Source organism: Macaca mulatta, chromosome 3 (assembly GCF_049350105.2).
Source record: "Macaca mulatta isolate MMU2019108-1 chromosome 3, T2T-MMU8v2.0, whole genome shotgun sequence".
Taxonomy (NCBI): Eukaryota; Metazoa; Chordata; class Mammalia; order Primates; family Cercopithecidae; genus Macaca; species Macaca mulatta.
Window position 1 is genome coordinate 95,553,671 of NC_133408.1, and position 110,250 is coordinate 95,663,920.

At 36.4% G+C, this 110,250-nt stretch overlaps 1 protein-coding gene and 1 pseudogene across 1 annotated transcript; one reads left to right on the forward strand and one right to left on the reverse strand.

The window, feature by feature from the left end:
- Positions 1–12,292: 12,292 nt before the first annotated feature.
- On the forward strand, positions 12,293–109,930 carry LOC709323 (putative C-mannosyltransferase DPY19L2). The gene is made up of 19 exons (XM_015133749.3): positions 12,293–12,475; positions 28,913–29,033; positions 31,773–31,866; positions 39,365–39,422; positions 42,047–42,138; positions 44,820–44,919; positions 47,952–48,029; positions 48,800–48,886; positions 58,046–58,105; positions 65,997–66,077; positions 68,477–68,578; positions 70,342–70,413; positions 72,352–72,398; positions 82,380–82,404; positions 83,696–83,815; positions 85,472–85,646; positions 95,636–95,735; positions 97,622–97,747; positions 108,187–109,930. Exons 1-19 carry the CDS (start codon positions 12,401–12,403, stop codon positions 108,335–108,337), a joined length of 1,764 nt encoding a protein of 587 aa, XP_014989235.3. The 5' UTR covers positions 12,293–12,400; the 3' UTR covers positions 108,338–109,930.
- Positions 22,120–22,458, reverse strand: LOC114676942 (protein S100-A11 pseudogene; annotated as a pseudogene).
- Positions 109,931–110,250: the final 320 nt, after the last annotated feature.

Consider the following 110,250-nt stretch of genomic DNA (forward strand, 5'->3'; position numbering starts at 1 on the left):
CCCAAGCTGGAGTTCAATGGTGTGATCTCGGCTCACTGCAACCTTCTCCTCCCGGGTTTAAGTGATTCTCCTGCCTCAGCCTCCCAAGTAGCCCGCCACCATACCCGGCTAATTTTTGTATTTTTAGTAGAGACGGGGTTTCACCATGTTGGCCAGGCTGATCTCGAACTCCTGACCTCAGGCGATCCACCCTCCTCGGCCTCCCAAAGTGCTGGGATTACAGGCATGAGCCACCATGCCTGGCCGTGTAAAAATATTAATATTGAGTCACCTCCTTGGAACAGCTTTGGAGTCTCTGAGCAATCTGAAAACCATGAGAGCAGATGATATAAGACTCCATCCACTTTAACATTCTGTAAGCCTGGAATTGCACTTTTAAAATGTTAACTGGACCAGCCCTATTGTGGAAATGTATTCTTAAAATGCAATTGCAGAGAAATGAGGCATGAGTTTTTCATGTTTCCAAAAACACAGAGATTGGCACCTAAACAGTTACAACGGTTTCCCTTCAATTAAATGCAATTGGAAAGCTTCAGGGAACACGAGTCGATCTGCATATAAGATGAGGTATGTTCAAATGATGATGAAAAAATTGGAGTTAGCAACAGGTCTGTAGCTCACCTAAGACAATTCTAGAAGAGTAGAATCACTTTATTTCCTGTTAAATGTATTTTTGTTTTCCTTTTTTCTCTCAGACTCAGGCTTGTGGCCTTTTCTGATTGACACAGCAAGTTGGTGTCTTTTCACTGTCTCCTTGATGAAGTACCTGCATCCAATATGAATTTAAAGAGGCTCTGTAAAGTAATTCAACAGCAGCAAATATGCTACTTAGGAATGAGTCAATCCAAGATATGTAAATCCAAGAAAAGTTTTAGACTGAAGCAGTGGTTTTATAAAATACACACGTCCAAAGACACTTTTTTTAGTGGAGGCAACTTGCTGAAGAAGAATTTGAGAGGATCTTTTAACATTTATAAACAGACCAATTTGCAATTACTTAGAAAATAAGTAGGCTCCAAGAAGAACATACCTATGACTATCCCATTTTTTGAAGACAAAAATGGAATTACAAAATTAAACAAAGGATGTATTTCATGTTTGAATTTGTAGAAAAAGTCTTAGAGCTGGATAATGAAAATAAATAAAATTACAAATAAAATAACTATGAGATCCTAAGAATTTTGCCACCATCTTTGGGAATAACTAATGCTGATAAACTAGAGGCTAATACTTTGGTGCCAGTTCCAACTCCTTGCACTGTACAAAGGGGGAAAAGTATCTTAATGCACAAGAAATTATGAGACAGCAAAAGTAAAAACCAATGTTTTATGCGGAAAGTTTCAATTAAAGTGAAATTCATATTTTAAATTACCAAATTATAAGTGGAAACATTTGTAATGTTTTCAAAATGGTCTTCACTGAACTATCTCTATCTAGCCTGGAGGCTAGAGATGGAACTTAACTATCCACTTAAATTTATATCTATGTATTTGTGCAAAGCTAAAACTTTAATAAATTATTTGAATAATTTATTATCTGAATCAATTAAAACAAAGTCATTATTATTTGGAAAACTAAATCTTGACCATGATGAATATCTTAATTATTTTGATATATGAAATGTGCAATTTAATTTTTATGTGGGGTTACATTTGGAATTTTCCTACATTTCATATTTAGTAAGTGGATTTATTATAAGAACAGTGATTTTTTTAAAGAATGAATTTAATAAGTGAAAGTTTTGAAATTTTGATTTACAGATCATTATTGCCATCTGCTGTTTCCATAGTTTAACTGCATTTTTCCCCCCCAATTGCTTTACTAAAAGACAAAGGAAAAACTGAGGCAAGTTTTAGATATCCATAACTGGATTAGAGATCTCTACGTAAGACAAATAATTTGCAGCCAGGTGCAGTGGCTCATGCCTGTAATCCCAATACTTTGAGAGGCAGACGCGGCAGGAGTGCTTGAGGCTAGGAGTTTTAGACCAGCCTGGGCAACATACTGATACCCCATCTCTGCAAAAATAAACAAATTAGCTGTGTGTGGTGGCCTGCACCTGTAGTCCAAGCTATTCAGGAGGCTGAGGCAGGAGGATCTCTTGAGCCCAGGAGTTCAAGGTTGCAGTGAACACCATTACACTTTAGCCTGTGTGACAGAGTAAGACCCTATCTTGAGAACAACAACAAAAAGCTAAATCATGAGGCATCTCTGTTTCAAAGATGATAAGATAATGCAAGAACATATTGCATCATACCTAATTATAATGTGCTATTTTGTCAGTTCATCATAGATTAAAGTATCAGGGTAACTGCTTTAAATTATTGTCATTAGTTAGTATACAGCTAAAATGTGACTCAACCATTCAAAATAATGAGGTCAAAATAAGTGACCACTGTTAGAGAGGTTGTAAAAAGGTGAAAACATCCATGATTCTATTTAACCGCACATAAAACTAAGTGTCAGGATTTCCCTCTTATACACAAATCTACTCCTCTCCTTAGTAGGAGTAGGTACGTAATTATTTAGGCAACTATCTCTCAGTTAACTAATGAACCTAAAACATGTATTACTGTTCAATAATTACTAACATATCACTTGGTGACAAAGAAACCAAGTGAGCAAAATATTAATTGGAAGTATTGGCAAAAATAGCAATTACTTCTGCACCAACCTAAAAATACTCACTAGTGCACTATAGGATGGCCAGTCTAGAACATAATAAAGGAACATTTGTTTAAGCATGTGCTGTGTTTTTGATGCTTTACAAGCATTAATTCATTCGATCATACCTTCAGGAAGACAAATATAACCTTCTTCATTTTTCAGATGAGGAAATTAATCCTAGAGTGGCTAAATTACTAGCTCAAGGTCATAAATCGGTAATCTTCCTATATAAGTCCCCTGTGTAAAAGATTTAGAGCAGCATGTGGCACACAGTTAATTTTATGTGTTTGCTAAACATATGAATCATAAAATATATCCTGCTTCTTTTTTCCTTTAACACTATATCATGACTATTTTCCTATATCATTAAATATCTATGCAAAATGACTTTAGTGGCTGTAATGCTTCACTATATGAATGTTTCATAACTGAGTGTTTGACATTGAGGCCATTTCTATTTTTTCAACGATATAAATAATAGCACAATGAATACTCTTATAAAAAGATTAATTTTTTAAATGATAAAAATAACCAGATTTGTACTTTCAAGGGCTAGACCACGGGTAAGAGCATTTTGTATCCCACCAGGACACCAAGAGATGCAAAAGGCAATTGGAAACTCCAGAAAAAACAAACTGACCAGAAAGAAAAACAATCACTCCACTTTATTAGCTGTTAAAACTTGGGCAAATAACTACATCCCTGATGCTTGATTTTAAAATGTGCATATAGTTATTGCATGAATTAAGTGAGAAAACATTTTGAGCACCAAACACAATGCCAGGAATGTAGAAATGCTCCTTGAAAAAATCTCCCAAAACAAAATATGAACAGTAATAGCACTTACTGAATTTAAATGAGTGACAAGATAAATAGTACTGTCAGTTAAGTGTTCTAGACCTTCAGAAAAAGCATAATTAATATGGGCTGGAGAAATGGGCTGGGGCTTGGAAGGTGATAGCATTCAGATGGGCGGGGAGACGAGGATGTAAAAGCCAAGGGGTGACTTTTCCATGTGAGTAAAGGAATTCAGCAGTTATGGTGTCTCAAGCTGTGGACCTCACCTGAAATGACTGGGATGGAAGATTTGTGCCCGAGAAAGTGGGAAATTAAAGTTGAAAATGTATATTGGGCAATTATTGAAGGCATTGGTGAGCAAGCCTAGGACTTGATTTGTGGGCTATGGGGAGCCATGAACATTTTTGTGCTGTGTTGCATCAGGAAAAATTAACCTGACCACGATGAGCCATGATTTAGACGGGTCAGTTAGGATATGGGAGTTCAATTCGATCCATCATCAAACAGATGGGAAGTGAAGCGGTGTGGGCTCCAGCATGGGGCCGTGACAGAGGACACGGAAAATGTCAGCGGTCCCAGTGCGTCTGTGCCAGCCGCTTAGGCCTCCGGTAGGGCTGCGCGGTGACTGGGAGCTAAGCGCTCCCCTCTCAGTTGGTCCTGGCTGGTGCTGAAAGTGCTTGAGCACACCGCTCCTAGGGCTGACGACTTCTCGGAACCTTACTGGAAAAGCATTTTGCTTTAAGATTCAGTAAACGCTGTCCCGTGCCAAGGAATTGGCGTCAACCTGGGGCTCTGGGGTCAGACCCACCGGACTCAGGCCGGCTGTGCCACGTGTTGCCCGCAGTCTTGACCCGTTCCCTCAGCGTTGACAACAGGCACTGACTGTCCGATACCCCCGCGATCGTAGGAAAGCAGAGACGTTCCTAATGCCTGGTACACCACGGGCGGGTCCGTTAGCTTCCCTGACACACTTCCTACAGTCATTTCTTGCAGCTGAGATCTTCCCCTTTAATACTTCGTTAATTAACGTGTAACCTTTTGGTTAAAATGTCAAAGCAAAGACTAAACCCGAAGGAATGAAGCCACGGGAAGTTCTTCAGACTTAGTCGCCAGCAAGGTTATGGCCCGAAGCGGCACGCGGGGAAGCGACCGGCAGAGCTGTGCGCACACGGGGTGCTGCGGGCGCTGGGGAAAGTGTGGAGAGGCTGCGTGGAGCTGCACGCTTGGGGTGGGGGACGGGGGCTGCACTCCCAGCGAAGCGCGTGAAAGGAGAGCGGTGATGGGTTCTGCGCCGGGGGACTGGCAGCGTGTGGGGAGCTGTACATGGAGCTGCGCGCAAGGTGGCGACTGCACGTACGGGCTTGGGGACTGGGCGCACTGCGGGCTGCAGGCGCTGGGGAGGGTGTGGTGAGCTGTGCGTGGGGCTGCTCTCACCGGAAGCTGCACGTTCGGGGAAGCGCGGAGGCGGGGTTGCTGCGAGCGGTGGGGAGCACGTGGGCGGACACGCAGGGACTGCCCGCGCGAATGGCTTCGACCGCACGCGCCTCACCCCACATTTCACAGTCGCCATGACGACCGGGAGGTCCGCAACGGCTGCGGGGACAAGTCCGTTGAGGCTGCCAGGCGAGTCAGGCCTTTCTGAACCTCGCCCGACTCGCCTGGCCTGTGCCTGAAATTGACCCAGCTCCACCAGGGATTATGAGAAAACAAGGAGTAAGCTCAAAGCCGCTACAATCTTCCCGCCCCAGCCAGCCTAAGCGGCGGCGCGGGACCTCCCCCGCCCGGGAGCCGGAGGTGGAGGAGGAGGTGGGAAGGTCGGCGCTATGCGGCGGGAACCTGCCAAGGGGCACCAGGAGGTCCTCCCCGCGGAGGATCCGAAATCTGAAAGCGCGAAAAGGCTTGCAGTTGGAGGTGATGGCCAAGAGCCTTCTTCTCGGCCCCTTCCAGTTCCTCCATAATTTCCTGGCGCAGCTCCGGGAAAAGGTGCACAAACTGCAGGCTCCTTGGTTCTCCAGCAGGACCACTCTCGGCATCGGTGAGGAGAAGACTGGAGAGCCCTAGAGGGAGTCACATGGCGCTTTTCTTGAGTCTTGAAGGAGATCAGTTTAACAAGCAAGGGTTTGTGGGTGCCTAGTAGTAAATAATAGCAAGGTCCGAGTAGAAAGAAGTTGGTCAAAGATCTTGTCACTGAACCAGGGGAGAGAGATGGGGAGTATATTGGTTTGAAGGGCTGTCAGATCGCAGAGTGTTTTAAGGTCTAGGAGTTTTATTTATTTATTTATTTATTTATTTATTTATTTATTTTTGAGACGGAGTCTCACTCTGTCGCCCAGGCTGGAGTGCAGTGGCCGGATCTCAGCTCATTGCAAGCTCCGCCTCCCGGGTTTACGCCATTGTCCTGCCTCAGCCTCCCGAGTAGCTGGGACTACAGGCGCCCGCCACCTCGCTCGGCTAGTTTTTCGTATTTTTTAGTAGAGACGGGGTTTCACCGTGTTAGCCAGGATGGTCTGGATCTCCTGACCTCGTGATCCGCCCGTCTTGGCCTCCCAAAGTGCTGGGATTACAGGCTTGAGCCACCGCGTCCGGCCAGGTCTAGGAGTTTTAAAGACTGAGGGGGAAGGATTAAGGAAAGAGGATGAGATTAAGATTCCAAGAGAGGAAATAATTAGTGGAGCAAGGCTTGGAATATTTGGGAGGGTAGAATTAAAGGCACAAATCTGAGAAGCTAACTGTGGAAAAGAGAGAGAATTCCTTTTCTGAGATGGCAGGGAGTAGAAAAGCGCGGATTACTATACAGAGAAATGTTAAAGTGGAGATAAAAGAAGTTGGGAGTGCTGGCGTTTCAGTGAAGTATGAGGCTGAGTCACCTTCAGAGGTGAGATTGATAGGATGCCCGGGTCCAGGGGACATGCTTCTGTCACAGCTTGGAAAGGGCATGCGATAAGCCCTTCAAGCATTTAGAATGCTGGCATCACTACACCGTATCCTTTTTTTTTCAGATGTGGTTTGTGGGTAAAGGGAGGGAGAGACACAGAAAGATTTTGAGCATCTTTGGAAAGCTGGATGAATTTGGTAGTATATTTGACCTTTTCCTTATATATCATCTGAAGAGTTTTTGCCAGTGTATATAATTGTTAGGAGAATTAGAAATAGGATACAAATATAGTTGAATAGGATAGTCTCTGTGTATTTTAAAATCAATGAAGCCTAATAAACAGTTAATGAGCGTCTTTACAACCATTTAAAATTTTCAATCTTTTAAAAATTATAGCAACCCCACTTGCAGACAGTCCAAAAATACACCATAGGCCATACTTTGCCTATCCTGATATAAAACAAGTAAATCTGAGAAGTATTTCAGATAAGCCCAGGACAGTTAGTAATATAGGAAAAGATCTGGATAAACATGGTTGAGAATTTCAACATTGCAATTTTTTAATTTTTTAAAATTTAATTTCTTCAATAATTATTGAATTAATTTGCATTTATTTTGTTAGCCAAGTGGAGTAATTTTTGAATTTTTAAGAGGCTACTATTGGTGGTTTATAAGATGACTTGCCAAGTATATTTGGGATCACCATAAGAAATACCATTATAAAATCTCAGAGGGGAGGTAGGACTTCTGGAATAGCCAAGGAAATGCACTCCTCCATGACGACAATGAAAATACTTGGAAAGTTTTCAAAATCATTTTCTTCAAAACTTTGGAAATTAAGCAAAGGTTTACAACAATCCGAAGGGCATTAATTCAAGAAAAGCTGCTGAACCTCTATAAGAACAGCAAAGTTTGTGGTGTTTTAACTTGTTCTATTCCCCACTCTTCTCTCTCCAGTTCCATGGTACCTTTGAAAACAAGCAATTCCCCAACCAAACAGGGGCACAGGCTGCGTTTGCAGCTCCTGTAAAAGCTCCATACCCAGAGCAGTGTCTCCCAGCTCCCTGGTGAAGTCTTACGTATACATGGGGCGCTGGCACAGGTGACTCCAGATTAGTCTCCTAGGCCATCTAGTAGCTCCTAGGTCTGGGCGCTTGCAAAGAGCTTGCAGTTCATCAAGGGTTGAGTTGCACAATGAGGCTTTTAGATGTGCTGCTGAGGAAGTGATTGCCTATATTTAATCGTCTTTTGATGAATGCTAGGGAAACTGATCTAGAGTGGCTCCTCCTGGTTAGAACTAGTGAAGCATACTGTATATATTTACTTCTTTTAAAAATTTCATATAAAGGAATAGAAAATAAAACTGATAAAACAAAAAAGGTCACAATCTTCCATAATTCCATCACTCTTACCAATTACCTGAAGTAAAAAAACCCTCTCAAGTCTTTCCCTTTGCTTGTCAAGCCCTGCTGCAAACAGGTAAGCTCTGTTCAGGATTTACTTTGTGTCCTGGATTTTTTCCTATGCTCATAGAGACAGGATTAGCTGGCCATCTTGCTTTGTGTGCTGTCTTTCTAGACATGTAAAATAATACATTTGAAATACTTGTTTAAATGGTATTTTATAATAAAGCAGCTTTTAATAACTTTCCTTTTTTTCTTTTTTCCAGCCGTCTTTGTGGCAATTTTACATTGGTAAGATTTAGTTTCAGTTTGAAATTTTTAAAAACATTTGAATTAAAAATTGTCGTCACTGTTTGCATACATTAAACAATAACTTCTGGCTATATTTGTAGACCATCTTTATGTGCGCCAATTTATACATATATTTTGCTTTTTTACAAACCTAATATGTGAAACAGCATTTACAAAATAGATGCATTAGGGGAATAGTAACTTATGAATTAAAATATTTTTGCTTTACCAAATAATTCACCACGTTTCTTTAAATATCTAGCTTTTCTAGTGTATTTTGCATGTGTAGTTCATTTAAAACCCTCCTTTGTTTTATGGTAATTATATGTTGCTAGTGAAATCACTTTTTTTTTTTTTTTGAGACAGAGTCTTGCTCTGTCTCCCAGACTGGCGTGCAGTGGCGCGATCTTGACTCACTGCAACCTCTGCCTCCCAGGCTCAAGTGATTCTCGTGCCTCAGCCTTTCAAATAGCTGGGATTACGGGTGTGCACCACCACACCCAGCCAATTTGTTGTATTTTTAGTGGAGACGAGGTTTCACCATGTTGGCCAGGCTGGTGTCAAACTCCTGGCCTCAAATGATCCACCTGCCTCGGCCTCCCAAAGTATTGGGATTACAGGCATGAGCCAGCCCACCCAGCCAGTGAAATAACTTTGGTGATAAAGTTTAGAAAACACCTGCCAATTGGAAATCAGGTAAAAAAGAAGATAAAGGTTCGGCAGTGGTTATACAGAGTTAAATGGCTTTGAGTCTTTCAGTATGCAAGCCTGTGTACATTATTTTACAAAAGTGTTTATAAAAATTTGTAAAATAATACTTCCCTCTGGAATATTTTATTTTTACCTGGGCTTAGCGATTTCTACCCTTGGGAGGTATAAGATTTGCCCCTGTGTTCTGTTGACACAGTGCTGCTCTAGATATTTAGTCTGCAGGGAGATTTTGATGTTAGAACTGAGGCTGCAATGGTAGGGAATATTTCTGCAGTTTTTGGTACCCTGGCATATGTCCTACATGTAAAGAAGGGTTAGTGGAAAACAGGGTTAATATATGGCACTTTGCTTTATTTTCAACTTCACTGGAAACTCATGACTACATAAGTTAGCTGTAGCATGATTATTGACTGCAGCTAATTTTGTTTATCACATATGCTCCTTTCTTCACTGTCTACAGCTGTTGATTCACTGCCAAAATGTCTTCAAGCACACACCTGCATTCTTAGGCACTTGAAAGTTGATCCCTTATGTGATATTATACTTATTGTAAGTCTGCTTTGATTTAAAGTAATTTTATTCAAAATTATATTCTGAACCCTTTTCAACACTTATGGAGGTATTTCCCAAGGCTGGTATATTAGAATCACTTGAAACTTAAAAAACAAACAATAACCTGCCTCTGTTCTTATTTAGAGGCCTGGGATGGAAGGAAGGGTGAAAAACACCACAAGAATTTTAGTTATACAATTAAGTTTTTTGTTTTTTTTGTTTTTTTCCTTGAGACAGAGTCTCACTCTGTCGCCCAGGCTGGAGTGCAGTGGCATGATCTCTGCTCACTGCAACCTCTGCCCCCTGGGTTCAAGCAATTCTCCTGCCTCAGCCTCCCTAGCAGCCGGATTATAGACATACACTACCATGGCTGGCTAATTTTTGTATTTTTGGTAGAGACAGGGTTTCACCATGTTGGCCAGGCTGGTGTCGAACTCCTCACCTCAAGTGATCTGCCCGCCTCGGGCTCTGAAAGTGCTGGGATTACAGGCATGAGCCGACACACCTGGCCACAATTAAGTTTAAAAACCACTGAGTTAAGGAATTTCAGGTGTGTGCCATACTGGATTATAAATGCCTAAAAACATGCAAATTATAAAAATAATATTATAACAATTTATTGTTTTCTTTTGTGTGGCTTTCTTATCACTTATTTTAATGTTGGTTTTGAAACTTGTTCTATTGTAATATGATACTTCATTTTTTTCTAGGTTACATTTAGTAACACTTTTTGAAAATGATCGTCATTTCTCTCACCTCTCATCTTTGGAACGGGAGATGAGTTTTCGCACTGAAATGGTTAGGTTTCTTTTTCTAACGAATTAATTTGTGGTTTAAGAATAGCGAGACTATGAGGTAGAAATGTATTAGGCATTGAAACGAACTTTTGGTGAACTGCACTGTTTCATAAGCTATAACCCAGGTTTATTATTTAAATAGTAAAGTGTTTGAGATTATTTTTCTGTTACTTATTTCATTATCTCTCACTCTTTCCTACTGCAGACTTCTTTTTAAGATAATAAAGATGAATTATAATAGGTGAGGAAGGAGGACAAAGGAAGCACTGAGGAAGTGATAAAGGGGAATGAAATGAGATGCTATCAGAAATTGCTTTCTCTTTGGCTACAGTTGGGAGATCCCATGTTTCACCTGGGTCTTTTAATGGTGATGATTATTATTTGGCTGTCTTTTGGTTTCAAGATAATCTCTTTTAAGAGATAACTTTTGATATAATTTTTAAATAATTTTCTTTTTTTCGATACTTAATATTTAAAATGGAGTTTTCTGCCATACACATCTCACGTAATTATTGTGAGGAGTAAGTAGGATAGCGAATGCCAAAATTGCACAATTTTACATTTAGAAGACACCACAATCGTCCATCTTCCAGATCTGCTTGCAGCTGGTCGGGGGCCTAGTGAAGCATTGAAACTGGCTCTCCTCACTCTGGCCATTGCTTTTTGTTTAAATTATAGTAAAATTTAGATTTAAATTTGTAATAAAAAATTTCAATATTTATAATTTCAGCGTACATCTCAGTGACATTAAGTACATTCATGTTGTCTTGCAGCTATTACCACTGTCCACATCCAGAACTTTTTGCTATCCCAAACAGAAACTCTACCCACTAAACACTAATCACACCCAACTCTATTTTCTGTCTCTATGAATTTGCCTATGCTAGGCCCCTCAGTCACTGCTTTTTAATTTTCATCCCTATATTGCCCCTATAAAGTTTCAAAGCATTGGATACATTAACATATGTATGACATTTGAACATTTCTAAAGACAGAATATAAAATATTATTAAATAAAGAGTGTAACTGTGGCAGTCTGGACTTTGGTGACAGATCACTAGATTCTAATAGCAGTTCTGTGCTTTACTCTATGATGGCTAGTCAGGTAACCTCTCAGATTCTCAGTAATCTGATCTGCTCAATAGAAACAATGCCAACCTTAGAAGGGTTTAGGGAAAATGAAGGGGGATAATGAATGGCAACACATAGCAGAATACTTAAAACAATAGCTGTTATTAGTAACTTATTTATATATTTAATATTTCCGTAAATACAGACTTTTGCATATTAGATATCCTTTAATTATTGTATTGCTTTGTTATCCTCCTAAGCAAAAAGGAAAATTCTTTATGAACTCATATTTTGCCAATCAACTACGAGGTAATGGCCTTTCAGACATCAGCTAAAACAGACCTTTAATTTAGCAGTTACTCGTATTGGATGAGGCAGATTATAGCATATAGCATTTTTTAGGGAGAGTGCATTTTAAACAATGTGACCCTTTTTTGCTTTTAGATTTTAGGAGCGAAAGCAAGAAATTGAAGGGGAAATAAGACACAACATGCTATTGTTAATCCATGAATTTTAACTCAACAGCACTTTTACTATCCTAATGAAGCCTTTATTTTATATGCTGAAGTGTAAGACACTAAAATAATCTGCTTTTTAGTATATAGCATTTGTGAGCAACAATAGTCAATCGACATTGAGCTTTCACTTTGCACAGAGGATTTGATGGAGCTATGAAGTAAGCCAGAAGCATTGGATTCCTTGCTCATGATGCTTATGGTCATTATATTTCCTAAGAGCATGGGAAAAAAAGAAGTAATTTTCTATATGCAAGGTTGTACAGAGGCATGAAGGCATCCCTGTTTATGACAGAATTAATCAGATGTCAACCTTCAAGCATCTCAAATGTGGGGGATAAAACCAGATTTGGGAAAATTAAACATATACTGTCTACACCTTTTAAGACATTATTAGAGAAACTCTTTAAATCGTTTGACCATCCCTCCAACTCTTTAGTTTGAAAGCCTATAGAAAATTTGAAAGAATAGTACAGTGATCACCTGAAAATACGTGCTTTTTAAAGTCCAAGAATGCAAAACAGCGAGGAGTAATTAGGAAATCTTCTTATTGACCTTTTTTTCCCAGAAAAAAAATGTTCTAAAGAAGTGTTAAAAATAAATATTTTAAAGTTTTAATTACATTGACAATATGTGCCTTTTTTTTTTTTAATAAAGGGACTTTATTATTCCTACTTCAAGACCATTATTGAAGCACCTTCATTTTTGGAAGGACTGTGGATGATTATGAATGACAGGCTTACTGAATATCCTCTTGTAATTAATACAGTAAAACGCTTCCATCTTTATCCAGAGGTGAGTCATCATTTGAGAAAAATATTATTTGTAGAGTGATCCTCTTTATCAGATAAAAGTAGTCAGCACAATCTTGTTAAGAAAGGGAGGGGAGCTTTCAGGTGCATTAAATGTAACAGTTGAGCAGAATGCCGTAAGTTCCTTCGTAAAATTTAAAGACCCCAGAAACTGTTCTTGCATGAACTCAAAGAATGAACCTTAGTGTGTAAATAATGGCCAGGGTAATAGACAAACCAAATGGAAAAGACAGTCATGGGAGCCAAATTCTAAATAGGGATGGGCTTTTGGCTTTGGACACCTCATAGGTGGGCACGATGACCACATGAAGGGACAGTGAGAGTGATGAGCTTGAGTAGTGATCTTGGGGTTATGTTAGTAAAGTAAGATTTCTTTAGTCACACAGCCAGAAATCTATTACTATCTTCCAACACTTAGCCTAAAAGAGTATAGTTGTTATAGTAGTCTGTAAATGCTAGAAATTTGAAAAACGGAGACAAAATTAGTGAACTCAGTTTGTGAACTCAAGATAAATGCTAAATTTGACACCATGGTAAATACTACTGTTGAGTTTAAAGTTGTCTCAGAATCCAGCATATTAATTAAAAGTTACTGCTTTCTAATCCTTTATTCATATTTTTATAGCTTTTAAAAATTACTATTCTTTAGATTTTGAAATGCTTAAAACTACAGAGACATAATATTCAAATATGTGCGATCAACCATCTAAAATAAATAAATGCTGATCTTTGTCATTTTTGCATCAGCTATTTTAAAGTAATTAAAATATTATAAATACCTTTGTTCTGCTTCTAGTCCAACTTATACCTTTATTAAAATTTGGTGTGTGTAACCATCCAATCTCTGTTTTCAGAGATTGTTTTATTATGTGCTTTAAGTCCACATAAATGATCTCACACTGAATGTGTCACTGTAGGATTTTTTCTTCAAAATTATATTTTTGAACTTTCTGTATATATATATATTTCTTTAATTTTAACCATTTTATGAATTCTAAAGTTTATGTATTTCCCCATCTTAATATATTATTTCCAATTTTTCAATTACAAGCAATGTAATCTCAAATGTGCACTTCTGTGTGATTTTCTTCTGTATATGTGCAGTATTTTGTCTAGGATATACCTAGAAGTGGACTTGCTGTTATAGAGTGTGTGCTTTTTCAGCTTTACCAGATATTGCTAAATTGCTGTCTGAAGCAAATGTAGCAGTTCACACTGCTGTCTAGAATTTTCTCATATCATTATTAGATTTTGAATTGTCCGACCCTGTGATTTTTACTCTTATGATGGCTGTGATATGCTTTTTTGTTTTAATTTGTGCTTCCCTTACTATTTATGGGGATAAATATATTTCCATGTTTAGTAAGCATTTGGATTTGTTCTTCTATCAATGACATATATAAATCTTTGTCACCAAATCAGCTTTTTTGAGGTATGACTTACATGTAATAAAATGTGCAATTTTGAGTGTACCATTCTCTGAGTTTTGACAAATGTATGAAGCTATATATCCATCACCACAATTGAATTACAAAACATTTTTAGAATGCCAAAAAATGCTTCATTGTGGTAACTGTCTTTTCCCCTGTTGAATTAACTGTCTTGGTATGTTTGTTGAAAATTGATTGACCACATTATGTGTGAATCTGTTTCTGGACTCTATTATTCTCTTGATTTATAATTATGCCAATACCACACTGTCTTGATTACTGTCTTGATTGAAATAAATCTTGAAAGTAGATAGTTCTCTAACTTTGTTTTTCCTTTTTAAAATTGCATTTCTATCTAAATGTTAGGGTCAGCTTATTAATTTCTCAAAAAAAAAAAAACCTGCTGGGATTTTGGTTGGTATTATGTTGGATTTGTACATGTATTTGGGAAGAATTGACAACAATATTGAATTTTCTAATCCATGATCATAGTATAGATCTCCATTTTGTTGATTATTTTTAATTTGTCTCAGCAATGTTTTGTATTTTTTCAATGAACAGTCTTTCCCTGTACTCTTTTATTATAAATTGTATTATTTAAAAATTTTTATTATTCCAGTTTTTGTTGCTTTTGTATAGAAATATAGTTGATTTTGAATATTAACTTTGTACCTGCATCTTGATGAAGTCAGCGGTTCTAGTAGCTTTGTTATAGAATCCTTTGGATTTTTCTATGCACATGATGATATAGTCTGTAATTAAAAACAGTTTTATTTTCAGTAGGTATACCCTAAGTGTTTTTAAAACAGCTTTATTGAGGTATAATTGACATATGATAGCTGGTCATATAGATGAAGTGTAAAGTTTAATTAGTTTTGGCCCACCTGTAAAACCATCACCAGTCAAGGCAATGAGCATATCCCTCATCCCAAAGTTTCCCTGTGCTCCTTGGTAATCCCTCCTTCCTTCATCTCTCTTTGGCCACATCCCATCTCTAGGAAACCACTAATATTCTTTTTGTCATTATGGTTTAGTTTGCAGTTTCTAGAATTTTATAGAAATAGAAATAGAGTTGTTCTGTGCCCAGGTCTTAATTTATGCGATTGACTGAGTCGCAATGACATAGATAGATCAGTGCCACCAAAAGAAGAATTTATGATTAATACTTCCATGGAGAAGAGGACAAGTCACATCACACAGAGCCACAGGAGAGATACAGTTTGGTCAGGCAGAAGCAGTATTGAGGGTAAAGCCTAGGCGTCACTTTTATTGGGGTGTCTATGGGAAAGGCAAAACCGGGCAGAATTTAAAAAAGAAAATAAACAAATTGAAAGACAGTTGACAAACTGGGAGAAGATATTTGTTTGGATTCTTTTTGTTTGTTTTGAGACAGTCTCACTTCATCGCCCAGGTTGAAGTGCAGTGGCGTGATTTTGGCTCCCTGCAGCCTCCGCCTCCCAGGTTCAAGCGATTCTCCAGCCTCAGCCTCCGAATAGCTGGGATTACAGATGCGCACCACCATGCCTGGCTAATTTTTGTATTTTTAGTAGAAACGGGGTTTCACCATGTTGGCCAGGCTGGTCTCAAACTCCTGGCCTCAAAGCCAGGCTGGTGGTCCTCCCGCCTCGGCCTCCCAAAGTGTTAGGATTACAGTCGTGAGCCACCATGCCCGGCCAGGAGAAAATTTTTGTAATATACTTTGGAGATGAAGGGTTAATATACCTAATATATAAAGAACTCTTAATTCTTTATATATTTAGCTTCTGGAGGCTTCAGGTGTCAGTTTGGTGATGAAGAGAGTGGGAATGATGACACTCTCATTCCTACAACAAGGAAAATAGCTGGACAAACTGCAAGATAACACCTTTTCTTGAATCCTTCAGAAAACTGAGGTCAGAGGACAACCAAGGCAAAATTTCAAGAAGGACTGGTGCCTGCAGAAGGCAATAGGAACTGAGCATTCTGGAATAGGGACTGCTTGACTGAGATAGATGCTTTTGAATGCCATATAAGCTGGTACAAAGATTAAACCAGAAATTTTTAATGAACAGCATACAGGCTTATTGTGAGCTGGCATGAAATGTGAAGGTGAGCAGGCGCTCTCAGGGAAGATTGGGGAAGTATTTAGAGAAAGCTTTCCTATGATGCTGGTTAGGGGACAGGAAAAGCAATCATTGCTCAGACTCTGCTTACACCCATGCTGTGAAATCTTTCCTAAGGAAAAGAAAGCCATTATCTGCAGGGAGAACGGTATCAAACCCATTGTCTGAGGACACTGGTGGGTATTCAGTGAAGCTGGTGAAAGAGAACAGGCAGGAAACAAACAAAAAAACCCCTAAATGTTAAAAAACAGTCATATTCCTTGAAGAGGGAACACTTATGAAGGGTACAGCCCCAAGTCCCAAATTCACAGTACCTGCCTAAGACTGAGGCTTAATTGGAACATCAGAAAACCTGTCACTCTTCCCCCATTACATTAACAAGCCTTTGGTAAAAATCACAGTGGAATGTGACCAAGTGAGTTTTGCAAGGCATTTTCTTTCTAGGGAGCAGCACAAAGGAAAACCCAAAACCAAGTTCAAAACAAGGTACCATTAGAGGAATTTGAAATCGCTAGTGTCCATAGCAGCAACAAACTCCAGCTTTGGTAACTATAGCAATTACAAACTTCAAATCCAGCCCACCCTAACTAGATTAACACAAATCCCTACAATAAAGACGTAACAGTAAGAAAGATGTTCTTATTTTCAAGCATAAAAATACTGACCTCTGTGCCTACTGTCTTACACAATATGTCTAACTTTCAGCAAAAATTTTGAGGCATACCTAAAGGTAAGAAAAAGCACAGTCTGAAGAGATAGAGCAGCCAGACCCAAAGAAGATACAGATACTGGAACAACTGGACAGGAGATTTAAGTAACTATGATTAATATTTTAAATACCCAAATGGAAAAGACAGATGATATGCAAGATCAGATAGATAATTTTAGCAGAGAGTTGGACACTGTAAGAATCAAAGGGAAATGCTAGAAATAAAAAAAAGAAGTAAAAAACGCCTTAGATGGGCTCATCAGCAGACACAGCACAGCAGAAGAAATAGGTCAGTAGGAATGCAAAGAGAAAAAACGTAGAGGAAGGAAACGATAGAGCATCTAAGAGCTGTGACACCATATCAAATATTCTAATATATGCATAATTAGAATCCCAGTGGGAGAGGAAAGGATGAGGAAGAGTAAATATTTGAAAAAGAGAACTTTTCAAAATTAGTGACAGATACCAAACCACAGATCCAAGAAACTCAGAGAACATCAAAAAGGATAAATACCAAACAAATGCATGAATGAATAGATAAACAAACCAAACATGCGTATACAAACCTAGGGGTAAATGTAAACACATTAAAGAGTATGAGACAGAGAGTATCTCCCAAAGCCTAAAATACTTATCATTTGGCTCTTTATAGGAAAAGCTTGCTGACCTCTTATCTAAGAGAATGAATAGACTAGGGATATAATGTGAGTTTCTTGTGCAGCACCAAGGGCTTCATTTGAGGTTGATGGTCTTGAACTGAGAACAAAACCAGCCAACAGAATTGTGTTTCTCCAGCTATACTTAGATTCCCAAGTATGAACACAGAGAAAATGGAGAGTTGGATTTAATCATGTTGGGTCAGCTTTCCCTTGGATGTAGAAAGCCAAAAAGAACATTGCTCGTGGCCTTCCAGCAATGTCAGCAGCAGCAACAACAAAAGCGTCTTCAAATTTACAGAAGCAGTCCGTGAAGCAGTCAGGGAGCTGAGGAGACAGGGCAATCAAATAACCCAAAATAAATTAAAAAGAAAAAGCACGTGCAAGGAGAACAGAAACAAGCATTTAATTACACGGGTCATGCCACTAGACACAATGGTAAGAATTCAGCTCAAATTGTTCACCAGTCAGTCGGTAAATGCCTAGTATGGGTTAGCAAGGGAATTTGCAATTGCTTACAGACATTTTTACACAGATCTTATAAGGTGCTGACAAAAGATTAGCAAGAGTGCTCAGAAATCTTCCTTCATCGTGAAGCCTGGGAGAACAGGAGCCACTTAGAGAAAGGCATGAAACCCACCCACCTGCCTCTTCCCTCTCTCTGCTATGAGTCTTAAACTCTCTTATCTTAAACTGCTGGGGGAGCGGTAACAAACACTGTCCTTTTCACATTACTGGTACAAAAATAGGCCACAGATCCTGATATGGTCCCTGAGCCTTACTTTTACTCACCCCTTGATGCTTGTTTCATATCTTCTCTCTCCAGTTATCCCAAACCTCCTCTCCCCCTTTCATTCTCAGCTAATGACCTTGTTTTCTACTGTTTTCCCGTGCCCATTATGTATTTCCTAGCTGTATCCTAGGTGCCTACTTCCTGGAATATGGAGTTGATTCAGTATCATATTTGTTGAATGAATGAAACTATGCAAATTTCCTTGTGCTGCATACTCAGTAGTCAATGGATACAACCTAAGCACAACCAAAATTAGGTTTATCTGTATCCTCACCTGCATTTGGTATTGTCACTATTTTTTATTTTACTCCTTCTTACACATATGTAGTGATATATCATTATGGTTTTAATTTGCATTTCCCTATTGGCTAATGATGATGTACATCTTTTTGTGCTTATTTGCCATCTGTATGCGAAACGTGTCTTTATGTATTTTGCTCCATTTCTATTTGAATTGTTTGTTTTATGAATTTTGGGTCTTAGGACGTTCTTTGCATATTATAGATGCTAATTATTTTTCATATATATGGCTTGCAAATATATTTTCCCAGTCTGTAGCTTGTCTTTTCATTCTCTTAAACAGGGTCTTTTGTCAATTTTGGGGGAATTTCTGTCTAGTTCTTCTATCAACTAAGAGAACTAGGTGAAAATACTAATTCTAGTTTTTTGACAGAGGGATTCTGAAGTCTCCTAGTAAAATTATGTATTTGTACATTTCTCCTTTGACGTCTATCTCTTTTTCTTCACACATTTTGTAGCTCTATGTTTGGTGCATATGCATTTAGGATTGCAGGGTCTTCTTGCTGGATTTTTAAAAAAATAATTTAATGGTGACTTTTTCTTCCTTCTCTGATAATTTTGTTTGCTCTGAAGTGTGCTTTTTTCTGATAATGGCATTGTCACTTCTGCTTTCTTTTCATTACTGTGTGTATGATAAATTCATCATTTTCCATCCTTTCACTTTCAGCCTGACTTTATTATTACATTTGTAGTGAGTTTCTTGTAGACAGTTGGGTAATTTTTTTTTTTTTTTTAGACGGAGTCTCGCTCTGTCGCCCAGGCTGGAGTACAGTGGCCGGATCTCAGCTCACTGCAAGCTCCGCCTCCTGGGTTCACGCCATTCTCCTGCCTCAGCCTCCCGAGTAGCTGGGACTACAGGTGCCCGCCACCTTGCCCGGCTAGTTTTTTGTATTTTTTTTTTAGTAGAGACGGGGTTTCACCGTGTTAGCCAGGGTGGTCTCGATCTCCTGACCTTGTGATCCGCCCGTCTCGGCCTCCCAAAGTGCTGGGATTACAGGCTTGAGCCACCGTGCCCGGCCAGGTGGTATTTTTAAATCCAATCTGTCAATGTATGTCTTAATTGTATATTTACCAGTTGGCCACTTATATTTAATATGGTTATTAATATGCTAGTGTTTAAGTCTGCGATTTTATTTTGTGCTTTCTATTCTTTGTTTTCAATTTCTGGTTTTTTTTTTTCAACCTTCTTGTGGCAGAACATTTTATTTGAACATTATTTAGAGTTATATTTTGATTTATCTATTTTTTAAATATATCACTTTACAAAGCTTTTTTAGTGGTTCTAGCGATTATATTAACACAATTTATTACAGTCTGTTGCTGCTGTTACTTTACTGTATGTTTTAATCATCAAACTTATTTTAAACTCAAGTTTTACACATATTTTATAAACTCAGGAAGAAAGTGAAAGCCTGTTTTATTTTATCCATGTTTTTTTATTTCTTCCTCTTTGATGTTCCAAGATTCCTCCTTTTATCATTTCATTTCAGTTTAGGGAATTTTCTTTAGCTACACTTTTAGAATAGATGTCTGTTCTAAAAGTTCTGCTGGCTGCATTTTTTGTTTTTTTTTTGTTTTTTTTTTAGTTTTTCTTAACTCAGAGAATGCAGTTTCTTTTCATTACTGAAGGATATTTTTGCTGGACATAGGATTCTGAGTTGATAGTTCCTTTCTTTCAGCATTCGGCAAGTGTTGTGCCATTTTGTTCTGGCCCTCCATAGTTTCTGATGAGAAATCCATTGTTAGTTGAATTCTTTTTCTCCTTTAGGTAAGGTTTTGTTTCTCTCTTGTTGTTTTCATTTTTTAAAATTTAGTCTTCAAAAGTGTATCAAAGTAGGATGTTCAAAGTTCAAGTGTTTTCTAAAGTATGTTGTGTTTTAGTATGGATTTGTTTAGATTTTTTCTGTTTGAGATTTGCTCAGCTCCTTGAATATTTAGGTTTGTATCTTTTGCCATATATGTGAAGTCCAGTCATTATTTCTTTTTCTTTCTTTTTTATTTATTGATGTATTTATTTATTTTGAGACAGGATCTCACTCTGTCGCCCAGGCTGGAGTGCAATGGTGCAATCTCAGCTCACTGCAACCTCTGACTCCTGGAGTCAAGGGATCTGCCTACCTCAGCCTTCTGAGATGGGCAACCACCATACCTGGCTAATTTCTTTGAATTTTCTGTAGACATGGGGTTTCACTATGTTGCTCAGGATGGTCTGAAACTCCTGGGCTCAAGCAATCTGCCTGCCCTGGCCACCCAAACTGCTGGGATTACAGGCGTGAGCCACCGTGACCAGCCTCAGTAATTTCCTTGAATTCTTTTTCAGCCCTGCCTCTTTCCCGTCTCCTTCCAAGACTCCAATGATATGAATGCAGGATCCTTCGTTAAAGTTCCACAGGTCCCTAGGGCTGTTTTGTTTTTGTTTGTTTGTTTTTTTTATTCTGTTAGCATCTGTTTTTTCTCTTTTGCTGAGATTGAGTAATTTCTATTGTTCTTTCTTCTAGTTTACTGGTTATTTTCTTCTATCTCTGCCATTCTCCTCTTGTACCATCCATTAAGGTTTTTTATTTTGATTATTTTATTTCTGAGTTCTGAAACTTTTGACTTTTCTTTATGTCTTCTATTTTTCTGCTGACACTTTTTCTTCTTCCAACTTCTGTTTTAGGTTCATGGGGTACGTGTGTGTGTGTTTGCTACATAGGTGAATTGCATGCAGTGGGGGTTTGGTGTATGGAGTATTTTGTCACCCAGGTAACAAGCGTAGTACTCAATAGGCAGTTTTTCAGTCTTCACCCTCCTCCCACCCTTCACCCTCAAGTAGGCTCCAGTGTCTGTTGTTCCCTTCTTTGTGTCCGTGTGTACTCAGTGTTTAGCTCCACTTATAAGTGAGAACACGCAGTATTTAGTTTTCTGTTCCTGCATTAATTCAGTCAGCATACTGGCCTCTAGCTCCTTCCATGTTGCTGCAAAGGACATTATCTTGTTCTTTATAATGGCTGCGTAATATTCGTGGGATATACGTACCACATTTTCTTTATCCATTCCACTATTGATGGCATTTAGGTTGATTCCATGTCTTTGCTATTGTGACTAGTGCTGCAGTGAACATACATGTGCATGTGTCTTTATGGTAGGCTAATTTATATTCCTTTGGGTATATACCCAGGAATGGGATTGCTGGGTTGAATGGTAGTTCAGTTGTAAGTTCTTTGAGAAATTTCCAAACTGCTTTCCACAGTATTTGAGCTAGTTTACATTCTCACAAGCAGTGTATAAGCATCCTCTTTTCTCCACAACCTCACCAGCATCTGTTATTTTTTGACTTTTTAATAATAGCCATTCCAGCTGGGTTAGTGTGGTTTTGATTTGCATTTCTCTAATGATTAGTGATGTTGAACACTTTTTCATATGATTGATGGCCACATAAATATCTAATTTTGAGAAATTTGTGTTCATGTCCTTCACCCACTTTTTTTTTTCATGTTTTAAAACAGTGACATTGTTTTATTACTATCCACAGGTGGGGCCTGCATGATGTGGTGGGTGTGCTGGGCTCAGGGGACGTGTGGGCTGTGAGGAGGAGATGATGACAGAAAGGCTGGAAGGAAAGGGGGTGGGTTTGAAGGCCAGGCCCAAGGGGTCCTCAGGTCCACTTCTGGGAAGGGATAGCCTTAAGGAAGGAGTCATGGCAAGCCACAGCTAGGCCACCAATCAGATTAAGAAATTCTGGGACGTCTAACTGCCCATCACTGTTGACATCCAGTTTCTTCATGCGGTCAAGGACACTGGGGTCCTTGTGGTTCTTTGTGAAGGCAGCCAGCTCTGTATTCAGGAAGCTGAATAACTCTGTATTCATGAAGCTTAGGAACTCCGTCTTGGTGAGACTGCAGTTGTAACCATCCTTTCCAGCATACTTCTGGAAAACAGCAATCAGGGACTTGATGCACCACTCAGTCTCTGTAGGACTGGAGATTTTTGCCATGTTGGAGCTGAGCGAGGCACGGGAGGCTGTGACTGGGAGTGGCACGGAGTACTCATTTTTTAATAGGGTTGTTTTTTACTTTCGATTTGTTCCTTATGGATTCTGGATATTAGACCTTTGTCAGATGAATAGTTTGCAAATATTTTCTCCCTTTCTGTAGGTTGTCTGTTTACTCTCTCGGTAGTTTCTTTTGCCATACAGAAGCTCTTTAATTAGGTTGCATTTGTCAATCTTTGTTTTGTTGCAATCACTTTTGGCATCTTCGTCATGAAATTTTTGCCAGGGTTTATGTCCAGAAAGGTATTTTCTATGTTTTCTTCTAGGGTTTTCATTGTTTTAGGTTTTGCATTTCAGTCTTTAGTTCATCTTGAATTGGTTGTTGTGTATGGGGAAAAGAAAGGATGAAGTTTCAGTCTTCTGCATATGGCTAGCATCATTATCCCAGCATCATTTGTTGAATAAGAAGTCCTTTTTCCTATTGACTTGTTTTGTCAGGTTTGTTGAAAATCAGATGGTTCTAGGTGTGTGACTGTATTTCTGGGCTCTCTATTCTTTTCCGTTGGTCTATGTGTCTGTTTTTGTGCTAGCACCATGCTGTTTTGGTTATTCTAGCCTTGAAATGTAGTTTGAAGTTGGGTAGTATGATGCCTCTGACTTTGTCCTTTTTGCTTAGGATTGCTTTGGCTATTTGAACTATTTTTTGGTTTCATATGTGTTTTATTTTATTTATTTATGTAACCTTATTTACGCTGAAGGAGTATCCATATATGTTTTAGAATAGTTTTTCTAATTATGTGAAAAATGTCATTGGTAGTTTGATAGGAATAGCATTGAATCTGTAAATTGCTTTGGTAGTATGGTCATTTTAATGATATTGAGTCTTCCTATCCATGAGCATGGAATGTTTTTCCATTTGTTTTTATTGTCTCTGATTTCTTTCAGCAGTGTTTTGTAAGTCTCATTGCAGAGATTTTTCTCCTTTCTAGTTAGCTGTATTCCTAGGTATTCTTTTATAAGTTCTTTATTACTTTTTTGTGGCTATTGTGAATGAGATTGCATTATTGATTTGGCTCCCAGCTTGGACATTGTTGGTGCATAGAAATACTACTGACTTTGGTACCTTGATTTTACATCCGGAAAGTTTGCTGAAGTTTTAAAAAGACATATCTAGGAGCTTTTAGTCAGAGACTATGTGGCTTTCTAGGTATAAAATTATATTGTTTACAAAAAAGATAGTGTGAATTCCTGTCTTCCTATATGGATTTATTTTCTTTCTTTCTCTTGATTGATCTGGCTGGGACCTCCAGTACTATGTTGAATAGGAATGGGGAGAGTGAATATCCTTTTGTTGTTCCAGTTCTCAAGGCAAATGCTTCTAGCTTTTGCCTGTTCAGTATGGTGTTGGCTATGAGTTTGTCATAGATGGCTCTTCTAATTTTGAGGTATGTTCCTTCATTGCCTACTTTGTTGAAGGTTTTTAAAATGAAAAGATGTTGAATTTTATCAAAAGTCTTTTCTGCATCTGTTTAGATAATCATGTGGGGTTTTTTTTTTTTTTTTTTTTTTTTAGTTCTTTTATGTGATCAATCATATTTATTGGTTTGCCTATGTTGAACCAACCTTGCATCCTAGGAATAAAGCCTACTTGATCATGGTGGATTAGCTTTTTGATATGCTGATGGATTCAGTATGCTAGTGTTTTGTTGAGGATTTTGCATCTATGTTCATCAGAGATGTTGGCCTGAAGTTTTCTTTTTTACACTGTGACTCTGCCACATTTTGGCATCAGAATGATGCTGGCCTTATAGAATGAGTAAGGGAGGAATCCCTTCTCAATTTTTTGGAATAGTTTCGGTATGATTGGTATCTGCTCTCCTTATATGTCTGGTAGAATTTGGCTGTAAAGTCATCTGTTCCAGGACTTTTTCTGGCTGGTAGGCTTTTTATTGGTGATTCAGTCTTGGAGCTTGTTATTGGTCTATTCTGGGTTTTCATTTCTTTTTGGTTCAATCTTTGGAGATTATATATTTCTAGGAATTTAGCCATTTCTTCTAGGTTTTCCTGTTTGTGTCCATAGAGTTGTTCATAATAGTGTCTTGGAGTTTTTTGCTTTTCTACGGGGTCAGTGGTAATATCTCCTTTGTCATTTCTGATTGTGTTTATTTGGGTCTTCTCTCTCTTTCTCTTTATTAGTCTAGCTAGTGGTCTATTAAACTTACTTGTTCTTTCAAAGAATCAACTCATGGTTTTGTTGATCATTTGTATGGTGTTTTGTGTCTCAATTTCATTCAATTCATCTCTGATTTGGTTATTTCTTATCTTCTGCTAGATTTTGGGTTGGTTTGCTGTTATTTTTCTGGTTCCTCTAGGTGTGATGTTAGGTTGTTAATTTGAGATCTTTCTAACTTTTTGAAGTCGGCGTTTAGCTCTGTAAACTTTCCTCTTAACACTGCTTTAGCTGTGTTCCAGCGATCCTGGTATGTTGTATCTTTATTTTCATTAGTTTCAAAGAATTTCTTGATTTCCACCTTAATTACTTTGTTGACTCAAAAAGTCATTCAGGAACAGGTTGTTTAATTTCCATGTAATTGTGTGGTTTTGAGAGATGTTCTTAGTATTGATTTCTGGTTTTTTGTGAGATTTTCTATTTCTTTGGTAAGCTTTTCAATTTTTCCATTTGTTTTAAGCATGCTCATTAGAGTATATTTATTATTGTTGCTTTAAAATCCTTGATAATGCTAATATTTCTTTCATCTCAGTATTGGAATCTATTTATTTTCTCATTCAGTTTGAGACCTTTCTGGTTCTTGATGAGTGATTTTCACTTGAAACCTAGACATTTTGAGTATTATGAGACTGGGTTTTATTTAATCCTGCTATTTTAACTGGATACCTCTGGCATCACTCAAGCAAAGGAAGGGGAAAGGGGGGAAGGCACCATCTTGTTGCTTTCAGGATCACCTGAGGTCAGGAGTTTGAGACCAGCCTGGCCAACATGGTGAAACCCTGTCTCTACTAAAGATACAAACATTAGCCAGGCATGGTGGCGGGCACTTGTAATCCCAGCTACTTGGGAGGCTGAGGCAGGAGAATTGGCTTGAACCCAGGAGGAAGAGGTTGCAGTGAGCTGAGATCGCACCACTGCACTCCAGCCTGAGTGAAAAGAGCGAGACTCCATCTTAAAAAAAAAAAAAAATGCCCAGGGAAGGTAGAAGTCTAGCTTTCCCATTTGACCTTTGTTTATATGGTAGGGGTGGAACCACTTTTTTTTTTTTTCTCCCTGTGGCAATTAGTTGGAGCAGAGAGATTATCATCTAAAGGTTTTCTGTATTTCTAGGCTGCCCCTTTTCTGGTCTTTGGACTTTTTTGGTACTTTTTGTATATTTGTCTCAGTCTGTTTTGTGCTGTTTGAACAAAGTATCTGAGACTAGGTAATTTATGAAGAATAGAAATTTATATCTCACAATTCTGGAGTCTAAGAATTCTGGAGTCAAAGGAAGTCCAAGATCAAGGTGCCAGCAGTTTTGGTGTCTGGTGAAGGCTGCTCTCCGCTTCCAAGATGGTGCCTTGATGTTGCATCTTCTGAAGGAGAGGAACCCTGTGTCCTCACATGGCAGACCTGTAAGAGGTGTCCATTACCTCTTACAGGTCCCATCTCTTAATACTATCACATTGGCCATTAAGTTTCAACACCTGAATTTTGGATGGGACACATTCAAACCATAGCAGTGCCCATTGGCGTTTCTGGATTGCCAGCCTCTTTAACTCCAAATCTGAGAAAATGAGGCACAGAGAGAGCCCATGGAACTCATAACCATGTTGTTCTTTGGGTCTCAAGTCTGTCTTCTCTCTACTTTTCAGAGTCTTATTATGTTTGATTTGTATATAACTCAAAGGGTTTTCAGTTGTACTTCAAGGGAGTAATCAGGAAAAGTACATCCACTCCATCTTCCCAATAGCAAACATTTGTATTACTTAAATATTTATATATTGTATTTTCATTTTCATTCAGTTCAAATTATTTTCTAATTTCTCATGTGATTTCTTCTTTGATCCATCAGCAGTTTAAAATTGTGTTATTATGGACACAGGGAGGGGAACAACACTCACTGGGGCTTGCAGGGGAAGGGCAGGGCAGGGGAAAGCATCAGGGAAAAGAGCAAATGCATGCTGGGCTTAATACTTAGATGATGGGTCAACAGGCGCAGCAAACCACCATGGCACACATTTACCTATGTAACAAACCTGCACATCCTGCACATGTACCCTGGAACTTAAAAATAATAATAATTTTTAAAAACCTTCTAGAAACACATATACACAAATAACAAAATAAAATAAAATTGTGTTGCTTAATTTCCAGGTACTTGGAAAATTTCTCAGATTTTGATTTCTGTAATTTTTAATGTAATTTGCAATAGTAACAATTGGATAATATAGATCTGCCTAAGATTAAAGCCACAAATTTCTGCACCGACTTTCTCTGCATCCCTGCTTACTCTTTGGAGGCACTCTTCTGTTTTTATTTACTCTAGTGGCTATCTTCATAACTCTAATGTAAATGCAAAAACCCGAATGCAAAAACCTATTTCCTGTATCTTCAATTTCAGTTAATGTTGACTTTCTCTGTATATATAAAATGAGGGTTTAACTTATTACACTAGCCCCATTTCTCTCAGTGTTTGATAATTGGTATTTTTTATTTTTTGGTTATACCTGAATATTTTAATTACATGGTAAAGTTCTCTATTTCTTGTTTCATTAATTTATAACAGTATGGTCCCAGTGACAACATTTTTTAAAATTATTCGACATGTTTATTTAATAATTAGTAAGCACAGTTTTCAATTTCTTCTCAACATTATGAAAAATGTCAAAAGTAATTATAATGTAGTTCAGTTGTTTTTAAAACTTGAGAGCATTATGAAGAACAGGACTTGTTCCCAGTCTTTTCACATCACAGAGATAAAAAATTGAGAGGATCTAGATTTACTCCAACACTACGTAGTACTGCAATGTTGAATTTTATGTTTATACTTACTGTGTTCACAGGAGATAAATTTCTCGTTTACAAATAAAAATGTAAGTTTAGAACAGAATGTTTTAAAAAGGTAAAAGCATTCACTGCATACTATGTGCCAGCACTATACTTAGGACACATATGACTGTATATATGAGCTCTTATCTCACTTCTCTTGTAGAATAGTTATTATTAAACTCATTTGAGAGATGAAGTGGTTGACAGCTGTTGAAGGATTTCTTGAGACCATAGAAACTATAACTTGTGGAGTCAGAATTTCAGTTCAATTCTGACATCAAAGCTATGTTTTTCCTACTATATCAGGCTGCATAATAAACCTATACTTATGAGACGTGGAAAGATGTTTATGATGTTTAGTGATGTATATTACATTAACATTGATAATATGATCTCATTAGGTAGTATTGAGTAACTCTAATTTCATGTTTTAAATGCCTAGGGGGAGGACTGGAAAGATAATCACCAACATTTTTTTTTTTTTTGAGATGGGGTTTCGGTCTTGTCACCCAGGCTGGAGTGCAGTGGTATGATCTTGGCTCACTGCAGTCTCTGCCTTCCGATTTCAAGTGATTCTCCTGCCTCAGCCTCCTGAGTAGCTGGCAGCACAGGCGCCTGCCACCATGCCCAGCTAATTTTTGTATTTTTAGTAGAGATGGAGTTTCACTATGTTGGCCAGGCTGGTCTCGAACTCCTGACCTCGTGATCCACCCACCTTGGCCTCCCAAAGTGCTGGGATTACAGGTGTGAGCCACTGCGCCTGGCCAATCACCAAAATATTAAAAATGATTAGCTCTAAGAGGTGCTTGCTTTCTCTTTTCAAATCTTTATTTGTTGACTTTTACCCACAGTGATCTCACATTAGTTTTCTAGAATGTATAATGTTATTTTTTAAAAACCTCTGAGACATGAACATTCTGTTGGAAATTTTTTTCTTGTGTTTGTTTTCCTTTGTCTTTGAACTTTTAAAAATAGCTTGCAGATTGGAAACAACTGGTCAATTAAATCTTCTGCTTGGTTAAAATTGTAATGGGCATATTCTGTTCCAGTTTTTATAATATCTTTTATATATTTTCTGAAAAAATAAATTCAAGGATCTAAATGAAATGAATTATGAAACGTTTCTATAAATCTTTGTATTTTTCTATTAATCACCATGTTTTAATTATATATTTTTATATTGACTTACAGTTACTATTATTATATTACAGAATTGGTTACCACATATGTAATATTTTTCTATATAGAAGCATAATGTATAATTTTGAAGTGACTGATTCCCAAGTGAAATGATCTAAATAAACTTGTCAGAGTTTATAATGTTTAAGGCAACCATCACAAAATGGTATTTTGGAAAGATTATTATGAAGAGAATGTATTTTCCTTCATTATCTCTTTGTTTTTATCTTTTTTAAGGTAGTCATAGCCTCCTGGTATCGCACATTCATGGGAATAATGAATTTATTTGGACTAGAAACTAAGACCTGCTGGAATGTCACCAGAATAGAACCTCTTAATGAAGTTCAAAGCTGTGAAGGCATGTTTCTTCCAAAAATGCTGTCATTTGTAAACATTCATCAACATTTAATAATATTATGATTCACTTTTAAGAATTATTGTAAAATACTGTTGTTGATTTAAAAAAATTAGAACTGACTCACCTCAATGAGTATTTTACATTTTAAAGTAGTTTTCTGAGAAGGCTGTGTGCTTACAAATTTGAGTACAAATTTTGGAATTTGAGTATTAACATATCCCATTGTCAGGCAATCTTGACTGTAAGTTAGTCTTCTGTTTCAGAATGTGAAGATACAGAAAGATGTTTTTTGGGGTAGCTTCAATATATAAATTTTGAGGATAGACTAAATAGTCAAATATCTATTTGTAATAGCTAATGTATAAATTTATTCATACATATTTAAAAATCAGATATGCAATAATAGATTGATTTAGATTTTTTTTATATATGCTCATAGTCCATGAGTAGTATTAATAAAACTCTTCCTATTTATCTTCTACATTGGTTTCTTTGTCAAAGAACTGCTTTTGGAATCATCTAACAGCTTTCCAGGATACATAGTGGTCACTTCCATTTAAGATGTTTGCATTTCAGCACTTTTACAATTCAAGTACGGTGCTGTCCCTTGAGACTCTTGTTCAGAGCCACATATATCTCTTTTCATAACACTAACACTGTTGTTTTTTCTTTATTTCTTCAAATTCTTAAGAACATGACTTACTATATTTTATGAATAAATTTTTAGACTTGTAACTACATTCAACTCTTGGGTTATAAACTAAATCTATTTTCCTTACATTTTTTACTGATTCCCTCAGTAAAAATAGAATTGATGAGGATATTTGAGGGGCAGTTATACTTTTTTGTGTACGATGTAAAGGATTGGAGAAAATGTCTCATAAAATGAGAGACTTAGCAATGATTCAGTCAGCTAGAAGGTGTGACCCTGTCTGAGTGGTGAAAATGATCACCTAAGTATGGTGTTAGTTACATTCCCGATAAGTGATAGGTTCGTGTTTGGCACTTGGCACACCGAGATGAACCAGCTAGGCGTGGAGCCTTACCCTCATCGAGTTTATACTGTAAGGGGGCTGTTAGCAGTTACAACTGTGATGGATATTATAAATAAGAAAATAAGGTTCCCGACATTAGGAGTAAGAGAGGGTAAGTATTTTAAGAATAGGGAATAGCATATTCAAATATCCTGAAGCAAGAGAGAACTGAGAGAAGGCTAGAATTCCTGGAAACAATGGAGAAGAAAATGATGTGAAATGGTGCTGGGAATATAAGGAGGATCAGATCATGAAAGGCGTGCACTGGCGAAGGATTTTATACTTTATCCATTGAAGAATTTTAACAGATTTTCATTTTAAAACATTATTTAGTCAATGGTATGGAAAGAATATTAGAAAAGGGACAAAAGTAGGTTCAGGGAGACCAGGCAGGAGACTTCCTCTATTCTCAGCAAGTGACTGCAGGAAAGATAATGTGGAAATGCCTGGGTGTGAGAGAGATTTTGGAAGTAGAATGGAAGAGACTTGGTAATTGTTTGGTAAGGGAGGGGAAGGTGAGTGAAGAGTCATGTGAAACACAGTTGGGTTTCTAGCTTAAGTAACTGAGCTCCTTTGAATGGTAAGAAGCATTTGAACAGCAGCAGGTTTGTATTGTTATGTTTCATTGTGTATGCATTAATTTGAGGTACTTAAGACACCTCAGAGTGGGGACATGAAGTGGCTATCTGGGTATGAGAATAAGGAGAAAGTTCTGGATTAAATGTAGAGTTGGAGTCATCTGTATATAGATCATTGGAGCCATGGATGTGGAAGAATTTCTTTATGGAGAATGTGCAGATGGAGAAATAGAGGGGGCATATGACAGAGCCTAGGGTGGTCCAATATTAAAGAGTGGTACATAAAACAAGAGAAGTTACTAGAACTGACTGAAAGGAGTGATCAGAGAGGCAGGGGGAATCAGAAGGCCAGCCTTCAGACCTTGGCTGCAGCCAGTTAAAGTGAAATAACCTTTGACAAGTTGAATATCCTATGTTCTGTTTTCTCAATCATAAGAAAAGTATTTTTATACCAGCTAATATCATAAACTTGTTCTGAGAAAAATGTGGGATGATTGTAAAGTACATATTGCCACACACATGCACAATCTTCTATATGGAATATACTAAGATTCTAGCTATACATAATAATGGATCAAATGACTGGATCGTTTTGTATAGACTAAAGCTGTATCCTGAAGTCAAAACCATATCTTAACTCTTCCTACAGCCTAGCAAAAGATAAAGATAATGCAATGGTTTTTCTTTCGTATTCATTAAGTGGTTCTACAGACAGTTCCAGACACTGAACACTAGCAGCATCAGCTAAATAAATGTGAATCCCCAACAAATCATTACAGTATAATAGTAATTCATTAGAGGAAAGTACAAATGCAATTATAAAAAGTATAAAGTGTAAGTGTAACTATATAATACCTCATTAAGGGTGAGCATACATATGTGTATGTGTATATATATACACACACATATATATACACACACACACGCATATATATGTGTCTGCATACACACACACACACACACACAAACTCTTATAAGGGTAAAGAATTAAAACACAGCAGCAATCTGGAAAGCAAATGCTTTCAGCAAATTCATGAGCTCTTGATTGCAAAGCACTGAGATAATTATGCTCAGCTGCTTTAGAGTCATATATTCATTAAACACTGATTATCTGTATCTTTTCAAAGGATTGGGAGATCCTGCTTGCTTTTATGTTGGTGTAATCTTTATTTTAAATGGACTAATGATGGGATTGTTCTTCATGTATGGAGCATACCTGAGGTAAGACTACTACTGAATTAAGAGACCTTCCAGTGGGCTTATACAGACTGGCTGATATTTGTTGATTAAATGAAAAGGAAAATTAACGAGATTAGATTCATATCAGGAAAGTTTGTGGATTTGTTTGATTTTTTTCAGAAGCTTAACCAATATCATGTAACCAGAAACTGGAGATGTCACTAAAACTCTATCTCAAAGGCATCCCTTTTATCCTGTAAGGATTTATTTTTAACTAATTAAGATTTCCTAACAAAGGCTTTAATGGAATATCTCCTAGTTCATGTGTAAAATTAATAAATTATTGGAGGAGATCTTTGGTTAGCAGTAATAGCAGCTTATTTCTTTTTTTAATTTTATTCATTTATTTTTATTATACTTTAAGTTCTAGGGTACATGTGCACAACGTGCAGGTTTGTTACATATGTATACATGTGCCATGTTGGTGTGCTGCACCCATCAACTCATCAGCACCCATCAACTCGTCATTTACATCAGTTATAACTCCCAATGCCATCCCTCCCCCCTCCCCCCTCCCCATAATAGGCCCCGGTGTGTGATGTTCCCCTTCCCATGTCCAAGTGATCTCATTGTTCAATTCCCACCTATGAGTGAGAACATGCAGTGTTTGGTTTTCTGTTTGCTGAGAATGATGGTTTCCAGCTGCATCCATGTCCCTACAAAGGACACGAACTCATCCTTTTTTATGGCTGCCTAGTATTCCATGGTGTATATGTGCCACATTTTCTTAGTCCAGTCTGTCACTGATGGACATTTGTTTGATCCCAAGTCTTTGCTATTGTGAATAGTGCCGCAATAAACATACGTGTGCGTGTGTCTTTATAGCAGCATGATTTATAATCCTTTGGGTATATACCCAGTAATGCAATGGCTGGGTCATATGGTATTTCTAATTCTAGATCCTTGAGGAATTGCCATACTGTTTTCCATAATGGTTGAACTAGTTTACAATCCCACCAACAGTGTAAAAGTGTTCCTATTTCTCCACATCCTCTCCAGCACCTGTTGTTTCCTGACTTTTTAATGATTGCCATTCTAACTGGTGTGAGATGGTATCTCATTGTGGTTTTGATTTGCATTTCTCTGATGGCCAGTGATGATGAGCATTTTTTCATGTGTCTGTTGGCTGTATGAATGGCTTCTTTTGAGAAATGTCTGTTCATATCCTTTGCTCACTTTTTGATGGGGTTGTTTGTTTTTTTCTTGTAAATTTGTTTGAGTTCTTTGTAGGTTCTGGATATTAGCCCTTTGTCAGATGAGTAGATTGCAAAAATTTTCTCCCATTCTGTAGGTTGCCTGTTCACTCTGATGGTAGTTTCTTTTGCTGTGCAGAAGCTCTTTAGTTTAATTAGATCCCATTTGTCAATTTTGGCTTTTGTTGCCGTTGCTTTTGATGCTTTAGACATGAAGTCCTTACCCATGCCTATGTCCTGAATGGTATTACCTAGGTATTCTTCTAGGGTTTTTATGGTATTAGGTCTAACATTTAAGTTTCTAATCCATCTTGAATTAATTTTTGTATAAGGAGTAAGGAAAGGATCCAGTTTCAGCTTTCTGCTTATGGCTAGCCAATTTTCCCAGCACCATTTATTAAATAGGGAATCCTTTCCCCATTTCTTGTTTTTCTCAGGTTTGTCAAAGATCAGATGACTGTAGATGTGTGGTATTATTTCTGAGGGCTCTATTCTGTTCCATTGGTCTATATCTCTGTTTTGGTACCAGTACTATGCTGTTTTGGTTACTGTAGCCTTGTAGTATAGTTTGAAGTCAGGTAGCGTGATGCCTCCAGCTTTGTTCTTTTGACTTAGGATTGTGTTGGCAATGCGGGCTCTTTTTTGGTTCCATATGAACTTTAAAGCAGTTCTTTCCAATTCTGTGAAGAAAGTCATTGGTAGCTTGATGGGGATGGCATTGAATCTATAAATTACCTTGGGCAGTATGGCCATTTTCACGATATTGATTCTTCCTCTCCATAAGCATAGTATGTTCTTGCATTTGTTTGTGTCCTCTTTTATTTCACTGAGCAGTGGTTTGTAGTTCTCCTTGAAGAGGTCCTTTACATCCCTTGTAAGTTGGATTCCTAGTATTTTATTCTCTTTGAAGCAATTGTGAATGGAAGTTCATTCCTGATTTGGCTCTCTGTTTGTCTGTTACTGGTGTATAAGAATGCTTGTGATTTTTGCACATTAATTTTGTATCCTGAGACTTTACTGAAGTTGCTTATCAGCTTAAGGAGATTTTGGGCTGAGATGATGGGGTTTTCTAAATATACAATCATGTCATCTGCAAAGAGGGACAATTTGACTTCTTCTTTTCCTAACTGAAAACCCTTTATTTCTTTCCCTTGCCTGATTGCCCTAGCCAGAACTTCCAACACTATGTTGAATAGGAGTGGTGAGAGAGGGCATCCCTGTCTTGTGCCAGTTTTCAAAGGGAATGCTTCTAGTTTTTGCCCATTCAGTATGATATTGGCTGTGGGTTTGTCATAAATAGTTCTTAGATTTTGAGATACGTTCCATCAATACCGAATTTATCGAGATTTTAGCATGAAGGGCTGTTGAATTTTGTCAAAGGCCTTTTCTGCACTATTGAGATAATCATGTGGTTTTTGTCTTTGGTTCTGTTTATATGCTGGATTATGTTTATTGATTTGCGTATGTTGAACCCGCCTTGCATCCCAGGGATGAAGCCCACTTGATCATGGTGGATAAGCTTTTTGATGTGCTGCTGGATTCGGTTTGCCAGTATTTTATTGAGGATTTTTGCATTGATGTTCATCAGGGATATTGGTCTAAAATTCTCTTTTTTCATTGTGTCTCTGCCAGGTTTTGGTATCAGGATGATGTTGGCCTCGTAAAATGAGTTAGGGAGGATTCCCTCTTTTTCTATTGATTGGAATAGTTTCAGAAGGAATGGTACCAGCTCCTCTTTGTACCTCTGGTAGAATTCGGCTGTGAATCCATCTGGTCCTGGACTTTTTTTGGTTGGTAGGCTATTAATTATTGCCTCAATTTCCGAGCCTGCTATTGGTCTGTTCCAGGATTCAGCTTCTTCCTGGTTTAGTCTTGGGAGAGTGTAAGTGTCCAGGAAATTATCCATTTCTTCTAGGTTTTCTAGTTTATTTACATAGAGGTGTTTATAGTATTCTCTGATGGTAGTTTGTATTTCTGTGGGGTCGGTGGTGATATTCCCTTTATCATTTTTTATTGCGTCTATTGATTCTTCTCTCTTTTCTTCTTTATTAGTCTTGCTAGCAGTCTATCAATTTTGTTGATCTTTTCAAACAACCAGCTCCTGGATTCACTGATTTTTTGGAGGGTTTTTTGTGTCTGTCTCCTTCAGTTCTGCTCTGATCTTAGTTATTTCTTGCCTTCTGCTAGCTTTCGAATGTGTTTGCTCTTGCTTCTCTAATTCTTTTAATTGTGATGTTAGGGTGTCAATTTTAGATCTTTCCAGCTTTCTCTTGTGGGCATTTAGTGCTATAAATTTCCCTCTACACACAATAGCAGCTTATTTCTAATTGTATTCTCTAAGGATGAAATTAAGAAAGCAGTAGGAAAAACTGTGTATCACATGTGGCGGGCACTTACATCTGCTAGCCTGTCTATCTTGATAAGAGTACCACGATGAAGCAGCAGTGAGACCTGTCTCAGGTGATAAGTTGAAATTAATTTCAACGGTCATGTGTTTTGCTCCCACACTTAATTGCTCCCTGAGAGAGCTATATCAGCTAGTTTCTGTCAATGAAAACTAAGGTGAAGCAGTTTTGGTTACATCTAGAAAAGTATCTGCCTTTCTCACAAAAAGACAGACTTAGCTGCCCCTTCTCTGTTTCTTCCTGCTTTTATTACACTAGGATGTCATGCCCAGAGCTGCAGCACTCATCTTGTGACCATAATGGAAAGGCATAAAAATAGGAGATTTATCTGGCCTACCATCCTTCTGCTACTGAACCAATGCCAACAGATACTTATCTTTCATTTTCTTGTTGAATGATATAATAAACAACATCCATATTGTGTGAGCCACTTTTGTTAGGTTTTCTGTTTCTTTCAGTGGAACATATTCCTAGCTGAATCATCAGATTTCTTTACAGTGTTATTCTTGTTGTGCAAAACATTTAAAATTAAAATTAATTAATAGCTTTACTCTTTCAACAAATATTTGTTAAGTTTTAACAGGGCTTTTGTCGATATAGAGATTAGTAAATATACATACTCTTTGTTTTAGGAAGTTTTCAGCATAAAAAAGACTAGCATAGAATCAATGAAAACTAGTGACATAGTCAGTGTTGTACCAGGGATACTATCCAGCACAGTACATAAAAAGAAAAGTAGTAATAAGTATAAGCATTGGAAAACTTGAAAAAAAAAAAAGAAATAAGTGTTTTTAAAAGTCGATTACGTCGTATATCTAGAAAAATTTTTAAAGTTTATGGATAAGTATTTGCAATAATAAGAAAATTTACAATGTTACTAGATGTAAACATTAATATTAAAATTCAAAATGATAAATTTTATACTTTAGCATCAAATAGAAAATGAAATTTTAAAAGGATGCTATTTAGAATAGCATTAAAAGCATGACATTCCTCAGAATAAATCCAACAAAAGATATATATGACAGCTATGGGAAAATTATTAAAACATTCCTGAGATATGTCTAGGAAAATCTGAGTGGAGAGATATTCCACATTCATTGATTGAAGACTTGATGTTAAAAAGATTTATAGATTCAATGCTCTACCAGTCAGAATTCCAACATATTTTTTGTTGACTTTGATGAGCTGATTTAAAAGTTATTCAGAAATGCAAAGAGCCAAATACAGTCTAGGTATTCTTGAAAAAGAAGGATTTGCACTATCAATTGTTGCTATATTATAAAGCTAATGTAAAAAGACACTATGATATTGGCACAGGAATAGACAAATAGATAACTGAAATAGAGTACAGCCCAGAAGCAGAAATGTACATTTAAAGGCATTCGATATATGGAAGAGTGAGTATCGCAGATTGGTGGGTAAGGAGTACAGGCATTTTAATAAATAGTGCTGGAATAATTGGGAGATCATATGGAACAAGGAGAAATTGGAACTATATAAATAATAAATCCAAGCTGGATTAAACACTCAAATATGAAAGACAAATTTATGAAGTGTTCAGCATATAATATAGAAAAAGTCACTTGGAATAAGAAATGATTTCTTAAACAAGATACAAAAATCCAGCCATGAAGAAAAACTGATAAATTGGATGGAAAGAACTTCAGTTCCTCAAAAGAACAATAGGATGAAAAAAAAAAAACCTCCAAGTGAGTGAAGATATTTACAAAGTATATACCCCACCTACTATCCAGAAATTCCATTAATTAACTTGATAAATATTTATTGAAAGCCTGTTGTGACTTGGAGCACTGTTCTGGGTGCTTGGAATACAGAACAGAAATCTCTGTCCCTGTGAAGTTTATATTAGAGTGGGAAGATAAAGACAAAGAAGAAAGACAATCTGATAGAAAAATGGACAAAATGTTTATGAACTGATATTTCCCAGAAGAACACCAAATGGTCAATAAACATATGTAAAGTTGACCACCATCATTAGTCATGAAGAAAATACACATTCAAACCACAGTGAAATGCCAACTCACATCTAATAGATTGATAAAGGAGCTTTCATCCACCACAGGTGGACACATAAATTGGTACAACTATTTTGGTGAACAGTGTACATTATCTGGTAAAGTTGAAGGTATAGATACCTTGTAACTCAGCAATTCTAATTTAAAGTATATATTCCCAAAAAAGTCTTGCACATGTGGACTAGGAAGTACATACAATAATATAGTGGCATCATTTGCAAAAGCTTCAAACTGGAAACAACCCAAATATCCATTAACAGAGAAATGACTACATTTTGGTTTATTAATATGGTGGAACAGTATACAATAATGAGAATGAATGAACTATACGGCTACACACAACATGGTTGATTCTTACAGATATAATTTTGAATGAGTGAATCCAGGTACAAAATTTTTAAAAATACTGCATTCTTCCATTTGTATGTTGTTTAAAAACAGATTAAAGTAAATCATAATTTGATATGTATATAGAAAGAGTTATGTTGATAATCTCAAAAATCAGGTCAGTAGCTGATTCTTATCTTGGAGGCTGGCAAGTGGAGACTCAGTATATTCTCTATTTCAGTTAATTATATGGTGACTACATGGACGTTCCCTTTACAGTAATTCTATAAGCTAGAAATTTTACACACTTTTCTATATGCCATATAGAAAAATATAAGCTCATTAAAGTATTTTGAGGGAAAAGGATTGCTTTGAGATTGTTTGGGCAGGTTTAAAAATGTTCTATTTTTTAAAAAAAGTTCTATTTTTGGGCTGGGCACAGTGGCTCACGCCTGTAATCCCAGCACTTTGGGAGACCGAGGCGGGCGGATCATGAGGTCAGGAGATGGAGACCATCCTGGCTAACATGGTGAAACCCCCGTCTCTACTAAAAATACAAAACAATTAGCCAGGTGTGGTGGCAGATGCCTATAGTCCCAGCTACTCGGGAGGCTGAGGCAGAAGAATTGGCTTGAACCGGAGAGGCAGAGGTTGCAGTGAGCTGAGATCGCACCCCTGCACTCTAGCCTGGGTGACAGAGCTAGACTCCTTCTCAAACAAACAAACAAGCAAAAAACCAAAACAACAACAAGAAAAGAAATGGTTTTTATCTTTCATCTGATTTTTGTATTCTGCATTATTGCTTCTCTGGCACTCAAGTAAAGAATATTTGCAGTAGTTTAGACAGTTCTAAGTTAATGCTACATGAAACTGTCAGACTCTTGTCTTCATCTCTCAATCCCTTAAATCCAATTTCAAAAGATAAAAAGTTGCCTTTATTCAGAGTATTCAAAGGATGTGATCTAGACTCTAAAGTGCTAGCTTGTTTCTTAAAAAATATTTTATGTGGCTGGGTGCAGTGGTTCATGCCTGTAATCCCAGCACTTTGGGAGGCCGAGGTGGGTGGATCATGAGGTCAGGAGTTTGAGACCAGCTTGGCCCACGTAGTGACACCCCATCTCTGCTAAAAGTAAAAAAGTTAGCCGGGCATGGTGGCATATGCCTGTAATCCCAGCTACCTGGGAATCTGAGGCAGGAGAATCGTTGGAACCTGGAGGCGGAGGTTGCAGTAAGCCGAGATTTTGCCATTGCACTCTAGCCTGGGCAGCCGAGCAAGACCCCATCTAAAAAAAAAAATCATTTTATGTTCACACGTTATGTATTTTATTTAGAAAGTATTTTAGCTATGATAAATTATAAAATTGAGATTAATTTATATGTACACTTTTTAGAATTGTACATTCAGGATTTAAACATCAACCACATGGGTATGGTTTTGTACTATTATGTTTTAAATATGATTTAAACTATGGTTTTAATTTGATCGTATACTCTTTTTTTTTTTTTTTTTTTACAGTGGGACTCAACTAGGAGGTCTTATTACAGTACTGTGCTTCTTTTTCAACCATGGAGAGGTTTGTTTTCTAGAAAGCAATTTTTAAGAAATAGAAGGGGCTACAGAGGAACAAGGAAATATACTCATCAAAACAATATATAATTGTATATACTACTTATGATTTCACAATATTTTAAAGACCCTTGTGTTATAAGTTGATATTTTAATCATGTTGATTGAAATGTTTAAATAGCTAGAATTTCAAACATAAAATCTCTTGCCTTATTTTTAGTAAATATATACATGCACATATATTCTGTAGAGAAAAGGAAATAGTATACTTGTTGTGTTGAATCATGTCATGCACATTAGCTGATGTATTCCCACTAAACATTTTTTGTGGGTGGTGGCAGCCTCACCATACAAGTTATGAAATTTAAATTTAGAGAAAGTTAAGTTACTTATCCACATTCCATATTTACTACATGATGAAGCTGGATTTCCCATTCCATGTCTGTCTGCCTCTAAAATCTCACATATATATATTATTTTATATTTTATAAATTATAAAATTATATTTTATAAAAACATATATTATGTGTTATATATAACATATATATTCAACTTTTTTATTGTGGTAAGAATCAGTAACATGAGATCTACCCTCTTAACAGATTTTTAAGTGTACAATACAGTATTAACACAATATTGTATAGCAGATCTCTAGAACTTACTCATCTTGCCTAAGTGAAACTTTGTATGCATTGCACTCCCCTTAACAACAATGAAAGAGGCCTCAAGCCTGACAGCAGGGACACAGTTAAGACACTGCCTCCTGCTCCCTCACTTCTTTCTGTTACGTCATGCTGTCTGTTCAGTAATGCAAAATGCTGAAACTTACTAATTCAGCCCAATGAAACACAGTCCGCCTAAAAAAGAGCTCATAGAAGCTTATTTCAAATACGATGGATTCATTCAACAAAATATTGAGTACATACTATGTCCATGGTCTGTTAGATGCTGAGGATATGACAATGAAAAAGAGAGAGATTCTGACTACTAGCTCTTGGTAGCAAAATATTTAATAGGTATGACACAAGTTACATAGGGTAGAAGTACTTTTTTTTTTTTTTTTCCAAGATGGAGTCTTGCTCTGTCACCCAGGCTGGAGTGCAGTGGTGTGATCTTGGCTCACTGCAACCTCTGCCTCCCAGATTCAAGCAATTCTCTTGCCTCAGCCTCCTGAGTAGCTGGGATTACAGGCATGTGCCACCACACTCAGCTACATTTTTGTATTTTTACTAGAGATGGGGTTTCACCATGTTGGCCAGGCTGGTCTCAAACTCCTGACCTCATGATCCACGCCCCCTTGGCCTCCCCAAGTATTGGGGATTACAGGCGTGAGCCACCACGCCCAGCCAGGTAGAAGTATCCATTGCTGTTGGGTTAATTTTTAAAAATCAGTTAGATAAAGGAATCATAAAAATTATACATAAAAGTCATGTATATTATTTTAAAGCAAACAAATGCATTGTCATTCAACAATGTGCTGATATAAAGACAAAGCTTTTTCTTTGAGTGTGAGAGACAACGGTTGGTATAAGTTGACTTTCTTATATGTATCATAATTCCTCTTTCAACATTTACAATTTTGATATTTTGGAAGAAGAGCAGTAATTAAGACTCTTGCAAAGTAATAAGAGTTCACATTCTTTCTAGAATTTCAGAGTTTTTGATGGAAATTTTTTCTAATACTCTGACCCATATGTCTTAGAAGTAATTTTAAAGTTTGTATGAAAATTTAATACTTTCATTACGTGCATCACATTTGTAGTTCCCAAATACTTCTAGTTGTTTTTAAAATACATACTTAACCCTTTTTTTTTTTTTTTTTTTGAGACGGAGTCTCGCTCTGCCGCCCAGGCTGGAGTGCAGTGGCCGGATCTCAGCTCACTGCAAGCTCCGCCTCCCGGGTTCACGCCATTCTCCTGCCTCAGCCTCCCGAGTAGCTGGGACTACAGGCGCCCGCCACCGCGCCCGGCTAGTTTTTTGTATTTTTTAGTAGAGACGGGGTTTCACCGTGTTAGCCAGGATGGTCTCGATCTCCTGACCTCGTGATCCACCCGTCTCGGCCTCCCAAAGTGCTGGGATTACAGGCTTGAGCCACCGCGCCCGGCCATACTTAACCCTTTTTAAGGTACATTTTACAAATTCTGAGGCAATCTTAGCTATTCGAAGTGTGTATTTATATTCATTCAAACTTGTTATGTAGAAACTCTCTTGGTGCTTGCGAATGATCTAGGTGACATTTGTTCAGGTATTTGTCTTGGCATGCATATATCCCAAAGCCTGGGATGCCAGGATCATATGCCAGGATCATGCCTTCAGAGCTGGACTGTGGATCTAATTGGTCAGTCACAGAATTCTCACAACTCTTATATGTACAATCTTATTTGTCCCTTGGGTTTCCTTTTGCTGGGTCTGATATATCTGTTGCTGGTTTCTGGACATGGTAGTTAATTGCTCTCTACTTAATGGCCTCATGCGTTAAGAGAGCTTCAAAAACTGAGAAGCTATGCCAGACACTCAGAAATGGGATATAGTGAACTTAGTATTAAAATTACTAAAACAAACTCACCCCTGGTTTTTAAATATGTTTGTTGTAGTAAACATGATGTAAAGTGGGCATTTTGTTGATTTCAGGCCACCCGTGTGATGTGGACACCACCTCTCCGTGAAAGTTTTTCCTATCCATTCCTTGTACTTCAGATGTATATTTTAACTTTGATTCTCAGGTAACTTTGATTTATAAAATGAAGGCAAATAAATTATAATTGAAGTTTCTTAAAATATACTTCAATTCAGCACTTTGGGAAGCCGAGGTGGGCGGATCACTTGAGGTCAGGAGTTCGAGACCAGCCTGGCCAACACGGTGAAGCCCCATCTCTACTAAAATACAAAAATTAGTCAGGCATGGTGGTGTGCACCTGTAATCTCAGCTACTTGGGAGGCTGAAGCAGGAGAACTGCTTGACCTTGGGAGGCGGAGGTTGCAGTGAGCGGAGATTGTGCCACTGCACTCCAGCCTGGGCAACAGAGCAAGACTCCCTCTAAAAAATTGTAAATATATATATACTTCAACCTATGAGGTTGTAATTACCAAGTTTAGACCATTTTTTAGTTATTTTAAAAGTAAATTGAATATAGAGTTAAGAAAATAATTCAAAATTGCTATGTAAAAATGGCTGTCCATTTAAGAGTGTAGGCTGCAGGTTTTAGATAGCTACGTTATGTTTTAATAAACCAAAAGGTATGTGTTTGTGTATAGTTTGCCAAGATTCAAAAGTTTTTGAGAAACAATTACATTTTCTCTTCAAAGTTTAGGTACTCTGACATTGTTTTCTAACCTGTGGTTTTGATGACTGTGCCATGAAAAAAGTGTTCTGTGTGCAAACGAATTTGGGAAATGCGGAGTTAGATGGATAAGGAGTACATATATTCACTTATTTATGAAGGATTTCTGAACAACCAATGTTTCTAACAGGGCAATCAGTTTCATTTCAAATTTTTTTTAATACACTTTTTTTGTAGGGATTACATTTATAAGCATTTTAGATATTTAAGAGGTCTGAGAAATGAACAAAAAAAACCATAAGTGGTAGAATAGTATAAATAGCATTATCAGAGAAATAAGTTTGATAGAATACTAATGAGAACTCTCACTGAATGAAATCATGATCACTATCTCCTCCAAACTCCCAGAGGACCCCATTCTTCACCCACTAATCCCTGGCAGATTCTGCCTTATATAAAAATCATTTATTTGTCTTCCTTGTTTTTTAAAACAGTAAATTTATGAATTATCCACACATACACACACATTTTTATTTATTTCTTTAGAGATGAAGTCTTGCTCTGTCACCCAGGCTGGAGTGCAGTGGCACGATCGGCTCACTGCAACCTCTGCTTCCCGGGTTCAAGCGATTCTCCTGCCTCAGCCTCCCAGGTAGCTGGGATTACAGGCGCACGCCACCACCCCCAGCTAATTTTTGTATTTTTGGTAGAGGCAGGGTTTTACCATGTCGTCCATGCTGGTCTCAAACTCCTGACCTCAAGTGATCCACCTGCTTCAGCCTCCCAAAGTGCTGGTATTACAGGTATGAGCCACTGTGCCCAGCCAATTATATGTATTTAAAAGTACTACTGGAAACAGAGACCATGCCATATTTATCTCTTTAACCACAGAACACTGCACACGTCCATGCAAATATCTGTGGCACTCAGATAAAGCTAATTGAAGAGTGGTAAATAGTAGTGTACTGGGGTGGCACAAACCTTGAGAATGGAGCAGGCTAACTTCTGATTTCTTACCAACCTGACGAGTATATTCTGGGGTTAAATTTGGATTTAGGAACTTCCTCCTCATTCAGATCTCTATATCTTTGCTCTACACTTTGCCTTCTCTCAAAGATTAGGTGATGGAAGCTGCCCATTCTTCATCACCGCTTGCTATTCATTCCCAGTTTAATTCCTAGGAAGGTGGGTTATATTTTTTTGAAGTGATATCATTCTGGTCAGTCAGGGGTTTCATGGAATAAAATGCTTTAATTAGAACATTTGGGGTTGTATCATTGAGGGCATGTGCTATACTCTGTATCTTAGACAAAAGTAATTTTTGTTTGAAAAATATAAGATTACAAAGTACATAATGAGTATTTTATGATAACAGTAAACAATATGAACATTTAGAATTTTGTTTTTGAAAATTTATATATGATTGTACAAAGATTCATCAAAATCCAATACAGCATTTATAAAAGGAACAGTTACAGTTTTATTATTTAGGTGAAATGTTTGCATTTCTTTTTTCATATCCAAAAGTTACTGTAATTCTCTGTGGTAAAAGATATTGGTTCCCAGTACATCTCAGTAATTGAAATGGACAATTTAAACTTCTACATGCTTCAGCTGAATTCTAGAATCATTTTTTAATTTTTTAAGATTCTTTTTCCTTAAATTTTTCCATAGTTGTTAACTTACTACTTTGCCAGCACTTACATTTCTCTTCAATGTTTTTTGAAACATAAAAGTGGTGGTATGTAAAAGTTGTTGCTGCACATACAGGAGAAGCATGTTGAGGTGTGCAGGGGCAGCGCCGCGTCCTATTTTCTGACCTCCTTGCTGGAGTATTAAATTTCTAATGTCATGCATATGTAGAGGAAGATGAGCTTTTGTATTTAAAATATTCAATGGTAAATTACAATGTTATTTTTAAAACTCTAATTTTGATTGCTTCATGCAAGGCATGAAGTATTTCAATTTCTTTTTAGTATGCTTTAAAAAGTTAACTATATTTTGTTGTATTATAGTAAAGGTAATGGAATAATTTAGATTTTATCATTTTGCAATTAGTCTTTCTTTTTAATGACAGCCTGTTTTTAGGGTGAAACTTACTGGTATCAATTCTCTCTATTAAGGACCTCGAGCAATGATAGAAGGCCCTTCATTGCACTCTGTCTTTCCAATGTGGCTTTTATGCTTCCTTGGCAATTTGCTCAGTTTATTCTTTTTACACAGGTAAGATGATTTTTTAAATTAATTTTTATTTTTAAGTTCTGAGGTACATGTGCAGGATGTACAGGTTTGTTACGTAGGTAAATGTATGCCATGGTGGTTTTTGCATCTATCAACCTATCACCTAGGTATTAAGCCCAGCATGCATTAGCTATTTTTCCTAATGCTCTCCCCACCCCATCCCCCGACAGGCCCCAGTGTATGTTGTTCCCCTCACTGTGTCCATGTATTCTCATTGTTCAGCAACCACTTATAAGTGAGAATATGTGGTGTTCAGTTTTCTGTTCCTATTGCTGAGAATAATGGCCTCTAGCTCCATCCATGTCCCTGCAAAGGACCTGATCTCGTTCCTTTTTATGGCTGTGTGGTATTCCATGGTGTATATGTGCCACATTTTCTTTATCCAGTCTGTCACTGATGGGCATTTGGGTTAATTCCATGTCTTTGCTATTGTCAGTAGTGCTACAGTGAACCCATGTGTCTTTGTAATAGAATGATTTATATTCCTTTGCGTATATTAATTAAGTTGAATGCAAAATGTACTTGGTTGTTTCCATAGAAATTTTTAAATATGGTTACATTTATGCCCTAAAAGATTTTCAAAATAAGGAATAAAGTTTACTTAAAGGTATGATTTTTATGAAATAATATAATTCCACATTCTTTTATTGTATTGATTAGTTTGACAGATTTTAAGGCTCGACATGTGAAAGAGTTTTTCTATTATTTTTATTCACAAATGCTATTTTTGGTGTTTGAGATAGTATCTGTATATATCTACCTATAGATTTTCCTTTTGTCCTGGTGATCATTCTGGGTGCCAAGCTACACAGCATTCTGAGGGCCAATCATACTCTTCACAGCAGGACGTTCTGCTTCCAATCCAGCTAAATGTTGGCTGTTTTGTCTGTGGAGCAGAATTTTACCTGGCACCATTTCTATGAGCTTTAATCATAAAGCTCATCATTGCTTAAGTGAGCTGAGCCCATATCCTATTTCCAAAGCAGCTACGTAACTAGTACCAAGAAACTGAATTGGGAAAGTAGAGAGTAAATGGAGAATTTTGATGAAATTTCATGATACTAAGATTTTCCATCAGAGCTCCTTCCTGCATAACAAATACTGATGATAATAATAATATTCTATATTGGAAGTGAGAAATTCTGCCAAGAAGTCTCATGCTGCCAATAGCCTACAAAGAATGAAATTATAACCCCAGCTCAATTGGTGCTGCATGTTTAAAGTATTCCCTCTGTTTTACTTCATAATAGTTGGCCCCTTTCAGGTTATAACACAGACATTATTCTATGGTTTTCATTATTTGCACATGCCAACAGAGTAGAATCGATTTTTAATGAGCAGCACTTCATTGCAAGCAAATTTATTAATGCAGTGATACTGATGAAACTAAGAAGCTCTTTGGGGCCGGGCACAATGGCTCACACCTGTAATTCTTGCACTTTGGGAGGCTGAGGCGGGTGGATGATGAGATCAGGAGTTCAAGACCAGCCTGGCCAAGATGGTGAAACCCCATCTCTACTAAAAATACAAAAAAATTAGCTGGGCATAGTGGCGGGTGCCTGTAATCTCAGCTACTTGGGAGACTGAGGCAGATAATTACTTGAACCCGGGGGGAGGCGGAGGTTGCAGTGAACCGAGATAGCACCACTGCACTCCAGCCTGAGTGACAGAGCGAGACTCAGTTAAAAAAAGAAGAAGAAGAAGAAGCTATTGGGTAAGTTTGATATCGCTGTAATGATTTTCTAGTCATTCTCTGGATATATACTAGGCTTTTGTTTTTCTTTACTAACGTATATAGTTTTGTTTGTATGTGCGCATTTCATGCTTACAGAGGGATAATTCAATGTTATTTGTTATTTTCTGGGAGTACTTTAAGATTTGATTCTTAATTGTGTTTTTCATAGATTAAGGTTAAACTTAGTTCATTGTGCCACCACATCTGGCTAATTTTTTAATTTTTTGTAGAGATGAGGTAGCACCATCTTGCCCAGGCTGCTCTTGAACTCCTGGGCTCAAGCAGTCCTCCTATCTTGGCCTCCCAAAATCCTGGGATTATAGGCGTGAGACACCATGCCTGACCCATTTTTTTTTTTTAAATGACTTCTGTGCTCTCCTGGAATTTTCAATCCTATCAGTTATTTCCTGGAACATTTGAAGCAAAACTAAGGACATATCTGATTATGCCAGACAAGTGTTTGAGTGATCTCCAAACTAAGAATAGTTTTTATATATTTAAAGGGTTATAGAACAAAAATAGAAAAAGAATATACAAGAGACTGTATGTGACCAACAAAGCATAACATATTCATTATCTGGCCTTTTATATAACAAATGTGCTGGTCCCTGATCTAAATCTTTTGTGGATCTATTTGTTGTGTTAGTGATAGTGTCTTATCTCCATCTATGCTGGGTTATTTTTGATTTGGTGCTGGACATTATACATGAAAAATTGGAGAGGCAGGTCAAAAGCACTAATAAATCTTGAACCACCTTCATGCAATCAGATTGAGATGATCCGTAGATGGGTTTCAGTCTTTCTGAGGGCTGCTTGATTTCTGGTTCACTATTATAGTATGGCCTTTTCAAACTCCAAACTAAAGCACCCTTCTTGGTGCACTCTGACTGCTGAATCTGCTGAAATGCCTGCTCAGCTTGCTGGTCTCCCAACTGCCTCTCAGCTGGCAGGCATCTGCCTCTGTTGAAATTGGCAGATACCTCTGGGAGAAAAGTGGCCCAAAATGTCATGCTCATCGCTATAGATTGCCATCTATCTTTTTAATTCCTCACTTGCTTTGTTAATAATCTGTGGCTTTTATACATATTTTAAAAATATTTTTATTTATATATTTATATTTTTCCTAGCCATTCTAGTTCTTAGTGGGAAGGCTGGTTCAAATTCCTTTGCTTACCATTATTAGAACTGTAGCTCTTCTCTTATATTTACTTTGCCTGTGAATAGTAAAGTGTTAGTTTTCTATACTTTTTTTCACTTTTGCTTTTTTATATTATTTCAGATAGCATCATTATTTCCCATGTATGTTGTGGGATACATTAAACCAAGCAAATTTCGGAAGATCATTTATGTGAACATGGTAACTAACATTTTTAATATATATAAGTCAAATATTAAGATAGGTCCTCAGAGTTTATAAAATCGAAGTGATTCTGTTTTATAGGGTACCTCCTCTTTGGTAACATTTAATACATATGCTATTGGTGATACCCAGAAGGAAAACTGGAAATGTATATTATAGATGTCATATTATAACAGATTATAGTTTCAAGTAGACTGTATATGTGTTTTGCTCTCTAAAACTTTATTTTTATGTTTTATTTATTATTATTATTACTGCTTTTAAAACTGCCTTTTCTTTCTCAGACATGAGATTTTTAGCATTTTGCCTGAATATGACACTCTAACTGAAATTTTATATTCTTGCAATTTTGTTTTTGGCTTAGGTCCCAAACATAGCTTCCTTAAAAACATAAAAAGTTAGTAAAGCTTCATAAATAATAGAAGTCCTGAAGTCTAACAAAAATAAGATTAGTAAAACTAGTATATATAACTAAGTCTTTCTTGTTATATTACTCCATTGATAAAACAATAGAAATCATAGACTTATTTTTCATTGTTCCAAGTAGCAGATGGAGAAAAAGTTAAATTCTGCCAGATAGAGTTTATAGTCTTGAATTTTAATACTTAAAATCTAGCAGTGACTTGAAATTCTATTGTCATTTGGCCAAGAGTCATTCATCTTTATGCAAATACATTTGCATTAGAAATGGCTATATACCTACAAAGTATGCATTATGCTGATATATGTAATAACCATAAAATGTATTTTTTTCACTTTTTTTTCAGATTTCAGTTATCCTTAGTTTCATTTTGATGTTTGGAAATTTAATGTGCTTATCTTCTTATTATTCTTCATCTTTGTTAATGACATGGGTAAGTGTTTAGTTCATAAAGCTGGTCTTTTTTAACCTATCAAATAGCATGTTTTCCTGTCTAAAACAGGTATAACAGAATAAATAGGCCCTTTCCTGATTATCATTCAACATGACACAGTTCTTCCCAAGCAAACCTTTTTATCTATCTTATCCTTGAAAAATATTATAGTAGGAAGTTTTTCTTTTTAAGACAATGCCCAAGTAAATATTTAAAAATTATCGTAAAGTAATAAGACTTACTTTAAACATATCTCATTTTATGATAAAAACGACTTCTTTCTCCTAAGTCACTTGAGGAGGTTAAGTACTCGTTGCAGTGACACTGCCACTGCCCAAAACATTTTTGGAACTTCCTTCACAGATACGGCACATTCTTTAGAATGTCTTCACTGATGGCAAATCTTTGCCTTTCAAGAGTGGATTTGATTTTTGGAAATGACCAAAATTTTGTGAATGTTTTGTGTGATTGGGCTGGGAAATACAGATCTTGCTCAAACGATGGTGTGACAGTAAAGTCATAAGACCAATTGTTTTGCACCTATAACTAAATTATTTCTGAAGGCAGTTTAGAAAGTGTAGTTCCAAACTACTTTGAGCAATAGCAAGACAATTAGAATAAGTGTGTAGTCTGCTCACAGGAACTACGTGGAATGACACTCATTTGGATATGTGTTTGGAAGGGTGGTTTAGTGAATCAGTTCTATTACATTGTAGTCATATTTCTGATATCTGTAAGCCAGAACCTAGAATATTCTCCTCTACCTCCCATCGCCACACTGATCAGAAATGATACCAACTTTCTGATATCTATAAGCCAGAACCTAGAATATTCTCCTGTACCTCCCATCTCCACACTGATCAGAAATGGTACCAACTACAGTAACGCCAAAATACAGCACTTTTCCATGTATGGTGCAGTGGTTTAATCTTTTGGGATTGCCCTTATGTTTTAACATTTTTGCTTTCCATATCCTTTTTCCTTCATAGTAATTAATCCCTCCTCTTTCTCTCCCCCCAAAAAATGCTCTTTCTTTCCAACTGTTTCACCATTACAGAGTAGAGGACTCCTAATAGTGTGCTCATCTACCTCTTTTAATGAAAACTTTTTTATTTTGAAATGTAGTACAGATAAAAACTGCATAAAGCAAATGTTTTGTGTGCTGACTTAGTGCTGGCTAATACTGATGAGTACAATCTCCCCTCAGTGTCTGCAGGGATTGATTCCAGGACACCCCCATCCCCTGTGGATACTAAAATCTGCAGATGTTCAAGTTTCTTATATAAAATGGTGTGCTATTTACATATAACCTATGCACATCTTCCTATATACTTTAAATCATCTCTGGATTACTTATAATGTCTAATGCAATAGAAATACTATGCAAATAGTTGTATACTGTATGATTGTTTTTTCGTTTGTACTTCTTTTTTTTTTTTTTTTTTTTTTTCCTTTTTGTGGAGAACGGGGTCTCGCTATATTACCCAGGCAGGTCTCGAACTCCTGGGCTCAAGCTATCCTCCCGCCTCTGCCTCCCTGAGAGCTGGGATTACAGGCGTGAGCCACCTTATTATTTCAAATATTTTCTATCTGCTGTTGGTTGAATCTGTAGCGATTGAACTCATGGATGTGGAGGGCTGACTGTGTTATGTATTATGTGGCCAACATTCTTAAACTACCATTATATCAAAATTATAACTTTCTAAGCAAGTGTAGAAGCCCTCCATGTGACCCGTCCCAAAGCACTCCCTTGTACTGCCCTAAAACCATAATGACTGTCTTGATTGCTATGATAGTAACTTTCCAGCATTCCTTTATGGTTTCATCACTTAAGTTTCTCTTTTTAGCTACAAGTTTCCTGAATGTCTGCCTGGTTTTATCCTCATGAAATTTATTTGTTGAAGAACCAGAGTCATAGAACATGTGGAGGATTTCATGGTCCAGATTTTGCTTTTTGAGTTCTTGTGGTGTAGCTAAGCATGTTCCTTTGTCTCATGGTATAGCTTAATATATTAGAAACTGGATCTGAAACTTGGATTGCTTCAGGCTTGATCACTTTGGCAAGTCTATAGTGTTGTTCTTTCATTAAAAGGCATGTAATGTCTCTCTTTATGGTACTAGACTTCAGTGCCTTATGATGGATCTGTTAATTCAACAGGGATTGCAAAGTGGTCACATTCTAATCCGTCATCTAGAGTTCATTTAGGAAAAGTTAAGTAAGTGTTGATTTACCTCTTTATTTGCAAGTTTTACAAATAATGAACTGGTTCCCTGTCATCTTCCAAATGTGGGCTCTTTGGGCTGTGTATATGTGTGTTTAAGTTTCATTAGGAACATAGGGATTTAAACATTTTTTAAGTATTTCAAGTTAATTGAATTATTATCTTTACTCATTCTCAGACTGTTTCTTTGTTGACCAGGGGAGCCTCTTTAGGGTTCTCCTGAGTTCTCTGACGTGACCCTGGTGGTCTGATAGCAGCATACTTGTGTCATGTATGACAGGTTCTTCCAGGTCTCTCTTGTGGACTCCTGCCCAAACCCTGGAGGAAGCCATTCCTGCAAGACACCCTCCTCGCCTTCACTGGGGAAATGGTGTTTTAAGACCGCAGTCTGGGACCCAAGGATACTCACTGCTACTGAGTAGGTCATTGTTTCTAGGCCTTCTTAGTGGACAGAGGTAGGAAATATCATAGGGTGTAGGCTCTCTCTCTTTCTTTAAAAATCTACCATGAAAACGTGTGTGTGTGCATGTGTGTGTGTGCATGCATTTATGGTAAACTAGCTCACAAGTTCTGATGGATATTTCCAAATCAAATTCAAGAATATAGGGTTTTTACTTAACTCTTTTTTGTTTGTTTCTCTTGGGTCTCAAGAAGCCAGGGGATGATAGAATATCACATATCCAGTTGCCTTCTCCCAAAGTGTATGCATGAGAATTGCTATACTGCACCACGCACATGATTATGAGAAATAAAGTTTTTTTTGCATATCCTTCTTTCATTCTCTTCACCCATTTTTAAACTAATTCTGTATCTATATTGTCAAAACATGGAGTATTGCATACTATACTTTCTGCCTTATCAACCTTATTTCGTGTTTTTATGTGAACAAATATGCATTTATTTATCAGCAATCTTTATGTCGTTATCTCCTAGTTATCTTGGTTATTTTAGTCTTGTTCTACAAGACAGTTTGTTCAATTCTGATGTGTTTGTCACAGTTTGTTTTGTCACCTTTGACTTGAAAGTGAGGTTGGCTCTATGTAAAATTCTTGTCTCTTTCATTTTTACTTTTTCTTTCTTTTCTTTTTTCTTTTTCTTTTTCTCTTTTTTTTTTTTTTTTTTTTTGAGATGGAGTTTTGCTCTTATTGCTCAGGCTGGAGTGCAATGGTGCCATCTTGGCTCACTGCAACCTCCAACTCCTGGGTTCAAGCAATTCTCCTGCCTCAGCCTCCCGAGTAGCTGGGATTACAGGTGCCTGCCACCATGCCCAGCTAATTTTTGTATTTTTAGTAGAGATGGGGTTTCACCATGTTGGCCAGGCTGGTCTCGAACTCCTGACCTCAGATGATCCTCCCTCCTCTGCCTCCCAAAGTGCTGGGATTACAGGTGTGAGCCACCACAACTGGCAGTCTCTTTTATTTTTTTTCGTTGAGTACTTGTTTTACTTCTGTTCAGAATGGTTGCTGTTAAAAGTGTTACAAGTTTTGATATGTTATAAACGTATCACTTTCTCTTGAATACTTTTTATCTTATTTTTTTTATTCCTAAAAGTTTCTTCTCTTCACCTTTCTTTTTTTTTTTTTTTTTTTTTTGAGACAGAGTCTCGCACTGTTGCCCAGGCTGGAGTGCAGTGGTGGGATCTCAGCTCACTGCAAGCTCCGCCTCCCGGGTTTACGCCATTCTCCTGCCTCAGCCTCCCGAGTAGCTGGGACTACAGACGCCCGCCACCTCGCCCGGCTACTTTTTGTATTTTTTTGGTAGAAATGGGGTTTCACCGTGTTAGCCAGGATGGTCTCGACCTCCTGACCTCGTGATCCGCCCGTCTCAGCCTCCAAAAGTGCTGGGATTACAGGCTTGAGCCACCACGCCCGGCTATCATCTCTTCACCTTTTATAGCTCTTAAGGCATTATTATTAATTTCCTCATATTCCTTCTACTTTAATTTTTATGTCTGAAATTATTGTTTTATTTCAAATTCTTTGATTTCTGTCAGCTCATTTCTCAGTTTTTCTAATTTTGATTTGTGTCATTCTTTCACATATTTTAGTATTTTTAAATGCCTTATTTTAAATGGCTCATTTTGAAATGTAAGTTTTGTTTAATTATTCAGTCTTTCATCCTTAAGTAACAGTGTTAGCCATAGGATTTTTCAGAGAAGCCCTTTATCAGGTTGAAGGAGTTCCCTTCTGTTCAGTTTGCTGAGTTTTTTCAAAAATGAATTTTGAAGATATGATATAATCATATAGTTTCTCTTTTCTGTTTTGTTAATGTGCTGCATTATATTGGTTGATTTGCAAATGTTATAGCATCTTTGCATTCCTTGAACCGACCTCACTTTGGTCATGCTGTATTATTACTTTTTGTTGGATACAGCTTTCTAAAATTGTGTTTATGATTTTGCACCTAAGTTCATGACAATAATTGGTTCATAGTTTTCTATGATGTCTTTGTCTTTTTTGGTTACATGGCAATGCTGGCCTCATAAAATGAGTTAGGAAGTGTTCTCTCTTCTCCAGTTTTCTGAAGAATTTGTGTAAAATCATTATGATCTCGTCTCTAAATATTTGGTAGAATTTACCAGTGAAACCATTTAGAATTTTCTTTGTAGGAATGTTTTTAACTACAAGTTCCATTTCATTAATAAGATATAAGGCTATTCGTGTTACCCATTTCCTCTTGAGTGAACTTTGGTTGTATCTTTCAAGGAATTTTTAAATTTTATTTATGATGTCAAATTTATTGACAAAGGCATAATGTTTTCTTTCTTTTATGTATCTATAGTATCTGTAGTGATAGTTCCTCTTTCATTCCTGGTATTAGATGTTTGTGTTCTATTTTTTTTTCTCTGATCAGTCTGGTTAGAGGTATATCAATTTTATTAATTTTCTCAAGGAACCAGCTTTTGGTTTCATTGATTTGCTCTACTGTTTTTGTTTTCTGTTGCATTGATTTCTACTCAATCTTTATTACCTCATTTCTTCTGCTTACTTTGGGTTTTGCTCTCCTTTTCTAGTTTTTTTTTTTTTTTAAGGTATAAATCTAGGTCATTGACTTGAGACCTTTCTTGTTTGTTTTTTTTTAAACACAGGTGTTTAGTGCTATAAACTTTTCTCCAAGCACTGCTTTATCAGCATCCCACATATTTTGATAAAGTGCATTTTTAAATTTGTTTCATGTTATTGTCACACATTTTACTGAAACATGTGATATAGAAATCTCAATGACTTTTTGTTTTTATTTAAACAGTAAATTACCTTATAAAAGTATTTAAAAATTTTAAAACGTTATATATTTACCCCGTAGTTACATTTTCAGTGCCTTTTACTTGTGTACAGCCAGATTGACCTACTGTATTCCTGCTGTCTGAAAGACCTCCTTTAACATTTCTTTTAGTGCAAATCACCTGGTCATGAAGTCTTTATTTTGCCTTCATTTTTGAAAGGTATGTTTCCTGGGCATAGAATTTCAGGTTAACAGCAATTTTCTTTAAGAATTTAAGAGATGCTGCTTGACTTGTCCTATTGTTTGCATTTTTTCCTTATGAAATCTGTTGACATCCCTGCGCTTTTGTCTGTAAATAATATGTTACTTCTCTAGCTGTTCCCAGCTAGAGATAAGATTTTGCGTTTAACACTGATTTTGAGCAGTTTGTTTATATAATGTGCCTTACTATAGCTTTCTTTATGTTTCTTGTATTTAGGATTCATTGAAATTCTTAGATCTTTAGGTTTACAATTTTTATCAAATTTGGAAAAATTTTGGCCATTATTTCTTCAAATATTTTTCTGCCTCCCCACCTCACTTTCATTTAGGGACTCTCATTACATGCATATTGGGCTGCTTGAAATTGTTCAGTGGTTCATGGAGACTTTGTTTATTTTTGTTCTTTATTTAATTTTGCATAGTTACTATTGCTGTGTCTTCAAGAGTTCATTAGTTGTTTTTCTGCAGTATCTAACCTGTTGTTAATCACATCCAGTGTATTTCTCATTTAAGTCATTGTAGTTTTCATATCTAAAAGTTCATTTTGGATCTTTGAAGTATTTTGTGTCTCTAGTTAAATGTTCTGTCTCTGTTACCACTTCTTCACCATGTGTAATACAGTTATAGTAACTGCCTCAGTGCCTCCACCTGTGAATTCTGTCTGTGTCAGTTTCAATTAATTTTTTCTTCTCCTCATATTGGGGTTGTGTTTTCTTGAGTGTTTGCATGCTTGGCAATGTTTACTTGGATGCCAGGCTTTGTGAATTTTACCTTGTTAGCTGCTGGGTATTTTCTTATTCCTAGAGATATTCTTGAGCTTTTTTCTATGATGCAGTTAAGCCACTTGAACATAGGCTGATCTTTCCGGGCCTTGCTTTTAAGATTTGTTAGCTGGAATTAAAGTACTGGTTAGTTTATGGTTAATATTGCTGCACTCGGAAGCAAACTCTTCCATGTAGACTACCTGATGTGCCCTTTGGCTGCACCATTTTATATTCCCACCAACAATGCATAAGCATTCCAATTTTTCTACATTTTTGCCCAGACTTGTTACTTCTGGTTTTGTTTTGGTTTGGTTTGTCTTATAATGGCCATCCTAACAGGTTTGAGGTGGTATCTCATTGTGGTTTTGATTTACATTTCCCTGATGATTAGTGATGTTGAACATCATTTTAAATACCTGTTGGACATTTGTATTGATTCTTTTGGGAAATGTTTATTCAAGTTCTTTGCTCATTTTTAATAGAAATATTTGTGTGTGATTTCTTTCTGCTATAGTCATCAGAGATACTGGCCTGTAGTTTTCTTGTAGTATGTTTTTCTGGATTGGTATCAGAGTAGTGCTGGCCTCATAAAATGTGTATAGAAGTGTTCTCTTCAGTTTTTTGGAAGAGCTTGAGAAGGATTGGTACGAATTCTTATTTAAATGTTTCATAGAATTCTTCAGTGAAGCCATCTGGTTTGAGGTTTTCCTTTGTTGAGAAAATTATTTATTTATTTATTTATTTATTTATTTATTTAAATAATCTTCTTATAGGTCTGTTGAGTTTTTTTGTGTGTTTTCATAAGTTACTCTTGGTAGGTTGTATGTTTCTAGAAATTTATTTCTTATAAATTATCTAATTTGTTGGCATATCATTGTTCATAGTTGTCTCTATAATCTATTTTGCTTGGTATTTTAGTTTTTTAGGGTGAGAAAGTAAATGTGGTTCCTGTTATACAAACTTGGACAGAAGCAGAAGTTTCATTCTGATTGATTTTAGTTACTTTGGGTGAAACATTACCATGTTTCAATGAGGAAGAAATATATATATATAATTATACTCAGAAAATATTCCCCACTATTCCTTCCAGCCCATTCTCTCCACCTTACTTTTCACCTGTTACTGCCTATTCCCTGTAGGTAAGAAATCTCATTCGTTTTCTGGTTGACCCATTTAGTTGGGCTTTTTTGAGTACTAATAAATGTTACATGCATATTTTTTACATCTCCTCTTCTTATATTAAAGATAGTCTTTTGCACTTTTGTTTTTTCATTTAACAACCTATCCTGGATATCAGTTCATAGAGATTTTCCTAATTCTTTCTGGTGGTTTCCTAGTATTCTACTGTGGATTTACTGACATTCAGTCACTCTTCTATGTCTGGGCATTTAGGGTGTTTCCTAAATTTTGCATTTACAAACAATGTTGCAATGAATAATCTGATACATTTATATTTTCCTATTGGAAGTTTAGTAATCCTAGCTCACTTTGGGAATTTCTACACCAGCTAAATGATACAAAATTTGAATCCAAATCTAAATAATATGCAAGTCCAAGAATTCAGTTTCTCATGAGAGCACTGTTTTCACCCCAAACCTGGGAATAAACAAATAACCTATCAACTTGTAGAGATGGTAGGTGAAGTATTCTTAGGCACTGTGTGTCTTAGTCAGTTTGGGCTGTTATAACAAAAGTACCACAGACAGGATGGCTTAAACAACAGGAATTTATTTCTCACAGCTCTGGAGGCTGAGCAGTTCAAAATCGAGGTGCCAGCTGATTTGGTTCTTGGTGAAAGCCCTTTTGGTGGTTTGCAGACAGAAGCCTTTTTGCTGTGTCCTCACACGGTAGAGAGAGACATCAACTCTCTAGTCTTGTAATACGGGCACCCTAATCCCATTTAGGAGGGTTTCACCCTCATGACTCAATTACTTCCCAGAGACCCACCCTCCAAACACCATCACAAGGGGGATTATAAAGATTCAGTCTATGAATTTGAGGTGGACACAAATACTCAGTCCATAGCACTGCAGGTATAGTTTTTGAAGACCCTACCTTTATGTGTTAGTCTCAATTCCAACTTCTTACCTTGCATAGACCGAAGTCCTCTTCTGCTGCCCTCCCCTTACAATACAGGCCTATAGTTGTAACCTTATTCTACAGGCCTTTATAAAGACTGCCAGGGGTGGTGGTTATCTGCTAATTAATATTGTATTTTTTAAAATTCACCTTTTTTCTAGCATCACAACTTCCTTCTCTTTCACATGAGTATACGTTTTTTAAACATGTTTAAATATTTTATTTGGCAGTTTGGAGAGGAAGGATTTTCATGTTAGTTTAGTTCACTAATGTTACTGGATAACTCACATACAGACTTGCATGGATGCTGTCATATGCTTATATACCATTTACCTTTGTAGAGGAATTATCCTGCAGAAAACGGCCAGGGTATCTACGTGAGGAAATAACTTGATTCAAGAGGCAGCTTTTTGACACACAAACGACTTAACTCTCACCTTAAGGAAAATTGCCATGTCCAAAATTTGAAAAATAAACAGTTAAGGAGGAAAATGGCTGGTGATAGCTGAGATGGAACAGGGTGGCTATGTAATTTTTGAAATGTACCGTTTATACAAAATGTAAATGTTAGTTGAATTTAATTGTTTCATTTTCCCTTATGTGCATTTTAGGCAATAATTCTAAAGAGAAATAAAATTAAAAAACTGGGAGTATCTGAACTCAACTTTTGGGTAAGATTCAATGTTTTTAATGCAGTTTATTTAAATTCTACTTTTTATTTCTATAAACTGAACACAGTTAATAATCTTTAAAATGCTAATGATTTATAGTTAACAAATAGCTACTGTCTTATAAATAGCTACTATCTAAGGTAGATAGATACATAAGGAAATAGTCCTTAGCAAGGACTAGAAATCATTTTCAAGAAGTTAGCACACGTATTTCACAACTCACTTCCAGGCCACTCTTCCTTTATGTTTCATCCTGCTATATCCATACAGCCTTGCTTTTTAAAATTGGTTTGTCTTGCATTTCTCTCTTTAGCTTCAATTAACCTTCCCTTCAAAATAACTCAAGTTTGTAGTTTCTTTCCAGCTTTCTCCTTTTCTTTCCTCTGCATCTATCCATCATCTATCTCTCTTTCCTTCTGCTTCCAACTTTAGACTCTATTACTTTTGTCCTTTTAACATTTTCCTTACAGTCTCCCAGCCCCTTCTAATTTGAGCTCAGCCACTACCTAATTTTTGTTTGGCTTCTTCCCAAATATGCAGATGGATGGCCCATATTATCTCCATGGTTTCCTAGTAAAGTAAGTTATTAGGCAGGTAGTGCAACTCCTAAATTCTCTTAATATGAGACAGACGATATTCTTTTTCTCTGGTCTGTGATGTACTTCTATTAAAATATAAACCCTGGGCCACACACAGTGGCTCACGCCTGTAGTCACAGCACTTTAGGAAGCCAATGCGGACAGAGAGCTTCAGCCCAGGAGTTTGAGACCAGCCTGGGCAACATGGCAAAATCCCGTCTCTACAAAAAATAGAAAAACTAGTTGGGCATGGTGGCATGAGCCTGTGATCCCAACTACTCAGGAGGCTGAGGTGGGAGGATTGCTTGAGCCCAGGAAGATTACAGTGAGCCACGATCACCCCACTGCCCTGGGTGACAGAAGAAATGAACTGTATGTTTACATGTTATATATTGAGAGGATAAATTTGGAAATGTTGCAAGTTGAGGAGGTAGGGAAAGTTTCTACCTATAATACAAGAGAACAAAATGAAAGGAGTTGCTATTTTCTCCTTGTTGGAGGCATTCTCCCATCCTTTATGGTGAAAATATAGAAAGATTTGTCCTCTAAGTTGTTGAATGAATGACATGATGTTTTTTTGTCTTTTATTATTCTTTGTTGGTTCTACCAATTTGACTCTTTACCCAGGCCACTTGTCCTTAGGCCTGCAGGCTTTGTAGAAATTCACATATCGACATTACGCTTGTAATATATAATTCTTTCACTTCAGAAAAATTGAGCAATTTAGTAACTCAAAAGAAGGTCAGAATTTCAGTTGCAAACTATTGAAAAATGACAATAAATAGAAGAGTGTCCATAAACATCAAAAAAATTCTGCCAAGGCTGCACTCAAAGGAACATTTGCTGTCTTCATTTTCAACAACATTTTCAGGAGTAGACTGGAAAGAACATGAATTGACTAAGTTTTAAATTCAGGAATATCAAAGAAACAAAAAATCTAGGTAGGGAAAAGTTGAGATTTAACCAAATGTTCAGCTTTTTAAGCCTCCCTAGGTATTATTTTCTGTTTTTAGCTCTGTATATCTTTGGCAAAGATAAGTATTTATTACACACAACCTGAACAAGGTATTTTTAGATCTAAGTGATTCACTTTAGAGTTTAACGTCAATAGAAGCAAATTAACTGTTTAATGGGAGACTCCAGTTTTTGGTGGCAAGGTAATTATTGAATTGAGCTCATGCTGAAATTTACAAAGGGGAACTTTGTGTGTGCCATGAGGCATGAGAATCATTACAAGAAGGGAAGTGGAACCTCCAAGATAATCTAAAGCTCAGTACTCAGGCCAGATAAGGATAGTATGAGAAAGGATATTCTTACTCATGAACATAGATTCAAAATTTCACCTCGATTAAAAATATTTCATACACACAAAAGTGTAGAAGATTAGTAGCTCAAGAACAGCCATTTATATGATAAAGATAATCCATTTGTGATAAAACTGGCTTATTCTAGGAATCCAAAAATGTTTCTGGAAAATCCAAAAATGTAAGTTATCATACTAACAGATTAAAAGAGAAAAATGTCTTATGATCATCCCATTAGATGCAGAAAATAAAATTCATAAAATTGAACATCCATTTATAATGAAAACATGTAACACAATACAAATAACAGTTTTCTTAACTCAGTAAAATTCTTCAGCAGTCACTAATCTTACCAATAATAAGGTATTTAGAGTGTTCTATTTAAAATCAAGATAAAGATAAATATGCTTTTTCACATTTTATTAAAGTCCAAACTAGCCTAGTGTAATGCAAGAAAAGTAAATAATAGGAAAAGGAAAGGAACAGAAAGAAGGAAAATTTATTATAGTATCAATATTTACCTAGAAAGAATAAAATTATTGACAAATTATTAGGAATTAGAGGAATTCAATACCATGGTTAGATTTAAGTTTAATATTAAAAAATCAGTTGCATTTCTATTCTTTGGCAACAAACAGAAAATATATTTTTTAAAACTATGCCTTATGTATTAGGAAGAAAAATGCATAGGATCTGAATGAAACTAACAAAATACATATAGTATTTGTATGGAAATTTATTTTAAAAATTCTAAGACATAAATAGAAAAATAAAACACATTTATGTGTGTGAAGGTTCATGTAATGCAGTTCTCCCCAGCTGATGTTCAGATTCAAAGCAATTTCAGCCAGATTGGCTTGCAGGTCACTGTTCACTAAATGATGCTGGAATAGCCTATATGAGAAAAACCGTATGTTATACACAAATATCAGTTCCAGGCCTAGCCATTTTGAATGTTCCTAAGCTGGATGTCTTTTTGACATGTCTTTATAAATTTATCATGCTCCAGGCTTTTCTTGATTTTCTTTGTGCTAGCCTTGGAATCAGCCATTTTTTCCAAGGAGCCCTGGTTCCTTTTAGAGGAGAATGGTATTTGGAAACCAAGACCTGAGTGGTATGTGCACTCATTACTACCAGTGTGTCCTTGTTTCTAGGCCCTTTCACTGCACATATGTGCACGTGTGTGTGTATGAAATCATGATTTCATAACTATAGCTCCAATCCCAGCCCAATGCTATAGAAAGGCAGCCTAGTTAGGTACCTCAGAACTCCCAGAAAAACACCACAGGCTGCCATCTCCTGAAACTCCATCCAGTGGCAGAAGACACTCAGAAAGAGGGTCCAGGGAAATGCTCTCCATCCTGTGGGTCTGGTGTCTACTGTTCCCTCCAGGGAGGCTGCCCATGCAGGTAGCAGCAGCAGGGATCTAATAGGTGCCCTGCTCGGACTAGGCAGCCCAGGAAAGAGCCCTCTGCCCTCTGCCCTCTGCCGACCCCCTACCCCACAATCCTGATGTCTGTACCTTCCACCTCATGGCAACAGGACTTGGGAAGTACATTCTTCCTGCATCGGCAGTATTATTTGGGGCGGAGACAGAGTACCAGGGCACCAGATGAATCAAGCTGACCAGAATAGCACTAGCACTGCAAAGGCTCTGAACACTAAACGTCATTGTAACTATAGCACACAGAAGTAGGCCAGGACTTGCGTGATAAACCTAAAAACAAAGTGACTCTCTGCTGAAACAGAAATTTAAAATAGGATCCACAGTCTCTAACATAATATAAAAAGTGTACTGGACACAATAGAAAAACCACTTATCATAGCAAGAATGGAGAAAATAGCAAACTTGAATGAGAAAAGACAATCAACAGATGTCAACACTGAGATGAATAGGATATGGGGATTATTTGACAAAGGTTTTAAAGCAGTCTCATAAAAACACTTCAGTGAGCAGTTTTAAATACTCTGGAAGGGAATGAAAAGGCTATAAAATCTCACTAAAGAATTGTGTGTGTTTTTTTTTAAAGAACAACTTGGTGATTATAGAACTGGAAAATACAATAACTGAAATTAAAATTCAGTAAATGGACTTGGTAGTGGAGTGAATTTTACAGAGGAAGCAATCAGTGCTCTTGAAGATAGAACAATAGAAATCTCCCAATGTAAATTGAGAGAAAATCACAGGAAAAAGGATAGAGCCTCCGGGACCTATGGTGTAGTAACGAAAGATCTAATATTTGTATCATCAAAATTCCAAAGGAATGGAAAAAGAGAGTGGGGCTGAATAGTATTTTTACAAGTAATCGCTAAAAACTCCCCAAATTTGGTGAAAGACACACCTGCAGAGTGAAGACACTGAGCGATTCCCAAGTAAGACAAACCCAGAGAAATCCATGCCACGATACACTATAAGTTAACTTTTAAAACTAAAAGAAAAAAAATCTTGAAAGCAGGTATGGAGAAATGACACATCACCTACAGGGCAAAACTGACTTGAATTGTAGCAGACTTCTCATGTGAAACTAAGGAGGCCAGAAGGTTGTGGCAGAACATTTGTCAAGGTGAATTACATATCCAGTGGATGTTTCCTTTAGGAATGAAGGGGAAATAGACATTCTCCAATCAAGGAAAATTAAGATAATTTGTGGCTAGCAGAGAACCTTAAAGAATGGTTAATTGAAATTCTTTTGTCAGGTTTGTTGAAGATCAGATGGTTGTAGATACGTGGTTTTATTTGTGAGTTCTCTATTCTGTTCCTTTGGTCTATGTGCCTGTTGTTGTACCAGGACCATGCTGTTTTGGTTACTGTAGCCTTGTAATATAGTTTGAAGTCTGGTAGCCTGAGGCCTCCAGCTTTGTTCTTTTTGCTTAGGATTGTCTTGGCTATATGAGCTCTTTTTTGATAGCGCGGAATCAACCCAAATTGCCCATGAATGACAGATTGGCTAAAGAAAATGTGGTACATATACACCATGGAATATTATGCAGTCATAAGAAGAAATGAGATCATGTCCTTGGCAGGGACATGGATGGAGCTGGAAGCCATTATCCTCAGCAAACTAATGCAGGAAAAGAAAACCAAACACTGCATGTTCTCACTTATAAGTGGGAGCTGAACAGTGAGAACACATGGACACAGGGAGGGGAACAACACACACTGGGGCTTGTCAGGGGAGGGTAGTGGGAGGGAGAGCATCAGGAAAAATAGCTAATGCATGCTGGGCTTAATACCTAGGTAATGGGTTGATAGGTGCAGCAAACCACCATGGCACATGTTTAGCTATGTAACAAACATGCACATCCTGCACATGTACCCCTGAAATTAAAACTTAAAAAGTTCTGAAAACAAAAAGGAAATGAAAGAAGGAATCCTAGACTATAGGGAAGAAATATAAAACAGCAAAATAGATACACAGAGGGGTAGATATAATAGACTATTCTTCTCATGAGTATTTCCTTTCGTGTACTTTTTTCACTTTATTTTGTTATTCTTTAGATTTTTAAGTCAAGGATTTAATTCATTTATTTTCACTCTTTCATTTTTATGGATAAAGCTTTTGAGGCCATGAATTTGCTCCTTATCCTTGCTTTAAATGTCTTCCTTAGTTTCCATATGGAAATGGTATTTGCCTGCCATGCTGCTGCCATCGTTCTATTTTTCACCTTTCTGAATCTGTTTTTGTTTGTCTTCCCTGTGTCTTTGCTTTGTGAGATAATGTGAAAACCTTTGTTGTAAGTTTTAGTGTATTTGACTATATTTGCTTTGTTTCTGTATATGATTCTTTTTTAAACTTTTTGTATTTAGGAAAGTTACTATTTCCTCAATTATTGCATATTTGAAACTTTTTTATAACCTCTATACTTGAATGACAGATTGGCTAACTATAAAATCGTTGGTTCTCACTTTTTAAAGTTTCTTAAAAATGCGTCTACACCACTGCTTTGGTTTGTAAGTTTCGTTTAACAAGTCTGATGCTAGCCAAATTGTTCTGTCCCTTATAAATTATGTGACTTTTGTGCCTGGAGGTTCTGAGGAATTTTTCTTCATTTTTCATAGTTCTACTGAAAGATGTCTTGAGTTAGTTTACCATACCAGATTAATTTTTTCCAGTACCCCTGGATCCTTTCTAAATCCCGATTCATGTCTTCTTTTATTTCTGGAAAGTTTTCTTGGATTATAATTTAAACACTAGTTTTGATTCATTGCTGTGAGTTGTCTGTTTGTTTTTTTTTTCAGGCACTTCAGTTGTAAGTATGTGCCTTTCTTCCATTTCTGCCACTTTGTCTGATACTTCTCACTTCTTTCTCTGGTATCATTTTCATTCTTCATTGTTTTAGTGCCTTTACTTCAATTCCTTCATTAACTTATTTGAATTTCTTTTCTTTTAATCATCTTGTGATTTCGTTTTTATTTTTGATCATGTTCTTCTTTTCTTCCATTCCCTTTCTATGTCTAATAAACTCTTTCTTTCTTTCTGATTTTTTCCCCATTTCTGTTCTTGGTTTTTGAATTTCTTGTTTAAATTGCTTTTTTAATATTTCTGAATGCTCGTTTGAGGATATTTAATTCAACTTTTAATTCTGCGTAATTTTCTTCTGCTTTGTGAGATTTTATCTTTCAGTGGTGTGGATTTCATTAGCTGAAATATTTGACTTTCATGTTTGTTATCTTCTTAAAGAAGCTCTGGATATTTATATAGGCATTTTTTCATCTAATAATTATTTTGTGTTTTCTAGTCCAAGTGCAAACCTCTTCTGAAAATGTAGCATAGTGTGATGTTTTTCAACGAATAACTTTTTTTTTTTGTGCGTGATGGCAGTAGTGATGGATAGTCTTTTGGTTTGGGTTCTCATTTTTCCTGCTGGATACTTTTTCCTTCTTGCACTCCCCTTTTTATTCTCCTTTCTTTCCAGAAATGATGGCTTTCTGACATCGGTGTTTTTGTCCCTACTCACTCTTAGGCCCTGCTCTGTACTCCCATTTACCAATTTCCCAGGGCTCTTTTTACACATAGGGTGGACTTTTCTCTTTCTTGGGTTATTTTAGTTCCAATTTTGACCCCTGTCTTTCCTTTTCTTCTTTATCCTTTTGTGGGTCTCCCCTCATTCCCTGCAAAGGCTTAGGTCAGGGACTTGAGGTATAACTCTATATATTCGTTGCTTCCTTTTCGATTCATAGGTAATTTGAAGTTTGTGCTGTTACCTTTTTTCCATATATGTGGTTGTGCTGTTCTACTTGGTTGATATATGCAAAGATTTGAATTTAGGCTGCTGTAACTTTCCCCAGGCTAACCAGAAGTGCACAATTGTTCCCTTTTTAATCAAGGCTAGTCAAAAAATAAACAACAACAACAACAACAACAAAATAGAAGCCTCATGGCCAGTTCTAGTTCATATCCTTCTCTCTTAAAGGAAAGCTTAAGTTTTCACATTTCACACTGTTATTTCTTGAAGATGGGCTCATATATTTCCACAGGAGTGGTAGAAGAACTTTTAAGGTAGTGTTTTGAAAAATGGATTTTCAGCTGAGAAATAATATTTGGAAACAAACACATAAACACCCCCTTTTCTTAACAGAAATCAAAAAGAAGTAAGCTTTTAAAACTTCCTTTAGATTAGGATATGTATAAGCAGCCACTTTTTCGACGCACACAGGGTTTTCTCTTTGTTCAAATCCCCCCTCCCTCTGTCTCTGTATGGGGAGCTGTTTTCTTCTTCCTTCTTTCTTTCTTGCCTATTAACCTTTTCACTCCTTAAGACAAAAAAAAAAAAAAAAAAAAAAAAATTAGGACATGTAGAATTCTAGTGTTGCTATATATTTCATACCAGTGTCATCAGTTTTAATTCTTTGCTTTTAAACAAGATTTTCTAAAGGAAATTTTTTTTTAACCTCACCATTTATATCTCACATAATTAAAATTTTTCTATGTCATTTATAGATATAATTGAATACTTTAACTGGGTGATTTGTAGTTTTAAATACTGGACTTCTCTTTTATTTTCTAGCTAATTCAAGGTAGTGCCTGGTGGTGTGGAACAATCATTTTGAAATTTCTGACATCTAAAATCTTAGGTGTTTCAGACCACGTAAGTACTTTTTAGTTAAAACATAAAAGTTCTTATAAATATGTAGCTGAATGAAAACTTTGAAGCCATCTATTCTTATCTCTTCATTTTACAGAGATTAAGTGTCTTCTTTAAGGTCTCTAGACGAGTTATTGGCAGAGTCAATAAGTCAATAACTGCAAGTCAAAAGTTCAGTGATCTTTGCAACCCACTAAAAAGAAAGAATATTCATCAATGCTGACTTGGCCTTTTAGGAAAAAAAACACTAATAGTTTGTTAAGTAGTTATTTGTTTATATTTCAGTTAAAATAGAAATAATTAGTTGTTTACATCGTAAGTTATCCATTTATGATGTTATTGCAGATGTTAACATATGGGAGGCTGTCCTCAGCTTTGAAAATACAGAACTCTTAAAATCTCAGTGTTGTTTTATGTATTTATAACTATGGACTAAAATCAATTTATGATTTGATGTTTTAAGGCCTTTCTTGTTATATAAAAAGAGAATGTTAAAAATTTTTGATCTTTTCATTTTCTAGGAAATACATGCAGAACATTTCTCTCTCATGTGGTATTTTGTTTGTTAATGTCTTAAAGAGTAGCCCTTTTCAAGGCCTAAGTCCCTGCTTAACTAACTGGTTTAGGTAATAGAAAACAATGCATGAATCTACTTTTTATTTCTAGCACTTTCTGTTTAGAAATAAGCATACATGAGTATATCATACAATAATCAATTTTGAAATTTACTTCATTTAATGCTATCCAATTAGGGCCCTGTTTGATGCTGAAATTATGTAGTTTGACAAGGGGTTATAGTATTACTTCTCTAAAAGGTCAAATGCTATCTCTATATAACATGCAACATGTTTATATTACATAAAATTTCTAAATGTAAGCATTTGCCATTTATTGCTAGCTTTGCATGGTGGTTTATTAGTTTATTTGTTGCTGCTGTTCTCTGGTATGTCTGATATATTTCCCCATTCTCCTTTCCTTTTTATTGTTTTTAACTTTATTATATATGTCTTATGATAAACTTTATTTAGACCTTCTAAGTTACTTATTTATCTGTTAAGTTTGTTCATGATTATGTTTCTTGCCTTACTTCACACTTACTTCACATTGACCCCCAGCTCTTTACAAATCTTTTTTTTTTTGAAACACAGTCTCACTCTGTCACCCAGGCTGGAGTGCAGTGGCCAATCTCGGGTCACTGCAACCTCCACCTCCCAGGTTCAAGCAATTCTTGTGCCTCAGCTTCCTGAATAGCTGAGATTATAGGCACGTGCCACCATGCCCGGCTAATTTTTGTATTATTGGTAGAGATGGGGTTCCAGCATGTTGGCCAGCCTGGTCTCAAACTCCTGACCTCAAGTGATCCGCCTGCCTTGGCCTCCCAAAGTGCTGGGATTACAGGTGTGAACCACCATCCCTGCCCTACAAATTAAAAACAAACAAAAAAAATACAAACATGCTTCCTTGGTAGTCCTGAGTGACTTCCTTTATGTGACAGTTATGAGGAAGACCTGAAATTATAGTGGTTTGGTTAAATTACTGTTAGTCAGCAGGCCTACTCTAAATTAGAAAAATGAAGTGCAACTCTAAATTATCCTTGAGTACTGGTAGATTAGGAAAAATAATTGAATGAAAACCACTCATAATCATCAAACTTGTTATAAAATAATTCCTATCCCTATAAAATAATTTGAATTAAGAGTTTGCTTGCCAAATATTTTCCTTTTTCTGGCCTTCTGAGGATGCTGTGGAAAAATAATTGTCTCACCAAGAGCAGGTTGTAAATAATCAGTGGAAAAATAGAAGTTCTGCATTGGGTTTGGTTGTTGGTATCTATTTTTAGCCTTAGAGATCAAATAGCTAAGTCAAAGATCAAAGTGGTATGTATACTTGTGGTAATTCTTATGAGGATCAGGTCTCATATTCAATGGTTTAAATATATGTCTGTAAAACATCAAGAAGTACCAAATATTGTAATCAGTCTGTGAGGCTTTGTGAAAATGACAGTGCACAGAAAGCTTATGACCTACAATGTATGTTGAAAGAGGTTAAGTAAAATACTTTTTCATCGTAAATTGTCTTATTATAAAGGGTAATTAACTCCATGGTGGTTTCTTCTCAGCAGATATTGATTTTAACTCACTCTTTATCATCTCTTTATTTTTTTCTGACTTCTTTCTACTTTTCATTTTTCATGATATTTCTCTTTATTTTCAGTTAGCTTGAGAAGTCAGCACATCGTATATTTGGTTCACTGTAGTTTTTTGTTTTCTTAGAGGGATGTCTAAATATATTAGATTTATCTGGTCTATAAGTTTTGTTATTCTTACATCAATAAAGTATTACTGGCTATAGGCTATACTCATTTGTATAATTTTAATTCATTTTACTTTATTTTCTCCCAGATTCACCTGAGTGATCTTATAGCAGCCAGAATCTTAAGGTATACAGATTTTGATACTTTAATATACACCTGTGCTCCTGAATTTGACTTCATGGAAAAAGCGGTATGAATGTTTCTTTTCTCCTTCTCTACTAATAGGAGTTTTTGCTCTAGTTTTTTTTTTTTTTTTATCTGAAACTCAAAATTTTTACTCAGAAAGTCAACTTATTTTATATTTTTTTACTGTAACTTTGCTAATCCACCTTCCTCACTTGTATTTTTGTCTGTAAAATAAAAAAAAGATAGCCTTTATCTTATAGAGTTATTGATGATGGTTAAATGAGATAATCTGAGAGCGTGTTTAACATACAATATGACCCATAATAATTACTATTATTACAAATCAATTTTAATAATCTAGGCCAATAAGAAATATGGGACCATTCAGGAAAAAGTCTCAATTCTTGTTTCTAAGAAATTCAGTTTTATTACAGTTAACACCCCAAATATTATAACATTTTTAACAAAGTGTTACCAAGAAAGGTATGCTACTGATGAGTTTTAATAACATATAAAAATTCATTTTAAGTATATGCAAAGTATTATTCTTTTTAAAAAGTTCATGCCATAAAGCTTTAGAATATAGGCTGGACGTGGTGGTTCATCCCTATAATCCCAGCACTTTGGGAGGCCGAGGCGGTGGATCACTTGAGGTCAGGAGTTTGAGACCAGCCTGGCCAATATGGTGGTAACCCCATCTCTACTAAAAATATGAAAATTAGCCAGGCATGTTGGTGCATGCCTGTAGTCCCAGCCTGAGTAGGAGGCTGAGACAGGAGAATTGCTTGAACCCTGGAGGCAGAGATTGCAGTGAGCTGAGATGGTGCCAATGCACTCTAGCCTGGGCAACAGAGTGAGACTTTGTATCAAAAAAAGAAAAGAAAAAAAAAAAAAATTGGCCTCTTTGTAGAATCATGGAACACAAGATCAGGAAGGGCTCCTAGAGGCCATGCCATATAGTTCTTTCATTTGCAGATAAAGAAAAACTTAAAAGATTTGCTTAAAGCACACACAAGCTAAGATCAGGACATGGATTCTAATCGATTCTAGAACTCTCAATCCAGGGCTCTTTCCTCTATATGTAGCTTAATTGTTTTCAAAGAATGTAACAAAGTTGCTACTGAATTGATTATTCCTTGTGTAATCATTATGAATTATGATTTAGTGGTATATAATAAAATTTTACATTCTTCTCTTATCCATCCAATCAGTCATCCATTCATTCAGAAACTACTATTGACCACTAGTTATCCGTGAGGCAGTTTGCTATAGCACGACAAAGAGGAAAAGGAACTGGTTTCTTGCTTTTAAGAAATGAATAATTTAGTTACGTGGTAAATTACTCCTTATCACAATAACAGGTCATCAGAATTAGTTAGCCAATGTTATTTCTGTATTTATTCATAGTTTTAGTAATTAACTTTGGTTAGCTTTCTTTCTTGTTAGCTCTAGTTTCACTAATGAAAATAATGGAGCTATGTAGTACGGAAAATTACAATGTAGGACCCAGGGATTGGTAAACAAACATTTTAAAACTTAGTATTATGTAAATTAAAAAAGAAAAGAAAAAATAGATACAGCAATTCTATTTTTATTAAAATAGTACATTTTTCATTAAATTTTTGGAATACTTTTTATAACTATTTTTATAATTTTAATTATTTTATTAATGCATGGAAGAGGATAAATATATATTCTGCTGGTGACAAAGAAATTTTACCTTTTACTTTTAAGAAATGTTATCATGGCACTTAGTTTGACTTAGATGTTTACTAATTTAATGTAAAATTCGTAAGTAACTATTTTGAATAATTTGGTATATTTCAGACTCCGCTGAGATACACAAAGACATTATTGCTTCCAGTTGTTATGGTGATTACATGTTTAATCTTTAAAAAGGTATTTTTAAACCAATTATTATTTGTTTTTGGCATCAATATAAGGACTATAATAATGCAAATTGCTCAGAATTCCACGTTATTTTTAGGATGAATTCTTTCTCTCAAAGTTTGTTTTTTATTTAGATATTTCATTATTGATCTTTTTATAAAAAGCCATGATAAAAGGTATTCTTATTTTTTCTTTCAAAAGATACATACCAGTCACCAGCTGTGTATCAAGGACTACATTAATATTGTAGGTACACCCAGACAAATAAAACGTGGCCACTCCTGTCTTGGAACTTACAGTCCTGGATTACTGGGGGTGGGGGTGCAGACATGAAGCAAATAATCATACAAATGTCTAAAGAATTAAAATTTTTATAGGTACTATGAAAGAAAAGTCCAGTGACAACAACATTAATGTCTTTCAAATACAAAGCACGGTGAAGTCTTGATCTATTTTGAGTGGGCCTGCGTAGAAGAAATTTGTATAGCTAATTAAAAAATGTTTTTCTATATGTTCACTGTTTCCATGACAGAAGAAAATAATATCTCAATAAAAGAAATAATCTTTAAAATACCAGTGGCAGGTTTTCTTGGTCTGGGTAGAGTTTATCTAAAAGCATGGTTAAAGACAGTGGGGTTTTATTTATTTATTTATTTTTTTAGCAGTCTTGAGCCATCTTTATTTATATTATTTACAAGCTATCTTGTCTTAAGCCAGTATGTATTTATTTTATACTTTTAAGCAGATAACAATAATGCAATTTCCCTACCACTATACCAGTTGTATTCTTGTTGAAAGGAGTTTTCTGTATTTAAAGTCAAATTGCATATCTTCCCTATGTAGTTTTAGTTGCCACACTTCTCACTCCTTTATTTACACATAGATGTGAGTAATTTAAGAGTGAGAAAGGTATCTCCCTCAACATCTCTGTTGTTTTACCCTTGATCCAGTTCCCTGGGGACCACGTGGAAAGTCAGGATAAAGGAAACAAGGAGGAATGAGTAAAATGTGAGCAGGTTTACTGCCCTGCATCCTTTTGGCCCATGCTGGCTTAGAATGAAGATTTTCTCTACTGACCTGTTTCTTTTCCATCAAGGCAAAATGTCAAGTTATTCTTACAAGGCTCCACTTAGAGAGGCCAATGCACGAATTAACTATTCAGCAGAGAGTCAGCCAATGTGAGAGAAACTGATAGCTAGATCCGCAATTGCTATATTTAAAAAAATTCAGATCCAAGACTTATAAATACATTACTAGTCTCCAAACACACCACATCCTGAACTATGCATGTGCACTAGCAGGGGCATGTGCGTATACACACACATACACACATCCCTGCAGCCACCCAAGTTTCATACACACACACGCACACGCACACGTACACATACATCCCTGCAGCTGCCCAAGTTTCATACACACACATACACGCACAAACATCCCTGCAGCTAGCCAAGTTTCATATACACATACACAAATGTGCACACAAACACTCATCCTTGCAGCAAGCCAAGTTTCATACACACATACACACGTACACACACACGCACACTAATCCCTGTAGCTGGCCAAGTTTCATACACACACACACACACACACACACACACACACACATACTCTGTCTCTCTCTCTCTCATCGCTGCAGCCAGCCAAGTTTCACTCCTTCCTTTCTGCTTTCTTATAAACTCCTCAGTCTTTATTTGTCCTATTGTGGCTTATTTTTCACCCCAAGGATACTTCTGATGGTCATTTAGTTTTCAATCATGTGAAGTCACTTCTCGGAAGGAGAAAAGGAAGGTGTGTGTAGTATGACCATCCCATTCCTGAGGACTCCCTTAAACATCAAAAAATACTTCTTTCCTTGGCGGAGTGTTTACATTAATGAATCAGAGCATTTTAAATATTGCAGTATTCCTTAGAAAAGTTTCATTGATTTGATTCTATTCACAGACTATTCGTGATATTTCGTGTGTTTTAGCTACAAACACTTATCTAAGGTAAATATATCATCATTGTTTTTAAAATATACTGTATCCAGTTATTAAATAACTTACTGTAACATTAATTTTTCAAATGAATATGCATTAAAATTTAGCATTATGATTAAGAAAGGAGATATGAATCAAACGTAAATGTTTTCTTTAAAATATTATTCTTATGGATTTCTTTTTTTTTTTTTTGAGACGGAGTCTCACTCTGTGGCCCAGGCTGGAGTGCAGTGGCGCGATTTCGGCTCACTGCAAGCTCCGCCTCCCGGGTTCATGCCATTCTCCTGCCTCAGCCTCCTGAGTAGCTGGGACTACAGGCACCCGCCACCACGCCTGGCTAATTTTTTTTGTGTGTATTTTAGTAGAGACGGGGTTTCACCGTGTTAACCAGGATGATCTGGATCTCCTGACTGTCTCGGCCTCCCAAAGTGCTGGGATTACAGGCGTGAGCCACTGTGCCCAGCCTCTTACAGATTTCTTATATGTATTTGGACTTGTTTTGGAGATATTTATATTTGTGAACTAACTCAAAGTTTAAATTGATAAATTATAATATATCATTAGAATTTAAAGTCAGTAAGCTAAAGATTTATTTTTGGAATTCCTCTCTCGCTCTGTCTCTCCCTCCCTCCCTCCCTTCCTGCCTGCCTTCCTTCTCTCTGTCTTGCCTTGCCTTTTCTTTCCCTTTCCCTTTCCTTTCCTTTCTTCTTTTCTTTCTTTTGACAGAGTCTTGCTCTGTCACCCAAGCTTGAGTGCAGTGGCATGATCTCTGCTCACTGCAGCCTGGACATCCTGGGCTCAAGCGATCATCTCATCTCAGCTCTGCCAAGCAGCTGGGACTACAGGTGTGCATCACCATGCCCAGCTAATTTTTGTATTTTTTTGTAAAGGGGGGTTTCACCATATTGGTCAGGCTTTTCTTTCTTTTTTAACTTTCAGAGGGGGTATAATTGTGTTCCCGAATATTTATGAATTTTCTTCTAAACTTATTGTTAAAACTATTTATTGTAGAACATTTTTGGATGGTTTTAGTAATGTCACTAGCATAAGCAGATGCCAGCAAAATGTATTGTATCAGTCACACATAAGTAAATTGCTACAGGACTCAAGAAGTAAATTGTGAAGAAAATTTCCTTCTGAGGGAAATATCTCAAATGACATGTTTTTTAATGTTCAACTTTTATTTTAGATACAGGGGGCACATGTACAGGCTTGTTACATGGGTATATTGTACCCAGGTAGTGAACATAGTAGTAGTTTTCAAGTTACATTTTATATTTGTAAGTAGAATATTTGATTTTATTTTGTGACTTCTACTTTATAGAATCGTTTTAGATTTATAGAAAAATTGTGAAGACAGTAGAAAGAATTTCCCTGAACCCCATCCTCCATGCTTGTATTTTTAATAAACCAGCTGTGTATGGTTGTCAGAAGAGCTAATTATGCTGTTAGGTGCATCTGTTGAAATTGTTTCCAAAATAAAGGGGATAATAGACCCATTCTATATTGTTCTGGACAGATGTTGTTCTGGACAGATATTGTTCTGGACAGGGAAATGTGTCTTGGCATTCTAAAAAAGAATGAATGGCAAACCCTGGACACTATTCCCATAAGGAGTGCATGAAGGGACTTGGGATATTTAATTGGATAATAGAAGATTGAAGGGTATGTGGCAACTGTCTTCATATATTGCAGAGGGTGTAATGTGGAAGCATCAGACTCACAGGGGCCAGTGGATGGAAGATAATTACTCAGAATATGGAAGTCTTATGTACTGATTACATATTTGAAAGTGACAGGCCTGTTGTGTATGGGCAGAGGGTTCTGGGTTAAATCCCAAAAATAATAATAGCAGGGGCTAGTAGTAATACATTCTGAAAAACCAGTGTATCAAAAAGAGAGGGAATACTCCCTTCTCTTAGATCTGCTCCTCCAGGTGCTGACTGTAAGTAGCTTTGTATGTTTTATTTTAGAAAACACATATAGAAACACAGTATTTTTAAAAAATGGAATTGTAGTATTCTTATCTGCAGCTTGTTACTTGTATTTAATAGTGTGTCTTGGGCCTCTGCCTTGATCTTCATTATACTTTATAATGGTCTTAGGATTTTATTGTTGACCATCATGTGTGACTGCCATGTGGTTAGCCTTTCCCATATCAATGAAAGTTTAGAATATATATAACTTTTGTCATAAAAACCAATGTTTTGAGGATTGAACATCCTGGTTCCTGTATCTTGGTACACTTATTCTATGTATTTCTATAGTATAAAATATTTGAATTTGGACTGCTGATTATGAGGCTTGCATATGTTAGAATTTGATAAATACTGAGAAATAATAATGAGGAGAGTGTCCATTTCCCTGCACCTCCACCAACATTGTTATCAAGCTTCTAATTTTTTCTGATAGGAAAAAAAAGTTCATTTTATTGTATAAATTCTTTGTCAGTGAAGTTTTGCAGCTTTTCATGTGTTTGTTTACTATGTTTCTTTTTGACCTTTAGAAGTTGTTTTGTGGGTTGTTTTTTTTTTTTTTCAGTCTTGCTGCTGTGTATGCAGTGGCACGATCTCGGCTCACTGCAACCTCCGCCTCCTGGATTCAAGCGATTCTCTTGCCCCAGCCTCTGGAGTAGCTGGGATAACAGGCGCCCATCACCACACCCAGCTAATTTTCGTAGTTTTAGTGGAGACAAGGTTTTTCCATGTTGGCCAGGCTGGTCTCAAACTCCTGACCTCAGGTGATCCGCCCACCTTGGCCTCCCAAAGTGCTGGGATTGCAGGCATGAGCCCCTACGCCCACCTAGCCATGCGTTATGTTTTTGCTTTGTCCATGGACAGTAACCTTTTGTCTCTTATGTGCATTACATAGTTTCTTTTAAGATGTCAACTTATAGTTCATTTATGGTCTCTGCTTTATAGAACTTCTAAATTTCTGTATAATCACAGTGACAAATTTTTTTCTGGGTTCATATGTTGCTTAGAAACTCTTCCCTACATCAAAAACATTAAAATATGTTTTCAGATTTTCTTTTATAATTTTCTATTACATATAGGTGATTAATTACTCTTGCATTAATTTTGTGGTATAGTGACACAGAGGAGTTTACCTTTTCCCCCTTAAACGAGGTATTGTTCCAACACAGTATTGCATAAATCTTTTTTCCAGTCATTTGAAATGTCAGTTTTTTATCACTTACCAATTCTCATTATACTTGAGTCTGTTTTAGATTGTCTCTTATATTGATCTGTTAGTTTATAGGAAAGCTGTATTACTTTCTTTTTTTTTTTTTTTTTTGCATCACATTTGTATCTAGCCACATCACCAAACTTTCTTTCCAGTTCTAATAGTTTTTCTACTGATGCTCTGAATTTCCTAGGCAGGTTATCATTTAATCCACAAATAATATTAACTTTCTAATATTTATATTTCTCTATTTCCTTGTCTTACATATTAGCTAGAACTTTTAGAACAACTTTGAATTGCAGTGATAATGGGCTTGTCCTTACTTTGTTTCTGACTCTAAAGTGAAGAATGCTTTTAGTGTCTCACTGTTTCATTTGCTGTTAGTATATAATAGGGAGCCTTCATTTCATTAAGAAAGTTTCCTTTGGGTTTATATAAGCCAGGATAATTTAAAAAATTAAAAATAGATGTTGAAAGTGTATAATGTGTGAACTGTAACTCAATAAAGCAGTAAAAAGTGAATGTGAATTTTTTTAATGGCTTTAAAACTATTTTGGTGATTACTATATATTTTTTCTCCTTATTAATAACTACACGCATTTTAAAATTTGTGGTAAGAATGCTTAACATGTGATCTACTCTCTTAACAATTTTTTAACTGTGCAATACTGTGTTGTGGACTATAGATGCAACATTCCACAGTCAATCTCTTGAACTTATTCATCTGGCTTAACTGAAGCTTTAAGCCTATTGATTAGTAACTCCCCATTTCCCCTCGTTGCAGCTCCTGGTGACACTATTCCACTCTTTGACTCTATGACGTTGACTATTTTAGGTACCTCATGGAAGTGGAATTGTGCATTATGTATTTTGTGGGATTGGCTTATTTCAGTTAGCATAATGCCTTTCAGGTTCATCCATGCTGTCTCACATTGAAGAATTTCCTTCTTTTTTTAGGCTGAACAATATTCCATTGCTTATGTATGCTGCGTTTTTATTATTCATCTGTTGATGGACATTTAGTCGGTTTCCACATCTTGACTACTATGAATAGCACTGCAGTGAACATGAGAGTGTTAATATCTCGTTGAGATTTTGATTTCAACTCTTTTGGATAAATACTTAGAAGTGGGATTACTGGATTTTATGGTAGTTCTACTTTTAATTTTTTAAAGATTTTTTTGGTGAACCTCCATCCTGTATTCCATAGCAGGTGCATCATTTGTAATTCCACCTGTGCAAGGATTTCAATTTCTCTACATTCTTGCCAACACTAATTATCTTTTGTTTTTTGGATAATGTCTATCCTGACATGTACATTAGAGTTGTAATCTTTCTGCTGGTAGAAGGTCTTGCTTCAATGGTGATAGCTTCTTACTGATCAGGTGGCTGTGGCAATTTCTTAAAATAAGACAACAATGAAGTTTACCACATTGATTGACTCTTCCTTTCGTGAAAAACTTCTCGGTAGCATACAATGCTGTTTGATAGCATTTTACCCACCATAGAACTACTTTCAAAATTGGAGTCAGTCCTCTCAAACCCTGCCACGCTTTATCAACCAAGTTTATGTCATATTCTGAATCCTTTGTTTTCATTTCAACAATGTTCACAGCATGTTCACCAGGAGTAGATTCCATCTCAAGAAATCACTCTCTTTGCTTATCCATAATAAGTGACTCCTCATCCATTCAAGTTTTATTGTGAGATTGCAGCAATTCAGCCACGTCTTGAGGCTCCACTTCTAATTCTAGTTCTCTTGCTGTTTCCACCACATCTGCAGTGACTTCCTCTGCTGAAGTCTTGGACCCCTTAGAGTCACCCATGAGGGTTGGAATCATTTTTAATGTTATATGAGAAGAAAACATTCTAAGAAAATAACAGATAAAGTAGAAAATAAGTTGGAATCAACTGCTTCCCATCTCTTATTGATGTTAGTATTTTGACCTCCATCCATGAATCACAAATATCCTTAATGGCATCTAGAATGGTGAATCCTTTCCAGAAGGTTTTCAATTTACCCAAATCCATCAGAGGAATCACTATCTATGACAGCTATAGCCTTATGAAATATATTTCTTAAATAATAAGACTTGAAAGTTGAAATGACTCCTTGATCCAGACTGCTTTCCTGCAACCTTAATCTCCTTGTCCATCTCTATCAGAACTCTTGGGTGACCAGCTGCATTGTTAATGAGCAATAATATTTTGAAAGGAATCTTTTTTCTGAGAAGTAGGTCTCAAGAGTGGGTTTAAAATATTCAGTAAATCATGCTGTGACAGATGTGCTGTCATCTAGGCTTTGTTGTTCCATTTGTAGAGTAGAGGCAGAGTAGATTTAGCATAATTCTGAAAAAAGGCCTCAGGATTTTCAAAGTGGTAAATGAACATTGGCTTCAACAGAAAGTCACCAGCTGCGTTAGTCCATAACAGGGTAATTCTGTTTTGGATTTTTCATAAAACCAGCTTTTGGTTTTATTATATTTATGAAGGTTCTCCATTTTATTAACCTCTGCTTATATTTTTATGTCCTTAGTTTTTCTTTTGGTGCACTTTTGTTGTTTTTCTGTGTTTAAAGTTCACATCATTTATTATCAATCATTATTGTGTCCTAGTAAATACATTTAAAAGTTATAACTTTTTCTCTGAAGAAAACTCACACTGCATCCCACGATGTGTGTAGCATTACCATTAATGTTATTTCCGTGTAGTCTGTGATTTGAGTTTTGATCATTTAATCCAAAATCATTTAGAAGAATGTCCTAAAATGTCTAACTAGTTTTAGGCCGGGTGTGGTGGCTCATGCCTGTAATCCCAGCACTTTGGGAGGCTGAGGTGGGTGGATCACGAGGTCAGGAGATCGAGACCATCCTGGCCAACACAGCGAAACGCCGTCTCTACTAAAAATACAAAAATTAGCCAGGCGTGGTGGCACGCACCTGTAGTTCCAGCTACTTGGGAGGTTGAGGAAGGAGAATCCCTGGAACCCAGCAGATGGAGGTTGCAGTGAGCCAAGATCGTCACTGCACTCCAGCCTGGCAACAGAGTGAGACTCCGTCTCCAAAATAATAATAATAATAATTTTTAAAAATGTCTAACTAGTTTCTTCTGTTGTATATTTTGCCTTTAAAATTAACTTGCTATTTATTGAGATGGATGTTCAGTTTTAGTAAATGCTCTATGAGGATTTTTTTAAATGTTCATTCCTTATTTGGGGGAAGTTCAATGTTACATGTTATTATCATGTTATTAATGTGCTATCCTAAATGGTCTAGTACACCAACTTATTTTTCTACTTTATCTGTTTTCTTAGAATGCTATCTTCACATACAACATTAAAAATGAATTTTTCAAAATTGTCTTGTAATTTTAATAGTGTTTGCTTTATATAGCTAGTGCTGTTGTTCATTGCATGATTATTATAGGATTGTACTTTTGATTATTATAAAGGATATTCTTTGCTTCACTTAGTGGTTTTTGCTGTAAATTTTTCCTTGTAGAAAATTAATATTGCCACATCTGCTTTCTTTTTTATAGATTTGCCTGGTTTACCTGTATTTATTTATTTATTTATTTATTAACATTTTTGTGACATTTTGGTTTAGGTATATTTCTCATTATTATATTTTTTCTATTCAAATTCCTCTAATACTCATTTTCTAATTGGTGAATTTAACCCATTTTCATATTAACTGTGATAACTGCTGTGTTTGTACTTCTTTCTGCCGTCTGATTTTATGTTTTCTATTCATTGTGCTTTTCAAAAATTATTTTCTTGATACTTGCTGAATTGTTAGCTATATCCTATTTCTATATTTCCTGGTGGTTTTTCTTAAATTATTAGCAAATATATTCATCTTGATATTAAGAATTCATCAGCATCTAAAACCTGTTACCACCACCGATAGTAGCTAACAGTTATTATTTTCTGTGTGTCTGACAGTATTTTAAGTTTCTTACCAGTATTAACTCAGTAAATCCTCACAACCATCTTGTGAGAAGGGAGTCAGTTATTCCCATTATTTACAGATGAGGAAACCAGTAAGAAGGTAAGTAATTTTCCGAAAGGCACACAGCTAGTGAGTAGTGGAGGCAGAATTCATACTCAGGCTCTGTACTTAGAGGACCTGCTTGCTTCAGCCCTGAGCTGTCGGAATATTGTTACTTGTCCCTGCCTACGCACCCTCTCCTTCCAGGTTATGCTGAAATTTACTTCTAGATTGTTGTCTTATCTGTTATGTTTTAAGAAGTCTCTAAACATTTACATTAAAGACACCAGGAATCTTTGGACTTGACTTCAAATTTTACTGATTTATTTTTCCTTGACATGTAGAATTGGCATGCTTTCTGGGTGCTTTCTCACCTGAAAAATGGCTTTATTTTGCCCTCATTTGATGGATAGATAGGTTTATAGATATTTGTGGGTTTCAGTCAACATTTTGATGACATTGCTTCTTTGTGTTCTAGCATTGAGCATTACAGATGAAAATTCCTATATAGTTTTTCTCTCTGGAAATTTATAAGGTTTGGAGGGGTGATGTATGTGCGTTGTTGTTCTCTTATTCTTTCACTTTAGCCTCTCTTTTTTGAATTTCTGTTACTGCTTTTATCATATTATCTATTTCTTTTCTTTCTGTGTTGTCAGAGAATATCATCACTGAGTCTTTAATACTGTCAACTTCAGCTGTGTACATGTTGCTCTTCAACCTCCTTTTGAGGCTTTAAATTAGGCAAATATATTTTTCTTAGAATTTCTGAAAACTCCTTTTCACTGAAGCCTATTTTAATTATATGGATGCATTATCCTCTTAAACTTCTGTGAAAATAATAACTGGAGTTTTCATTTGCATTAGCTGTTTCATGAGAGGTCAAGTTTTTTACTCATTTATTTTGATGTTTCCTTTTCATGCTATTTGTGTCTTGGGATTTGGTTGTATAATCACATTTTTAATTAGCTACCTGATTTAAATAAAGTATCAGTAGTTACTTTCAGAGTTCTTGGTGATTATAATAATTACTCACCTACCAGGCTTCTTCCTTGCATGCAGCTCACTACAGGAATCTGTTGTGCCTAGAAGATTTCGGGACAAGTGGGGAAACCGCACTCTGTTAACTGCATGCCCAGGGAAGGAGCTACAAGGGAGATAGAATAATTTGGTCTCCACTATTACCTTAAGAGACCTTCCCGTCTTCTGTGTAAAAAAAAACTACTGCATACAAAGGGAAGGAGCTACAAGGCAGATAGAATAATCTGGGCTCCACTACTATCTTAAGAGACCTTCCCCTGACTTCTCTTTTAAAAAAAACCTATGGGTCTGTGTACCTCTGAATTTAGTTTCTACACTTATTTCTCTCTTCACCCCCAAAATCCATATCAGAATGCCCCTGCAGGCTATAAAACCTTTCATAAAAGTAAAATACCCAGTCTTTTCAAGAGAAGAATAAAATAGGCAGCCTCCTACCTCTTGTCTTACTCTAATAGAAACTCCTTGAAGGTAAGTGTTGTGTCCATACTGTTCATGCTGCACAGCAGTTGCCCTTATCTCAGGGCGATGCATCCCAAGACCCCCAGTGGATGCTTGAAACTGCAGAGAGTAACACACCAGATTGCCATCATCGGAACACATTTCTGTTCATGTCTTCCACCCTCAAATTTAATTCCTTTTCCATCTTAACTAAGTACTTATCATGGACTGTGGCCATAACTTTTGCAGTTGTAGATGCAACAGCAAAACTAGCATTAATTTTTTCTTCTTCACAATTTCATGGATAGATTTATTCTTACTGTAAATCTTAGCAACCACAGCATATGATGTTTTTTCTTTTGAGAACTTTCACCTTTTCTCTTAAAGAAAGCACTTTACAGCTTCTCTTTGGCATATCTCAACTGCCAGCATCACTGCTCCTGCACTTTGGGACCATTATTAAGTCAGAAAAAGGGTTACATGAAAACAAGCACTGAGCTACCACCAGAGTCCATCTGATAACTGATATGGTAACTATGTGACTAACAGGCTGGTGACGTATACAGCATGGATATGCTGGACAAAGGGGTGAGTCACGTCCCAGGTAGGATGAAGCAGGATGACTTGAGATTTCACTATTCAGTATGGTGCACAATTTAAAACTTAGGAATTGTTTATTTCCTGGAACTTTTCGTTTAATATTTTTGGACTGCAGTTGACCACAGGTAACTGAAACTGTGGAAAGTGAGGATCGGAGGATAAGCTGGGACTGTGGTATTCATTTCGTTGCACAGTGCCTAGAATACAGTAGGTGTACTGTAAGTGTTTTGTAAAGGGATAACTTTTCTGAAACTAAAAATATTTATGTTTTACCCAATTTTTCTGCTGGAAATTTATGCTAAGGAAATATTCAGAGATGCTTACAAAGTTTTATGCACGAGTGTTTATGTTATTTGTAATTGTGAAAAATGAAAACAACTCACAAGTTTAACAGTGGTCATCTAAAGTATTGTATACACTGTATATATAGGTTTAATAGAAGGTCATCCTATTCATTTATTCATGAGAGGTACAGTCTCCAGGGGTCTGTAAAATCTATTTTGTTTTAACCAAAGAACAAATTTTTGACATATCTTGAGTATGATGACTATAAATTATGACTTTTAAATTGTTGTAATTTTTGTAGTATTATCTGATATTTTTATTTTTATGTATGTTCCTAAGTAGTTTAGAGATACTCAGATTTTTAAAATCTAAGATCAAACAAATGAAGCTTATTTTTATGTATTCATATTATAAGAGACATCAGTAAATAGATAATATTTTTGTTTTATTCTAGAAAAAAGCTCCTTGAACACGGTGAGGTAAAGCTTTCATTTTAATCTCTGGTAGACTTGTGTATTACATTCTAGTTTGAGGATAATTGACAAAGGTATAACCTGCTGCTGACGCACCATCAGTCGTGAGTTGTCAGCATTGGTGATACATTTCTGCTGATCCTTCTCGCTCTTTCATCTGCTCTCACTCTTGAATAGTAATAAGGATTTAAAAGCTAGAAGGCTGATTTGTGACTATAGTACAGAATTAAATTAAATTGCATTCATTTAACAATAACAAGCATTTGGTTTCTAGCCTGCTGAGCTAATCAGCTACACTCCATTAGGGCAGGCACCCCTCGCCCTGTGACTGGTGGCCATCTGCCACCACGTAGATTTGCTGGTCAGTCAGCGACAAGCTCAGAAGTGTTGAAGGACTCAAAAGATACTAAAGTAATGTTCCTGCCTTTCAGTATGTGTAAGTTTACAAAGGAGACAAATAAGACAACATTTTATATGGTGCGAAATTATTTTGTGGCATAAAAAGGAAAAGATCAGTGTGGGCTGGAAATAATTTCCTATTTGATAGAACTTTAAGTGGGTGTTGAGGTAAAGGTCAAATTGACAGGAGTGGGTAACTGAATTTGAACTTAATAGGGATAGTTTATGACACATGTTGAGTATCCTTTATCCAAAATGCTTAGGACTAGAGGCGTTTCAGATTTCAGATTTTATTGAATTTTGGAATATTTATACTGTAGTTACTTAGCTGAGATCCCTAATCTGAAAATCCAAAATCCAAAATGCTTCAATGAGCATTTGTTTTAGCATAACCTTTGAACATCATACTGGTACTCAAAAGTTTCAGATTTTGGAGCATTGTAGATTTCAGATGTTTGCATCAGGGATGCATTGGTAACTTTGTCACTTTACAGTGAGGCCCTCTGTGTTGGTCCTCCGCCTCCTCGCACCACCTCCTGCTCTCCCTGGCTCCTCTGCCTGCTCCATTTTCTTGCCGGCTGCACTTATTGCCTTACAGTAGACTATGTAATGGATTTATTTATTTGCTATGTCTATGTATTGTCTGTCTTTCATTACTAAATGTACTTAAATACAATACAAGGGCAGAAATTGCTCACTGTTGTATCTGAAGCACCCAGAAGAGGACCTGGAACATAGTAGGCGTTCGATAAATTGTTGCTGAATGAATGAATGCTAATAGGCTCATTACTAAGTTAGAAGGTCCTTGTCTTAATGAATAATACAGTTTTAATATACTTCATTAATTTAAAAATATGAAAAGCAAAAATATGATTTTGTCTTATTTGTGTTTTTATAGCTGGCTTTTCACACGTTGCAGTTGTTAGCGTTTACTGCCCTTGCCATTTTAATTATGAGGCTAAAGCTGTTCTTGACGCCACACATGTGTGTTATGGCTTCCTTGATATGCTCTCGGCGGGTAAGGGATTCATTCTTTTATAACAATACAAGCATAACCTTTGAACATCATATTGGTACTCAAAAGTTTCAGACTGAGTACTTCAGGGTACTTTTTTTTTTTTTTTTGAGACGGAGTCTCACTCTGTCTTCCAGGCTGGAGTGCAGGGGTGCGACCTCAGCTATAGCAGCTACACTTATAATTACTGCGGCTTTGCCAACTAATTCAAAATATAAACACACTAAGTGTTTTTAACTTAACTAACTTAAATGATTAAAAATATTACTTCATGATTCACTATAAGCAAGAAAAGCAATTTCAAGTGGCTTTGAAAAGTATTTCTAGATTTTAATTGATAGTTCTATAACAAGCGATTAGGCAAATATTTCCCCTCTGTTAATATCCTGTCCATGAACATAACCTTTTGGAGTTCAGGTTTGTGTAAGAGTGCCTGGCGCAGTGACTCACACCTGTAATCCCAGCACTTTGGGAGGCCTAGATGGGTGGATCACTTGAGGCTAGGAGTTCGAGACCTTCCTGGCCAACATGGTAAAACCCCATCTCTACTAAAAATACAAAAATTAGCTAGGCATGGTGGCAAGTGCCTGTAATTCTAGCTACTTGGGAGGCTGAGGCAGGAGAATCGCTTACCTGGGAGGCAGAGGCTGCAGTCAGCCAAGATTGCACCACAACACTCTAACCTGGGTGACAGAGTGAGACTCTGTTTCAAAAAAAAAAAAAAAAAAAGTGTTTCCTGGTGGCCGGGCACAGTGGCTGACAGCTGAAATCCCAGCACTTTGGAAGGCCAAGGTGGGCAGATCACTTGAGGTCAGGAGTTCAAGACCAGCCTGGCCAACATGGTGAAACCCTGTCTCTACTAAAATACAAAAATTAGCCGGGCATGGTGGTGTGTGCCTGTAATCCCAGCTACTCAGGACGCTGAGGCAGGAAAATTGCTTGAACCCAGGAAGCAGAGGTGGAAGTGAGCTGAGGTCGCACCACTGCACTCCAGCCTGGGAGACAGAGTGAGACTCCCTCTAAAAAAAAAAAAAAAGTACCCTGAAGTGCTCATCCAATACCAGAGCAGATGCAGAGTAATTGCTCTAGTACGGTCCTGTTTGGCTCAAAGAATCTGTAAGAAATTCTGGGGTTCTATCACTGTATCTAACATACAAAAGAACTAGATAAATTAGCTAGAATATTGGGCCTCAGGTATTTCTACAAACACCTTACTTAGTTTTGATTATGAGTGTATAGCCTTAAAATACCATAATGCCTGTTTTCCTGAGAAGAATCTATATATGTCAAGCTAATAGGGCTTCCCTGTCTACTAACGATGTCCACAAAAGGCAGCCAAGGATGAAAGGATTTAGTTCTAAGATGTTTCACAGCTGTGATTTGTTTATTTTAATCCTTGGTAGTAAATTAGTACTAGAAGGATCAGGCATTACTTCCTTAATTCTTCCCAGGGGAGAGAAAGTTCCGTTTTCACCTGGGCCCTGTAATGCTAACATATTCGTTGCTTTAGAAACAACCGGAGATGGTAATTCTGTATACGTGTGTGCTGATATCAAAGGGTAATTCACATTGGTTTGAGTAACAAGGTGAGAATTTATTGTTGACCCTACAGTACGCTTCATTATAAGAACTATAAATAAATGATTTCTGTCGTTTCAGCTCTTTGGCTGGCTTTTTCGCAGAGTTCGTTTTGAGAATGTTATCTTTGGCATTCTAACAGTGATGTCAATACAAGGTTATGCAAACCTCCATAATCAATGGAGCATAATAGGAGAATTTAATAATTTGCCTCAGGAAGAACTTTTACAGTGGATCAAATACAATACCACACCAGGTGTGTAGGTATTTTGGTTATATGCATAGTTTTGCGCAAACATACTCACAAACACATTTGTGTATACTATATAATTCTTATTTCTGATATATGTGTTTATGTGTGTATGACAGATTTACAAATAGACATTCATATTCTCACAGACTTTGAGCAGACTATTGCAATGTCAATCAATTAAACCCTTCCAAAACACAATTTTGCGCCCCCTTTAAGCCCCTCCCAGATAATTATCAAATTTAAATTAGCACCAGGAAATTAATGATTTTTCACAAGTTATGTCCTTTAACTCTCAGAGAGCACTATAGCATTTTAACCATAACAATGACAAATCAAAGAAATAAATCTTTAAAAATGAAATTTCACACCTTGTGCCAGGCACAGCAGAAGATACTTTTGATGGTGGGGAGAACTGGCACCGCTTCTGTCACTCCAATCAGTGCCCTCTCCTCTAATTCTGTAAACAGGTCATCGGCAGAAGAGTTAAAGTCTTGGATATTCTATTTTCTTCACAAAATCATCTCATAGAGATAGTATACACCCGACTTTTAAATACTCCAAAATTTTCTTTTTAGCTTACCTTCTTTTCTTTCTGTCTTTATTCAGAACTATCTCAAGCAGATAGATATTTTTAAATACCTTTCCAGAGAATAAGTATATTCTATAACATTTTCTGTAACTAAATTTGTAAATCTAAGATTATTTTTGATATTTAGAAACTTTCTCTGGTACGAGTTCTTCACTGTGGTTTATTTAAATTTTCTTATGACTCCTGAGCTTGTTTCCTCTTATTTCTTATTTGATAGCCACTTTTTTGCTAATTAACCATCATTAAGGTAAATCTTTATAGGCATTAACTAAGATATTTGGTCTATAGCTTTCAAAGGGTGTAGGTGACAGCGCCTCATTAAACTGCCAAGCCAGTTTAATTCGAATTTTAAAAGTAATCCCCAACAGACTTTTTCCACATAGAAGCTCAAGATAATCACTCCCTTTCTTTACTCTCTCTTGCCCCTCCCCAGTTATGGCTATTTTTCCCAAGCTTTTAAAGATAGCTGCCCTTTTAATCTTTTCTTGTGTCTTTCTTTGTTCTGGTGTTTGTATTGGGTTCCTTACAGAGAGCCTACATTTGGCAACTTATCCTTCTAAGATAACTGCCACAAACCCCTATCTCACTTTTAGATGCCTCTTCTTTTCAATCTGTCTTGTTCTCCTTTTAATTACTCTTATTATGAGTTATCTCATGGTTACCACATATTAAAAGCTGTATGAAGTTTTGTAGTATTAATGGAACTGGTGCTTATGTTGAGGTCTGCCATATAAGGTTGTATAGTTTGTGCACTGCACAAAGGTGACCAATTGAGAGGATAAGTGAAAGCTTAAATCCAGCTTGTGGTCCACTCATCATGCTATGTACAAATGGGGCTCTGTCAAGTCAGGGGAATACCTTTTTCTAATCTGTGTGTAGGCTAAATGGAAACTTCCATACGGTGATAGGAAAATATCTGATATTTCTTTGTTATGCTCATTGACTTCACGGCCAAAAAAACAGAAGGTGGAGGGGGAGGGTATTTCTTCCTCTCTGTCTGCCATAGACGACAACTCAGTGGGTCCAGCTCTTGCTGGACAGGTGTGCCTAGTTTTTTCTGGAAGACCCTGGCCCTGGGCTTTCAGTTCTTCTTGCCCAGCATTTCCCAACCTTAGCACTGTTGACATTGAGGCTGTCCTGTGTATTACAAGAAATCCTTGGCCTCTATCTACAAGATGCCAACAGCATCTCCTCCCTCCTCCCCATAGCATGACATCCAAAAATGTCTCCAGAGTTGACAGTGCTCCCTAGGGAGCAAAATCATGCCTGCTTGAGAACCACTTCTCTAGCTTAACAGCTTGTCATCATTAATTATTGAGTCTCCAATAATAAATACACATTCTTTGATTGGCTTACATATTTTCAAATTTGAGGCATATAAAGAAATTTTCATTCAAAGTTGCTTTTAGAATGCTTAGTTATATTGGAAAGGAAACACTCAGGGTTCTCAAAGTTTTTAATTTATGTGGGTACATAGCAGGTGTGTATATTTATGGGGTAGATGGGATATTTTGATACAGGCATACAATGTGTAATAATCACATCAGGGTAAATGGAGTATCCATCACCTGAAGCATTGATCCTTTGTGTTACAAACAATCCAGTAATACTCTCTCAGTTACTTTCAATTGTACAATTAAATTTTGTTAACTATAGTCACCCTTCTGTGTTACCAAACACTACATCTTATCCTTTCTTTCTATTTTGTTTGTGCACATTAACCATCCTCACTTCCCCTCTACCCCCTCACTATCCTTCCCAGCCTCTGGTAACCCTCATTCTATTCTTGATCTCCCTAAGTTCAACTCTTAATTTTTAGCTCCCACAAATAAGTAAGAACATGCAAACTTTGTCTTTCTGTACCTGGCTTATTTCAATTAATGTAAAGGACTCCAGTTCCATCCATGTTATGGATAGGATCTCATTCTTTTTTTATGACAGGATCTCATTCTTTTTTATGGCTGAATAGCACTGCATTGTGTCAGTGTACCACATTTTCTTTATCCATTCACCTGCTGATGGACACTTAGGTTGCTTCCAAATCTAGGCGATTGTGAGAAGTGCTGCAATAAACACGGGAGTGCAGATAACTCTTCTAAACATTTATTTCCTTTCTTTGGGGTATATATCTAAGAGTAGGATTGCTGGATCATTTGGTAACTCTATTTTTAGTTTTTTGAGGAACCTCCAAATTCTTCTACATAGTGGTTGTACTAATTTACATTTTCACCAAAAGTGTACGAGAGTTCCCTTTTCTCCACATCTTTTCCTGTCTTTTGGATAACAGCCATTTGTTACTGCCTGTCTTTTGAGTAATAGCCATTTTAACGAGTGAGATGCTATTTCACTGTAGTTTTAAATTTGCATTTCTCTGATCATCAGTGATGTTGAGCACCTTCTCGTGTAGCTGTTTGTGACTTGTATGTTTTCTTTTGAGAAATGTCTATTCAGATCTTTTGCCCATTTTTAAGTAGACTTTTAGATTTTTTTTTTCCCTACAGAGTTGTTTGAGTTCCTTATATATTCTGGTTGTTAATTCCTTGTCAGATTGGTAGTTTGCAAATATTTTCGCCCATTCTTTGGGTTGTCTCTTCACTTTGCTGATTGTTTCCTTTGCTGTGCAGAAGCTTTTACACTTGATGTGATCCCATTTGTTCATTTTTGCTTTGGTTGCCTGTGCTTCGCGGGTATTTACTCAAGAAATCTTTGCCCAATCCAAAGTCCTGGAGAGTTTCCCCAAAGTTTTCTTGTAGTAATTTCAGAGTTTGAGGTCTTCGATTTAAGTCTTTAATCCATTTGGATTTGAATTTTGTATATGGCATGAGATAGGGGTGTACATTCATTCTTCCGCATATGGATATCCAGTTTTCCCAGCACCGTTTATTGAAGAGATTGCCCTTTCCCCAGTGTATGTTTTTGGGACTGCTATAAAAAATGAGTTTACTGTAGATGTATGGATTTCTTTCTGGGTTCTCCACTCTGTTCCACTGGTCTGTGTGTCTGTTTTTATGGCAGTACCGTGATGTTTTGGTTACTATACTTCTGTAGTATAATTTGAAGTCAGGTATTGTGATTCCTTCAGTTTTGTTGTTCTTGCTCAGGGTAGCTTTAGCTATTCTAGGTCTTTTGTGTTTTCATATAAATAAGGATTGTGTGAGGAATATCATTCATAGTTTGATGGGGATTGCATTGAATCTGTAGATTGCTTTGAATACTATGGACATTTTAACAATACTGATTCTTCCAATGCTTGAACATGGAATAGCTTTCCATTTTTTGTGTCTGCTTCAATTTCTTTCTCCAGTTTTGTATAGCTTTTATTCTAGAGACCTTTCATTTCTTTAGTTAATTTATAGGTATTTAATTTTATATGTGGGTACTGTAAATGGAATTACTTTTTAAATTTTCTTTTTCAGATTGTTCTCTGTTGGCATATAGAAATGTTAATGATTTTTGTCTGATTTTGTATCCTACAACATTACTGAATTTGTCAGTTCTAACAGTTTTTTTTTTGTGGAGACTTTAGTTGTTTCTAAATATAAGATCATATCATCTGCAAACAATGATAATTTGACCTCTTCCTTTCAAATTTGGATGCCCTTTATTTCTTTCTCTTGTCTGATTGCTCTAGCTAGGATTTCCAATACTATGTTGAATAATGTGGTAAAAAGTGAGCATCCTTGTCATGTCCCAGATCTCAGAAGAAAGACTTTCACTGTTTCCTCACTCAGTATGATACTAGCTGTGCATCTGCTGTATATGGCTTCTATTATGTTGATTAATGTTCCTTCTATACCCAGTTTTTTTGAAGGTTTTTATCATGAAAGGATGTTGAATTTTATCAAATGATTTTTCTGCATCTATGGAGATGAGATGATCATATGATTTTTTCCCCTTCATTGTGTTGATATGACGTATCACATTGATTTGCTGTGTTGAACCATCTTTGTGTCCCTGAGATAGATCCTATTTGGTCATGATGAACAATCTTTTTAATGTGTTATTGAATTCAGTTTGCTAGTATTTTGTTGAGGATTTTTGCATTAACATTAATCAGAGATATTGGCCCATAGTTTTCTTTTTTTGATGGGTCTTTGTATGGTTTTGGTATTAAAGTGATATTGGTCTCATACAACGGGTTTGGAAGTATTCCCTCCTCCTCTATTTCCTGGAATCGTTAGAGTAGGATTGATATTAGTTCTTCTTTAAATGTTTGATAAAATTCAGCAGTGAAGCCATTGGGTCCTGGGCTTTTCTTTGCTGAGAGACTTTTCATTAGAGATTTGATCTCATTACTTGTGATTGGTCTGTTCAGGTTTTGGATTTCTATATAGTTCAATCTTGGTAGGTTTTATGTATCTAGGGATTTATCCATTTCTAGGTTTTCCAATTTATTGGCATATAGTTGCTCATGGTAGTCTCTAATGATCCTTTAATTTCTGCGATATTGGTTGTAATGTCTCCTTTTTTTTAAATCTCTGATTTTATTTATTTGGGCCTTCTCTCTTTTTTTCTTAGTCTGGCTAAAGGTTTGTTAATTTTGTCTTTTCAGAAAACCAGTTTATCTTTTATATTGTTTTCTTCATTGCAATTTCATTTATTTCTGCTCTGATCTTTATTATTTTATTTTTCCTACTAACTTTGGGTTTTGTTTGCCTTTTTCTTCTTTTTTGATGTAGGCACCTATAGCTATAGACTTCCTTCTTTAATACTGCTTTTGCTGTATCCCATAGGTTTTGATATGTTGTGTTTTCATTATCATTTGTTTCAAGAAAATTTTCAATTTCCTTCTTAATTTCTTTATTAACCAACTGGTCATTCAGGAGCATATTTTTTAATTTCTATGTTTGTAGAATTTCCAAAATTCCTTTTACTACTGATTTCTAGTTTTTTTCCAATGTGGTCAGAAAAGATACATGATATTGTTTCCATTTTTAAAAATGTTTTCAGACTTGTTTTGTGGCCTATCCTTGTTTTGTGGTCTATCCTTGAGGAATGATCCATGTGCTGAGGAGAAGGATGTGTATTCTGTAGCTGTTGGATGAAATGTTCTGTAAGTATCTATTAGGTCCTTTTGATCTATAGTGCAGATTAAGTTTAGTGTTTCTTCATTGATTTTCTGTCTAGATGACCTGTCCACTGCTGAAGGTGGGGTGTTGAAGTGTCAGGCTATTATTGTATTTGGATCTCTCTCTCTCTTTTGCTCTGATAATATTTGCTTTATGTATCTGGGTGCTCCAGTATTGGGTGTATGTATATTTACAACTGTTATATACTCTTGCTGAATTAACTCCTTTATCATTATATAATGACCTTCTTTGTCTCTTTTTATAGTTTTTGTCTTGTAATCTATTGTGTCTGATATAAGTATGACTATTCTTGTTCTTCTATGGTTTCCATTCGCATGGAATATAATTTTCCATCCCTTTGTTTTCAGTCTATATTTGCCTTTACAAGTAAAGTGTGTTTCTTGTAGGTGAAACAGATTCTTAGGGTTTTGTTTTCTTATTCAGTCATTCTTTGTCTTTTGATTGGAGAGTTTAGTCCATTTACATTCAGTGTTATTATTGATACGGACTTACCCCTGCCATTTCGTTATTTGTTTTCTCATCGTTTTGTGGTCTTCTCTTCTTTCCTCTTTGTCTTTCATTGAAGGTGATTTTCTCTGGTGGTGTGTTTTAACTTATTGCTTTTTATTTTTTGCATATCCATTGTATGTTTTTAAACTTGAGTTTACCATGAGACTTGCAAATAATATCTTATAACCCATTATTTTAAACTGATGACAACACTGATTGCATAAACAAATAAGCCAAAGGAAAGCTAATAAAAATTCTAAACTTTAACTTCATCTCCCTACTTTTTACCTTTTTGTTATTTCTATTTATATCTTATTGTACTGTCTGTCTCTTCAAAAGTTGTTGTAGTTATTTTTTATTGGTTCATCTTTTTGTCTTCCTACTTATCCTATAAGTAGTTTATATACCATAATTACACTGCTATAATATTCTGTGTTTTTCTGTTTACGTACTATTACCAGTGAATTTTGTACCTTCCAATTCTTTCTTCCTTATTAATGTCCTTTTCGTTCAGATTGAAGAATTTCCTTTAGCATTTATTGTAGGATAGGTCTGGTGTTGATCAAATTTCACAGCTTTTGTTTGTCTGGGAAAGTCTTCTCCTTTAGGTTTGAAGGACATTTTCTCTGGATACACTACTCTCGGGTAAAAGGTTTTTTCCTTCACTTTAAGTGTGTCATGACATGCTCTCCTGGCCTGTTAAGGTTTCAACTGAAAAGTCTGCTGCCAGATGTATTAGAGCTCCATTGTATGTTTTTTGTTTCTTTTCTCTTGCTGCTTTTAGGATCCTTTCTTTATCCTTGAACTTTGGGAGTTTGATATTAAATGACTTGAGTTAGCCTTGGGTTAAATCTGCTTGATGTTCTAGAACCTTCTTGTGCTTGAATATTGATATTTTCCCTAGCTTTGAGAGGTTCTCTGTTATACTTTTGAATAAACTTCCTACTGCTATCTCTCTCTCTAACTCCTTGTCTTCAAGCTCACTAATTCTTTCTTCTGCTTGATCAGTTCTGCTATTAAGAGACGGAAGCATTCTTCAGTATGTCAGTTGCAGTTTTCAGCTCCAGAATTTCTGCTTGATTCTTTTTAATTATTTCAGTTTATTTGTTAACTTTATCCGATAGGATTACCAATTCGTTCTCTGTGTTATCTTGAATTCCTTTGAGTTTCCTCAGCACAGCTATTTTGAATTCTCTGTCTGAAAGGCTGCATATCTCTGTCTCTCCAGGATTGGGCTCCTAGTGCCTTATTTAGTTTGTTTGGTGAGGTCATGTTTTCCTGGATGGTCTTGATGCTTGTGGATGTTTGTCAGTGTCTGGGCATTGAAGAGTTAGGTATTTATTGTAGTTTTTGCAGTCTGGGCTTGTTTGTACCCATCCTTCTTGGAAAGGCTTTCCAGGTATTCAAAGGGACTTCAGTGTTGTGATCTAAGTTTCTGGTCGCTGCAGCTGTATCTGCACTAGGAGGCACCCCATGCCCAGTAATGCTGAAGCTATTGCAGACTTTTAGAGGCACTACCTTGGTGGTCTTGGATAAAATCCAGAATTCTCAGGATTAGCAGGCAGAAGCTCTTGTTCTCTTCCCTTACTCTCTCCCATATGGAGTCTCTCTCTCTCTCTTTCTCTCTATGTGCTAAGCTGCCTGGAGCTAGGAGTGGGGTGATATAAACACCTCTGTGGCCACCACTACTGGGAATGTGTTGGGTCAGACTTGCAGCTAGCACAGCACTGGGTCTTGCCCAAGGCTCATTGTAACTACTGCCTGGCTACCACCTATGTTTGCTCAAGGTGTAGGGCTCTACAGTCGGCAGGTGGCAAAGCAAACCAGACTTTGGTGACCTTCCCTTCAGGGTGGCAAGATCCCCCAGGTCATAGTCAGGTCCAGAGATGCTGCTGTCCAGGAGCCAGGGCCTGGACTCAGATGCCTTAGAAATCTACCTGATGCTCTATTCTACTGCAGCTGAGCTGGTGCGGAAACCACCAAAGTCCTTCCCACCCTTCCTTCCCCTTTCCCCAGGCAGAGGGGTCTCTCTCCATTTCCACCACTACCACAGGCCCATGGGAGGTACTGCCTGGCTACCGCCAACATCCACTTAAGGCCCAAGGACCCTTCAGTCAGCTTGTGGTGAGTGCTGCCAGGCCTGGGACTCGCCCTTCAGGGCAACGGGCTCTCTTCCAGCCCATGGCAGGTCCAGAAATGCCATCCAAGAGCCCTGGAATCGGGGACCACAAGAGCCTGCTTGGTGCTCCTCCCCACTGCGGCCACGCTGGTACCTAAGCTGACCTTTGATTCTTATGAAGATGCTTTTTGTGTAGATCCTTATCAAATTTGGTGTTCCTAAAGAGAGGATGAACAGTGGAGGCTTCTGTTTGGTTATCATGCTCTACCTCCTCTCCAACATACAGTTTTTTACAGTAGATCTGAATAATATGTCTTGTCTTTATTACTGATTTTATTGTGCTGATTAAAAATGATAATAATCTTCACAATTATATAATTGTTTTTTATATAAAAGTACCAAGAAGTAAGCATTTGGTCTTCTGGTGTTTCAAGAGATGAAATGGGCCGGGCGCGGTGGCTCACGCCTGTAATCCCAGCACTTTGGGAGGCCGAGACGGGCGGATCACAAGGTCAGGAGATCAAGACCATCCTGGCTAACACGGTGAAACCCCGTCTCTACTAAAAAAATACAAAAAAACTAGCCGGGCGTGGTGGCGGGCGCCTGTAGTCCCGGCTACACAGGAGGCTGAGGCAGGAGAATGGCGTGAACCCTGGGGGCGGAGCTTGCAGTGAGTGGAAATCGCGCCACTGCACTCCAGCCTGGGCAACAGAGCGAGACTCTGTCTCAAAAAAAAAAAAAAAAAAGAGATGAAATGGAAGCCAGATAGTAGATTTTGCTGTATCTGTAGTTATGACCAAATTTATACATGTTATTACTCCAAAAAGTACTAGCAGCAAGTAATGAAATGATTTCATGGCATGTATAAATGGTGTCAAGTCAAATGATAACTCTGAGAACTTTATTAAAGATGATCTGAGGGAAGAAAACAATGCTTTTCTTTTTTTATGGCACATCCACAGGACCACAGTTCACAAGCCACAGAAGTCATTTGAAAAAATGTCTCTTGAGACTTGCCCTTCATAGCAGCCTCTCAGTTCCTGGCATTCCACATTATTGGAACAGATATGACATTTTACATTCCTTTTGTTTCATGTGTGTCTGTAGTCCTGCTGTTCGCGTGGTGCTCTAGCATAGCAGGAAGCTTTAGTGAAGCAGCTAAGAGGGCAGGCTCTGGAACTTCTTAGCTGTGCAGTCTTGGGCAAGTCATTTAACTTGGCTCTGTCTCTTCATCGTCTATAACAGCAGTCCCCAGCCTTTTTGGCACCAGGGACTGGTTTCATGGAAGACCATTTTTTCCACAGAACTGGAGGATATGGGGTGGTTTCTGGATGAAATTGTTCCACCTCAGATCATCAGGCATTAGATTCTAATGAGTGCACAACCCAGACCCCTCACATGCTCAGTTTGTAGATTCTACAAAGTAAGAACAGAGGATCCACCTCTTAGAATTGTGCAAATTAAGTTATTTAATTCTTATTAAAATATAGAGCACAGTTTCTAGCACCAAGATAGCATTTAACAAAAGTCAGCTATTATTATAGTAGACAATGAATAACTATTGAGTCAATAAAAAGAATGAGGTCCCTGGTCATGTAAATTGGCATCATCCTTCTTAATCTGGGTTCACATATTAGAGGTAAGTTTAACTTCTGATTTTCTTTAAAACATTTCATTGAAGAATATAGCCTTTTTTTTTTTCCAGGTGCTGTCTTCGCAGGTGCCATGCCTACAATGGCAAGTGTCAAGCTGTCTACACTTCATCCCATTGTGAATCATCCACTTTACGAAGATGCAGACTTGAGGTTGGCAGCCGATGAGTATTTCACCAAGACTCACTTGGTGACTCCCAATTCTTAGGAATTTGGAACATTTTTATACACACACACACACACACACACACACAAACTCATCCTTATTTTCATGCTGGAAGTTAAAAAAAATGACAATAACCAGTCCAGAAATGACAATACATACCTGTTGCCTCTGGAGCAAGCAGACCTCTGAAAACTGAAAAATGCAAAAGCCAGTTTTTCCCAAAGTGACAAACGTGTCGCATATTTATGATGTGTGTGTGTATTCCAGTAAAACTACTAGGTAGTTGGAACAGGAGATAGGATGGATTTTACTCACAGCCATGGTTTGCCAACCCCTGCTCTACAGCACAAGCCCCACTCTGATTTAAGAAATGACTTCTAGATCTTAGTGGTGGCTAATGACTAGCCTTTTGTGACAGTTAGAAAAAGTACATGAAAGTTGCTACTATATGTTACCTGCTTTCATGAAAATTTAGAGTATTTTTGTTAGCTGATTATAAGAACTCTAGTTTCCATTGATGTCAAAGTTTTGCTTTCCTTAAATGGCTGGTTTAAAAATTTATTTTGGTTATTCTAGTAGTTGTCAGGGTAATCTTTTTTTAAAGCGATTTTTGGCCTATTGTTAGAGGCAAATGTTTAAATTATTTAAAAGTTTTAGGTCTGCTGTCTAGGAGCCAGGGCTTGGAGTCAGACACCTTAGAAATGCACCTGATGCTCTCTGTTCTACTGTGGTGAACTGGCATGGAAACCACTGTGGTGACTAAGCATATGCTTGAAATTCTAAGCAACATCCAATGCATACGTGATTGTCAGGATTTTGTAAGAACTCCCACTATGGTCAAATCACCTATTGTACCGTATTTTGGTGACCATCCCCATTTCTCAAGGTTCTGTGGGCCGGGCACGGTGGCTCACGACTGTTATTCCAGCACTTTGGGAGGCCGAGGTGGGTGGATCAGGAGGCTTAAGAAAAATATATTCAATGAATTAAAAGAAAACATGGTATCCATGAGTGAAGAGATGTGGAATCTCAGCAGAGAAATAGAAATACTCCAGCCCCCATGGAAATTCTAGAGCTGAAAAGTATAATAAATGAAATGAAAATTATTTAAATGTACTCAACAATTTTGAGATGAAAACAGAACATTTGAACAGGAGGTCAGGAGATCGAGCTCATCCTGGCTAACACGGTGAAACCCTATCTCTACTAAAAATACAAAAAATGAGCTGGGTGTGGTGTCGGGCGCCTGTAGTTCCAGCTACTCGGGAGGCTAAGGCAGGAGAATGGCGTAACCCGGGAGGCGGAGCTTGCTGTGAGCCAAGATTGTGCCACTGCACTCCAACCTGGGCGACAGAGTGAGACTCTGTCTCAAAAAAAAAAAAAAAAAAAGATTCTGTGAAGGTGCTTTTCCCACCTGTTCTGACACCCTGGATGCCCATTGTCTAAGTGTTCTACTTGATACACTCAATTTCAATTCATGTGTTTGTCAGAGCTTCTTTAGATAAAAGTAAGCATTGAAAGATAGGTTTTCACTGCATTCTGTCTCTGTCAGAATATATTCTCTGAAAACTTTGTGAATTATGAGAAGAAAATTTTATATCCTAAGCTGCTCTCTGCTACCCAGTACAACTTCAGACTATTTTATACACTAATGAGCAGTATATGCAAAATTAAATTGCTGTAAGTTTTATTACATTCAAAATATAAGTAGGAATGTGGAAACTGCCATCCCCAAAATAATTGATGCTGTTTTGAGTCATGTATATCAGTGTTCCGTCTAGTAAGTACTGAGATTTCAATTTGCCGGTAAGATTTTTTTAGTCTATTCTATTATTTATTTTAAAATCTTTTAAACTATTGTTTAAATTTAAAGGGCCCGGACAAAAATAGTTTATTCTACATATAGTCGAAAATCTGCCAAAGAAGTAAGAGATAAATTGTTGGAGTTACATGTGAATTATTGTGTTTTAGAAGAGGCATGGTGTGTTGTGAGAACTAAGTGAGTATTAACCCTATGCTATCTGATATGGTATATTTTTAAGCAACAAATGTTTCAGTTTATTACAGTAGTCCTGATTCTTTAAGAATTTTTATTTTAAATTTATTAAAATATCCTGGTATCTCAGTTTAAATTATTTCATCTAGAGAAGTAAAACTATGCTATCAATGAAGAAGAATTTAATTCCAAACATTATAGTATACTTTAATATACTGATTTTTCAATTTAACATCTTCAACTTAGCTTTTTTCATAATTTTTGAAATATTTATGAAAATTTTTATTAGATATCTGAAATATGGATTTGAATTCACAACAAAGTGAGATATTGGCATTCTGTACTATATAGCTGAATTATATTGGATTTGTAAGACTTAAAAGAAAAGTGACAAAACCCAAAATGACATAAGAAAAACATTCCCAATTAAAATGTTTTAATTTCTGAATTTTGAATCTCTAAAAATCGTAAAATTCTAAGATGTGTAATTGATCTTTTGAGGCCTTTGTTTAGGCTCCTAAGCAGAGATATTAGCTCCTGCACATGACAGGAAATTTAGGCACATTAATTGTCTCCTAGAACAGCACATTAGCAATCAGAAGAACAAAACGAGTTCTACAGTCACTTCAATATATCATTTGCAATGTGCAAAAGGTTTCAGAGGTGCAAACTAAAATGAGAGAGTATGACCAATACTCTGAAAAAAGTTAATAGAAACCGATCCAAGTAGGTCCAGATGTTGAATTTAGCAGCCAAAGATTGCAAAGCCACTATTACAAATACATTCAAAGGCTTAAGAAAAATATATTCAACGAATTAAAAGAAAACATGGTATCCATGAGTGAAGAGATGTGGAATCTCAGCAGAGAAATAGAAATACTCCAGCCCCCATGGAAATTCTAGAGCTGAAAAGTATAATAAATGAAATGAAAATTATTTAAATGTACTCAACAATTTTGAGATGAAAACAGAACATTTGAACAGAAAATTCAGTGAATTTGAAGATAGATCAAGACAGAATAGTTAATCAAAAGAACAGAACCAAAAATATTGAAAAATAACCAACGTCACAGACCTGTGTAACATTAAGTAGTTCAACACATGCATAATTTTAGCATTAGATGTAATGAAAAAAAGAACATGAAGGAAAAAATATTGAAGAAATGTTGGCCCAAAATTTCTCAAGTTTGATGAAAGCTACTAACTTTAAGATCTGCTAAGCTCAACAAATCCAACTGGGTTAAGCCCAAAGAAAACCAAAGCAAGGCACATTATAGTCAAAGTGGTAAAATCAAAGATTAAGAGAAAATCTTGAAGAGAAAAAATGATATGCTATATAAACATCTGACTTATCAACATAAATGGTGGAAATTAACAGACACTGGAATGATAATTCAAAGTGCTGAAGAAGGAAAATCAAGAATTCTATATTTAATGAAAGTATCTTTTTAAAATGGAGGCCAAAAGTACATTTTTCCGATCAACAAAATCTAAGATAATTTGTTGGTAACAGATTTATACTTCAAGATGGACAAGAAGTTCTATCAGCTGATGAGAAATGATGCCAGATGGTAACTCAGATATACAAGAAATACTGAAATGCGCTGGAAATGGTAAATATGTGGATATTAATCACTACACATTTTCTTCTCTGAAAATCTTTAAAAGATATTATTTAAGGCAAAGGTGATACCATTATATTTTTTAGTTTATGATAGAAATTAAATATACATGACAACAGCACAAAAATTGAGTAAATGGAAATGTATGATTTACTAGAAATAACCCAATTTAAATGGTAAGTAAATCATGATATGTTGGCCAGGCGCAGTGGCTCATGCCTGTAATCCCAGCACTTTGGGAGTCTGAGGCAGGCAGATCACGTGGTCAAGAAATTGAGACCATCCTGGCTAACACGGTGAACCCTGTCTCTACTAAAAATACAAAAAATTAGCCGGGCATGGTAGCGGATGCTTGTAGTCCCAGCTACTTGGGAGGCTGAGGCAGTAGAATGGCATGAACCCAGGGGGCAAAGCTTGCAGTGAGCTGAGATTGCGCCACTGCACTCCAGCCTGGGCAACACAGAAGACTCTGTCTCAAAAAAAAAACAAAAAAAAAAACAAGTTAAAGATGCTTGTTGTCATCCCTAACAAAAACCACTAAAAAAATAAATAAAACTGAGGCGGGGGAAGATCATAATGGCAAGCCTAGACATGGATGAACCTGGATGCATTAAGTGAAATAAGTCAGCTACAGAAAGATGAATAGTGCATATTTTCACTCATGTGGAAGCTAAAAGAAGTAGCTCATAGAAGTAGAGTAGAATTGTGGTAATTAGAGGCTAGGTGGGAAGGGTAAGGAGGAGGAGAAGATAAGGAGAGGGTGGTTAAGAGATACAAAATTAGAACGAGTTTCTTCACGGAATTGGAAAAAACTGCTTTAAAGTTCATATGGAACCAAAAAAGAGCCCGCATCTCCAAGACAATCCTAAGTCAAAAGAACAAAGCTGGAGGCATCACGCTACCTGACTTCAAACTATACTACAAAGCTACAGTAACCAAAACAGCATGGTACTGGTACCAAAACAGAGATATAGACCAATGGAACAGAACAGAGTCCTCAGAAATAATACCACACATCTACAGCCATCTGATCTTTGACAAACCTGAGAGAAACAAGAAATGGGGAAAGGATTCCCTATTTAATAAATGGTGCTGGGAAAATTGGCTAGCCGTAAGTAGAAAGCTGAAACTGGATCCTTTCCTTACTCCTTATACGAAAATTAATTCACGATGGATTAGAGACTTAAATGTTAGACCTAATACCATAAAAATCCTAGAGGAAAACCTAGGTAGTACCATTCAGGACATAGGCATGGGCAAAGACTTCATGTCTAAAACACCAAAAGCAACGGCAGCAAAAGCCAAAATTGACAAATGGGATCTCATTAAACTAAAGAGCTTCTGCACAGCAAAAGAAACTACCATCAGAGTGAACAGGCAACCTACAGAATGGGAGAAAATTTTTGCAATCTACTCATCTGACAAAGGGCTAATATCCAGAACCTACAAAGAACTCAAACAAATTTACAAGAAAAAAACAAACAACCCCATCAAAAAGTGGGCAAAGGATATGAACAGACATTTCTCAAAAGAAGACATTCATACAGCCAACAGACACATGAAAAAATGCTCATCATCACTGGCCATCAGAGAAATGCAAATCAAAACCACAATGAGATACCATCTCACACCAGTTAGAATGGCGATCATTAAAAAGTCAGGAAACAACAGGTGCTGGAGAGGATGTGGAGAAATAGGAACACTTTTACACTGTTGGTGGGATTGTAAACTAGTTCAACCATTATGGAAAACAGTATGGCGATTCCTCAAGGATCTAGAACTAGATGTACCATATGACCCAGCCATCCCATTACTGGGTATATACCCAAAGGATTATAAATTATGCTGCTATAAAGACACATGCACACGTATGTTTATTGCGGCACTATTCACAATAGCAAAGACTTGGAATCAACCCAAATGTCCATCAGTGACAGATTGGATTAAGAAAATGTGGCACATATACACCATGGAATACTATGCAGCCATCAAAAAGGATGAGTTTGTGTCCTTTGTAGGGACATGGATGCAGCTGGAAACCATCATTCTTAGCAAACTATCACAAGAACAGAAAACCAAACACCGCATGTTCTCACTCATAGGTGGGAACTGAACAATGAGATCACTCGGACTCAGGAAGGGGAACATCACACACCGGGGCCTATCATGGGGAGGGGGGAGGGGGGAAGGGGGAGGGGGGAGGGGGGAGGGATTGCATTGGGAGTTATACCTGATGTAAATGACGAGTTGATGGGTGCAGCACAGCAACAAGGCACAAGTATACATATGTAACAAACCTGCACGTTATGCACATGTACCCTACAACTTAAAGTATAATAATAATAAATAAATTAAAAAAAAAAAAAAAATAGGATGTCAAAAAAAAAAAAAAAAAAAGAGATACAAAATTAGAGATAAATAGAAGGAATAAGTTCTAGTGTTCTCTGGCACTGTAGAGTGAAGATTAGTTAACAGTAATTTATCGTATATGTCAAGTAAGCCAGAACAGAGGATTCTGAATGTTCCCAGCACAAACAGGTGGTAAACATTTGAGGTGATGGATATCCTAATTACCCTGATTTGATCATTACACATTGTAATTATGCACTGAAATATCACTCTATACTCCATAAATATGCACAAGTATTACTTGTCAACTAAAAGTAAAAGGGGAAAAAACATAAACATATAACCAACTTAAGACCCAGCAACTATACTGGGCATTTTTTTGCAGACAGGTGAAAAGTTGTGTTCATACAAAATTCTGTAGAAAAATGTCTATAGCAGCTTTATTTGTAATAGCCTAAACCTGAAACAACCCAGGTGTTTTTCACAAGATGAATGGTTAAATAATAGTGATCTATTCATACCATGGAATACCGCTCAGCAATAGGATCAGACTATTGATACACTCAAGATCCTGGATGGATCTCCAGAGAATTGTTTGAATGCAGAAAAGACAATACCCAAAGGTTACATACTGTATGATTCCATTTATATAACTGTCTTCAATGACAAAATTATAAATGTGGATAATGATTTGTGGTTGCGAGGGGTTAGGGTGGGGGAAGTATAGTATGTGTGGCTATACAAGCGATCTCCATGGTGATGGAAATGCTGTCTGTCGCCATTCTATCAATGTGAATTATCTGGCTGTGATATTATACAAATGTTCAAGATGTTACCATGGCGGGGGACACTGTCTAAAGACTGTACAAGAGCTACTTGTATTATCTCTCACTTAATGTGGATCTCCAAATGTCTTGAAATAAAGTTTTTTTTAAAAAAAACAAAAGAGCACAATAGCAAGCCTATATCAAACCATATCAGTAATTTCAAAGTGAAAGAGGACTAAATTCTTCCAAACAAAAGGCGGAGATTGGCAAACTGAATATAAGAGCAAAACCTATCTATGGGCTGCCTGCAAGAGGTGCATTTTAAATGCAAATATGTATATTGGCTGAAGGAAAAAGAATGGAAAAGATATCATGTGAGTAAACATTAGAAAGCTGAAGTGAAAAATGTATAAATATCAGATAAGATAGATGTTAAGACAAAGAATATTATGGAAATGACTATGTTTTATAATGCAGAATAGTTCAGTACAGGAGAAAGATGTAATAATTTGAGTGCATATGAACTTAAAAGAGAATTTCAAAATATATTAAGCAAAAATTGACAGAACCCAAAAGGCAACAAACAAGATTAAAATGGAATTATAAAAATCACTCAATCCAAAATAAGACAGAAGAAGTGGAAAAGGGAGACAAAGATGGAACAAAGAGAAAACATCGAGATGATAGACTTAAATCTAACCATATCAATTATCACATTAAGTGTAAATGGACTTGTGGTAGGCTGAATAATGAGCCCCCCGCGATGGCCATGTCCTAACTCCCAGAAATTGTGAATTACCTTACTCACATGGAAAAAGGAAATTTGCAAATGTTATTAAATTAATGCTCATGAGATGTGGAGATTATCCTTATTATCCAGGTAGGACAGATGTAATCACAAAGTCTTTATAAGGAGGAGGCAAAAGAGTAAGAGATCAAAAAGGTGATGTGATGGTAGAAGCAGAAGTTGGAGTGATATAAGGCCACGAGCCAAGGAATGAGGCCAGCTTCTAGGAGCTGGAAAAGGCAAGGAAGTGGATTTTCTTCTCAAACCTCCTGAAGGATTGGAGTCCTGCCAATACCATGATTTTAGAATTATGAGCTCCAAAATTTGAAAGAGAATAAATACATGTTGCTTTAAGCAACTGTTTATGGTACTTTGCTCTAGCAGCAATAGGAAACTAATATAGCTCTAAACACCACAAATGAAAAGCAAGAATTGTCAGATTGCATAGCAAAGCAAGACCCTACTATAGGCTACTTTCAAAAAATTTATTTAAATATAAAGAAACGAAGACGTTAAAAGTTAACAGATAGGAAAGGGACATGTGATGCTACTACTAGTCAGTGAAAGCTGGAGTGGCTGTAATAACATCAAAGTACATTCGAATGTTAAGAATATTATCAAGGTTAAACAAGGATTTTTAAATGAAGGGATTTATATTTCAAGAGGATGTAGCAACCCTGAACATTTATGCACTCAGATAACAGAGCTTCAAATATATGAAGCACAATTGATAGAACTTTAGGAAAAAATAGACAAATCTACAGTATAGTTAGAAATTTTAATAGCCGTCTCTAAATAATTGGTAGAATAAAAAGAATTCCAGCAAGAATACAGAAGACTTGAATAACGCCATCAACCATTATGACCTAATTGACATTTATAGTACACACCACCCTAGAACAGCAAAGTAGACATTCAAGCACACACAGACTATTTATCAAAAAAGATCAGTTTCTAGGCCACAAAACAAGTATTGACACATTTAAAATACTTTAGGTCGTGTAAAGTACAATCTCTGACTACAATGAAATTAAATTAGAAATCAGTAACAGAATTCTATATGGAAATTCCCTCAAATGTTTAGAAACTAAGCAATACACTTCCAGATAATCCATGGTCAAGAAGAAACAAAAGGAGGGTGAGTTTCAACGTATTTTGACCTAAGGGAAAATGAGAACACCATCCCGCTATTTGTGGGATGCAGATACAGCAGTAGAGAGATTTGTTTTTATGTTGAATGCCTATAATAGAAAAAGAAGAAAGGCCTCATATCAGTCACTCGGCTTCACCTTAAGGAACTAGAAAAAAAGAACAAGTAAACTCCAAAGTAAGGAGAAGAAAAGAAAGCATAAAGATTAGAATCAAAATCAGTGTGAATTTCCCCCAAAAACAGGGAAAAGTAAATAAAACCAAATACTGATTCTTGAGATTAATAAAATTGATAAATTTTGCCCAAACGAAAAGATTGAAGACAGAAATTACTAATATCAGGAATAAGAAAGATTTTATCACTACAGGATCTGAAGAAATGAAAAGGATAATGAGGGAGTTTTAGGAACAACTTTACTCCACTAAGTAGGACAAAATAGATAAAATGGACAAGTTCCTTGAAAGATGCAAGACCAAAGCTCACTTAAGAAATAGAAAAACTTATACCTATACCTTTTTATGAATGACCTTATATCTATTAATAAAATTATATTTGTAGTAAAAAGAATTGTCACAAAGAAAACTTTAAGACGGATATCTTCACTGGAAATAATTCCAATTCTACTAACTATTCCAGAAAATTCAAAAGGAGGGATTACTTCCCAACTGGTTCTGTGTGGTCAGCATTATCCTGAAACCAACATGAGAGAAACATTACAATAAAAGGAAACCAATCAAAATGTATCATGAACATGTATGTGAAATTTATAAGTACAACTGTAACAAATGGATCCAGCAATATATTAAAGAAAGACAATACATAATGTACCAGTGGAGTTTATCCCAGGAATGCAGAGTTGTCTCACTATTTGAAAACCAATCAAGTGAATTCACCATAGTAACAAACTGAAAAAGAAAGACCGCATCATCCTCTCAGTACATTCAGGAAAAAGTATTTGACACAATTCAGTATCCATAACTGATTAAAAACCCTCAGGAAACTAGGAGTAGAAGGTAACTTGCTACTAAGAATCTAAGAATATAAAATTTCTAGAAGAAAATATGGAAGAAAATTATTGTAACCTTGGATTAGGCTAAGATTTCTCAGATACAGTAACATCATGATATACAAGAGAACATATTGATAAATAGGATTTCATTAAAACTGTAAACCTCTGCTTTTTTATAAACAGTGTTAAGAATTAAAAGATAAGCCACAGTCTGGGAGAAAATATTTTCAAAGCCTATGTTTGATAAAGGACTTTCTCTAGATGTATAAAGAACTCTCAAAACCCAATAATAAGAAAACAACCCAATTAAAAATGGACAAAATAGGCTGAGCGCAGTGGGTGGCTCATGCCTGTAATCCCAGAATTTTGGGAGGCTCACCTGAGGTCAGGAGTTCAAGATCCGCCAGGCCAACATGATGAAACCCCATCTCTACTAAAAATACAAAAAGCCAGGTGTGATGGTGGGTGCATATAATGCCAGCTACTCAGGAGGCTGAAGCAGGATAATCGCCTGAACCCAGAAGGCAGAGGTTGCAGTGAGCCGAGATTGTGCCATTGCACTCCACTGGGCAACAGAGCAAGATCTTGTGGAAAAAAAAAAAAAAAAAGGATGAAAGGACAGATGGAAAATAATCACACACAAAGATGCTTGATGTTACAAGTGATTTGTGAAATGCAAATGCAAATTACAGTGAGATATCGCTAAATACTTACTAAAATAGCTATAATTGAAAAAAAAAAAAAAAGAAAACCTGATGATGCCAAGTGTTGCTGACACTATGGAGGACTTAGAACTCTCATACACCAGTGGTGCAAAAGTAATATGGTACACCCACTCTGCAAGACAGTTTAGCAATTTTATTAAAAGTTAAACATACAACTACTGTATGTATTAAGATAAAAGAAAGCATATATCCATCCCAGTAATTGTACACAAATGTTCATAGCACCTTATTTTCTGTAATAGCCCTGAACTGGAAACAATCCACTTATTTATCAACAGATGAACGTATAAACACACTACTAGAATATCCAAACAATGTAAATACTACTCACTAATAAAAATGAGCAACATATTGATACAGCAATATGGATGGATCTCAAAATAATTCTACTGAGGACAAGAAGCCAGTCAAAAAAGAAAGCATGCAATAATTAGGATTACAAAAGAGCAGAAGTAAACTTTTGGGAGAGATGGATATGTTCATGATTTTTATTGTGGCTGCTGTTTTACAGGTGTATACACATGTTAATATGTATCCAAGTGGATACTAAATATGTGCAGCTTATTGGGTAATTATTGAGCAATTACACCTTAATACATCTGCTAAAAATATCTGGCAGACGTTTACCCAGAATATACAAAGAACTGTCACAGCTCAATAAGAAACAACACAAAATTTGGCAAAATATTTGAATAGACATTCCACCAAAGAAGATATTTTGAATCATCCATAACCATACTATAATGATTAAAATTACAAAAACTGGTACAACTTAAAATCTCATGCATTTTTGGTGGAAATGGAAAATGGTGCATCTACTCTGGAAAACAGTTTTGAACTTGCTTATAAAGATAAATCCGCACTTAATCATACATAACCATGCAACCCAGGAATTCTACTCCTAAGTGTTTCCCTAAGAGAAATGATAACACATGTCCACAAAAAGCCTTGTCCATGAATGCTTATGGCAGCATTGTGCATGGTCACCAAAAACTCAAAACATCTCAAATGTTCATTAACTTGCAAATGGATAAACAAATTGTGTTCTCTGTATACAATGAAATATTATTTAGCAACAAAAAGGAAGGAACTACTGAACTTCAACAGAAGCAGGAACTACAGCTCAGATATGAATATCAAAAACATGCTATGGTAAAGAAGCCAAAAGTGAAAAGACTAATAATATATTTATATGAAATCCTAGAAAAAGCAAAACTATAGTGCAGAAAGCACAGTAGTTGCCTGAGGCCATGTTTGGGGAAGGAGGTAGATTGCAAAAGGGCACAGGGAACTTGTGGGGGTGATGGAAATTTTCTGTATTATGATTGTGGTAGTGCTTGCACATCTATACACATTTGTCCGTACCTGCCAAACTTTACACATAAAGTAGGTGAATTTTGTTGTGTGTAACTTATACTTCAATATAGATGTTAAAAAATTAGACATCAGTTTTGCCTGACTCCTTCCCTTTAATGACTGCCATGCAGGGTTACTCTCCGGGGAGGAACAGTGTCTCGTGTAGCCCAGTCATACAGCCGCCCAAAACGGGAAAGCACTGAAGAAAACAAACTGCCATGAGAGTCTCCTGTCCCTGCCTTGGATGATTTCATGCTAATCCAAGACAGTTTATGCTAAAAAATATGAAATTCATCAGGAATTCGATTAGGTTTTAATTTGTCTTATTTTACTACAAATGGGCCTTATGTTTAGATGGTGATGGCACTTGGAGAGTATATTTATGTTTGTTTCATCTTGAAAGTGAGCTTTTAAATGTATATTTATGAATGTATATTGAAGGTTTATTATTAGGATATGTCTTTCATTTGGTAAGATGAGATGTGAAAATGCAACATACTTAATTTCTATTTTTTAAATTTCTAAACATTGAAATTATGTTTTTTGAAATGACGCTTTAAAATATTTAACTTATTAAATAAATCTGTCTCTGAAAATCTGGATGTTGTGTTATGTATCTATTTTTTCTGGACAGGAATACATTTCTGATATGGATATATATGTCTATCTTTTCTCAGGCCTGGTTGCAGTATGCTTGAAATCTGGGATGTGGAAGACCCTTCCAATGCAGCGAACCCTCCCTTATGTAGCGTCCTGCTCAAAGATGCGAGGCCTTACTTCACCACAGTATTTCAGAATAGTGTGTACAGAGTATTGAAGGTTAACTGAGAAGGAAACTACCCATTACACTATGGTACAATGCCGTGTGTCAAAAACAATCACCCTTTGGCTTGTTTACATTAATAAAAATCACAAGCTTTAATAACAGACACTTAAAAATAAGATAAAAATGGATTGAAAGTTTTTCTGATTACTAAAAGGTAAATTACTTTTCTGTTCATTGAATGTCAGCCTTATTACGCTTGTCATATACATTATGAAATCATTCATGTCATACTGCATAAACAAATGTTCATTTCAGAGTTTTAAAGTGAAATGTATATAAAAGAACAATGAATTTTAATAAATCAAGGGCACGTAAGTCCTTTTTCATCCAACTAGGTGAATTGCTTCAGATTTTCCCTAGTACCAGAGTGTACCCGCTCAAGCTCTTTGAACCACTTAAGGCAGAAGAATCAAGCTCTGAAACGACATCCTTACGATGCTGATGCTGGTCACAACCTCTTTACCTCTGTGAGGAAATTGTAACAGTGTGTCTTTTAAGGTGTTTTTATTTTACCAGCACTTAAGAAAAATCTCTAATACCTTTTAATGCTTTTTTTTTTTATAATTTCAAGTTGAAGTATTTTTAAAAACACCTTGTTTTGTAATGGTTTGACTCTCTTGAGATGTATTTACCCCACTAGATACATATTTGCCACTGGTTAGTTCTCCATCTAAGCTCAAGAGGTTATTCATCTCTCTTTAGATTCCAGTGGTTTTTCTTTTAACATCCAGGTAAAATAGAAATTGCTACAGTATACAGCCAAATTTTGGAGTTAAACATAATCAGAAAATAAAATCCAGTTAGATTTATCAAGTGAGATTTTCAGATCCTAGATCTTGAATAAAGCAAAGATCTTTTCATCTTGATGGCCCCAAAGCTTGTTGGTCATTGTCTTTATTTCTGGCCACTGTCTTCTTAAATAATATATTTTAAGCCCTCATTTGTTTTTGGTTTTGGATGAGGAAAGTCATGTTCTCTAAGTCCTCTCCCCTAATAAAACCTTCCCAACAATAGTGCTTTGAAAAGTGGTAAATAGTTATCTTGAAGATACTCTTGCCAAATGCAAAGATAAACATTCTTTTTGTCTGCTTTATAAATATGAAATATGCCAGATCTATAGTATTTTAATGTGCATCTACTTTAAATGAGTCATCTTGGGGTTTTTATAATTCCCTTATATTCTTGCCCCTCTGTACTTGAAATAACAAAATGCCTTAATTGTATAGATGAGTTCTCTTACAGTAGACAGGCAGTTATATGCAGCAAAACCAATAAAGTTATTTTTCAACTTTCACAGTTGTAAAATATTTTATAACAGGATACAAAACAGCTAAGAAAACATGCCACATTTTATTTATTTTAGCATTTTCAAATAATTTGTTTTTGGTGTAAGCACAGGATAAAAAAGAAAGCATCAAAGAGAAGAGACATAACACCTAACATTCATAAAAATTAACAAAGTACATTTTGGATGATGTTTTTACAGGAAATATTTTAAATAAGTTGGTAGAATTTTTAAAATGGTACTCTATTAGCTAATAAAATATTCAGTACAAATATATGTTTGAATTTATGCATTAAAAAACTAATAACAATTATTTTCAACTTTTGTATTTGTAAATTATTTTGGTACAGGAGACAAAGCATCTAAGAAAGCATGCCACACATTTTACTTATTTTAGCATTTTCAAATAATTTGTTTCAGTGATGTGTAGGGCAAAAAAGGAAAAGAGACATAACACCTAACATTCATAAAATTAACACATTTCAGATGATGTTACAGTAGCAGAGACTTGGAACTAACCCAAATACCCATCAATGATAGGCTGGATAAAGAAAATGTGTTACATACACACCGTGGAATACTATGCAGCCATAAAAAAGGATGAGTTCATGTTCTTTGCAGGGACATGGA

Excerpts from the sequence above, each read along its gene's own strand:
- LOC709323 (XM_015133749.3), top strand. The coding sequence starts at position 12,401 with ATGATTATGAATGACAGGCTTACTGAATATCCTCTTGTAATTAATACA. Across the intron at positions 12,476-28,912 it reads GCTTCCATCTTTATCCAGAG|GTAGTCATAGCCTCCTGGTA; the intron begins GTGAGTCATCAT and ends ATCTTTTTTAAG. Across the intron at positions 97,748-108,186 it reads TGGTGTGTTGTGAGAACTAA|GCCTGGTTGCAGTATGCTTG; the intron begins GTGAGTATTAAC and ends ATCTTTTCTCAG.